This window comes from Lagopus muta, chromosome 4 (assembly GCF_023343835.1).
Source record: "Lagopus muta isolate bLagMut1 chromosome 4, bLagMut1 primary, whole genome shotgun sequence".
Taxonomy (NCBI): Eukaryota; Metazoa; Chordata; class Aves; order Galliformes; family Phasianidae; genus Lagopus; species Lagopus muta.
Genome location: NC_064436.1, coordinates 11,261,804 through 11,405,982, shown reverse-complemented (window position 1 = coordinate 11,405,982; position 144,179 = coordinate 11,261,804). Strand labels below are relative to the sequence as shown.

General features: G+C 40.5%; 1 protein-coding gene and 1 long non-coding RNA gene across 2 annotated transcripts; one reads left to right on the top strand and one right to left on the bottom strand.

The window, feature by feature from the left end:
* The first annotated feature begins 58,929 nt into the window (after positions 1 to 58,929).
* On the top strand, positions 58,930 to 119,466 carry LOC125692021 (uncharacterized). Its single transcript, XR_007376412.1, has 10 exons — positions 58,930 to 59,423; positions 83,920 to 84,022; positions 89,335 to 89,500; positions 90,079 to 90,238; positions 91,265 to 91,408; positions 93,260 to 93,407; positions 107,184 to 107,293; positions 113,856 to 113,934; positions 114,969 to 115,216; positions 115,869 to 119,466. It is a non-coding gene; the product is annotated as an uncharacterized LOC125692021 (long non-coding RNA).
* A 230-nt stretch (positions 119,467 to 119,696) lies between these two features.
* On the bottom strand, positions 119,697 to 143,632 carry SMARCA5 (SWI/SNF related, matrix associated, actin dependent regulator of chromatin, subfamily a, member 5). The gene is given in 25 exon segments (XM_048942044.1): positions 119,697 to 119,875; positions 120,820 to 120,930; positions 121,392 to 121,604; positions 122,221 to 122,339; positions 123,317 to 123,449; positions 124,636 to 124,758; positions 124,931 to 125,044; positions 125,590 to 125,700; positions 125,942 to 126,061; positions 126,281 to 126,425; positions 127,102 to 127,238; positions 128,455 to 128,607; positions 128,689 to 128,810; positions 129,943 to 130,169; positions 130,446 to 130,555; positions 131,106 to 131,174; positions 132,349 to 132,480; positions 132,581 to 132,736; positions 133,756 to 133,935; positions 135,758 to 135,858; positions 136,988 to 137,088; positions 137,819 to 137,985; positions 140,798 to 140,872; positions 142,992 to 143,378; positions 143,381 to 143,632. Coding segments are annotated over 25 exon segments (3,624 nt in total). The 3' UTR covers positions 119,697 to 119,809.
* Positions 143,633 to 144,179: the final 547 nt, after the last annotated feature.

Below are 144,179 nucleotides of genomic sequence, written 5' to 3'. Positions count from 1 at the left end.
AAAATGTGAACTCCTTGACAGTCATCTTATGTCGTGTTTCACCTCTAATATTATGCACCTGATGAATAGTGGTTCAATCAGCTAACTTGTGTTGTGCTGCTCAGGCAGGGACATCTAGTTGCAACCATCATGTTTAACTCTGAAATCTCTCTTTTACCAGACGTGAATTCTTAAACATCTTGAGTTCTGTTTTTCAGATAACATCTTCAATGAGTTCCCTCTATAATAACATATACAAGGACTTCTGTGCAATTAGTGCCCCCTATTTTATTATGTTAGTCCCAGAACATCAAAGGCAGATGGTGATATGGCACTAGAGGTTGAACCTTCCTGCCGGTATCCCTTCCCATGTTGCTGTGTTCTGCTGGTAGCAGAGAGGTGATCTGACAAAACGGCATTTCACATTAAGTGTGGATGAAGCCAGGGTGCGTGACTGAATTCTTCCATGCATAGGAGGCATTACTTTCAGAGCAACCTACATGGAATTACCAGGCAGTAAATGACCAGTGGTTTACAGATTTGCTGTTCTTTATCACAGCCCCATGAGTTTCTGAGAAAAGGGGAATGTGACAGTTGGAAAAGAGCAAAGAGGGTTCAGAAACTGTTCTAAAGGGGATGTTCCAGAGAAACAGCTAACATCTACCTATTCCATTAAAGTTGACTACTGTAGAAAATGTTTCTTAACTAGAAACTTACATTAATTAGCATTTAAGTGATGTGTTTTAAATATTACCTAAAGTCTACTACCAATAACGACATCCATGTTTAAAATTGATTTACTTTATTTGTAATAACTAGTATTAATATTTGTTGAGTCTTAACCACTTGTAGGCAGCTAAGCTCCACAAAGTTGTTCACTTACAAGTGGGATGAGGGAGAAAAATGAAAGGATAGAAGTGTGAGAACTTATTGAGAAAAAGAGAGGTTGCCCGGAGAGGTTGTGTATGCCTCATCCCTGGAGGTGTTCAAGGCCAGGTTGGATGAGGCCGTGGGCAGCCTGGTCTAGAGTTGGATGTGGAGGTTGGTGGCCCTGCATGTGGCAGGGGGGCTGGAGCTTGAGTTCCCTTCCAACCCAAGCCATTCTATGATTCTATGGCACTATAATTCTATGAAAAAGACAGTTGACTAGAAAAGTAAAAGCTCCATGTCCAAGCACAACAAATAAGGAAAACACTCACTACTTCAATTTGGCAAGAAGATATTCAGCCATTTCCAGGAAAGCAAAGTCCATTGTGTGTAACAATTTCTTGGAAATATAATCACTCTGAATATCGGTCCATCCCCTTTCTGTCCCCGCAGTTTTTATTGCTGATCATGGTGTCATGTGGTATGGCGTATCTCTTTGGTCCCTTTGGATCAAATGTCCTTGCCATGTCCCCTCCCAGCTTCTTGTGCACCTTCAGACTTCTCACTAGTTGGAGAGCATGAGAAGTAGAAAAGCTCTTGACTGTGTAAATACCGCTCAGCAACAACTAAGGTATCAGAGTGCTATCACTATTGTTTTCATCAAAAATTGAAAACACAGAATCATTCAAGCCTGTACAAAGACAGTTAACTCCATCTGAGCCAAGATCAGGACCATATCCACCCCATATTTCATACGTATTTGATACATACATACTATCAGGTCCACAGTATGCAATATATTTTTATTAACCACTGTCCTTTGATTAATACACAGATATCATTCCCTTAGTCTATGAACTGTGGGATGTCCGTAAAATGGACATTTAGTTCATAACTTAGTATCTGTTTGTTATGATAGTCAGGAGTTGTCCTGCATTCAGTTGGTGGACCCCAAACACAAATTCAGGTCATACCACTGCTGCACTGTCACTGCTTTTTGTGTGACTTGTCCTGTTCTGGTTTCAGCAGTTCCCGCTAAAGGACTTCCTATAACACGCAACTTGGGTCATGGGTTACAACAATTTAAAGGTGCATCCATGACAATCTCTACCCCTTGTCCTTTTGGATCAAGCCATAGAGTTTAACATTGCAATGAACTCCTTCCCTTGTCCCTGCTTCAGCCTGGACGTGTCCATTAGCCACAGTCCCTTAGAGACGTACCTTCTGTGGCATGGCTTTATCCATGAGCCACGGTCCCCTCAGAGGTCTACCTACGGTGCTGTGGACTTATCCATGGCCACAGATGCTTTAAGATGTACCTGATTTGGTGTGGACTTTCCAGAGCTTGTTCAACTTACCTGAGAAAAAAGTAAAACTATGCAGGTAAGAATGTACCCACTTAGGTCCTGATTTTTTGCCTGTGGAGTAATTTGATTCCAGCTGGATTTATACAAGCCTGCACATGATTAATTTAAGTATTATGCACTACTCAAGAGCATTCCAATTAATGATTAAGTTAGCATTCTGATTTCCTATTATTTTATCCAAGAAGGTTTGTCCATTTATTATTTTTTTTTTTGTCAGATTTGCTCTGCATTCTGTGAATTATCAAAATGTTATGAAGCAGTTCAAGCAAAGTCAACTCCTAGCTGCCAGTGGTGCTACTGGTAGCCTCCAATTTTGTTTAAATAACAAAGAGCAACGCCCAATTGAAATAATTAATTTCTATTGTGGCAGAACCAGTGGTGGAATTGTGGAAACCCATTCAATTAGACCACCAGCTGGGTCAATGTCATAGGACATCTATTAGACCAGCAGGGTGCTCTCTTTAAATGACCTTGATGTCTTGTGTTAAGCCAAATCCATTGCCAAAGTTAAATTATTATAATAAATCTCTATTAAATTTTAGAATCAACATTCATATGCTTTCATGTTAGTCCTTGTTCCAGTAATTTTGCTTTTATGTGCGCTTCTATACTTCCTATCTGTGGATGACAATAACAGTGACACCACCAAATATTTGGCAAAAACTTTGGAAAAATTTTGGCCCAGTTTTAGACTCAGTTGGCTTAGGTATATCCTCATATATGTGATCACAGTTCCTAGGGACTCACAAGGATGTTACATGTATAATGTATTTGAAGAGAAAACTGAGACTAAAATATTTAGCTGCTGAGCTGGCCTTAACCGCAGTGAGAATACTGAGAATACTTGGATGCATAAACTTTCTAGGAAGACAATTGTTTTGTTCTTCTCAATAAGGAAAACATGTTATATTTTCATTCCTTGTTTTATCATACCTTGCTGTTTCTGTTTTAAAATCTATGTAGGTTATTTCTAAAATGTTGCTGGCTACTTGGTGATAGCTTGCATAATTGGCAATACAATACATTTTTGTACGTTGTGATGGGATTTCTTCTGATGCTGAGGGGAAAAAAAAAGCTAATATGAAAATGGATTCACTTAAATATGCGTATTCTTAAGAGAACTGAAAAGTAGTGATTTATTGTAGTATCTCAATGTGCAAGTGAAAATTGCTGGTCCACTGTGCTGGGTAGTGTAAGATATCCAGTAAGACATTTCCTGCTCTACAGAGTTAACAGTTTATGTATGTAGACAAGTTAAAAAACAGAGGAAAGAAAGCACCATTATCCCCAGTTTACAGCTGGTGATCAAAAATTCGAAGAGGTTAAAGGTCTGTCTAAACTGAGAAACTAAGCTGTGTTTAGCAGGTGCATTAGCTAATACATTTTAATGAGCCCATTCTAACAATCTCTTGATGACCAGAATGCGCAAGTAGTATCTTCAAACAGGTTGTGGTCAATGATACAAGTAATATTTTTTAGTGGCAGTTTATTTTCTTACATCAGTAATTTACAAGTGCTGCAATATGTGTATTTTTCCAGCTAGTTCTGAAATGTTGTGCAGATTGTTGCAAGAAAACACATTTTGTGTGTACATATGAACTATCCTTTGATATGAATATGCTGGAAGTTATATGAAATAAGTATATAAATCCTTCATTTATTAAACAGATGCTCTGTATACATTAGATGCAAAAAGAAAACCAAATTAAATGTTGTTTGCCTAATAATGTTATTTAATTAGTTTAAAGTGTTTAGCAAATGAGCTGCTTTTTTTTTTTAGAAATGTTGTCTATTACAGCTGGTTATTGAAGGATGAATAGGTTTACAATTTTGAAGCACCTCAGTGACTTAAAAGAGTAAATGTTTCTTTAGAGCAATACAGGGACTTGGGAGCCTAGTTTCCATTTGTTTTTACTGAGACTTCTACCCTTAAGTGTGCGTGTATTTTTGAAATGTGGATTTTAAAGAATGGTGTGCTAGTCAATCTCTGAAGGAGACATCAACTTTGCAGTTATTATGATTACTTCTAGAGTAGATTTCTTCTGAAACAAAGCTATTCAGAGATTGCTATGAAAAGTTCTGCCGAAAAGACAAACACACTGGATGAATTGTCAAATATATTTTTATTATCTTTTGACACATTATTTTTATTAGGAATAACTGAGATCGGTACCTGACAATTCTAGCCAATCTTTGAATATTCTTTTCAAGATAGTCCCTACAATGATCATCCAGTAACCAAATTAAAGAGAGACAAAGGCTCATATATTATACAAATAAGAAAGTGGGCGTTAAAGGGTTTTCCAAAGGCCAAAACAAGTGGGAGAAGATACCAGATCTCTCACAGAGATACGTCAACACCAAAGTTGGTTGACAAAAAAAGAAAAGAATTTCCAGCACAGGCCATTTTCTGTACCATAGACTAACACGTGTGATGAAATAATACATTAGTACCCATACATTACACTGTCACTGATGGAAGTGGAACTAAGTCTTTAGGTATGACATCTATCTTGCAACTTGTCAGTCTTGTCTGAGCTTTAAAAATGGAACTTTAGAGAAGAGAATGATGAGATTCTTTACTCAATAATTCTTTTTTCTTTCTGCATTTGTGCCTCAGGACAACTTTTTACAAGAGTAGATGCAAGCTGAGTCAGTCAGTTGCACTGTTAGATATGTAGCCATTTTGCTGTTTAGAAAGGTATCAGTGAAGTAACAACAGACAGAAAGTTATGTATCCACAAAAATTGAGTGTAATTTGCAAGCTGTACTTTCAACTAGTACTTTGGTTTATGATTTGGGCTAGATGGAACACAGCACTAAGCTGTGAAGGGAGTTTTTATTGTTGGTTTTTGCTTCATGTCAATAAAAATAGAACAACTCTAGTAGTACAGAATAAGTAATGCTTTCTTAAAAATTGCTGTCAAATGGAATGAATGATACGTTGATACTTTACCAGCAGTTTAGCAGAGTAACTACTAGGACAGGATCAGTGTCTTGTGCTTTACAAATAAACTTCTTTGCTCTGAGTCAACATCTGCTTTGCCTTGGCCTTCATGTAGCAGCAGGAGACCATTATCCTATGATGACTTTCTATTCCACTGACATCTCATCTGGTGCACTGATATTCTTAGCATTTTACTCCCCTGCTGTGCCCCTTCCCCTCAGCCACACACACACAAACACTCTTTATCTTGGCCTGTAGAATGCTATGTTCTGCTCTTTCTGTGAATAACAAATTATGCGTAATGTAATCAATCAGTTACTTCTGCGGCTAAGGAGAAGCGTGTCCTTCCAATTAGTTTCTTATATTCTAATAAGCAACCAGTCTTGGATGAATGCCCGAACATTATCACAATTGTGAACATTTCTTAAACTGCCTTGATATTCAGAGTCTGAGATCAGGAACTATACTCTGTCTGACTTTCTTGCAAAAGTGACTTTCTTGCTTTTCTGATCTAACCTAATTATCACCAGGGACAGGACAATGAAAAATAGTAATAAAATACAACTCAATTTTTTTTTACAAAGGCTCAACTTATTTTAGTTTGGGGGCAAATATTTGGAAGCAAACTGGCTTCCCCAGATTTATTTGAAAGAATAATTAAGTTTACACTTGGGGGAGGGCAGTTCATTCATATTGCCATGTCTCTTTAATGCAAAAGAAAACATCAAAGCAGGAATTTCTTCATCTTGACTTCACAGTCTTTTTTTACTGCGGAGGAAAGAAGAGAATCGTAACGTTAAAATGTATCAATGTCGGTACTGCATCAGTCCAGAGTCAGTTTATTCCTAGGTGTCCACAAGAAGATGCTTGAGCAGTAAGTATAAGAAATAACGCAAGAATTGTGTGATTCTTTCCCTTGTACAGCTTTCCTGCTTTTATGATGCTGTAAGGGCTAGATGAACCCTGGAGGCAGGGCAGGGAAGGAAATTGCTGTTATGCTTTGCTAGAGCTTCTGGAAGCACTCAGTGCCTAATGGGGTGAGAAGTTTCCTCTTTCTCTTTCTTTTTCTGTGTCTCCTCCGCAGACATGTACATCCCCATATGTGCTAAAGACATGGAGCACCATTATGTTATGGGAACATGCACATGCTGTCTTTAACTTGGTTTGCAGGATGCACCCAGAAAGCATTCTGAGTAAGTCAGTCAAAATGCATGCAGTATTCCCTGTGTGTCCTTTTGAAGTGCCTGTAGTGAGTACAAGAGCCAAAGCTTATCTTTCAGCATTATTTTTAATCTAAGTAGGACTGAAAGAGAACGCGTTATATGATGAGTTTACAGTCAGGGTTTGAACATGTCACTTATCAGCAGCAAATTAGATCTCTCACATTAAAATATAGTCTTCTCAATAATGTTTATTATACCTGAGTGCAAGCTGATTGTGATGGACTGTGATTGTCAACCGATGCTAGTAAGCAAGACAAAGATGGCTTTGTTTCTCTTTTTTTCCTTTGAGAAGTTTGAACTAATGCATCTGTGTATGACCATCTGGAAACCTCTTCCATTTACTGTTCTCAGTGTAGCAGTACGATCCATACATTTTCTTCTGTGTCCTACCTTCTTTAAAAAACCGCTGTGGGATCTTGGAAGATAGAGCTGCTTTTGCTGACTCCTGCCTCAGATTATTTAGTGCATACTGCAGAACCACCGTGTGTATTTTTCTTGTTCATGGGTTGTTTCACTGCTTCATACTTCAACAGCTAGAATGAACTGGCATTCAGTATTAGTAACTTACTCTAGGTGAAGTTAACATTTAAGTCTTTATAGAAATTAAAGGTAGTTTCCATTGAAACAGCATTTTCTTAGTTCTGTTTTTTTGACTCTATTGTGAACTCATACCCTTCATCTATTGCCAAATGCAGTTAACATTTTGAGGTGATAATTAAAAGGGAAAAGGAGCAAAAGAATGCACACCTTCTCACAAATGTGTCCCGGGTTTGCTTGGGATGTTTCCAGAAATAGTATTTTCAACTTGTATTTGAGTATCTTTATGTTTTAGGATATTTGCAGTCATGTCATGCTACATATGTACTCAGCCAGGTTAAGGGACTGCATGAAGGGTAGCAGCCTAATTGTGCCCTTTTATGTACTATCTTGGGGTACACATAGACACAGCACAATATATCTACCACAAGAGATATGACGCAAAAAAAAAAATTGGAAAATGGTGATCTGTATTTTAAGGAGGTTGAAACAGTGTCATTTGAATCAAAGGCTATATTAAAACTCAGTGTAAATGGAATATCACTGTTTTGGGGGTCATTTAAAGAACTAAAGCATGTTTTTTGTTAATTCACACTTCGTTACCATGAAATGAAAACATATTAATGTGAAGATGAGAAAATGATACTGAGTACCTTCTCTATCCTGTGCATGTGTGAAAATGATGTATTTTCAGAAGAGTTTTTCTTGCCACTTTCACTGACATCAGAAAAAGAAGCAATTACCCTGTTCATTTATTAAAAAAAAAAAAGTCCCTAAACCACACTTGTACAAGAGTATATATTTTGGTGAAAATGAGAAGAAAAATTAAGAGAAATGAAGTGAACATCAGGAACCCTTCTTTAGTGTGACAGTGATTAAGCACTGGCACAGATTATCCAGAGACACGGTACAGCCTCCATATCTGGAGATCTCCAGAAAGCGCTCAGATGTGGCAGCCTGCTCTGAGAATCCCTACTTGATCAGGACTTGGGCCTCACTGCCTCCAGTGGGCCCATCTCAGCCATTCTGCAGTTCTGTGTGGGATGCTGCGGGGCTCTGTCACTTAGTTGGGATTGTTAGGTCATGCCCTTGCACTTCATGAGGTTGCTTCCTGCCTTGTAAAAATGATGCTGCTTACTGCATGAGTTTCAGAGAGATACTATGAAGAAAAGAGGCAGAAATTAACAAGAAAAAGCAATGAATAAGTCTGGAGACACTGGCAGTGTCATTCTTTCTTTTGCTTCCCCTCCCTTTTGGATTGGAAAAAAAAAGTACTGTCAAGGCAAACTACTGGGTTAATGGACTTATGAATTGTCATACTGAAGGCAGGTCATTGAGCAGTCTGGGTAAGCTCTGTGTCCTGGCAGTGACCGATATCAGATGCTCCAAGAAGATACAATAAAGTAAATAAATAAATGAATAAGCATACATACATCAAACCTCACTCCGTAGTTGAAGACTGAAAATATTACGCCAAAATCCAGCGTGCACAGAGTGCCGTGTCGTATACATTTAGATAGCCTTGTTTCAAGGGATGAAGCGGTCCTTCCCAGGACTGTGAAGTACTGGACATCTCTTAGTCTTTTGTGTGAGAGCCTCTGTGGGGTCACATTTAGTCTCCAAACAGATAGTGAACCTGAAAATGTGGAGCTAGCATGTGCATCATATATGATGGATGTGTTATCAGGTAGTTTGGTATGCCAGGGATAATTATGTCTGCACCTATATATGGAGGTGGAGGGTGTATGTGTAGAAGGTGGGAAAGTCAACAGTATTCATAGCTTGCAGTCTGGCCTGAAAGGCTTTATGAGTTCAACTCTAAAAGTAATGCCTCCTGTTTTATTATGTTGATCCACGATGTCAGAGGCAGATGGTGGTGGTATGGCAGTAGAGGCTGAAGCTTCCCACAAGTATGCCATTAAATTTTGTTGTCATGTATCAGACAGCAGCAGAGGGGCAATTGGACAAATTGGCATCTCACATGGAAGTGCATGTGAAGCAAAGGTGTGTCACTGAATTCCTCCGTGCGGAAGAAATGGCACCCAGTGACATTCACCAGCGCTGTTTGCTGAACGTTTCTGGAGACCAAACAATGGATATGAGCAGAGTGAGGCAGTGGCTGGTGTGTTTCAGCAGTGGCAACAGCAACAGTATGTCTCCTCCATCTGCACAGATTTTTATGAGTAGGGCATAAAGGCTGTTCTTCATTGCTGGTGAAATTACATGGGTAACTGTGTTGAAAAATAGTGTTTTGTAGCTGAGAATTTGCCCTACCAAGTAGTGTTATTGTTCTCCTTTTATCTGTTTCCATGGAAATAAATGGAAGCATTACTTTCAGAGCAACCTGTGTAAACTTAGTCATTGCCTTTCATTCTTCCCGTAACTGTAACTTCCAGGGCATGGAGGTGTTACAGTTTAATTCTATTAAATATTCTGGAAAGTATTAATAAAGGAATTTTTTTCCTTCGCAAATACTTCGCAAATAATGAAAATTACTTGTATGAATGATGAGGTAAACCAAATACCATCTGAAGTACTTTGCGGTTTTATTCAATTGGATGTTTGTAAATACTTCTTGCAAAGGGTTTCTTTGCCCTGTATTTGCTCAGCATTAATCCTCAAAAAAAAAAAAAAAAAAAAAAAAAAAAAGAAGAATTCTGTGTGGTCAGTGGAGACATCCAATAGAAAACTGACTTGCAGAGTACGTCTTTCAGAATGTAATTTTTTCATATAAAGTATTTCTTTAAACTTATTTTCCATAAAATCACAGGAGCCCATTCTGCATTCTCTTCATACAGCCATACCACTTTGTCTCCTTTGTCTCTACTTTCTTCCATGTTGTCATTTCATCTAATTCCATTTTTTTTCTGTCCATTTTGTCTTCCTTTTTTTTTATCATTTTATCACTATTTGAATTTATATCAACTTCTTATTTGTGTGCTTTTTTCTATGTCTTAGCTCAGCAGACTATCTAATATGTACTGAAAAACATAATTTCTTAGTATTTTTCAGCACAGATTCTTTTTTAGTGCTTAGAGTACACTACAAGATGTGGGTAAGCAACAGCTCTGCTGGGACATTTAATGTACTGTCTGGTAACAGCAGTGGCACCCTCCACACCAATCACTCACAGAAGTTTTAGTCTTGTTCAGCAGTCGTTCTTTGATGCTTCTGGAATGCGAAAGATTCATTTCTAGTCCATGCAAGATATATTGCAGAGTATATAGATGTACGGAAGTTGGAGCTTAGCTGTTTTCTGGGACTGCCAAAGTTTCACTGTAAACACAACTTCAAACAGAGCTGCTTTCTCTAGACTTATGCTTATTCTGAAATTCACAGCTTGTTTTCATTGTGAATATACTTGTGGGAAAAGTATGTTAAAGCAGATAATTTTTGCCATTGCCCAGAAAAAGATTGCTGTGTAGCTAGATAAAACTATACTATTTGGGCAATACAAACTGTTCTCTCTGGATTTCATTTGAGTATGTTGGCACTGGATTCAAGCCCAGAAGGTAAACGTGATGGTTGGTGTTATAAAGGCTGGTTCCTGCTTTCACTAAGGTTGTCAACTGAGTAACTGTAGTAGCCTACAAACTACTGAAATTCTTAGCAGATCCAGCTCTTGGATCCCTGTCTTTGCTACAGAGAGCGTATTCCCAGTTTTGGAATAGCGGCATTCTTCAGTAGCCTGGGCTGCCATCTCGTTAGCTTGAAACAGCTTGTATTGTTAAAATTCTGCCTCTGTCATTAGGCACCATGAATCTTTCTTCAGAACATACTTCTCTCACCTGAATATCACTTTTACTTAGCAGTCCATGTTTTTCGTTAAGACTCATGCTGAAGCAGGGAGCCCTCTTTATACATAGAGTAGCTGCAGACAAGAAGTTTCCATTTGGCTGAAGATAGGTTTGAATTGGTATGCACAACACACCCGAATTCCAGGGAGCTCGGGATCTTCTTCAGACTCATTAATGGCCATCATTAATCTTGATAGAGCCTTTAATGGACATAGTAATATTTGCATTTTGTCCAATCCTATTACTCAGATAACTGCCAACAGTCAGGCAGTACTGTGTTATCCGAGAATTAACAGATAAATCTTCCCTATGCACTAATGCCTAAAGTAGCTGGAGTTTTAACAGAACAGTTAATGCGACAGGTCTTATGATGTTAATTGGGGCAGAAAATGAAATATTTCTACTTGGTAGAAAAGAACAAATGTCCCAACTTAAGGTGCAGACAAGTTTCTGACTTGCCGGCAACTTAAAAAGAAATGCGTAGGTCTGTCTACAGTTTTATGTCTAGGATTGCACTATGTAGGTTTTCCAGTGTTGGTTTTTTGGTGTTTTTTTTTTCCAGTATAATATTTTAAAAGGGTTAAATAATAATTAAATAATAATTTCAAGGAATTATTTTATCTTGCACAACACTAGTTTATCTGAGCAGTTTACTCATACATTGGATTTGTAGTTTTTCTAAAAAGCATCTGTGAATCTAAAAAATTATCCATCTTGCACAACTACAGATTTGAATTCCTTGCCCAAATATGCATGTGAATATCAGTACATGAAGCATTCATGTAGCATCTCTTGATGAGCACTGACAGCTTCCCTGTAAAAATCCATATGTAACATTTTTTAGACATGTACGTTTACATGTTTGTTTGGTTTTTTAACCGTGAATTCATTTAAATGCAACAGGAAAATATTTTGCTTTTAGGTTAAGTAAACTTCAGAAGAACTGGAGGTGCTGGTAGAGTAATTGTGTTTATTCTTCCGTTTCACATTTTTTGTCTTATAAACATTGTTTTGCATTATTGGGCTCCACGTTTCCCTTTCTCATCTGATGTTCTACAAATATTTTTCTAATTGCTTGAGACAGTGTGGTCCAATAAAATTACATAGGCTTTCTGCTGAACTTGTTTGTCTGATCCACTGCCAAAAGTTGTAGGCAGCGAGGCAGCACACTTAGTCTCACTTTTTTTTCACTCCCCCTCCTCTAAAGCAATACTCTCAGACAGACTCTTATACTCTTAAAAGAACATGTATGGGGTGCCTTATGATTGTGGAGTGTGTATTTTATATTTCTAAGCTATTCAAATGCTTCAGCAAGTCACTCTACTCTAGAAAAAATTTAAGACAACTGAATCTCTTTCTGTCCTTACACTGTTATGTGATGTAGTTAATACAGGCAGGTCGTAAATTATATTTTGAAGCAGAAGTAATTGACTCGGCTCTAGGCCCCTTCGTGTTTCAGCTGCTCTAAGCCTTAATGTAGTATTTATTCATCTGATAACAGACTAATTACATGTTGCTTTATCACTTTGAGAGTCCACAGAAGATACACAGAAGGAAGATACAAGAGAATAAAACAGCTGACATACCTAGCAGTAAAATATTCTGTAGTTTTACAGTAAAGAGGTAGGTTCAGAGAAATTCTGAAAATTGTAATCCTGTGGTACTTATTGTCTGAAAGAACTAACAAAACAGTGAAGAACTATTCTTGAGTCTTGATAAGAGAGTGCCATATAATGAGGAATGAGTTCTAACTAGTTGGGGACAGAAAGTAGACCCATCCCTTTCACTGTCACAAACATATTTTCTTTATTTGCCAAACACTTTCTTCATGATATTACAGCAGTTCTATTTTCTTTGCCCTCATACAATGAGATGAGTCTGTGATTTCTTTCCTTACATTACATAGCTTTGTTGAATTCTATTTTGGAATGGCTCACATGTTTATTGTGCACCTCATTACATACGCATATTTGAGCATTTACTTACAGCGTGCCACATTTTGTGCGATGAAACATGATCACATTAAAGATCTCCTAAAGTAATTTGTTGCTTGATGTCTGGGAGCGTTTTTTAAAGTACCTTGAGGAAAATAACAAAGCAAACAGTGCTGGTTTACCACAGTGGAACAGATACGGTATGTGATCAGTTAGCTGCGGCCCACAGATAAACACAGACAGGCAAGCTAGCAAGCATAAACAGAAAGTACATTATTATCCCTCTCAGACTTCTGGTCTCTTGTTTGTTAAGTGATTTCTAGAGTCTGTAAAGCAAAACAAGTTTCATGTGAGGGTAGTTGAATTTGACATTATTTGGTATTAACTATCTATGATTCTTTTAAATCATCATTTCAGTATCAGTTGGTGAAGAAAGGTATGCATTGTTTAACGGATGGTATTTATAAACCTCGTAATAATAAGCATTGTATCACTGGATTGGGCAAATTTCTGGATATCCTCAATAACAATACCTGATAGTAATTTCAGAGAGAATTTTTGAAGGGTCCAGATGGCAGGGAAGTGTAAAGTATTATTACAGATGTTTCGTGTAATAAAAGTAGATCTGATAGCAGGTCAGAAAAAGGAATTAAGGGCCAAGTACTTCAGTCCTTAACTGAGTGAACTCCCACAAGGTCTACGTGAGTTTTGTTCAAATAAGGATTACAGAATTCAGATGTAAGTAATTATTTCCAGTGTTGGGATGATTTATTCTGCCTTTCTAGCCTTGTCTTTCTAGAGTCTTGAACATGAAGTCAAAGTATGTTGACCTACTATACACAGAAATAAACCTTGCCAGCACAGGGCTTGGTAGAACAAGAAAAGGTTGACTCAGTTACAGAATCATAGAATCACCGAGGTTCGAAAAGACCATCTAGTTCAAGCATCCACCTACTACCAATGTTTTCCCACTAAACCGTGCCCCTTAGTACCACATTGAAACATCTCCTGAGCACCTCCAGGGACTGTGACCCCACCACCTCCCTGGGCGGCCCATTCCAGTGCACAACCACCTTTTTCAGAAAATAAGGTTTTCCTAATATCCAACCTGAACCTCTGCTCACGCAACCTGAGGTGATTCCCTCTCATCCTATCACTAGTTACGTGTGAGAAGAGGCCGGCCACCACCTTGCCAAAACCTCCTCTCAAGGAGTTGTAGAGGGCAGTGAGGTCTCCCCCATGCCTCTTCTTCTTCATACTGAACAATCCCAGCTCCTCAGCCACCCCTCATGAGCCTTGTACTCCAGACCCCTCACCAGCTCTATTGCCCTTCTCTGAACATGCTTCAGGGCATTGATGTCTTTCTTGTAGTGAGGGGCCAAACACCGAACACAGTATTTGAGTTGCAGTCTCACCAGAACTGAGTACATGGGAACAGTCACCTCCCTGCTCCTCCTAGCTGCACTATTTCTGATGCAAGCCAGGGTGCCCTTGACCTTAAATGCACAAAATCAATCTGTCTGCAAAGCAGTCAGAAGTATGACTGCATCAGAAAGAGACATAGCATAGCTAGCTTTAATTCAAACGTTATCAGTACCAAATCCCATGGAGCTTTATAGCCTGTGTTGAACCTTTTGCTGCTACATTTACAATGCTGATGGCAAGATCAAGGGCAGCTCAGAAGTGCCTATACATAGTATAGGCACACCTCGAGCTATAATAGGGGCACATCTTTTGTTAAAGACAGATTAAAAAAATAAAAGAGTAAGCAAGCTGCTGTTTGGTTTGATAAGGGTATTTTCAGTGAGTGCTTCACCTTGGCGGACTGCAATCTCTAAAGTTGCTTTTTAAGCTATTTATAAAATAAATGGAGTTAAAACGCACATGTACTTGCATGTTCCTACGAGAAAGCACCACAAATAACTGCTGTGAAGTCCAATTGCAGTAACAGCGCAAAACAAATTTAGGTGCAGTTTGGTCTCACAATATGGACAGAATTGAATTTGTCAAATGATGTTCCCCAGAACTCTGAAATTCTAACAAAATTCTGGTGTTTAGAATTAGTCTGAATCTTTGTTAAATATGTGTATGTATGTATTTGTTGTAGAACTTGTAGGTGTGAGATATTCTTTGTTGTGCATTTACATCCTCCAAGACACTGGTTATTCTTGGCGCTAGCTGTCGTTTGAACTTCTGAAAAGCTGTTGTGCAGTATGATAGGTGTAATATTATTTTGGCAACAGCAAATTTTTTGGAAGCCTCCATACTGCTCCACATCTGTGTCCGTAACACAAAATTGTAGTTGTTTAGCATTGTGATATCTGTTTATACACATGGAGAACAAAAAGAGGACTGGCATAAACAAAGTGTCATACACATTCAGATTTTGATTAGGAGAAAATAATCATTCTGACATCATCACAAAAACAGTGCACTGAAAAATATTGGTCTGCCAACTCATGAAGGGCAAGCTTCAAATTTCTGTGGTTTGGTTCATTGTAGCACTAAGTTATATGTGTTCGTGAAACTCCTCAGACCCAGGCTGTTACTACTTTTTCACACAGCAGTGCAGGCTCAAATCATGTTCCTTCCAGTCGTTCAGGTGTCTAGGGCAGGATTCACCTTGGATAACTTTAGAAATCAGAAATATAAGACCAATATATGAACTAGTCATTTAAAATCCCTTTAAAATCAGTGGAAAGAAACAGGCATCTTGAGTGTATATTATCCAACCTGTGTAACCTTGGAATGAGCAGTTGTAATTTTTCTCCATGGGCTAAAAAGGGATTCTTGAAAGCTACCTCAGATCTAACAGTCTATGTATGTCCCACTCATCTACTGGCTGTCTTTTTTGTCCTTCAATACTGTAGAGTTTAGTAGCATTTCTGTAATATAGCAGTGTTGTTGTGTTGTTAATCAACAGGCAAGTGAGCTAAAATTTACTTCTGGAACCGTTTTTTTCGTAATACTCTAAAATTTAATATGTTTGTGAGTTTTTACCCTTTTCCATTCCAACCACTCTGTGCTATGCTATGTAATTTAGTGCAAGAAAATTGATGGCACCACTGTGTTTACTGCTTAGGCAAAGGTATAGCTATAAAAATAGCTTTGTGTACATCAGATATTTGCTGTTTCAGATATTGATATGAAAAAAAATGGCCTGGAAAGATATGGAGATAATAAAAACCTTACTTTTATGTTAATTAAAAAAAAAAAAAAAAACAACACACACAAAAAAAAAAACTAAATAAAAGATTTAATGAGTTTTGGAAGGTATTACTGTAAGAAGGAGATCAGTAAGGAATGAGTAACCCTTGTTGTTAGCATCATCAGGCAAGGCACAGGCATGGTATTTTGCCACTTACGTGACAAATATGAGGACAGATACCAGTTTTTACTCCAGTAAGGTTTCAGCCTTTTAAGAAACTAGTCCAGTTCCTATGTTTTTTACTTGGAAATTGTCATTTAATATCAATCACTATTCATCAAAGGCATGGACAACCTGGCAAAGGAAAGGACTACCTTTCAGTAAGTTGTAACTCTTTTTTAAATTTGGTGCAACGAAATCAAGATTGGGTTCCAAACAAAACTGTTTTACTCAACAGAAATAAAACTCTGATCATTATGTACACAGAAGTCTGTATTTGTACTTCAGCTAGAAATCAGAGTAAACTTTTTGAGTCTTCTTCAGTTGGCACTTAAAAGAGTGTGTATGGCTCAAGGTAAATAACAAAAATATAGTATTTTATTATATTTTTCTGTCTTAGTGTACCTCCAGGGCTTTCAGTGCTCAGAGATTTTTTGAGTTTCCAGATGCTCTTGGTATTGGAAAACCAGGGCTTCTTTTCTCCCATCTAAATCTCTTGACTTCTGAATGAAATATGATTGATAGATGTAGTTTGCTGCTTCTACCTACAGTCATTTCAGAAGCTCAGTGGCTGCCAGTCCTTTTTCAGCACATCTGCTACTGAATTAATCAAACAAGTCTAACACATACACTGCTGAAAATAATGATAGTGATCCACTGAGATAAACTGGACCTAATAGTATTTTCCATTTTTTAATGAAAATTGATATAATCAGCTTTTTTAATACAATTTAAAAATATAGTTTCTCCTGAGACAAAACTCCAGATGGAAAAAAAAAATGACTGAGGTACACTAAAACGTGCATTTATATCCTATAAATAACGAAGAAGAGAGACTGTACTCTACATATGGAAAGAGGTTGATCGCATGAAGCTCGATTTATGGAACGGGCAACAGACCTGTCAGTATGTTGTTAGTTAGAAAGGAGACCAATAAAGGATGTGCTCCCAAGTGTCCAGTTGTTGTGCTCTACTGATGCTGCTTCTCAAAAATACACGAGACCTGATGTGAACACACCCGTCAATAGCATCCTTTTCTGACTCTCACGATTTGCAGCAACAGTGCATCAGCTGTCATTTTGCCCTTCTGAAAGCATTCAAATAAATGCTGTAGAAGGCATTGTTTGCAAAATTTACATGCTTTTCATTATCTTCTGGGTTTTAAATGAAATGAAAATAACAGATTTTTTTTTTTAAGAAAATGCTTTATCTTTTTTTTCTTGTGAAATACGATGATGAAACTGTAGATATTGTCCTGTAAATATAATCAGCCTTGAGATTTAAAATGAGAAATAAATATTACTTTCATTCATGTTATGCTAAACTCCATTAAACTCAAGGTTTTTCCTGCAACTAGCTTAGTTTGCCTGAAAAATTATGCAGGTGGTCATAGAGAGCTAATTTCATAGTATTGTTCTTGCTGATTAATGATAGTAACTATAATGTATTTTTCATAGACAAGATTTGGTAACTCTCTGGTTCTTCTTTTAATATTACTTTTACTGAGATATAAAGAAATTGAAAATTTTTCATTTATTAAAATGCTCAAGTAAAATATTTTGCAATCTATTGCAGATATGGAATGGCTATACATTTGTCATTTTTTTCTCTCCAAATAAACTTCTCCTGATTTTTCTACTCTTAAGAACGAGAGAATTGCTCCATGGAGAATGGGAATCCCATTGTAAGATTCATTTTACCTTGGGAAAATACACTGAAACCCTCCTCCAGGAAGAAATCTTTAAACTGGCCTTTTTGTCCCTCTTCAGGCTTTCAAGGAAGACTCAGAAAAGTTTATAGGTTAAGAGAGAATAAGACTGCAAAGTTATTTTTAATTGCTATTTGTTGGAGATGGGGTTTGAGCATAATTCCAGATATATATAGGCAATAAATTTGAAGAATTTTATGTCCAAACCTAGAATTCATGGCTAAGGCAGGGCTGTAATGTGAACTAACAGTATTTGTCATATCTACAAGCGCAGTTTGTTAGCAGAGGGGAAGTGCTGGATTTTCTTCTAGAGCTGACAGTTTGTGACAAATATCATTACATGTATGTAAATACAAGCACATACACCCATTTTCCCTCGAGCATAAAGAATTTATTAGGAACCCTTTTTCACACTTTTACCAGATCTTTTAACTAGATGAGAGAACTTAGAGAAATCATGCCATGGCATAGGCGGTTTTGTATTCTTTGAGATGGATAATATGTTAGCAATATACTACAGAGAGTCCCTGCCACATGAACCAAGAATTCAGAACACAAACCATCAGGCCCACAGGAGAGGTTTGTTTTATCCGAACTTGGAAGAAATGGACCTACAAAAACAAACCAATGTACTTTCAATCCAAATGATCAGCTGGAAGGATTCTTCAGCTGAAGACCAGAAACAGATGTTGATGCCTTTTCTCAACAATTGCAAAGCAGCTAGTTCAGTTTCCAGTTTTCTCGCTGTATGCTAAAGCCTCAAGTTCTCATCCAGATCAGGCAAAAGAAAGCCTTGAAGTATTTTGACACCTGTTTTGCTTTATTTCTTGTCCTTCCTGAAGATAATGAATAAATTACAGGTCATCTTTATTATATGACATACTTTTACAGTATTTCCAGTAAATAATCTCATCAGGATATATTTTCTTTCTCTGAATAATGAATCTTTCTCTATAGATATTTTAAAAATCCATGCCAGAGAAGGTAACACAGCTATAGAACAAACGTGGCTTATTAATCAGCTTAGTCTGTGTGGCATGTACAGTGTTGCCTGGTTTTACTATGGAAGGCTAAGTTCTAGACTGCAGACCACACTGTCTGTTTTAGTGTGTTAATGCAGTGGCTTTTCACATTCTAAAAAATTGTTTAAAACGTACTTGACTGAAAAGTGAAAATGAGTTTAACATCCTGGAATGACTCTGTTTTCTCCATTACACCCTGTATGCAGCACAGCGAATACAACCTGCAGACATCGCTAAGAAAAAAAAATCAGAGACTAGAGCAGCTTCCCCCTTTGCAAAAATTATGGAGACCCGCTCCTTAGTATGTAAAAGTGATCAACAAAGAGCAAGAAAAAAAACTTGCTTGAGGCCATTTCAACTATACAAAGAGTTTTACTAAAATCCCATAGATAGCATAGCAGCTAACAGTAGCAGTTCCTACTGCTTACGTGCATGTTACAGTGTTTAGAGAACCTCAGTACCTGTCGATAGATTCCGGGTTGAGATTCTGAGCTCTGGTGCTCAATGCTCCATTTGCTTTAGCTGGACTGTTTGTATGGACTGAAAATGTAGCCCCCAAATATTTCTACTGATTCATATAGACGTCTTGTGTTTCGATTTCTACAGAGAATAGCAGTGCAATAATGTAAAAATATTTAAGTTAAAATAGATGGGAATGTTGGCAGACAAAGATATGCTGATTTTTATTACGGAATGGAAATTATTAAGTTCTAGAATTTCTGTTGTAAAATACACATACTATGAAATATATATAAAAGAAGAATATGTTTTCACATGTGGATTACTAAATGCTCTAAACAGACAGGAAAATATTATTGCAAACTCTTTCTCCAAGGCACAAAGAAATAAGGTAATAGTTAGGATAGCTAGCAATAGATTTGCCCCCGACCCAGTTCAGTACTCACTGGACTCTGTCACCTCTTTAAGAGCAATATATCATAGTGAACAGCCTTTAATACATTAACGGGGCATTTTGCTGATCTCCATTGTGTCAAAGATGTGCAAAAGTTAATGTAGTCTAGACAGAAATATTATAAACCACTCATCTTGTAAGTCTGTGGGTGGGCCACTGGGGATCCACAATTATTTTCAGGTTTTGGGCACATTTCTACAGCAGACATATCTGTTTTTCTCTCTTTATTTTGGTCAAAGAGGAGCACATTATCTGTGGCAACTTGCAACCACTTTGAAATCGCCTTGAAGTGGCAAATTATGAGAAATTCCACCATCTCAAGGTATTCAGGATCAAAAAAATGTAGCCAATTTTTTTTTTTTTTTAAGTTTTTAAACAACTCTCCTTCATATCAGCACTCTTCAGTTTTCTGTGTTCTCTTTTTACTAGAAACATGCTTATTTTTCTAAAATATTTGGAAGTAAAATAGCAGTCTTTCGGAACCTTTGATTTTTTTGCCTTATATATTTTAACTTCCTGTGTGGTCAGCATTCTAAGTTCAGTGGCTTTATTGTCACTCTTTAATTGTTGCAGATTTTGTCTGAAAACAATGCCCCGTCTATGTTTCATTCTATTTTGGGTAGTTTTAGGATTCAATACTCACATTAGCTCACTGGGACAAATGTATATGAACATGTAAGTACAATGTTGTTATAAAAACAAAGGAAGATGGCAACCATGAAAATTAGGAATGTCAGTTTCATATATAGATGAACAAGTCTCCTAGGGCTTTAGTTTTTGAAGGAATGCTCTGGAGAAAGCAAAGCAAGCCAAACATCTGTCTGTACAGTTGGATTCCTCTGGAGTAAGCGGTAAATGATAGACAAACAGCTTGTAACTCCATCCCTGGAGCCCATGGGTTATACAGGGAGATCTCTGTCAGAGCTGATTTGTCTGACAGGCTGAAATACAGAGTCTAGGCAGTGACATGGATGGCATGAGTGAAAAAAACACTGAAAAACAATGAAAAGTCGTATTACTTCCCAGATCTCATGTGCAAATAGGTCTTCATCCTAGGAACGACCTCAGAAAAGTTTTGACAGATGAGAAAGGGTATGCAGTGACTCAGGATATTTTTTTTCCCTTTTATGTTGCTATATCCTCCTCTGGATACTGCTCAATTTCTTCTCCTTTGCTGTACTTTCTACCCAAATGGTTGGTCTCAGAAAGAGGAGAAGGAGGAGGACTGGAATGTAATCTTTATGGGAAAGCCTGTTTTATGTAATGTCCTCAGTGGGGAGCTAATTTAGAAAGGGCTATTGCTGTGAAGTAGTGCAGGGGTGCAGCAGCTCAGCACCAGGGAAAACACAACTTTTTCTCTGCATTCACCACCAAGCAAATCACTTCAGGCTTGCCAAGAGTTTTGTGTCTGAAAGCAGTATGAGATATATCTGCTATAAGCTTTATGTAAAATTAAAAGTGATAGAGCACATTCCCAAAGAAAGTTATCCTTCAGTGATTAGGAGCACTATTGTTTACAGAAGATCTAACCTGAGTTAGCAGTCAGTTAGCTGGTAAATTTGTCAACAGCTTTTATTTCCTGTGCTAATAGAAATTTTATTTCTTTTAACGGAAAAGTGAAGGCACATATCATAGGAGCCAACTATAACATCTCTGTAGAGCTGTATTGCTCTGCTACTATGCTTTTAGTTGGCTCAAGTTTCACAAACACGGATTTTGGAGCGTGTTTGTTTTGACATAGCTTGCAGTCTTGTACCTTAGAACTGCGTCTCTTGACTAGATTAACTGTTGATGAATGCTTTCAATTTCTGATGTTGGTAACATAATAAACTCCCTAATCAGTTCTGACCTGTCACTAGCCACCTTCAGAATTGGAAAGTCTTACTTGGGAGTGTGCTTATTCTTTTTCTTGAAGTGTGTCCTATTGACCAGTGTGTCATATCAGCTATCTAAAGAGTTGAGCAATATGAGCAAAACCTCATTGAAATCCAGAAACTGAGGAAAATAGGCATATGAACGCATTAGTGAAAAATGTGGTATATGTATTCCAACAAGGTCTTTCTTCCTAGCTTTATTTCCGTTTTGGAAATGCCTAAGGCTGCATAATGCCAGCATAGGAAGTTGGGTTGCTAGGTGGCTTTGAAGTAAAGGAGCCATTTGTCTGACTATAAACTAACTTTCATTTTCAGAAATTTATCCAATGCAACAGTAGGTAGAACCAGACAAAAATTTGAATTTTTCAATTTTGTGAGTAAATAATTATTTAAAAGATGAAGAAGAAAAAGAAGAGAGTCAAGGGATGAAGGGACATCTTTGTTAAATACATTTCCAATAGTGATCCTGATTGGTTCTTAAAATGTTGGGGCTCAGTTTGTTTTAATTGGGATTAAAATGGAATGGTATCTTGTATAAGAATTCTGGCTTCCTTTCTGATGAATTAATACCCACACTTTCAAAATATGTTAATGGTACAGTCTGCAAAGATACTAGTTTCATGTTTTCTCACAGACAGTACTAAGGCAGAAAATGAAGTATTACACGTCAGACATCTTGATGGGATATAATTCTGTTACTGAACTGAGTTTAAATTCTGTTCAGCTGATCCATTATGCAGAGTGTCATAAAATAATCTAATTCTCTGGAGTATTTGTGTGATATTAAAAGAAAAAAATGAGTTTAGTTTGAATCTGTGTGCACTCCTTCCCCATTAATTCATTTTTTGTAGAATAGTAACCCTTTTTTTTACTCTTTTCTAGAAGGCTAGACTTCCATCTCTATATAAAATGTGACATGCAAGACAAGGGATTTCAGTTCTTACAGCAGTGTTGCTTGTTGAGGAGGTCTCAAAAGTTTCCATACTGAAAAACAACGAAAGGTCCTTGACTCTAGATGTCTACCATATGTCAGCTGTTTTTGCAAAGGCCTTCTCAAATGATGAGCCAGTATTTTCTTTTTGATAGGAAGGAGTGAGGAGGAGAGAGAGAACTTAAACAGTGATGATAATTCCTATCAAGTAATTTTAGTGCTGTTTGTCAGAGAAATGGCCAAGCTGTTGCTGTCTGGCTGTCTGCAGCTATCAGAAATTTCAAGAACATCTTCCTTGCCGAATCCTATCAACTGATAAGCGGCTAGTCGGTAGCCACAGGCAGCAGGTTTTGGGGACTTTCATGGCTGTAGGAGGAAGCCAGCCAGAAGAAGCCAGAAGGACCAAGCGCTGCTAGGTTATCTTGGGGTTGTGCTGTGCACCTAATAGATGCCCAGCCTGCAGTCAGCTAGACAGGCCCTAGGGGAGTCCATGTCATCTGACTCTGAACCTTTCTGTGAGTTTTCTCTCCAGTCTTTGAGGGATGTGTCTTTTAGCACTTGAACTGTGAAAACTTGGGCTGCAGAGTGAGGACATCCCTATAAATTTTAAAGGATGCTTCCCCATAATGTCAGGAATACTCTCTCCTTAACCCCTAATCCCAGTCTACTGTTTGTGGCTCTCATTTCTGTACTTCAGCAATACAGAATCACAGAATCACCCGGGTTGGAAGGATGATTTAAACATGTGTTTTGACCTGGCTGTTAATATCCTTGCTTAAGGTTTCTTTCTTTTCTACTCTTTTTTATTCCCCATTCCAATTTTATTTTCCCTCTTCCATATTTTAATGTGAAAGAATATGTGAAGGTAAAAGATAGGGAATTACATGTTCCTTTATTTAGCTCTGTGAGGAAGGACACTTTTACTGTACCTTTTTGGATCTTTTTCTCTCCCTTTTCGCTGGATTTCTTTCTTTACCATGCATCTTCACATCTCCTTTTCCCACACCTCAATGTGGATATACTGAATGGTGCATGGAGATTTTCAGATTGTTGGTTAGGTTTTCTTTCCTGTGTAATCTCTAGTCTTTTCTCTACAAAACAACTCACCTGAGTAAAAATTGTCTTTTCTATCCCTGCCTTCTATGACTAAATTGGTTTCAATTCTACTGTAAGCTATGAGAGAGAATTCCAGAAAACTGCTTTCACACAAAGTTAGACTGAGAGTAGGATATGGAAAATAGCAGATGTAGAAAAATGTAGAGCAAAGAAAATTGAGGAACCTGTGCATAGTCACACAACAAAGTGCTGACTGAGAAAGGACCAGAAACCAGCAGTCCTGGTTCTCAAGTTTCAGTTTGAAACAGTAAACCATGCAATTTTTTCTGCAGTGTTATCTAGAAATTTCAAAGTCAGAATGACATTCTGTTGTAAAACTGATAATCAAAAAGCACCATCAGTAAAGGACTATTTATAAATGAGAGGGTGGGAAGGCATCTTCTGCACTCTATGCCATAAACAATGAGCACCAAGGGACTGGAGGAGATATTTTGATGTTTGTGTGCTGTGGAAAGTTTTATTTAAACACAAACATTGTTAATAAACATAGATTTAGATAATTTTTCTTTGATCAATGAGCTCCAGTAGATGTTAAACTTACAGCATATCCCATGCTTGTGCATCTGAAAAGAGAGAAAGATTTAGGAGCACATTCTTAAATGTTACAATCCCGTTTTGTTTATGCTAGTATCATGAACAGAGGGGTTTTTCTAATACAGTGTAGGACTGCTTTTTCAAAGAAAAGAGGCTTTCACAAGTTAAAATTATTCCTAAGAACCTTCTGGCACTTTACATTCGCAATATATATATGTATATATATATATAAATACACAGAATGAAGGTTTGATTTTATAACCTGATTCAAAGCTTTCTGACAACAAGGAATAGGCAAAAAATTTCCGAAAGCTGATTAGGTTCTGCACCAGGTCCAAAGAAAAAAATCCATCTAGAAACTGTATTCAGTGTTTGTTAGAATCAAAGTGAATAACTGACATAACTAACTTTTTTCTCCCTGCACTTTGTTCTTCTAATGTACCCACAGACATAAAAGAATGGATATACTTTATTTTAATTAGTCCCTGAACTTTCATCTGTATATACTTTTGGTGATCCCAGATCTGTGGATATTATATCCCAGGGATGTTGTTACTGTTTATTCTCTAACTCTCACACACAGACCTTATTCTTTTACTTAGTATGCTGCAAATTGTCTGTTCATCTGTGTCCTGCACTGCCTGGATTACTTCATACTGTTTACACAGCAAAACAAACTATATAACATCCCAGGGGCTCAATGCTGCTGCCACAGAATACCGGTGAGTCTAATTGACAACAGGATGTGCCTGTGCTTTATGATAGGAGAGGCAAGTCCCCATCACAGCCAGCCAAGCTGGAGCAGTAAAACACAGACTTCATATTCTCACTCCTCAGTCTTTGAGATTCCCTAGCTGGCAATATCTCAGATTACCTTTAGCATGATTTGTAGTATGTAATAATGAAAATTAGTGTCAACATTTATACTAGTTCATTTAAGCTCATGTTTTCACTAATCCCATTGAAGTTAATTTCACCAAGTTTAAGATTTAAGACAATTACTTGTTAACTTCTAAGGCTTAATGTGTGGGTTGTCACCTTATTTTAGAGTACACTGTTCTGTGAGAGATACGACTGAAATTGAGGCCAGAGTTTAAAGCAGTTTACAGCTGGATCATTTTCTATTGTTTTGCCATTCAGCCTTTCTCTGTGGAAACTGAGAGGAGTCTTTCTTGTCACTCTGTTATTAATGAGGGAGACAAGAGATAATGCAGAAGTAACTGAGCAGGTAAAATATCTCCTTCCTTGAAGTTCCTTTGGAGAGCAATTATCATTTTCTTGGGAGTAGAGATTCTCAGGAGCAGAATATGAAGAGAGCTTCCAGGTTAAGCCTGTAGCTACTATCTAGCCACAGACAGGAGCTGAACAGCAGTGGTGAGACAGCTTTCTTTCTGGGTCTGGTTACTTCATAAAGATGCACAAGAAGCATCATATTCCCACATAAATAGGAAGGAGTAAGAACAAGAGTGGGTGTATAAACTTGCAGTAGATATCAGGCTTCAGGAATCATTCAGGAAGATCTTCATTGGTTGTTTGAAAGGCATCTGTGTCATTACTCACGGGTCATGGGTAAAGCAAAGCCTGGCAGTCCTGACTGGCTGCACGGCTGTTATTTCATTTCATCTAGTCTTTCCTTTTCTACATCTCTGTTTCCTCCTCCAATAAATTAATAAATAAATAAATAACTTCTCTGCCCAAAAAGTCTGCAAAATTGCCAGATGTGAGATCAGTCTCCAAGAGAGAGGTCAGTAAAAAATAAGGGACCAACCAAACACTTTTCTATCCTGAGCATAGTAACATAGGCAGTTCAGCATGCTGTACTCCATATCCAGGGAGAATAGCAGAGCATGGAAAAACCAGTGACTCACATGTAACAGATACACCTCTTACATGGAACAAATCTCACTTCAGCATTCATTCCTGTTTCTTTTTTTCTAACAAAATGACAGACTGCGTAAGACAAATATTGAAAAAAACTTCTTTTTGAGCACAGGAACAAATTTACTGTAGGAGTATGCATGTACGTTACTGATGATATGCTGTATGGGAACAGCTGAATCATGGCCTGAACCTCTGATTGACCACTGGAGGCGAGCAACGAGTCAGCCCTGGGAGCACAGGTGGAGCCTGGCTCCACCTCTCCTAGACCCTGCTTAGGAGCTGACTACCACTGCAGAAGGATCTCTTTTGGAGATTGTTTCTCTGGGAGTCTTTTTAGTGAGCCCAGGAGGAGGGTAAGCTTTCCCTCCATTCTTCTTCAGTGTGATAACCTATTTAGCCTAACTGTCTTGTATGCTTCTTAATTATAACATCTGTATATTAATTGATTATACATATGCTAATAGCATCTCTGGATGCAGTGACAGTCCGAATGGGTGAACTGTCTCCTAGTTGGTTTAGTTTCATCAGGTTGAGGCTAGAATTTAGCTTGCATTTTTGTCCTTTGGCAGCAGTATAGACCAAAACTTCCTATCTCTGTCCTCCACCGGTCTGACAAATGATACATATATATGAATAGACAGGGCACAGAGTGAAGTAGTCCAGACTATGTAATAACCTGTGCCTGAAAAGTGCAATTACTGAATATGTAGCTAAATCCCATGCCTAGATGTTGTAGGTTTCAATTTATGGGCCTTGAAAGTTGCGATGACAATTAGGGTATTAATTATGCTATTAGAGATGTATTGGATCAGTAGCTCATCCATGACTTGTTTGAGGTGGGGAAGCATGGTCAAACTGTCTAATACTCGTGCTAAGCTACATCAGTGATGACAGAGAAGTGGGACAGCAGAGAAAAGAAAGCAGCTGAGATAATATGGCAGGACAATAAAAAATACTGTTCCTGTCTGTTTAGAGTAACAGAGTATGTACTGAGGTAATCTCATTCAGTGATTGGCCAGAGAAGCATTCCATTAGGTTATAACTGAATGGAGAAACGATTTCAATAGTGTTAGTAGTAAAGTAAAGTAAAAAACACAAGTGTACTCTTTATGCCTTCTTTGTTTGGCCTGTTAGAAAAATCATAGTCTGTCAATCAAGAAAAAAGCTTCCAATTGTGTAGCCTGTTAGAATCATTTCATTAATAACATGTGTTTACTACTGGGAGAAGCAGGCTCAGTGTGCTAAGATTTTGTTTGTCAGTCAGTCATTGGAACCCCACTGTTAATCGCATACAATGGTTTGTGGTTATGCCACAATTTAACCCAGGTTTAAAAAATACAAACTAGAGCCTTGGTGGTCTGCTGAGAGCAGTGAGTGAAGCAAAGGTATTGGTTGAACCTGCTTTGTAGGCTGCTGGCTTGAAGTACTGTACGAGCTAACCAAATTTATTAACTTGAGTCACGGCTAGAATGCATATTCTGGTGAGTGTGGGTGGGTGCACCCAGGTTAGACTACATTTTGGCTGCATTCTGCAAAAAGGAAGAAAAGCAACTCTTTGGCCTCCTTTCCACAAAGACAAATTGGAAACAGATATCAACTAGACTTTGGGATCTTTGGCAGCCTAATAAGAAAAAGGGTTTTTTCTGTTGTTGTTGTTGTGGCTTTTATTTATTGATGTAGAGAATTGATTAGAAAAAAAATCAAAGGAGTTTCAAAAGTGAATACCAGTGGTATTTGGTGCATTTATATAATCATCTTAACAAATTGCATCCTGTATTGCACCTTAATATTAATATTAAAGGCGCAGTCTCTGGCTCCACAATAAAAAGGACAGAGTGTGTTTGCCAGAAAAGGGAGAGGCATTTGGCTAGTAAGAAAAAGAGTACTAGAGAGCTGGTTGTGTATCTATATATGAATCTTGTCCTTCTGGCTGAGATTGAAAGACACATAGCAGCTAAACCATCTTTCTTAATTACAGCTTAAATACGGTAAGCTGAAATTTCTATTCACCACAGCACTGTGGAAAGTATCATTCATAACTTGAAAATTTATAATACTCTGAGAAGGCTATATTCTTTCCGTAGAGAACTATGTCCATTTTTCTGTGTTGTAATCTGTGTCACTGTAGCCGAAGACATTTTCTAGGAACCTCTTGTAGATTTAGAGCAATGCAAATGGTATTTTTAAATGACATCTTCAGGATGAAGTAAATCCGATGCATTTAAATAAAGTGGCATTAGCCTTGATTCCTTCATGCTATAGGAAGACTTAATGATTTCATTAATCCTTATCATCGAAATTTTAACAAATCTAATTGCTGTAAATTTGAATTCATTCCTGAAGCAGAGGAAAATTTGTAATAGTTTTGGTTTTTTGTGGGTTTATAAATGTCTCAAACACCAAGGCTATCAATATGCATTATCGCTTCACTGCTATAATTTCTTACTAAGAGATGGATTGAGTTTTGTTGAAGATGCTTGTAGTGGTAAAAGCATTAAGCTTGAGAATTTTTGTATATTTGGCTAAAGTTACTTTTTACGTTGATACTAGCAGTGAGATTAGAGCATCCTTTACACATCAGTTCATTGTTCACCAACAATCTATATCTTCACCTCCATCTCTATCACATGCAATATTCTCCACAACATACTTTTTTTTTTTCTGGTTTCACGGGAGCTAGAGGGGGACTTTGGATTTGAAGAGCATCTGGGACTGCTTAAACTGTGGCAAGGAAGCAAAAGACAAGTGCTAATAAGAGGTGAAGAGGTGAAGACTGAAACATCCTTACACCCAACCATAAATCTGTGCCTACTATGACTGTTCAAGTCAGTGGGAACACTGTATGTGGTGGCCTCTTGGGGTAAGACTGCACTATAAACATCCCCTCCCTCCCAATAACAGTGAATTATCTTTAAAAGAAACATTTTGCATTTGAAGCTTATTTGCATTTGGTCTGCACTGTATCTGACTGTCCTTTCAAAGGATATTTAGTTGATTTTTCTGTGCTTTTAAGGTTCCTGTAAAGCAGGAAACAAGTTCAGTGACAATATGCAGATAAAATTCAGACTATTGTACTGTAAGCAAGTATCTTACAAGGACTGTTTTTAGCAAAATAGGGAGGAAGATTTTATGGGTTAATTCCTCTTCAGAGATTCAATGCATCTTATCTATCGTGCTCTAATTTCAGTATTTAAATTAATTGGACTTAGGTCAGTGATGTCCCCTGTCATGTTGGCCTAACCTAGCATGACAGCTGAAATGTTGTAGCAGTTACTCCAAGTCAGACATCAGTGAAACATATACAGTACTAGTGCAGGAATACAGGACCAACATTTAGAGAAATTATGCGGCTGTCGTGAGCGGGAGCAAAGGTACTTCGATATCATAGTCCTTTTTCCAGCAGATCTTGAATAAGAGTTCAGTAGTTGAAAACAGATGTCTTGTTGATGAGCAACGTCCATGATCTCTGATACCCATTCCACCAGCGTCACTCATTCTTTCCACAACATATGTTGACCATTCCTCTCCTTTTCTCGTAAACAGTATTAAACCGTGACTGCAGCAGTGGCTTTTAACCAATTGCAACTAATATCAAATTTAGTAATTTGTCCTGCAGATACAGTGTATTTCTGTCCAGTCATGAAATTCCTTTTGTTTCTCTACAATGGATCTGACTTAGGTTTTACAGAATCTTATAAGTGAAGAGAGGAGAGAGGGTGAGAAAGGTAGGGGGGGGGAGGGGGGAGGGGGAACAGCCGGGCTTAGTCAGACTTGGAAAAATGTATGTTAATCACCTCTAACCTTGACACACAACCTGTGTCCATAGTACAGGAAAAAAAATGACGTTAACTTAGACTGACTAACCAAGGTGAGCTAAATTGGGGAAAACTAAACCAATAAAGGCAATAAAAAAAAACTTGGGAAATATTTGAACAAACTTAAGATCTTAGGTTTGTTCCTGAGCAGTTTACAGGTTCTGTTTGTTTTTGTTCTTCAATAAATTTGCATGGTAGGTACTACCTGTCATTGTAAGTGGCAGTTTGTGATGGCCAAATCTCTACGAGTATACATCTTTTTCATCACTTTACATTTTTGTTTCTTGTTTTTCCTTGTTCGCTGTTTTTAGATAAAATTAAGTTTTGTGATAAAAGATCTTGTTTGCACATTGTTAACACTTTAAAAATCACTGCTGCTTACAAAGCCTACCTGTATAAGATGCAAATGTAGAAGTCGTTATCATCAGTTAGGTACAATCTTTATTTTTATATATATATATATATATATCTCCTTTGTGTATATCCTTATAGATAAGGGTAAAACATGTTCACTTTGTTCATTTACAGGGATGAATGCATGGTAGCTTGGTACCCCAACACTAGCTGAACTTCACACCTTGTTGTCCCCTATTTATACAGCAGGTTTTGTTCTAGAATACGCATGCATGTCCTTTAGAAGTTTGATATCAAGGAAACAGGAATGTTAGATGGGAGATATTAAATGATACACCTGCAGAGCATACTTGTTTAATGCTTGTTGGTGTTTTAGAAGCTGAGATTGGCTTAGTTGTGTGTCAATGTGTCAAAATACTACTGGTTGTGTTCTTCTTCTTAACACCTTCCTTTTCTATCATCTGAAAGAACTTAACTACCAAATATAGGAACAATCCTACTTAATAAAACTAAGGGCTCTTCTAAGTTGCTGTATATTTCCTCATATTCGCTAACATTGGTGTTTGTCTAGAGATGAGGAAGAGCAAAGATACAGCTTCACTTGATTAGAACGCTATCTCAGTCTCCACCAATTTGCAGTCCAGGGACTTCATGTGCAAGGGATGGAATTGCTGTCTTTAAAACAACTAGAGTTTTCTTCTAAAGGATTACTTTTAGAATTCAGGAGATACTGCTGTCAAAATACTAGGTGCTTGTGTTTGTTTTGAACCTGCTACCTAATGTTTTCTTGCTGTGAAACTTTCCTAGTTCCTCTGTTAGCCTGGGAGATGCTGGGGATTCCCCTCGAATAATACAATAGAATGATTATATTCTAAAATGTATTCCCTGTGTGTTTCTTTTGATAATAAGTCTTAAAGGTCTATCTGATTTTTGAGCATCGAGGTGGTGTTTTTGTAGAAATGTTTATTCTGAACAGAATTGCAGAGGTTGACAATCACAAAAAATCAAATTTCTGATTATTAACAATCGGCTCTAAAATTGTAATTGTAAAAAATAAAAGACAGTTCTGTTGTCTAGGCGTCATCTTAGATCATCAACATTTAATCTCATTGCCATGTTAAGAGACAATCATTGAAATCAGTGTAACTTTTCTACAGTTAAACCCCATTTCTGCTACCTTGAATACATTTGCATAATTAGCAAAATACTCACCCCTTCTCTTAGTCTTTTATGAATGAGTTAAATGCCAGCAGAGAACTGTAGCAGTCCTTTGACATTCACCCTCCAACGAGAAAACTCACTTGTTCACTGTGACTGCTTTCTACCTTTTTACTAGCTCTTCATCCTTATGGAGATACTGATACTGAAATTACCTTAACTCTTCATTGTTTTCCTTTCAAGTGAACTTATTTGGCTAATTAAAGCGCTAGGGATTAAAACAGAAACGAATAGCAAGTACTAGCAGGGAAAGAAAACACTTCCTTTCTTCCCCAATAAGCCATTAAGACTTTCATTGCCCAGGAATCCGAGGAAGTCTGATCTCCAGTCAGAGATATATGCACATCTTATAGTATTCTCAGTAGATCTGAGGATTTTTCTTCTCCTACAGAAGGATTTTAAGTAGTGTATGTTTCTTGCTGCTTAGTGAGGTGATGGCTCAAACCCTTTGAGTCACAGCTTCGGTACTCCTCTTCATGAGAAGTTGCCCAGCATTCTTTGACAAGGAAAATTGCCAGAACAGATTTACAAGTTGTTCTTCTAGGTTTGTAGCCTTTTTTTTTCATCAGCAGCTTTATCAAATGCTCTGGAGGAATTGTATATTATGTACTGTACATATATATATATATTTCTATTTCATATACACATATATATGCCCAAATAAAAGCTTAATGGAGCATTTTTACTTCAGTGCTAGGCAGCTGCCATTTTTTCCTGCTGTAATGCAAGCGTGAATAATACAAATGTTTCTAATCTTCTTAATATCTTTTGCCAAACACAAATAAAGCATTTCAGGTTGCTTTGTAAAAGAAAAGAGTAAAATCCTTTGGCTGAAATACAAATCAAAGCAAATATATTTAGTAGATTCTTAAATGAAATTGAATGGGGAGAAGAGCAAGCATAGTTACTCTTTGGTGTTTAGCTCTGTCTTAGCGTAAACGGGAGTTAGGGTGTTTTTCCCCCATTTGATCCTTATGTTTGTCCTTTGTTTTGCACATTGTATTAATTGTTAGTATTCCTGGAAAAGGAGTGGAATGTACAGAATTTGGATTCCATCACCGGAAAAACTGGAGGTCAAGGCAGTCATTCAAAGCTTTGAAGATATGTGTGTTTTTCTGTGGATATGGGAGGAAAAAAAAAAAAAAAAAAAAACAGTAAATCCATAAAGAACTTATGAGTCTGTTACCAAAAAAAAAAAAAAAAAAAGCAAAAACAAAACAAACAAAAGAACGACTCCAGCTAGTTACCAATAGCCAAAGGAACAGATTTTCACATGACGCTTGCAACAGATCCGCAATCCACGTTCCCTTTGAAAGAGCATGCAATCGAAAGCAGTTTACTTTCAAGGCTTCCGGAGTAACCAATGTGGTCTTTTTCTTCCCTATCTCTACAAATTCCCATTCCTGAGTTTCATTTTTTGAATTTCAGAGGCAAAGGAATACACAAAAATAAGTCACGAACTTTTGAGAAATTAAATTGTTTTTGTCATTGTCACAAATGCTACATCTCACCAAGAACATTTCTTAATATAAGAAGGTCTGTTCAGGAATGTGCAAAGGGGCTTCAAAACTCAGCCAGTTGTGGAATGACAAAAAATTAGAGGGTCTGTATGACTTAAGACATTCTCACTGTTTTCAGCGTTCTGAGGCTGAAGGCTCAAATATATATCTATTGTGGAATTTAGCACTGTATATATGTATTTATAGAGGATTATACTTAAGGTAATTGGATAAATGAGTTTGCAGTACAAAAAGAAATATGAAAATCCGGCAGTGTTACATATGAAAAGCAGGTTAGCATAGCAACACATGGGCATGTGGTAGTGCAAGCCTTATTTCATTATCTCATTATTTCAGTCTGTTGTCAGGAATAGAACTTCCCTAGCTTGGGATTTACGGACACGCACCTTTTGCCTCTGTCAGCTCAGCTGTAGGGTAAGCATCCCATATCAGGAACAGCAAGCCGGTGCTCTACTGACTGACTTGTCCTCTAATAAAAGGTAACTAGTATACTCATTTAGTTTTACCTCTGTAATCTTTAAGTGGACAGCATGCCTGTGTTCTAATATAGCCAGAAAGCAGAGAGCATATGGCATATTTAAGTGGGACCTGCTATGACTTCAGTATGTAGTAAGTTTGCTTTTTCGGAGATTATGAATAAAAGTTATGTGGACAGCACAACAATTAAGATATGTTAGAGTACAAGTCAGTGGTAAACACTTGTGTACACTTCTGGTTTTGCTCTGCTTACCTTATTTCCCTTGTGTCAGAACAATTTGCCATAGATACAAAGGTGATTCCATGTGGGTCCTATGGCCCCAGTCTGTACTAGCAGTTTTCACACATAGAGCAATGTTTGACTAATAATTCTAATTTATAAACCATCAACAATCCTAAAAACAGATTAGCCAGCTAGGACTTTTTGTGACAAATACCATGGCACTTTTCCACACCGAACCACATAAAAGGACTCTGGGTCAGAAAAATGCATTCATTTAGGATCAAGTCTTGCAGAAGTCCCATGATTGCCAATGGAACAAGAATAACAACCCTGTTGCCAGACTTTTTCTAGGCAGTGGGTGGCCATGGATATAGTGCTGTCCCTTCCCCCACCAACAGTCTGTGCCTTACAAGTTGATTTCTGTTGAAGTCCAGCAACTGCAGTCTCAGGATAGCTGAAATATCAGCCTGCACTTACATTCCTGGCTTGACTGCAGGGACTCTGACAGCAAAGGTAACCATGACGGTTAACTTCACTCCTAGTTTGGAACAAGACTGGGGGGAAAGCCTCAACAACTTTCTTTAGGGATGTATGCTGAGGGCTGTGACCAAGCACACTGGGAGCTCTAAGCCACTTCTGTCACCTCCCTGTTGTTGCAAAGATGTGTTCTCTGTTCTCAAGTCTGAGTAATTCATGTGAGCCAAAAATTACGCTGACGTACTCAGCAAGCTGGAGGTCTAATTTTTTTCATTCATAAGGACAATGAAAAGATAACTAAGAACCATGAGAAGATAACTCACGGTTCCTGTGAGCTGAGGCTGATGGGTGCATACTCTCCTTCTTGAGCACAGAGCTAGGCCAATTGAGGGGAGCTAATTAAAATCTTTTGAGGGAGCCACGAATGAGTGAATAAATGAACTTACTCAGTGAGATTACTGCAAAGCAGGCAAGGCCAAGACTTGTGAAACAATTTGATTGACTGTGGAAACAAGTGAGGATTTTAGCTGTTTCAGATACTAGGAGGAAAGAGTCAGAAAGTGCAGCACTTGGCCTATCTGCAAGTTCAGTGCAGTGGCTTCACAGTTGAAGCATATGTTCTTCTCATCAGAATGCTATTTTTCAATTGAACAGAGCTTTCTAAACAAGCAGGCATTCTTAGGAAAAAAAAGCAACTGAATAATTGAAACAGAAGCATAATTTTGGAAGATGATGAAAGTTAAGAAAATGGGAAGGGACCAGAGGCATAAAATATTATATTTGCCAGGTCCAATATTTACTTCCTCTAGTTCCAGAGCTATATGATGGGTGGATGAAGGTAAATGAGCCTTGTTTATAGTAGGCTTATGTAAATACAGAAGAGCTTTTCCAGGACCTACATATATTCAACAAATATGCAATCTGCTGAGAATTATTACAGTAAAAATGTCAAAAGCTTCCATTAGATCAGCAAAATAAAAACCCTTGGTTCCTCAAACCCAGCCACATAGCCCCAGCTCATACGCTTATACCTTTACCCTCTGCTGAGACCCACACCCACAGAAATGTGGGATGAGTCTAGAAGTACGTCCTGAATATCAGCACCTCTAGATGTTTCGTATGAAGGGTGAAGTTTAGGGCCCATTTTCTTGCCTTGTGAAGCTAACTTCTATCTTTCACAGGCAGATTCATAAGCTACATGCCGCAGTTCAGTTATGACTTCTCAGTCAAGCGAATTCAGACTTTTGCTAAATGAGTTGGCCCCATCCATTCTTTCTGTGCTTGGTGTGTTGTGCCAGCACTGGCGTTTGTACCAACGTAACACAGATTTCCCTGCCTGAGTACAGACAGCAAGAAACTCGTTCAACGGAAAACTAACATGTTGTGGAGTTGTTGCACAGCCACATCTCAATATCCAGTATGTGGCTCTCTTCACTGGTACCAGCCTTTTTATGAATGCATTAAATGAAAAAATTGCATTTGTTTAAACAAATGCAGTTCAGACTTAACAAATAAATACTGCAGGCAATGAAGACCGTATCTGGCACGTATTGATACTTTGTACAGTTGGATTGCGCAAAACTAGCAGAAAGCAATTAGATTTTCCCCATGGCGAAGTCCCCATGCAGGCATAGTTCTCAGTTGTTGCTGCCATTTCATCTTCTTTCCTATGTATGTATAAGAGTAACCTTGGGTTGGGTGCAGGCATGGTGCTGCTAAAGTGAAGCCGCATTATGTTCCAGTTATGCTCGGATGATATTTGTTCTTGGCTAGCAAAAGGGAGAGGATGAGAAGGGGCAAAAAGCCCATGGGAAGAAGCTGCAGAAGCCTGCAAGACCCTCCCCCAAGTTCTGTGTCCCAGATCTACAGCCTGACTCACAAGACTTCACACAGCCCCTTCACAGTCTTCCCTGCTGAGCTGAACTGTCTTCCCTGTTGTCTTTGATCATAAGTAGTACATTAATTTGTATACTGTAGGGTTCTTGTGTCTTGCTAATACAAGGATGTATATAATGTGGATGATATTCATATGTGCTCTCACATTCTTTTCAGAAGGTTGTAGAGAAGTCTAGGAGATGCAGTATTTAGCTGTAATTTTACATCTCCTTGGGTGCAGTGGAAAATGTGACTTTCATGCTTTTCTGTATGTTTACAGCTTCATAAATAACACACGGATCTGAATATGCTATTTTAAACAAAGTAGTGAAAATATGTAGCATACAGTGTCCAGTTGTTTTTATTTCTTTCAAGGGTAAGATTTCTTCTGCCTGCCTAATTTTTAACTTTGCTTGGCTTTAAAAATTCTTTAGGTTCTGGACCTCAAAGTAAAAGCACTTCAAAGTTAGATGAAATGTAGGTGAAGAAAGCAAGCATGAAAAAATGCTGTGTGGTATTGCTACTTAATGCAGGTTTCAGGGCTTAGAGTTTCAATAGACTTTTTACCGAAGTTTCAATCTGTGACAAGTTTAATATCCAAAACTTTATGAAATCTTCTGACAGAGCAATCTTTGTGTTGATATTTAAAATGGGCAGAACTTACAGTGTTCCAAGAAGACTTTCTGTTAGGTGGTGCTGTTTGATTATAGTCCGTCTCTATAATTGCAGTAGTATGTTTATTACATTTTAGCACTTCAGTGCTTTTATAAAATGAATCATTCCAAAACAAACAAACAAACAAACAACAACAACAAAAAACAAAACAAACAAAAAACCCACTCTGCTACGTATGTAAGATGTTGTTTGTATCAAGCCCTACATAAGTAGCTGATAGACTGTGCAAGTTTGACAGTTGTTAAATTCAGCTAATGATCTGATAAAAATTTTTTGGTAAATTTGCATCTTCTAGAGGTTAAAAGATAGATATGTATTCTCTAAGGATTGCTGAGCATTTCTGAGCCTGTTGCATGCATGAGGACTCGGGGGCTTTTGTCATAGCGTCACTCAGAAACTGAAAGTCGGAATGTATTAAAAGATGGTGTGGTCTCTTTCTCAAAAAATGCAATTGGTGTTCTTGAACGTTCTGCTTCAGTGAACCCTTCACACACCACACATGGAAACAGTAAAGAAGCACTGTTTCTTCCTTGAAATGGGCCATGCTGTTTCATTTGAAACAACATGTGTTTCTGCTGGGTGTTCTGTGGTTCTGTCTCAACAACATTACTCAGAGCTCAAATACAGCAGGTATCAGCCAAGGAACTCTCAAGTATCAGAGGCAGGAATAAATCATATTTTCAAGAGGCAGCATCCCTTTCAGATAGATACATAGTTATACATTGAGGCATATGGGGCTTGAAAGAAATAGTTTAATCTCTCTCTTAGAAAAACTGAGATGCCAAAAGACTTCCAGTAAAAACTTAAATCAAAGTCACAGGAGAGGGCAAAGCCTCTGTCTGTACTGCTGAGGATCATGAAACCAATCCCATTCCTCGTGTCTGTACCACTGGTGACCTCTAGTGCCCAACAAAGAGAAAAGATATTCCAAGTTTCTGCAAAGCATTTCTTTCTGAGAATATGGAATACTCTAACTTCCACTTCATCAGTGCTGAAATTCTGACATCGGTTTTCATTTTGCAGCATCTAAAGTGCAATGTATTTATATAGAAACATTGAGTATTTAATTAATTTTAAGCTTTGTTAGCAGCAAGGAAATATTGCATTAAATTTTCTTCTACAAACAGTAAGTTACATTTGTTTAGTTTCTTAATTTATTTTGCTTTCTTGGATTATTGACAGGAATATATTTGGAGGGGGAGCAAAAATATTTATGCTAATTGTAAGAATATAGAAAATTATTGTAAAAGTGAATACGACATTTTAGTACAAAGTTTGCCAAGCCACAGTGAAGTTTATTTCAGAAAGCTACTTGCTATGTAAGAATATTAATATTTGGATAATCTGTTTTAGGCTTTTGTTACTACTTCGCTCTCTGAAAAGGAATCAAACCTACATTAGAAACATCATGCTTCGGCCAGTGCAGACTGCAATGCAGAGGCTCAGGATGACCTTCAAGCTACAGATGAGACTCAAGTAGGTAATGTTTTTTTTAACCAGTTGGAATTTAGCCAGGAAAATAGGGCACCTCAGTACTCACTTGTTTTAAATACTAGTCTAAGACCACAGTGGTTCAGAGCTTGAGGTTTTAGTTGTTAGAGCATCTCTTCTGATATAGCACAATGTGGCATGAGATCGGATTGTTGTTTCCTATAGGGAAACATAAAGATAGGAAAATGTATCTCAAACATTTCCTTCACAACAATGTTGTTGAATGGAGATCAAAATGCAAGGCAATTCTGAACTTCCCAGCTATCCTGTCCACTATGTGAGCTATGGACATCTCAAAAGTGCAGACACTCCATGTCGCTTAAGGAAAGGGTCTCAGCAGATCTCACTCCTTAAGGATGTATGTATGTCTCTCTTGAAGCGAATCTCTTCACTCAGACTAAGTAATGAGAAATTTTCTTTGGCTTATGTTAACTTGGTGATGTGTAAATAAGAGTCTGTGTTGAACTGTCTTAACAAAAGTATGTTAAACTATGCTCTTAGGGGAGTTGCACTAGAAAATGATAAATGAGTTAATAACTGAACATATGCATTAATACATTATGGTTATGTATACTATTTAAAAAAAAAAAAAGCCACCACAAGATAAAGTACAGAAATCATCATGCATATAGCAGGGCTGGAAATCGCAGATTTCTCCTTCCAAGACTACACAAATCAATATCAAGAAAAGTTTTGCTCTCCCATCCAGTCTTTCACTCTTAAACACTTTGCTACACTGTAATCCAGTTTTAAAAGAAAGGACACTGGCATTGTGGGCTCTCAGTCGTCTCATGTTGATAAAGCAATTGAGTCTATGAGTGCTCTGAAATATATTCAGTTACAGAAGAGGTGGGTATTTGTCCTCTTCTCTGATTACATTTTAAAGGAGAAGGACCTAAAGATGGATTCATAATTGAAGATCCTATATGAATGAAAACATCTTCTTGCAGCACTATGTAAGGAAGTTCAGGGTTGCAGGCAGCCAGCATGATGAACATTTCCTATGAGATGGTAGCACACAGGCCTTCATCTCACTCATCACCACACAGACATTTGCAGGATTCTGATGTTTTCTCCAGAGAGCAGATGTTTAAAACTCTTAGCTGCTTCAATTGTTTGTCCTGGGAGGGCTAGTGACCTAGAGTCAGAAAACTTTAGCATTATAGTTATTGCGCATCTCTTGAGTAAGAGCAGGTGTGTGTTTGTGTGTGTGAGAGAAGAGGTGTGTAGGAAAAAAAGAAAATGTGTACAAAAGTTAGTCTTCTTGGTAATATGAACCATACCAAATCTGTTTACACACAGAGACACATAAATGCAATCTTAAAATGCATTTGGATGCCAAGGCCAAATATATGACTTTGTAGTTTGATGACTGTGGGCAGTGATTGTAAGGCACTTGGCTACAACTCTATAAGCTTTTTGCAGGTTAGGTAATAAATTAACAGCGCAGTGAATTACAATAGCTTGAAACACACAAAGTCCCACAAAACTTTTTTTATTTCACTGAAGGCACAGGACTCAGAACTCAAGAAGCACACCTTTGGAAGCAGTACAGTGTTGCCATATACTATAGGTGAATACTGCTTCATTTGTCACGGAAAGGGAAGCGCATTTTGTTTGTCAATTCCTTTACCTTTGAGGGCCTGTTGAGGAAGTGTGGTCTTTGCTTGCAACAATTGTTAGCTGTCTTACAAATCTACATAATACACAGTCTTTCCAGCCAGGTTTACATGTCCATCATGACAATTCAGAAGTGGTGAATATAACAAAGCCTTAAGCCCTGTCTTCTGGTAGGTACAAAGGAAAATATTATGAGGCCCAAAAATGCAAACACTTCAGCTTCAAATTTGACATTTTTACTGGAAATTAAATGTATTGTATTTCTTTAACTAAGTATATATTCATCTGCATCTGAAAGTTGGGAATTTATTTTGAGAGCTAAAATACTGTTATGAATTAATAAGTTACGAACACAGAAAAACAGTACTTGAGTATCAAATGTGGTGGGGAGCATTGTTCAAGTACCTGGAGGCTGCCGGGTACCACATGCCTGTTGTGATAATAGCAGCCTCTTCTGAGGATTAAGAGAAGTTATTTCCTACTTTAAGTTTTTGTTAATGACAGCCTGAACCTGAATGAGAGAAAAAAATCACAAGACTCATTATCAGTGATTCTGAGACATTTTTGTGCATTTTCAGTTGGAATCCAGTTTCCTTCCAAATGCAATTTGACTCTGAGCACAAGTAAAAATGAAGCATGTTAATACATAGGAAACAGATCGGTCACCATTCTCAATCAGAAAAATTAGAATTCTAAGTAAGTGTATTCAAACTATATTTACTTTAATTAAAATGTATAATTATCCTCCTGCTTGATCAGAAAAAAAGGAGGTATCCAATTACACGAATTAACACGGTAAAATAAGATTAACATTTTGGTTAAAATTTCCTCTTCCTAATTTAAATGATAATTCAAATTTGTGATTTAGATCTGACTTGTCAGTTATGCTTGCGTTAAACTATTGGTTCGCAGAAGCATAATGTGAAGGAGAATTGTTGCTCTGCTCCTCTATGGCTTACAGCAATAAAGATCCAGTGCTGGTCTCTGAACACTGAAATGAATACAAAGAGTATTGTTTCAGATAGTCTCTGCCACCTTTTATTCTTCTGAATAACTGAGTGTTCCTGAAAATTTGAAATAACAGCTCTCAGCCATCTCAGAACTGTGCAGGCTCACTAAATTTCATTTTAGTATTGTAATTGGATTTAAACAAGCGAGAATAACAAATCAGGCACAGTGGAATTAATAAGTTCAAATACAAATAAGTTAAATTTAACAGTGTTGCAGCCATCAAAAAATGAAATGCTTTACTCTCTAAACATTCCTACTAAACATCTGTGAAATCTTAGCTTAAAAATAGTGCAGCCTCAATGGAAAATCCTTGAGAGTGATGACAGCTCAGATTTCAGATGTATTTATAATCCTACATTTAGTTTATTTTCTCGGGATTTCTGAATTTGACAGAGACTGATACCTGAAAATAACTGACATGCTACCTGCCAGCTTCTCCTTAAAATGTGTGGTCAGTAGATGAAGGGAACTGAAACACAAGGGGCTCAGTGTTATACTCTGTTACAAAATACAGTGAGGATGAAGGATTTTCCTGAGTGAAATGCTCACGTGTGGAGAAAAAAAAACACCTCATAGTGTCTCACTTCAGTAACTTCTATATAGTGCTAATTTCAAACTACTACCTGCAGTCTGTGAGTGAAGAACTGTACCACTGTAAAACAAGCATTGAAACACAAAAATGAGGGTAATATGAGGCTTCTGCTACAGGAGGCTAACTTTCATCTGTTTTAGGTGCTAGTTTTTCTACCAGACTTGTGAAAGATTCTTCTTAAGAAAAATGGGATCATTTTGTGGAGTGACTTTGGAGGAATTTATTCAATATACATCTCAATCTTCTATGTTTCTGTTGGTGTTATGGGGCATCCACTATTTTGACAGGCAGGAGAAACAGTACAGACCTAAATAAAACTGAAAATGCTTTGAGATAGAAATTTTGCATTATACTCATCTGCAGTTTCTAGTATAAAGGTGACCATTTCTTTAAACTGAACAGCATTTAGTGTCCTTGATATATACATCTAGGACAGTGAGTTAATGTGAAAGGCCAACATGTTATTTTCCATTCAAAAAGCAAGATAATAAAACAAAATATGAGTAGAAGACAGCCATGATATCTGTTTGCTGTCCAACATACTCAAACTTCTTGTGCAATGTCAGTAGTTACACCAAGAAAAGCAGGAAGAGGAATGAACTACTTATCCCCACTTGACACAGTGTGCTTCCCTCTCCAGTCCTGCCCTTCTTTCTCCCATTGTCCTCCTTTGGTCTGGCACAGGAAGACAATCAGCAGTAGCACCAATAACACTCTTAGCACTCCTGCTAAGACAGATTGAGGACCAGAAGTCGGCCTCAGAATGGGGGTCTTAAAGGGCTGATAGCAGACATCTGGTTCAGCAGCTGAGGGTCAATTGAACACGGACCTAAAAACAAAGTATCACTACAAGTCAGCCCTCTTACCCAGTGAGTAATTCGTTGTGACTCTATAGGAAGGCCACTTCAACCTTCAGAAAGAAACTGTTGACCTAGTCTGGGATTAGGACTCAATCAAGTTGCACCGAGGCTCCTTGCCTCCGTTGTTCAAGGTGTTTAGAAAGCAAAGGAGTCCACTCTGAACCTTGTGAGTCCAGTGGTGGCATCTCTTGTATGTGCATGTTTAATCCTACCCTCTATGCAGTAAATAATCAAATGTATCCAGCCATCCAGAATCTACATTATACCTATATTATATCTATAAATATATTCCAGGTTCTTTTTTTTTCATAAATGAAGTTATATAGTTTAGTTGTTTCCATCCATCACCCTACTGCCTACATCCAGTAGGCTCTGCATATTTTTTTGAGAGAGAACCTGCCTATAAGTTACTGCAGATCAGACTAGGCAAAATTTCACTAACTTTCATTAATTCATTAATTTCATTAATTTCATGTCATTCATTAACCACTGAGATTCCAGAAGCCTGCTTTGTTATCTCAGTAGTGGATGTTGGTACTGTACAGTGCTTTGTATTGTACAGCGTGGTGTACAAGTCAACAACAAATGGCAACTAGCTCTGTGATACATGGCAGCTTGTTCTCTGTGAGGATAAACTGTACTTCTTCAAGAGAATAATTTGGAGAAAAAATTTGTTAGGGGTGTCTATAGGCTTCCTCCTTGGCCTTGCTTGCAAAAAAGAAATATAACTGAACTCATGTGCATTTACGTACACGTAACAGAAAAAGAGACCAGTCAACTACAACATCTATGGCTTAACCTGCAGCTTGTTAGTTTGGGAAATATCTCACTTATTTTATGTCTAAATAGAAGCTGCCTTGCAAATAGATCATTAAATGTGAAACAATTTCTCATTTAATGGTTGTTGTAATTGTTTATAACAATCTGCTACTTTGTGCCACTGCACATCTCCAAGCTGTATGCAGTAGTATATATGAAAATAAATGTGTGTGACACATGATGCAAAATGTTATTTGCAATCATGTAATACTTAAGAAGTTCCTAAATATTCGGAAGGTTCTACACTATTGAAAACAGTAGCAATCAAATTCTGTAAGTTGAACCTAATCTGCTATGTAAAATGCCATCAGTGCTGCTAACAGTGACTCACATGACCGCTTTCTAGCATATTCATTTTTCAAATTGATTCTAAGAGGTTTGTTTAGAGGATGAAAAGTATAATGTATTTATTTGACTTGACATAACAGCATTACTGTCGGGTACAGGACAAATAAGAGAGGATTTTTCAACTTTTCTGTTGGCAGTACTAGTGTACAAAAATGCAAAAAATTAGAACTTCAGGTTGTAAGTTTCTTAAATGCTACAATGAGCCACTGACAGATCACCTGATACTGAAGTCACTGGGAATGCATTTAACTCTTCACACATTTTGCAAGTTACTCCATAAGGATAATTTCATGCTATTTTGCAATATTTGTTCACAGGAACAATTATTATCAAGAGCAGTTAATATTTTACAGCATATACAAGACAGCTTCCTTATGCATAAATGTTGAGACGAGCTTTCTGTCCCATTCAGCTAATGTTAAATAAATAAGATAATGTTAAATGAATAAGATAGGGTAATGGGCTATAAAAAGATACAGGGCAACTTTTATAGTAGTAAAATGCTGTTCTTCTTCACTTTTTATTCCACTTACTTGAGGGCGCTGTTACCTTTCAAGTTCTGGGCAGTCACAAATACAACTGCACTGATGTTAATGACTGATAGTTTATTCCAAGGCAGGGTCAGTGAATGCAAGCATTAAATCAACCACTGCAGATAACAGTGTCTTATTGATGTTTAATGTATTTATTGGAAGTTTTTAAAGTTCACTGATTTCGGTTATACTTTTGCCTAGCAGCATGCGTTCACCTGAACCTTATGGTATTGAGACTTAGCTGACTGTGGCACTTTTTAAAATAAGCTAGCCAGATTCACCTTTTGGCATCTGCTCTTTGGCAGTCACTAACCAATCAGTGACAATTTTATTGACATTCTGGTATGGATTTCCTGGCAGGAAATAATACAAATAATCCAAATAACACATCCTGAGAACTTTAAAAACGCTGTGTGGCTACCCAGCATCAGGATGACTGTGCCTGACTTTTTGCATTCCCACATCCACAATGACCCATGTGTGTGTCTGTAATGAAATGGTAAACTCTGGTGCTTTTGTAGGTGGGCAGAAACTTAATGTGTTTTTTTTTTCTCTGAAATTTATCAGAACTAAACTGTTTTCAAAATTATTTAAAAATCAAAACATTCTAACACAAATTTATTGTGGGATTTTTTTTTCCTCCCCAATAAATTCGAATTAGAAGCCAAGAAAACAAATGTGAAAAGTTAGGAGAAGAGTTGAAACTGAAGGGACGTGCATCTGTCACATTAAATCTAACTGGTTGCTGTAAATTAAAAGGGGAAGCAAAATAGCCTTCAGCTATATAATTATCTGGCCATCTAGCTGACACTGTTAGTTAGCAACTGAGCTTTGCAAGCCGATGTGTAAGAGGAGGTAGATAGAAAATATACGTACATGCACCTATATATTCCTTTTTCCATCTTTTGAAACGCAGTGTTTAATATAGTTGTCTTTTCAACTCTTCATCTCTGTAAAGAGAGCACAGTGGCTCTTGCATATACACCGCTTTGCCTACAGTCGTTCCTTTTGAAAATGTTCATGTGACAGGCGGTAAATTCAGGAAAGGTCATGAGGTAATAGGAACCAGAACCCTCTGATAAGTCAGGTGGCCCAGTTGAGGAATATGTAAATGTGACTTTTTTGGTATCATTTGAAAGGGGAGGATTTTGTCAGGGAATAATGGATTTTAGAGTTTTACACTTTAAAACTGGGGGAAATGGAAGCACTGTTGATAGAGTGCTGACCTTCATGGCTTCCAGCTCTCTTCTGTGGTCAAAGGGAAGCTTTCTGTTATGTTTAGTTGCAAGCATGCATCCTACACATTTTCTGTACCTTCATCCTCTCCTGTAGGTGTATTCAGCATCTGTGGGCAGGAAAAGTAGGCAAAATGGACAAGTTCTAGACAAGTAAATGAGAGAGTCAGACCTCGGGCAAAAGAGGCCAGTGTCCGTTAGGTTTGCTCTGAACTGATGGACAGGCTTTGGCATTCCAGGGATTCACAACACCTTAATGGCTCTTTCTCTAAATTGCCTCTTTCCATTGGCTGTACAAGAAGCATTACTTCTCCAGTTGTTAGAGTCTGCATGGAAGCTTTTCTTAGCATCCACCAGAAATACATGGAGATATTTATTTCTTACTCCAATCAAGATAGGCAAAGGTATTACTAGAAGAGACAGAAGACATAATTTAATTAGAGATACTCTTTGAAGAAAGTTTGAAACAGTCTGTAACACAATATTTTGGGGGCACCTTTGAAAGAAAAAGGATGCATAATAAAAGTGGTTCTTGTAATTAGCAACAGACTCGGAAAACTCTGTCCCAGCACTTCTTAAGCAAAGGTCTGCTATGGCCTGATAAAGAAATGTTCAGAAGAAAAGATAAGGCTGCGTACGCTGAAAAAATAACATTGTTAACGTAACATCATGTTGTCTAGAGGAGCAAAAGTGCTTACCCAAATGCACGTTACCCTTGTTAATTTGCTTGGATTTGGTGCTACTCAAGGCAGTCTTACAGAAAGACTGTAAAAAGTTGTGGGGTTATATTTGTGGTTAATATTTTGGTGATAGAGCAAACTTCTGGATAAAAGTTAAACCATGCACAATTATGACAATGGATTTGTTTGCACCCATGCTCTCAGAGCTAACCCAGCCAAGAAGGCTACTCTAGAATCAGAACTCAGTTGGATTACAGACCTTAACATGGCAGTTGGCTGCATGAAGGTATTTTTAAGTATTGAACAACTAGTATGGCAGTCTCCATGCAGAGACATTTTTAAATCATGTACTTTAGTTCCCGTTTGTGTTGCTGAAAAGAGACATACTTGAGACGTAGTTATGGAAGGCATAATACTGTTTCTTTTAAGGATCCCGAGTAATTATATAAGTGAGGAATCATTTAAACTTTTACAAATTGGTAATGGTTTTCCTTTAAATACTTTTTTAATTATGCAGTGAATATTTAGGAGTATAGTATGAACTGTGACTAGTGCAAAAGAATGTGGTTGTCTTTTCTGATCAATAAGCATTTCATTTCTGTGTGAAAGGAATTTCACTTCCACCTGTGAAAGGATACCTTTTCCGTGCTTTCAAAGTGCTTTAAGATCTTCACAAAGGTGTGACTTGAGAATAGCCTCACCACAACTGAAGCATTTTTCTAACCCCGCAGTTCAAAACTTGTTTTTGTATATGAATAGAGGTTGTCATTTAGTTGCTGGCTTTGTGATTTTTATGCTCTTTGCATATTTCACTGTGTTGTAAGTAAATTCTTCTTAGTACATCCAGAGTTCCTGAAGTTACACAGCCTATGTGGCATCTAAGCCCTACTAATTACAGCTGTTTTTCAAAACAGTCCGACTCAGCCAATACGCAGCTCAGGAAATGATAAATGCAGCTGAATTAGTCCTTTGAGGTCTCTTGCCGTGGGGGTAACAACGAAAGTTGTGGGGACTGTGACGTGGGGCTTCTTCAAGTTTGTCTTCTGTCTTTTTTGCACTGTAACAGGTACTAAACAAAGAAATGACGATGTGTAAGACCATACCTACATTCGTCCTGCTGCTTACAGGTGAGCGAAAATTTCTTTTTTCTTTTTTTTTTCTCAGCTTTATTTTCTCTTCAATACCTTCAATTTCTTTTTGAAGATACCCCTGTGTTTCTTGCTCTCTGATAACTAATATGACTCAATCTGTAAATCATTATAGATTCATTTAAAGTGTTTCTCTAGGCATTGTTACATTTTCCCACGTGAAAGATCACCTTAGCTACATCTCTATTAGTAAAATAAAATTCATTTTAAAGGCATAAATGTACTTTGCCATACAAATGTCTGCAGTACCTCTAATAATCAAACTTGAAGAGTAAGTCAGTCTGTTGTATTTAAAGAAATCCCTTGCGAGTATAGAAGGAGACTTATGCCAGTAAAAGTTAAGACTACTTGCAGCGTTTTATTTTTATCAATGAGTTCTAGAAATTAATATTAACATCAGTAATTATCAATGTTCTATCAGCAGCGGAACTTGAGAAATGACAGCACATACAGATCACACCTGTTACTGTTAGTGCTGGTACTTAATAGGAGCAGCGGCAGTATCGCACTGATGTTGCAAGGAAAGCAAAAACTGAATTATTTCATGTTTTTTAACTGTAAATACCAGGCTTTGCTACAAAGATTTAGTAAATTAATCAGGGAAAACTGAGAAAGGGTGGTACAAAATTTGTACTCTAACAGCTGTCAGGACTGCAGCCCCTTATGTCGTTTTTTGTGCAGTGAAAATATCAATGCTTAATGCTCTGAATTTGTGACTGAAAATATTACAGCAGAGTCCCTTTAAACAAGGGCCTAACAAAAGGGCTTTATATTTAGCAGTTAGAATTTATGACTGATTGTACCAGCTTCATAAATTTTCACTATAATACTTTTTCATTGGCAAAAAGAAAAAAAAAATGGGATTGAAATTGTGCAAAGGCCTAACAGACTTCTTTAAAACTTGGTCATACTAAAGGCAGCAACAGACCAATGATTTGTGCTGGGAGTTGTTGAGGGGAAGGTGGTTAATGGACCTTCTTATCACGAGAGCACACATGCTCATGGGCCTGGCCAACAATTTACGCCACCTTTCTCATCTTTCTTCGAAGGAGTTCATGGAGATATACCTATCTTTAGGCACATTCTGTGGAGTGGTGCTCTGCTTGGCAGGGTCCTGTAAAAGCTTCAGTGACAAGGCAAGCTTTTCTCGCAGCCACTGAGCAACTTAAACTCATTGCTGGAGAGAGCCAGCTTTCTCCTCTAACTACTGTTTGGTTTTGTTTAATTGCAGTGTCATGGGTGCTCCCTTACAGAGAAGCTCTGTAGGTGATGCTATAAAGCTAGGAAGAACTTTCAAGTTAACAAGGGCGCCTAGGAGATGATAATTATGTAAGGTGTTTGAGGATGTTCATTTTTCAAACTTACATATACGCCTAGGAATATCATGTGCCACTGCTTTGTTGCTCTTTCAGAGTCAATTACTTCCTCTGTGGAACCTCCTGAAACTGGTTAAATTTACCTCCCACAGAAGAGTTTTTCTTTCGTTTTTAACGTCACAACTGTGACACTGCAAGAAAGCATCTGCTTAATGTTCCAGTCACTTTAAAAGTGTATGTTTTTCCTCTCTTCTTATAATTCAGGTAAAGTTAAGGGAAAGTATCTTTCAACTCTCCTTAACTCTTCTTTTTCATTAATTTGCAATTGAAGTTGAACAGGATAAGTGTAAGGCAGGCTGTTTTCATGTGTAGACTAAAGAGACGTAATGCGTTTCATCTGTATTAAAATGATCGCTTGCCATTTAAGAAGCATAAAAGGCAAGAAGTGAGAAAAAGGATGAATATCAATAAACATTCCAAGCAGATTTAGCTGCCCTGTCCTTTCGAGCCCCATTAAAGCAAATGAAAATGGTTTTGTTAATTTTCAAAGTGCCCAGATATAGTAAAAGCTGCAGCTTTGCTATTTTTCCTTTGTGGATTTTGTGTTCTTGGTGCAGACCATAGAAATACTGGAATATCTGAGGAAAAATTTTAAGAAGTCTTTGAATTTTTTTTTAAGCAGAGAAAATGAAATATCTTAATTTCAAACAAAATATTCATACAGGAAAGCTAGATGAAGGCAAATATTGCAAACGCAAAATAGAAGCCAAGATTGTCCAACATTTTATAGCAGTAGTTGTGAGCCAACCTTAATAAATACTGTGACATACTCCAGCAATAATTTTGTTTAATTTTTAGGATATTGTGTTAAAAATATGCATGTTGCTGCAGCGGAGTCAGAAACTGAATCAACATCAACATTAACTGTTTCTTATGCCGCAGAAGCTTCTCAACAACCAACAACAAGTAGCTACATTCAAGATCCAGGTCTGTTTTTAATTCGTTGTTTCCTCCAAGTCCTTACTCATTCCTTCCCTCACTGTGCACACCTGAGCTGTGTGATACTACTCTTTTCCCTGTTTTTCCCCCTGGCTGACTCTTGTAGTGTCGTCCACTCTTTCTGTGCCTGTCCTGTTGTGTCTCTTCCTATTTGAAGTTTGACTTTTGTGCTTCTTCATCTTGACACTGTCACTGTGACGGAAGTTGCTTTGCTCAGCTGCCTATCACTAAGCCTGCTGCCTAAGCCTTGAGCTATCAAAGTTTAAAAGTTTGCTCTCTTTTCTTCTAGGCTCAGGAAGGTACAACTCAACAGGTAAGACAGACAGCACAATCCAAGTTGATTGCATCCCTGTGGGGGCCAAGCAACCTTCCATCGTATAGGGACTGGTAATAGCAGGAACACTGATGTTCCAGGTATAAAGTAAAACCTAGTAGTTAAAATAGCGTGAGTTACCGCTGACTGCATTGAGCTAAGAATACTCTTACTGTGTCTCTGCTAACAGATGGGAACTTGCTAATTTGCTGGAATAATTGTAGCCGAATCTCATGTTTAACTGATGTGCAGCATGGCATAGCTACAGAAAGACAGGGAGTTGCAGATGCCTTGACCTTGTTTCATTCTGCATTATGTCATGGGCACAGGGTCAGCTCTGTGGCTCTGTGGTCTACTTGCAGGGGAAAGCACTCAGAACTGAGGCAGTTTGGTACCAAGATGTTATGAGTGGAAATCATCAGTATTTTATCAGTATTTTCTCTATACTCTAATGTGCACTAAATGCTGAGCAGGCTGCTGAGAGTTCACTGGCTGTGCCTCAGCCAGTGCTGCTGCATTGAAATAAAGGTGAATATGGGACTTCCATACCGGTGTGCCTTTTGTCTGCATTTTCTACTCAAAAGTTGTGAACGTGAACCAGTTTAGCTGCAGTATAACCCTATGATTGATTTAAACAGGCTGTATTTTCAGAAGTGGAAGGTAAAAATAAAGTATTCGAGGCATCTCAAATAACGCAGCCTAAATACATGTCAATCAAGAAACAGAAAATAAGTCATTCTGTTTAAAATGTCAGATGCTTTTCTTTTCATGGTCCGTGGATAGCTTGGAATCCTGTGCTAGAGGAAGAAAACTGAAGAAGGTCACAGCAGAAAAATTCCCTCCCACGCTGCCTAAGTGTCATGTTTATTTCTCTGTGGGTGCAAATGACTGATCTGCTTGTGGCAGGATCTGAAGAAAGCAAACTTTCTGACTTGGACTTGGTTATGCTAATTGGAAATACATGTAAATATACAGCTGTGAATATATGAGAATATACAACTGTGAATATGTTACCTGCCGAACAGATAAAAGACACGTAAGGAAGGGTACACAGAAATCAGCCTACAAGTATTGTGAATGTAGATGCAAAGTAGTTAAAAGCCATAACTGATTCTTTTGGAAGAAAATAATGAGTTAATTTGTTTATACCACTTAGGTAGATTTGGTGCTTTGTGTCACCAAGAAAAAAAAAAAAAGGTAGGGAAAGCAGCTGTCAGCTTTATTACATGCAGTTGTACAGTTTACTCGTGTTTCTAATTTTCATTTTCTTTGTTTTTAACAGCAGAAAGTAGTACATCTCTATTAGGTAAGTTGGCAACTTCAGTGCATATAATTCTGCTTAAATATTTGGGTTTTTTTACCCAAGTTTTGCATTTCCAACTTCTACTGCTGTTAGGTATAGGGAACAAATGCATGTATAGACTTGCATACAGTACACCTGAAAAAAAACTTTGCTTCTATGAAAGAATATTAAAGAAACTCCTTTAATTGCAAATCGTGATATTTCTCTGTAGATTTACTTGAGTAATAAGAATATCCTTGTAGCAGTCGAAGCCGTGGTAATTTGCTTCCTTGATACAATAACTATTGTGTAGGACTTTTTTTCTTTCAATAAAAGCTATAGCATCGGAGATATTATGAGCAGTGGTAGCTGTTGATATTCTAACACTGGAAATAAATATCACATCGTGATAGAAGAAGGGAAGTCAGTGAAATGTTATTATATTGCTCTTACAAAGCTGTTTTGAGACCAGAAATAAATGTTATTTAACCTTACTTCATTACTTCAGTATTAGCATGTACTAGCAGTAATGTCAATTGAAAATAATATTAACATAATTGTTAATGTTTATTAAAATTTAACTCAACTTTTTGTTTATATTAAGAGCTAGACATGATAACTTCCCTTTGTGTTATGTATCTAATTTGTTGTACTGTTGAATCACAACTATAAAGGAAGGAAACTGAGAAGGAAAAGACTAGTCAAATAAAAGTACCACGTTACTTAAATTCCTGCAAAAGCAAAGCTGGGACTACCTTGGTCTTAAAGTGTTCCAACTATTTTTGAGGTGGAGTCACAGAATTTCCTGAGAAAAATGCAAAATCTGCTTCATTTTTTAATTTTCCAAATAAAAATGAAAACTCTAAGGAAGGCCTTGCAAGCTCTCTCAAATTGGAATTTCCCTTAGAAATGTTCTGAATCTGAATTGTGACTGAACAGATGCTTTAGAATCTACTAGAGGTGAGTTCTGTGGAGCTGATTTATTGGACTTTAATCTGGATGAAAATGTCTTTGCACTGTGAAAAAACCATCGACTATAATGAGCTGTAAAATGCTTTACTTAATTATGTACTCAGACAGACTTCAGTGAGATTTTTGTTGGAAAAGTAAGGCATTTACTGTAGCATTTAGTGTTGCATAATTACCCACCACCAATGAAAGTATTTATGTTTTTCCTTTTCTTAATGATTTAGTCACATATAACTTTCTGTTTGTTCTTTAGTGGCAGGACTCAGCATTTTCTTTGTGCTGATCTTTATTTGCGTAATTATTGGTGTTTGGAATGCACGGAAATTGTCGAAGGTAAGTTTCTCCTTTTGCAGATTTGTTTATGTGTGCTATACATATTATAGAAAATGGTGTCAAATTTCCAGTTTGTCAACTTTTCACTTTGTTTTCTGGTGCTCATTTGCACTGTAGTTGTTTTCTCTGCTGGAATTATTTGTTTGTTTGTTGCCATAGATGGCCTCCCTTCCTGGTCACTACCTGGCTAAATTTTAGCAGGAATGGTTCCTAGTTTGCAATTTTATTCTCCTTTCAATGACTATTTTTCTCAGTAAAAGTCCCACATCAGACGTGACAGTTCTGCAGTTTGAGTGACTTTTATCTGACTGAGCTACTTTGGATGCTGTTGTAACCACAGTCTTATCTATCATAAGTAAATAATTGCTAACAAAATCTTATGTAATTTAAGTAATAATAAGAAAAAATACGGTAGCACTTAAGGTGCAAAAATATGCTATAGCATTATTAAAACAAGTTAATGTAGGGAAAAAATATGAGAACAACTCTAGCTATCATTATATTGAAATGACTGATCTTGTGTTTGTGTTGCTTAAATGCATGCTACAGTGATAGTAACGTAATTGTGTTTCTTGAACAGCAAGATTCATTTGACATTTCTTCTGCCCCATCCGGTGAAGCTTAGATGACTTTAAGAACATCATGACATGAGAACCAATGTGAGTTGCCATTTCAAGGAGCATTGCAGTGACAGTGGGAGATCTGTTGTGGGACCATTTGGTCTGCGTACCAGCAGTTCTGCTTTGTCCAGAGAGCATTTCAAAACAAAATAATTCGGAATGTCAGTTGACAAGAAAGCCCAGTCACCAAAAGAGTCTCGGTCAGTTCCTTTAGGTAAAGCATTAGAACTGGGGAAAACTTAAAAAAGCCAGGGAAATTCTTAAACACCGTTTTAGCTGGCATGCATTCATTGTAGTGTAACGAGGGAAAAGTCAAACTGCTGCAGAGCCCCAGGCCTTAACAAACTCTTTGCTCATCAATACCTATTTCATACTATGGGAAACTTAATCATTGGTATGTTTATTCTTAACTGAGTATTTGATGTGTTATGTATTAACTGGTGCATATTGATCCTACTAATTTTTCAGTAATATTTTCCTGTTTCTCTTATGTCTTTTTCAGGAGAGAAGAAGAAACGAAAGCCTTATTATTGGTAGCTATTTAGAGGGCCCTTCCACAAGAGCAGAATATTAAAAATAAATAAATTATTGAAACTAAAGAGATCTCAGTTATCGAAGTTGGCACACTTAAGCTATGTCTATACTAATGAATTAAACTTGGTACAGGAATACTGCATCTTATGAGACTTAGCTGGAATAATCCTCGTTTATGCTTGTGTTGTGTGTTCTACCTATTGGGAACAGCTCCTGGAAGGCTCTAACTTCTAAGTAACAGTCAAGTTACGTGAATGAACAGTAGTATTCCAGTAGGTGAGAGTTTCCTAGACATTGTTTAATTTATTAGTCTAGATGCATAGCCTTATTGTTTAATACTATTTCTAAATGATGTATTTGATGTATCACTCATTTAGGGACAGGTATTTTCACTGATTAATCAAACCTAGCCACAGCAAACTTTAATTTACTCACTGCACTGTGTTTGGCTGCTGCACTGTAACTGTATAAAAAGCTAATCATTTAAATGTAAGTCTTATTGTCATAAGCTTATTACGGTGTCTTAGGCTGGAGTGTAAATGTACAGTTGAACTGTGTTACATTTTCTCAGTTTGCAGATGCTCCCGTGGAACAGAATAACACAATATTCTCTTGCCTTGACCTTAGGCAAAAGATAAGCATGCACACTGAGCGATAGTGCAATGTAAAATCATATCCTGGCACGTACTTCTGAGAAGCTACATACGTTTAATTGTGTGAGACCCACATTGTGACAAATCTACTACCCAAAATCTGTAGTCTGAACAAATGCATGCTATTGTTTTCAGCACATCATCTGTTTCATAAGAGAGGGGGTAAGGAAATTTCAGGAAAAGCTATTTTTATAGAATGTGAAAAATATGTTAATGCGTTGATAACATTTATCCATTAAAGTCAGCAACTCTGTCTCTACAGTATTCACTCCTATATAACTGATGGACCTTTCTTTCACTAGTTCTAGTCCTTAGTAATAATAATCATCTAGAGTCAAGTAAAGCTGAAACCTAAATGTTATTGGAAGGATACCATCATTACTTTCCTGATTGAGTAGCACTTAGCATGTCAGAGACACACAGCAGCCTGTGACTGTGATGGGGCTCTGCCTGAGCCGTGTGGGCAGTGTGGGGAAGAAGGGACAGAACACAATTGCCCAAAGAGCTGCCTTGCTGTAGCATCTCAGGAGAAAGAGGAGTGAAGAGGTAAGTCTGAGGCAGACTGAAGTTACTTTATGAAAACATTCCTATGTGAGCTTTAGCAAATGAACTTTATTTCTGAATTTGAGAGCCTGTTCTTCAAGACAAAATTGTTAGCGTGTTTGTACCTCATATTTTTCTGTGAAGATGAATATTTTTGAGAGCGTACAACGTGTAAGTCCCACAGTAATGAAGCTATACTGAGAAGTGTACATATGGAATTAATTACAGATTATGTCTGCAAATCGTACCAAGCCAGTTATTTTTCCAGTATCAGTAAAGGAGAATGCAGTACCAGCTTTCAGTTTGAGTTATCAATTGATGTTCTATGCAAATAAAAACATACAAGTATTTTTTTTACAGAGCCTGCATTTACTTCATGAGCGAATCTTTTACTTCAATACTTCATTTACTTTATTTCAGTGAAATAACAAAGTTTCTGTGGCTGAAAGTTAGCCACTTTTTCTATTTTCCCAATGCAGAAAGCTGTTTGTTTGTGTTCAGTTATGAGTTTAAGAATAAGAATAATTATATGAACTGTATCTGCAGCAGTGCTACTTAGGATGGGAGGGTTGTGCTATAGCTGCCTCATGTATTATTTTTTTAAATATACATCTTATGTGATTGTGGGTTTTATTTCCATTAAATAGAAGCTTAAATATATGCTTAAATAATATGCTTAAATACCTTCCTAGATATTAGATCAAGGATGCACTAGACAACTGAATGTGGAAGAAATAAGAATAAATATTTTTCTATTTTTCAGGAATAAGCAATATAAACCATGTTTGTATTGCTTTCTATTAGATATTTGCAGTCTTATAGGTGAATGACTCCAGTTTTGGACATGTTTTTGTAATGGCTATATTTTATCTGATCTTTTACAGAACTTCTTACTAGAAGTTTAATGTACTAGCTGTTATTTTGTGTTCTTGCATCGTTATTGCATCGTTTAATATGTTTGCATCGTTTGTTATTGTTATTGCATCATTTAATATGTTTGTATAAAATTCCCTCTTGGGTGACCAGTTCTGTGAGAGGGATGCTGAATACTTAGGCAGTAAAGTACCTATGAATTTGCAATTATTTGTGTAAATGAAGCCTGTGCAACATATGGCCTGGCACATGCACTCACAAAGCCGTTTGCTTGGCTCATCGCACTGCGATTTCATTGTGTTTTGATCAGCAGAGACATACAGTTACATACGGATGAGGTGGATGACAGTAGCAGCTTGCTGCAAAACGCTGGGGATGTGGTATGAAAAAGCAAGTTTAAGCATTAAGGCAGCAGAAAAGCTTGTGGATAAAGACTTGTGGGTCCTGGTGGACGAGAAGCTGGATATGAGCCAGCAGTGTGCACTTGCAGCCTGGAAGGCTAACTGTGTTCTGGGCTGCATTAAAAAAGGGGTGGCCAGCAGGGAGAGGGAGGTGACTGTCCCCCTCTGCTCAGCTCTTGTGAGGCCCCATCTGCAGTACTTTGGGCTCCCCCGCACAAGAAGGACATGGAGCCCTTGGAGCAGGTCCAGAGAAGAGCCCCTAAGATGATCAGAGGGCTGGAGCATCTCTCTTATGAAGAAAGGTCGAGGGAACTGGGTTTAGCTTGGAGAAGAGAAGGCTCTGGGGGGGACCTCATTGTGGCCTTCCAGTACTTGAAGGGAGCATAAAAACAGGAGGGGGAACGGCTGTTTACAAGGGTGAATAGTGATAAAACAAGGGGGAATGGTCTTAAACGGAGACAGGAGAGGTTTAGGTTAGATATTAGGTGGAAGTTTTTCACACGGAGGGTGGTGACGCACTGGAACAGGTCGCCCAAGGAGGTTGTGGATGCCCCATTCCTGAAGGCATTCAATGCCAGGTTGGATGTGGCTCTGGGCAGCCTGGTCTGCTGGTTGGCGACCCCGCACACAGGAGGGGGGTTCAAATTAGATGATCATCGTGGTCCTTTTCAACCCAGGCCATTCTATGATTCTATGCTTCTGTGATTGTGCTGTGTCTCTAATTTGGAAATGAGGCGAGTGTTACTTGGAAAGCTTGAGTCGTTTGGCAGGGGGCCAACATAAGTTAAGGGTGTATGGAGGAAGACTCATGCTTGGGTATAAGAAATATTGATTTACAGAAGGCAGGGATGTGGAAATCAGACATGCAGTACACAGTAACTATGGTTTGATGGTTCTTACATCGATTTGATTGGTAAACCCATTTTAGATTAGTTTATTCATACTTTTTTCCAGTGTACAAAAGATGAGAATTAATTACCTTTATTTGCAGGAGATATGTGTTTGATCAGAGAATAGAGAAATTTTTTTCAATATGAGAGTAAAAAAGCTTACTACTTAATCTGGCTTTGGAATCTCGTTCAGTGCAGATTATTATAAAACACAGATTACACAGGATACCCCTACTGCCACTACAGTGAAAAGAAGGTTGTGATAGAGCGTCTGCAGCTCCCAAATAATGCAACAGAAAGCTAGCTCTACTTATGAATAACTTGCAAGTGGAAAAAAAAAATGGAGAAATCACCTCAAAAATTCTGAAAGAATAAATGCAGCCATTTCCAACATTGCTTTACAGATTTGAAGACAGTAAAAATTCATTTTCCCACTTCTCATATGTCCTTTTCAGACAGAACTCATGAAATCAGAACTCCCAGGAGAGGCTTATTCTGGCTGTCACGGATGCTTATTATTATCTGTCCTAGAGCAGCCTGATAATTTAAACGTGTTTCAGTATTGATCATGCTAAGTAATTTGTGCTCTGATTGTTCAGTTTCATACATACATACATTTCCTGAAGCATTCTATTTTAAGCCACACCCTGCAAAAGGTATTAACTGTGTTCATTTTCTCACACAGTGATGATTGCTGTTACCTAAATAGAATCTAATGACAGGATTTATTCAGAGGTTATAGTGTAACCGTAGAGTAAATCCAGATCTACAGAACTTCGATAAGAACTGCTAAGTATTGCTGAATTTCCTTATAACAGGCGTGTGTGGTAAAATACACACACTGAAAGAAAGTGACTGTTACATTCTCATCATTGTCTCAGTGCAGACTGTTAGTTAATGATTGCTCACAACAGCAAACGAGCAAAAATTCAGAAGTGGAGATAGGAAATATATCTACTATGCAGTTAAGGGATCAGCAGCTTTTTTGCAATTTTTACAAGCTTTAGTACTGACTTGTTTCGTGCAAATTGTGACAAGTAGTTTACATAGATCTACTAGAACTTGCTTTAAATTAGCAAAACCTATCTGGAAGCAAGAAACAAAACAGATTTGACAGTTTTCAAACATACATAGATGAGTTTTATACACTAATTCTGATGAAACTTTGTATGGGAACTGTTGATCATGGCCTGAACCTCTGATTGACCACCTGAGGCAAGCAATGAATCAGCTGTGGGAGCACAGGTGAAGGCAGTTCTGCTGTGTAATTAGAAGGGCTGGAGCCTGGCTGCACCTCTCCTAGATCTCCTTTAAGTGCTGACTGGCACTGAGTACAGTTTTCTTTCTGTAGGTTACTCCTTGTGGAGTTTATTGGGAGCCTACAACATTGGTGAGCATTTTTCACTTATTTTCTTTCTGCTGTGGTAATCCTACTCAGCCTAACTTCTGTACACTTGTTGAATGTACAGACTGGATATCAGCAGCACTATGAATTCTTGTGCCTTTAAGCACTTGCTGCTAGTATAGGATGCCCCTGAGGAGTGAAAGCGTGGTACTCGTTACATTCAGTGTGCTTCCTATTACTGATTTCAGTAAGGCCTGAATTTAACTTTTTCTTCCTTTAGTTTGGCTTCTTTCAGCTAAGATCTTTGGTTTGCCTATGTTATTCAATTCAGTTGGAATGGAATTAAGTATGGGAAAGAGATTATTAAACATTTTGTAGGAAGAGATTTAGTGATTGACTCTTCATAATAGTTGATTGATTTAGATGCTAAAATGACCCACCAGCACCTGTCTTGAAATAGTGTATTTGTCATTTAATGGAAGCAAGGCTCAGAAGTCATTGTTCAGGCCATTACTATTTCTTTTGCATCTGCTTCTGTTTTCTACTCCCATTCTACTGGAACGTGCTAGAAACACTCATTAATAGCCAGTGTGTTTTCCTCTCTGCAATGGTCATACTTGTTAATGAAACTAGAAAGAATATTGTGTGCGAGGCATATAACACGTACGTTCATATTGTATATGAAGCAGGGTGAGAAAGTACTGAAGGATCCAGGGTGTTACTGACAATTTTTTGTCTTTATTTAGCCAGACTGTAGCAGGTGTGCTCACTGCTGGTCCATTCCACAGCCTTGCTCCAGTTAACCTGTTATCACCCTCTTTTCCACTTTTTGCTGGACACTTTTTCTTTTTGCAATACAAAGGGTGTTTTGAATAAGAAGCAACAGAAGAATGTTTGCTAGGTTTGTGCTATCAAAAGTGCTTCCAGGAAAGGAACATAATTCCTGAAATCTGTGGCTGGTGGGGAACCATTTTGCACAGCTGTAGCTTTAATAAGTGAAATGCCAAGGCTCATTTTAGTGAACTACTTTGCACGTATCAGGTATATCTAGCAGCAGGTTTTTTTTACCTGTTTTAAACTAAAAGGAAAAAATATTCTGAAGGGACCTTTAATTTAAAATTTAAAGCAAGCTGACTATTGCATTTTGTAGCTCCCACCAGCAGAAAAACTGAAAGCTGAACAGTATTCTATGGGGCTGCTGAATCACGGCCTGAACCTCTGATTAATCAGCTGAGGAGAGCACTGAGTCAGCCACAGGAGCACAGGTGAAGGCAATTTGTTTGCTCCACCTCTCCTAGATCCATTTAAGAGCTGACTGCTGGTGGGGAAGGATCTCTTCTGGAGAGCTACTCCACTGGAGTTTGTTACGTGAGCCCAGGATAGGGTGAGTATTCTCTTTTCCTTACTCTAGTATCGTAATTACATCACACACACTCCTGGATATACTATAGCATCTGTATATTCATTGATTGTATAGGTATAAATTAGGTAGGTAAATGCAGAGATACGTAAGTCACATTGAGAACTTTCTGCATTTCACATGCTCTGATTAACTCAGTTATGGAATATATGTAGATTGTCATGAACTTACTAAGGAGATTGCTTCCTGGCCACTTGTTAATTTTTTTTTTTTTAAGTTGACTGTAGGACATGGACTTTGACTGCCTTAATGAATCGTATTCAACAGCAGATATTGCCAGGGAGGATACTGTATCTCAGTTATTGCACTCCAGCTGAAGGAAATACCTCAGATCTCTAGGAAAATGAGCAGTGTGGTGGTATAGAGTGCTACTTGCTGTACAGAACTGCAGAAGCTGCCAGTGAAGGTGCAGTTACATAGTCAGTAGAACCCTAAAGGTTATGCTTTACTCCACTTCTGGAAAATCTTGGGTTCTGAGAAAGATAATCAGGGAAATCATGGTGAGCATCTGAAAAAGCCTCTGTCCCAACAGAGCACCCTATGTAAGTCAGGAATGCATCAGTGTTCTCTCTTGTCGCTGTTTCCATGCTGTTAGTCACGCAGAGATTTGCAGTTAGCAAATCTGACTCAAACTATGTAGAAGAGGCAAATATGTTTATTCAGTAAGTGGCTGTAGCAGGGTTTCAGATCCAGAGCTGCTGAAATCGGCTAAGTTTAGCATAGCAGTAAACTACAGTGCTCTTAGCACTATCAAACAGTAAATAGTGGTAGATACAGTACTCTGAGCATGAATTACCAAGAGTAAAGCAGGTATTGTTTTATAGAAATATACATACACCAACATTATTTCTTCCTCGTTTATAATATTTGGCAAAATTCTAGTTTGTGCACAGTTTGTTAGTAGAGAAATTACTTCTAAAGTTAGTTAGGCATATTTTTTCAGTGAATATAATTACACAATTGTGCAGTGTACTAAGTTTGCAAAATGTCCGAAGCCAGTGAAAAATTAGCCTCAGGTTTTTGTTCATCCCAAGTAAGCATAGATCTGGTGCCTGCGAGCGATGTGAAATGAAAATCTTTCTCTGAATAACATAAAGGAAAAAATAATCTTCCATCCTTTAGTACGCATTTGCAATTTTAGCAGCAGATGGCTCAGGTACGGCAGGGTCTGGGTGTATGAATAGCAATATTGTTATTGATCCATCAGCCTCATTACACCTAGGCAGGCTATCTGTGCCCTATTACAGGCATCTTATTGTAACCTGAGAATGTTTTGATTGAGATATATTATCCTGGCTTTAATTAAGTATGTTTTAAGATGGGATTTTTGTGGGGATGATGACATCGCAAATTCTGATCTTACAGTGATTAGAGGGAGAGTGAATTCATCACTACTGCATTTTGAATCCTAGCAACTTCAGACACTCATGTTACTCAAAAATCTGGATTTGTGTTTTTTTTATCTGCATATTGAATTTCAAGACTAACTGTAGACCTTGTTGATAGAGAAATTATCTGTAATCATTGGAAGGATTCCTACAAAAACAGTGACATTGCAAAATTTTATAGATATAAGACAAAGTATCAACTTTGGAGCCTGTATATTCAGTACTGGACAAATAAGTAGTTATGGCAAGCTTAATTTAGTAGCTGTACAGAAATGGAACCAAAGAAAGAGACCTATATAACTAGAGTTGGGGGTAGTATGCTTTTCAAAGAAGATGATGAATTTATTTTGTTTGAGTTTTGCATTTTACCTACAGTCAGGCAAGACTTAAAGCTGTGGGGAAAAAAAAAAGCTACTTTTTAAAAGGTAAATGATACTTTGATATGTTATTAAACTCTAAACAAGTGTATTACTGAAATAGTGGTAGTACTTTCGTGGAAGGAGCAGGCAACGATCAGCGCTTGGGTTTTGTAGTGACTGAAGATTCTGTGTTTGATTTTTGACATGCTTTTGCAGGAACTAGCAGTGTGCATGAAGAGCAACAAACACATTAGGAAGATAGAGAAAGATAAAGGTGGAGAGGTAGGGGGAGAGAATTCCTTATTTACTGCTTTATTCGGCCTCTGATTTTAGAAGTTTTTTTAATGTATTCACTGTTGCAGTTTATAGGGGTCTTGGGTGGAGACGCATCATTTTAAAAAGCCATTTAGGCGTTTAAGACCTTAAGTCGCAGACGGTTTGTGTGCTGCTGAGATGAGATTTATTAATATAAACTTGGCACATCTTCAGCAATGTACAGTTTTTTCCCTGGGGAATCCAAATTGATTTCTTCCCAGTGGGCTCCTGATGAGTTTGTGTCATTGTATATAAGATGAAGAAACTTCATTCTGTTCATTTTAGGCTAATCAAGCAGGAGAGAAATATGATCACTTGGTTGCAGGCTGCTTAGTTATTTGTCAGGAAACTTAATTTGGTTTTAGAAATGATCGTGTTTCAGTGTCTGTCAGTATCTAGATCTGAGTTCTGTTTCACAGTTTTTACTAACGGCTTTTCTGGCTAGTACCACTGAGGAGCATGTCTTTTTTTCTTGTCTAAGCCAATAGAGGAAATCAAGCACTTCTGTAATTATAATTATGCTAATTATAAATATGATTGGCAACACAACTGGATTGCGTGTTAATGGGAAAAATAGTTGAAAATGTAACTTCAAATGGAAGTTACCCAGAACATCAATAGATGGCTTGGCATCTTTATTGGCCGCAGTGGTTTTGCTTCTCGGCAAGCTAGAGCTTTCAGTTTGGTGCTCTGTTAGTACCTTCTAAGGCAATAGGCCATGAATTCATGGCAAAATTGCAACCTATATGTCAATTGAACTGTCTGCTCTTCTCTTAATATCAGAGATGTGTAACCTGCAAAAATCCTGAATTGTGAATGCTGCTCTCACCTATTCAGATAATTTGCTTGCCCATACAAACATAGCAAATATCCATAAATGAGTAAAGGAAAGATAGCTTGAATTTGAAATGAAGGTAGAGTTGCTTTAATTTTTTGCCAGACCTGGAAGAGTTTGTCATGGTTAGCAGCAAAGCCCTTCAGTTACATGCATGTAAATCAGAGCAGTGTATTGTGTTGAAGAGGTTGTTTATGGCAAGCACAGTTGTCCACTTCTCATAATACAGCTTGAATCAGAAACTCGGGATGTGACTGTGCAAAGCTAATGAATGGCTTGTAGAAGAGAAAACAACTACTGCAAGCAAGGAAAGAAAAAAAAAACCTGTCCTTCCTGTCTTCCTGGCTCTAGAATCTTAAAACTTTCTTTCATTTCTGATTTAAATGCGCCATTATTGCATAGGTTAATGATGGGGATTCATAGATAAAATAAGTGAGATGTACTTGTGAATGGGGCCTAAAAAGGTCTTAGAAGAAAGTCATTAATTCTATGCCAGTATTGTAATCCCTGTCTGCTCTTCACCAAGGTGTTCATACTAGATTCAGGTATTCATTCATATTCATCAAGCAGTATGTTTTACAATGCTGTTCTCCTACTACAGCACTTCATTCTCTGTGGCAGAAGAACACGAGAAATTTTCTCCTACTTTCTCCTTTATTTTCCCAAGCTTGAGAAATGGAGCAGCATCCCTTCCTCTGCCCAGGGAGGTGCATTATATGTTGGTATGAGACTATGCTGCATGACTCAGATGCCACAGTTAGTCCTACCTCCTCAGAAGCCGGTGTTTGATGGCAGGATATGTTCTTCCAAGGACATAAATATTTTTCACAGAATCTTCAGTTTCCAGTCAGTAAGACATATTGGGTATGTTTTAATGACAGCTACAGACTTGAGGAAGCTGGCGCTAAGTATTTTGCAGCTATGTAGGTAATGCCAAAAAAACCCACAACATACAAAACCCTGAAGCTGAATGTCAAGTTAGAGGTAGATGTAATTGGGCCAAGTAGTAACTGAAGAAAGTGGATATAGCAGCAAGTCTTATAATACTGGAGTAGGCTTGGCTTTTACCACAAAAAAACTTCATTTGGACTCATAACTAAAAATATCACTGCTGTGTGTCTAGTCATTTCAGCTCAGAATGAGCCTTTAGTGGAAAATACGATCTTCCAAAATTCCCTTGTGTTTTTTAACCACACAGAATCCTGGAACCCTCAGAGGTGATGTGGATACATAGAACAATGCAAATTTTATGTAGTCACACAAAGTACATGACCAAAATGCGTTCCGAAGATAAATAATACAGATACAGATGTCCCCCTCTGCTAAGATGTAAGAAATCAAAAACGTGGTTCTAAAATGCAATGGGCAAAAGCTGTGTTTTCAATTTAAAGTGAGATCTGGGAGCATGTCAAGAATAAACGAAATGGTGAGATTAAGCAAGACTATGGGATAAATACTGTGGTTGAAATATAAAGGCTTCAGTGACAATGTCATATGCCTAAAGGCAAGAGTGAAGGACAGAAAAGATCAGGGTTATAAATAGTTTACATAAATTGAAGAAATAGGTCTAAGAACTCCAGAAGAGCATAAGATGAAATAGCAAAGAGTACAGAAAAGGCAGTGAGATTTAAGGAGTGAAGCAGACAAGATAATAAGCAACCAACAACCACAAAGTTGGAGGTCATTGAGGGGAGGGAAGACGATTGGAGCTGGAGGCTTGAAAGGCAGGCACAAGACAGAAGAAAATGGGAGATATTTTGAAGTAGAGTGAAATCATGCAAAGCAGCATTTACCATTAAAAACTAAAGATGAGTACAGACCAAAGTCATGAGTATTGCTTTGAAGTGCCCGAATGTTAGAAAAAATGTTAGAAAATGTAGAGAAGACCAGTGAGTTTCAGAATAAGAGCTCCTATCTGACCCAGTTCCTTGAAACCAACGCTGTCTTTATAAAACAGGAAAAACAAAATTGCGTGTTGAAGCAATCCTGAACTCAGCGTGTTTTGGCCCAAATATTGATGTAAGAATTCTCCTTTAAAAAGAAAATAAAAATTGTACCTTCAGCAGCTTTACAAACACAGCTGTTGGGCACAGGCCTCAATTATATGTAAGTTAGTAGATTGGTATCAGCTTGTGAAAGGATCATTGTAGGATTCCTGTTTTTCTTTTTTTCCCTTGAAGGTCTTTTAGTTCAGAGGAAAACCCAAGCAAACTGGTACTTTGATCTCAGATTGAAATCAGCTCAATACAGGTTTTCTTTCCTTGATGTCCTGGCATGATGGAATAGAAAAAGCTCACAATCTCTGAATCTTACATAGTAAGAGAATAATGAAATAGGAATTTTGTCCATTGGATTGGATATTTCTCTAAGTCTTGTACTTTTTTCTGAATGGTAGGTATGCTTTCTGTGGCGATTTCTGCACACCATCACTGCAGTTCAGTTGTGTGGACATACAGGTAGATTTTAGAAAAACAAGCAGCTTTTTCAAAATGTTCTTTTTCAGCTTCACAGTATTTCATCTTTGTGGTGGAATGCAGACTGGGCAAGTTAATGAGTATCACTACATCCTTATGAAATCATAGTAATAATCTTTCTTTACTATCCTGGAGGATAGCTCTTGCTAACCCTTGACAGGTTTGCTGCTGGTGGTATAACTGATGGTTATTTTGGTTTTGTAGCAGAAGCTAGGTTCTGCTTCATCATTCATGTACTTGTTAACCTAACTTCAGACCATTCCATAGAACAACTATTGAACTGTAGAAGGGGTCAAATTTTTGGAAGCTGTGTTTGGAACAGAGTCCAGTGCGCATGGTGTTCAAGGACATTGCTTCCTTTGCTTCATGAAATGACTGATGAAATTCTCTCAAAATAAAAAAATAATCTTTTAATAGAAATTTGAATTGGAAATGCAGGGAATTCTATAATAGAAGTATCTGAAAAGAAATGGTCTCTAATAACTGTTACTACAGTACATGCACATTTTCATCAGCAGCTGGAGCACCAGGGTCTCTTCAGGTGCTGCACAAGAAGATGAGCATGTCTCTTCACGGAACCCAAGTGAAACTAATGGACAGCTATGAACTTCAAGGGAATCTGATTTTTAGATTCCAGTGTATGAAATATACCTGGGGTCGGAGGGTGGAGATGGGGCTTCTGTTATATCATGGTAACATGCTACTACAATGAAGAACTCTGATGACAATTGCTCCAAAAAAAAAAAAAAAAAATCTGACTAGACTTTCAGGAGAAATTGTATTTCTTTGTTTGCAGTAATTCTTACAGTTAGCCTACTGTGGGTTTCATTGCTGCAGGGCCTTGTTCTTACAAAAAAGGAAGGCCTGGTTGAGAAAGTGAAGGTTAGGGGCAGCCTTGTATGCAGCAACCACTAGCAAAAGTTCCGGATCTTATGTGGGGGGGGGGAAAAAAAAAAAAACAAAAAAAAAAAACAAGGCAATAAGTAGGATTGCAACCCTGGACTTCAGACTTGAACCTTCTCAAGGACCTTCTTGGATATTATCCCATGGGCTAGAGCATTGGAAGGAAAAGGATTCCAGGAGAGTGGTTTGACATTCAAGCATTGCTTCCTCCCAGCTAAGGATCAGTGCATCTTTAAGAGCAGAAATCAAGCAAGGATGACAGGAGACCAACATGGATGAGTAAGGAGCTCATGGAAAAACTCGAATAGGTAGTTTATAGAATGTGGGAAAGGGCTCTGGACACTTGGGAGGAATAGAGGAATGTTGTAAGGGCATGCAGAGGTGTGATAAGGAAGACTAAAGCCCACTTGGAATTAAATCTGTCGAGAGAGGTCAAAGACTACAAGAAATGCTTCTTTTAATGTGTCAGTAGCAAAGGGAAGACCAGGAAAAATGTGGGCCTGTTGCTGAGTGAGGTGGCTACCCTGGTAACAGGGGATGCTGAGAAGGTGGAGATACTGAATGCCTTCTTTGCTTCAGTCTCTACTGTTAAGGCTGACCCTCGGGAATCCCAGACCGTGAGGTAAAAGAGAGAGCCTAGGGGAAGGAAAACTTCCCCTTGGTTATGGAAGACCTGGTCCTAGATCAACTAGGCAAACTCAATGCACACAAATCCATGGGCAAGTCATAGAGAATGAGAAGGGTGCATGAGGTCTGGAGAAAAGCAAGTGGCACTCCAGTTAACAAAAAAGGTAAGAAAAAGAAGCTGGGAAACGCACCTCTGTTGCTGGGGAAAGTGACGGAACAGCTTATTATGGATGTCTTCTCCAAGCAAGTGGAAGAGAAGAAGGTTATCAGGACTAATTAACATGGATTCACCAAATGGAAATCGTGCTTGATCAGTTTGAAGCTTTCTACAGTGCTGTGACTGGCTGGATAGAGGAGAGAGCAGAGGATATTGTTTATCTTGACTTCAGCAAGGCTTTTGACACTGTCTTCCATAGCATCATTGTAAGTAAGCTTATGTGAGGTAGATGTGTGAATTGTGAGGTGGAATGACGCTATTCTGCAGTAGTGCAAGATGTTAAGACTGACGCAGTTGTTTAGCCATGGCATGATATTTTGATTATTTCAAAGAGCTTTTCTCACTCCATTAAGCATATGTCTTTACACAGTTAAACATATTGGATCTAAAGTAGCAGAAGATACCTAGTATTCCTACAGAATTAATGGAGGAGACTTTGGAGATCTTCTGGTGATCCAGTTTTTGTCTCAAGAATTTGTAGTTATAGTAAATATGAGTAGATAATTTGAAACTACATTTTCTGTGCCTTTCCCTCATCTTTCACCCAACTCCAAGTGGTATCTTAATTAAATGTGAAGTAATGTGTTAACTAGGTCATTACTTCTCTGCTAGTGAAAGCAGATGAGAGTAGAAATTGGCAAAAACATCTATGTGTCTAAGGAATTTAAATAGCTGTGTTTAAAAAAAAAAAAAAAAGTGTTGAAACACTGAGTTATTCAACCAGACATTGAAGTTTTCAACTAGGTTTCAAAATACCCAGTCTTGGTGTGTAAGCTCTGCATCAAGCATGCATCTATTGTAGCACATAGATTCAGCCATGATAGGGGAAAAAGGTGATTTTTAAGGCAATGAAATATTTCATCTTTATTTCAAACACACACTTGGTTAGTGTTACATGTTAACATTTCTACATTTACTTACTTTAACTGAGCTTACTCCTTGTTGGTCAGGGAATAAAAAGGAAAATAAAAAGTACCATAAATCAGATATGTACAAAGTTTTAAAAGCACAGGAAGTGAAATGTAAGTAAACCAGTTTGTTTCCACCTTAACTTTTTTTTCAATTTCATTTTAGCGATTTAGGTTGTTTTGCTTTCTGAGAGGAAAGGTATCTATCTTTTTTCTTCTGCTCTCAATCATTTTAACATTACTGGGAAATTCTTATGTTTTACTTCAGGCTGATGAAAGTATTTGCTTTAGAGAATGCCTGCTTTAGAAGATGCAGTGAGGGTAAGAGTGATGCATAATTGCAGCTGAATTTTTGGTTGATAAGTTTCGGTATCTTATTTTAGGCCTATTGCACTGGTTATGATAGATTTCATTGAAAGATTTGCTGTTGCAACAGCTTCTTGATCAAAATTGTCTTTGGTTGGAATGGAATTGGGGAATTAAACAGGCTAAAGAAGAACCCAAATTTCAAGGGCAGATCAGACAATCCTGTAAATCTTCAGTCATCACTCTAGAGACAGACTGAAAATATGAAGAGTGCGCAAATTGTTTCATGGAAGATCTCCAAGCAGAGTTGAATGTTTTTGGTTTTGAAGAACTGGGGTTTCTTCATCTTAATCAAATTTTTGTCTGTGGCTGAAATCTTTCTCCTTTCCTGCTGGGGGAAAAAAAAAAAAGCCTACCTTTTCCCAGCTATACCTTAATCTAGAAACAAATGCATGCTCTGAAGATGTGCCACTAAGGGAAAAAGAAACATCTTTGAGCTGTTACATTACTGAAATCTTTGGCAAATGCCAAAGGGAAGGAGGACTTGGCACTCAGAACCTGGTTGCAGCTGTGCTTTAATTGATACTCTCCAGTAATGCCATGACATTGATCACGTGTTAAAATCTGAAGCTACTTTTTACTTCAATATTCCATCTAATCAAAATTGCTCACAAAGATGTATAATGTTTTTATGCATACATGACAGTTCAGATGTGAATGTGGAACAGCTTTTTTTTTTTTTCCTATCTGACCTGTGTGATTTGTCCATTGGACAGCACCTAATTTGTATATTTAGTAAAATCTAGAAATGTTTAGTCTATCCATGTAAAGCCTTAAGAAAAATCCCCTCATTTTCTGAATAGTTTCTGAATGAAATTTTGATGCATTGGTGTAAGTGTTCTTTTGGGGGTTAGTAATGTGATTTATAGCTGCCAACTGAAACATGATGTGTTTAGAAAAAAGCACATATTTAATCTGCTATGGTTTTTAGAGATGCATCTGCTGTTTGCTTTGTTGTAGTTTTTTAGATACATGCTCAACCTTTTTCTTCAGCAAGTCCGTCTGTCTTTTGTAGCTAAAGCTGGTATGTAAGTTTACAGATAACAATATGCAGGCTGCATTGAACAAGAAGACGTGCAGATAATTCAGACGGGGATAACCAGAGCTGAAAAAAAGATCATAGAAATGTCTAGGTATAGGTGAAGCCCCTTACCAGAGGTAGGGCAAATATTTTCACTTGCTGCAGGAAGCTGAGTGGTAGTCTGTCGTTCTAAATGTTTTGTAAATATTTGGAACCTCTGCTGTAGTTTTCAAAACAGTTTTTAGAAAAGCTCTTCTTACAGACACACCCAGAAGATTGCCAATACCGTCTGCTGTAACTAAATGCAGCAATTAACATTCTTTTCCTGTGTGCATGCCTTAGCTGAGTTTCTGGTTAGTTTTATCTTTCTTTTTCTTTTTTTTTTTTTTTTTATTTTTTTTTCCTCCTTGTAAATCTCCCCAAATGTCTGTATCCTCTGTCCTGTTTCATGAATAGTTTAGGACATACCCAACTTTAAAAAAGGAAAATTCAGAAAACATGGTTATTCTTTAGTGTTGTGGCAAAGCTTGTGGTTAGACAAGTAAAAATGGCATTAACTTATTCAGATTGTATTTTACTTTTTTTGCACATAGGGAAGTGTGTCAGGCCCTTTTTCCATCATGGGCCAGTTACTGAGGCTGTATGCCTGGTGCACACCAGTTGCAAAGCTGCGGCCATGTTATAATTCTGTCCTCAGAAAAGGTTCACTGGTTAATGAGGTTCATCTCACAGCACTGCCCACTCAGTGATTACACAGATGTAGTGGGCATGGGAATAGGTAAATTTTAAAGTAACTTGGTTTGTTTTTTTTTTTTTATTGTTTCTGGAATAACGTGTCAAATAGAGATGTGAAGTCTGGCCCAGCAGCTCCTGAAGGGAGACAGGCGACCACTACTACAGGGCCGCCATTTTACAGCAGGGGCTGCCATTATAGGACACAACAAAGTTGCTGCTGCTTGTTGTCCTGAGGGTGAGGGGTGAGAAAGTGGAAAGCTCGTGGTGGCATATGGGGTCAGGACCGTGGAGCTGCCTAGGAGAGATTTGTGAGTGATCTCGCATGGGGTGGCAGACATATCGTGTCACACCACGTGGGTTCCAGGACTGAGGTGCCTCTGTGAAACTGCAACGTTACCTGCCGTCTGCAAACTGAGTTTGTGTGCTTCCTTGTTTGCCTTGTGACTGGTGAGAGTGCTGGATAGTGCAGCTGAGATGTAGAACAGGCTTATTTTTTTGTTTTTACGTTAATGCAGTGCATTTCCTTGTCAGCTTGTGGTGCTCTGTTGGTACATTGCAGTGGGGGTGGGGTGCAGGCGGAATCTGAAGGCTTTCTGTGGAAAACCGTCTATGATTTTTCCAGCTGGATCAACAGCTTACCTTTATTAACTTGGAACATTTGTTTCATCCCACATTATTTTGAAGATGAACTGAAATAATAGGTCTCTAGTTCAATAAAACTCAAATTTATTATAGGGTTACGAAACAAAATCATAATGCAGTATGTGTAAGGCAGCATTATATGCACTGACCTGAACATGGGAAACTAGGGGAAAGAAAATATGAGTTCTGATACTCAATCTTGAAATTCTGCAAGTATGGCTGTGGTGTGTTTGAAATAACTCCCTTACTAAAGGGAAACGTTGTAATTCTTTCTACCTGATTAGAATTTATGACTGTCTAAATGTGCTGTGTGGCTGAATTACAAGACGTGTGTGTATGTTAAACTGGTGACTGTGGAAAGTAACAATGATATACAACTTATAGAAAGATTATCAAAATCAAAAGCTGATGTGACCAGTGGGCTCTAATAGATGTAAGTAGTCTGAGTGCTTGTCATCTATCCACATGATCTTAATGTTGGCAGCCTGTTGAAAGTGATGCGTGGGAAACCAGTGCAAAGTGCTGATTTATTTTATGCTAATGGGGAAAAGTCCATATTGTTCAAATTAAATCCTAAAGCAGGAACAAATCATCCAGCCAAGCCCATCCTATGGAGTTTCATTGAAACAGTTAGTGGTCTCTTCTGTGACCTCAGAGTTATAAAAATTAAACAATGTTAGGGGGCTGCTGTTTTCAAGTGCTTCTGTCTGCTGAAAGCAGCTGAGATTCTCCTGCAGATGGCTGTTTAAGTTAAAAGCCAAATGGAGATCACAGCAATTAGTGAGCATTGGCTTCTAACTGCATCAGAGTGAATAATGTGGGAGACATAAGCCAGGACTGTGCCTCAGTCTGTGTCTTTTCCCACCAGAAACTGAGTACCAGCAATTCTTTTCAATTAGAGAGGGGGGGAAAAAAAAAAAAAAGAGGAATTAAAAAGAGGAGGGAGAATTTCTTGATGCTTCACTTGAACAAAATAAAAGAGATTATGCAAAGATGGGAGGAAAGAAAAAGTATTTCAAAGGAAGAACAGCCTACTTCACGGCTCTGACTGGATTTGTTGTACACTGTTTCTTCTAGTTTCGTCATGTAGTGCCTACCCACAGGCTCATTGCTGGCTCCTAGCAAGGAATGAAGCTATCCCACTTTTGTTATATGTTGCTTAAGCCCTGGAAAAGCATAATAGGTCTTCAGCATTTTTACTTAGAGTAACTGAAGGGAAAAATGATTTATCATTTGAAAGATTTAGAGTTTTCTGAGGAAAAATGGAGGGCCAAAACACACATTCACATTTTACTTTTTACTGGAGGGACTCTTCTGTGTAAGGGCTATACCGTACAACATCAGCTTCACTGGAACTGGTAGAACACGATCCAATATTAAGTACCTCTTCCATCACTCCAGAATATCTTTGAATTTCTGCTTTCCTGAAGGTTCCTGGCTATTCACTGGAATGACTTGGAGCAAGGAAATTGCATTGGAAGATAGCGATCAGAGAATTTGTCTCAGTTTTCAAGTCAAGAAATGCCTCTGATGAATAATCAAATGCAAAACCATCATTTTTTCCTTCAGGTCCTTTTCGTCATGGGCTTGCAAAACAAAGGCTAAATGTTAAATGGCCATTGTTCAAGTCTACATTCTGCTTTTGCCTCCAGCAAATGGAGTGATATAAGTTTGTTACTTTATGTTATTGAGTTGCCATTGAATGACTTGTCATTAGCATCTAGGGACTAGTAATCTGTAAATTCGTATTTATTCCACTGGTTGACTGGTGCTGCAGTAAAAAAGTTTATTCCTGAAAAAATGAAAATGTAGATTGCTTTCTACACTGCTGTTACAGCTTCCTTGAAAAAGAGGAATGAGAAGCCTGCAACTATTAAATCAAAACCAGAGGTACTCTTCAAAGTTGTCTGAGGACAGACTCAGAGGTGGTTCTCAAAAGTCTTTGAGACAGCTGTCTTGGTCATTGGGGCAGGTACCTGAGGAAGAAAAATATGTCATTCACTCCTGTCAAGAAGGGCCAAAGGGAGAATCTGGGGAACTACAGGTTGATTGTCCTCACCTTGGTCCCCCCGGAAGGTGATAGAGCAACCAATCCTGGAAGCAACATCCATCATGAGCAGGACAAGACACTGATCAAGGTTTTAGGAAGGGAATATCTTCCTTGATCAAACTGATAGCTCCCTCCTATGTGATCACTGGCTTGGTGATGGAGATGAGAGCAAGTTCTTCAGCTTGACTTAATGAAGGGCATTGAGACTGTCACCCGTAACGTCTTCCCAAACAATCTGATGAATAACAGACTGAATAAGTGGACAGTGAGGTGAACTGAAAGCTATCTGAACTGCCACCCTTAAAGGGTTTTGAGCAGCACTGTAAAGTCCAGCTGGAGGCCAGTCTTTAGTGGTGTACCCTAGGGGTCAGTGCAGAATAGAAGCTGTGAAGCTTGGTGGCATCTGACAACTGCATGTACATACACAAGTTTGGTGAAAGGACGCAGGAAGTGAATCAGGGCCTGGAGGCACAATTAAACTACCTTAGGATTTAGCAATATAAATTATTTCAAGTGAAGGTTACTGGGGTCAAAGGGGGAAGTGAGCTTGGTGATGAGAAGAGTCTCAACCTGACTGGAAGCTTCTCAAGGAGTAGAAGAATTTCATGTCAGCCAGCTATGAGAGCTGGTGACAAAGACAAGAGGCCAGTGCTGACCCTGGACACAAACATTTGCAATTGCCTGGTATGAAACCCCTTAGGTTGCTGGCAATAGAAAGACAGGGACCCTGCCACGACTGATGCCAGCAGGGGGCGGAGGAGAAGCCAAACAAGTAGCGCTTCCATCTGAGTTCACTTAATGAAGCGTCAGATGAAATACAAACCAAACCTGGGGACTCAGGGTAGCAATGTGCACCAATGCATATGGGATTTTGCTGCAGGAGCCTGGTGGTAAGGCATATCTACAAACACAACTTTCACAAAACACTTGTTATGTTGGCGAGCAATTGCAGCTGTTTGTTTTTTTTATCAGGAAAATTAAAGATGAAATCATAGCCTACCTGCTTTTCTTCTTAACTGAAATGTGCTTTTCAGTCCTCTCTGTGGTGTGCTTTGGTAAAGAAGTGCAGCACCTTCTGCCTGTCCACCTCACCGCATGTAATTTCAATATGAGTATCCAGCTACGTATATATACATGGAGATCAAAACCTTATTTCTTCCTAGACTATTTGGTATTATTATTATTGGGCGCATTTAAGCATGGTAACTTAGTGTTGCATTATTGCAATTTAGGTTGAAATTAAGTAGTGTTTTCTAGGTGAATAACTAATAATAAAATCAGGTATTCTGAAGGCCCCTGTGTTTTGCAATACTTAAGCTGGACCTACTGTTATCCCTTAATTGTCTTATGAAAAGCCAGCTGACACAAGGTTTTAAGTAACATCTCTCATCTGTGGACAAGATGGTAGTTAATGGTGGCTTGCTTTACCTGTCTTATATGAATGAACTTACTGCTACATCGAGGTTTTTTGCTGTTTCTAATAATGCTTTCTTTGAAACTGTGACAAATGGCTGCAAGATCCAAAATTTACGAGGAAAAAAAAAAATGACTGCATTGTTAGTACTCAAGAAATCCAAGTAGCCACTCTTTTCTCCTGAATGTGTATCTTCTGTCTGCAAAGTATGTGACTGCTTTTCATTGTAAGTCCTCTTAAGATGAATCTCTGAAAATCTGAGCGTTGTCTCCATCTCCTCAGTTACTTTCTGTGTCTCTGTTTCGGAGGAGCAGTAATTCTTTTTTATCAGTACAAACACGCTACCAAACAGGTCCCCGGTTATCTTTAAATGAGATTAGATCTTCTCTCATGCATCAGGTGTGTAGCCTGCGATCAGTTATGTAGAGGGAGGCTAACATCACCTGATGCTTTGAGACTGGTGTTGTGCGTTGTTGATTTGAAAGAATTTTACCCTTCATTATGCTGTGTGGGCTATGATGGACTATCCTACGATGGTAGTTTTGATTCTTTTTACCAACACTTAAAGATCTGCCAAGTCTCTTGCAAAATGTTTCTGTTACTAAACTCAGCATGTTTTTGTTTGCCCTGTTGGCATAACGTTAACTAGCTTGGTTTTCTTCTTTATGTTTGCGCAGTATTTCTTTGCGTCGGGAAGAAACAGCTGATAAGCGCTGGGTTTTAAAATTATTTTCTTAAAATTCAGTTATAATAGAGTCCACACACTCCACAACGCACTCCAAATACATTTATCAGTGCCGAGAAAGGAGGCCATTGCAGTTGGAACAGCCCCCACTGGGCGGCAGTGTTGACCGCTACAATTACCGTCAATTCCTATCAATCCGGGACTTCCCCGAGCGTCGTTTTGGAAATATTTTGTGATATCAGCGTGGCATTGAACATACAGACATAGGTCTCACATGCTTAGACCTCACACATAAGAAATAAACTTTAATTCCCTTCAGGAATGGTGTGAATGTTGCCTTTGTTTGTGGCAGTATCCAAAGGATTTGGGGGAAATGTAGCATATCCCACTTACCTCAGTGTTCCTACCATCTGGTTCAACATATTTTCAGTATATCTTATATGTGCTGTGAATAGCTTGTTTATGTTTGCAGATTCTTTGGATGATTATTTCCCCACTTACAAGGAACTACAATGACTTTAATCATACAGATTGCAAATAAAAAGGAAAACCTGTGTTTTGTTCTAGTTGAAGTAGGTTGTTTTGGTAAACAGCAAATGTCTGAGCTTTATTAGCTGAGTGTTCTTTCTCATCTTTTTCCTTCCAAGACCAAGGTGTAAACTGTGACGATTACACCTGGCTTGTAGTAGCTTGCTGTCAGTGTGTCCCCCTTTCAAAAGTCTTCTAGTTTAGTTTCAAAGTTTTAAAAAATTCAGCCTGATACATAAACAGGAAGGCTAGTTTTTCCTTCTTGCTCATAACATATGCCACTGTTAGAATTATTCTTCCGTATTGCCTGATTTTCTAAGTAGGTATAAGTTTCAGCTGAGCAAGTTGCATTTAGACCGTCTAGAGCCTCGCTATGTGTCTGTGTTAACACACAGTGAGGCATATTTCCAACTGATAAAAGTCCAGCACGGCTTTTTCAGGACTAGGATTTGTACCTGGGGATGCAAAATGTGTGCTTTGTAATGAACAGTTAGATAGTTGTCTTCTGCAGCTGTCTTATGTAGCCAGAATAGAAAGCAGGAGAAAAGCAGCAAACCCAAGGGGAACCTGATGGTGCGAATCTTTTCTGTATTATGTGGTCCTGAGATGTAATCCAGTTTCTTAAAATTATTTCAGTGAATGGAAATGCAATAGTATGACAATTCCTTCAACAAAGGATGAAGTACTGGTGACAGTGGATTTTTTGTAACCACTTAAAAACGTTTAGGAAAAAAAAAAACAAAACCAAAAGCACTAAACATTTGTGCTGACTGATGTCAGGCTAAGCTCTTTCTTAATTTCTCTTTTTATAGTCCTACCAAGTAATAACTCCAAGCCAGAGAGATGGATCAACTCATTCCACTGTGCCTTCGTGTATACCACAGTAGTTGGAGAGCAGTGCTTGCATAAACTGTGAAAGCCATAATCCTTATACCTTAAAACACTCTAAAAAGCAGAATATTTCATCTTAAAAAGATTTGTTCCATTCTTCAGGTGTTAAAATATCCTGCATTCAACATGCATCACCCTGGGAATTAGCAGGTATGAAATAGTTGCAAAAACCAAGGTGTTTTTGTTAGGTATGTAGAGAGATTGAGAGAAAAATTCTCAGTAGCAATATTAATTGTTTCTGCAAAGATTTTGCTCTGCTGTGAGTGGTTCTGGTACAATAAATACACACATCTACTAAATGTAGCAGCCAATGCTGCTTAAAAATTCTCATAGCTGTGATACTCATGGTTCATTTTCAGCCTCAGTAGCATTATGTTAAATTGTCAATGCTAAGATCAGTTTCTCCAAGCAGCAGGTTTCTCTGTAAACAGAATTAAACAGGATCTGTCATAAATCAAGTTTTTTTTTAGAAACCATTCATTGGGTCTTTATTTTTGTACCCATTGCCAAATCAGGATATTTGGAGAATTATCAAGTGAGCAATGAAAATACGCAGTGGATTTGCCAGGTGGGATTTTACATACTGCTAATGCTCTGGATTTTTAGTAGCAATTATCACTAGAAAACCAACAAGTATTTCTTTCTCATCATAGCTGGCTAACTGCAATGCAGAAGTCAAAAGCTTGTTTTATATATTTCCATTCTCCTGTTGGATTTGGTTAGCTTTTTAGTACAAGATCTTAAAGATCTCTGTCCATCTAGAAACTATGCCAAGAAGCTGTGCCAAACTGATCTTAGCTGCTTCTTCTTGGCAGTTCACGATTCCAAAGGAGCTGAGAGATGGTCACGTGTGCTTCCTCAGAAATCCGTTCCATTCTCTGGAGGGCTGGGACAGACCCTGGTTGCAGTCTCAGGCTGGATCTCTGACTTCTCATGAACCCCTAAGTTCCTTGCCTTTGTCCTTGGAGAGCCTACTTTTTGGATGTGGATCCAAATAAAGAAAAAAAAAAATCATATTCTAGACAGAGACGAATTTTTTTACCTACAGAAAATCATATTCACAACGCGGTCTCACATGTCGGTTTCCTTACCAAGCTTACCTTAGCTCAGCACAAGCTCTGTTCCCTTCCTGGGTCAGAAAGGTCAGATTCTCTTGGTGTTGCCCCAAGTCTGGTTAAGTATTTCCCACAGCCATCGGTTCAGGTATAGCATACTCCTGGTTCCGGGGTAAAACACAACTTACTCTTATTTAAATGAGGCCCTAAATAGATCTGTATCCCTTGGAAGCAGTATCAGGTGTCTTATCCGTGTCCTTATTTGTATCCTGCTTTTAATTCAGTGGCATAGTTGTTAATCACTCATAAGTAAGACTCAGTGTGCGTTCTTGCTTTGACACTCTTTTTTTTTTTTGTGGGGGGGATCCAAATGACTTTCCAACAGTGCTTGGCGTGCTAGGTTTAGCTGCTTTTTAAATACTGCATGCAACTGCTTCACAGAGATAATAAATGCATTATGGTTGTGAGTTGTACTACCATCAGAAATAAGCCAGCACATTAGGCTTCTCGTGCCAAAATCTGTTTGAACTTTTACAAACATAGCTTAAGCAGTGAAAGAATCCGGTGGTCCATGGACAGTGGTGCAGGACTACCTTTTCCTTCATTACTTGGAGACATGGCTTTCCTTTTATAGCCAAATAAGCATCGAAGATTAACAGTGTTGGAAACTGCGTGTTCTATAGGCTTATGTAGAATGACTACAGTGCACTCTTTTATTATGAAAATCAATGTGGTACTCTTTTTGCACTTAGTATTTATTATAGACTGAAAAGCTAGTAAGTGAAACGTTATGAGATTCATTATGTGTCATTTAATAGATTGTAACTAAACCATTGACGGTCAATAGAAATTTTAAATGCAGTGCTTTTTTGTTATACATGATACTGAATATAATATGTATATCCAAGATAGTTCAGTTATGGTTATGATTCTGTTAACAATGATGAAGTGTGAAATAAATTTTCTATTACTGCATCGTTGAACAAGTAAGCCGCACAGATACTGAATTCTAATCCAATAAATATTTTCACATATGCAGGGAACAATTGCTAAGTACTGATGAGCCTGCCAGCACAGGATGACTGTATGCCAGAAAAGTAACAAATGAAACCCTGCTATATATATTACTGTATGAACCGTTGGGAATATCATAGTTCTGGGTGTTCCTAACTGGGTGCCAGAGATCTTGCTTCCTTCATGGTGGTCAAAGGAAGATGCAGAGCACTGCCTTGCTGGCTTGTACAACTGAAAGAAAGATGTAATTTTTCTTCTTTAGCTAAGCTGGAGAACATATGTTTTGCAAAAGGAGGAGAGGGGAGGAAAATCAGCATGGGAACAGCCAGTATCTTGATTTATGCAACTCCCTTTTGAAAGAAGGGTAACCCTGAAGTTCAGGCAGAATCTTCAAATCATTTCTGATATAAGCCAAAGTGAGCTCAAAGCCAAAAGAAAATACTTCTTTAAAACTTTCTCTTCCTTTTAGTATGAATATTACAGTTGTTAGAATCTGTGAGATGAAGCGAACAGGGAAACAGCTCAGTATCACTATTTCAGGGCTGAGAACCTGGCAAAGGCTTCGCAGCATCTCTAGATGAGAACAACTCATTGCTCTCCACAGCTCTATGATATGTTCACAAAGCACTGTGAGACCTGAGGGACCTCTGTGCTGTAGTCCAAGCCCATCAGTGGGTGTTACTCCATTTCAAATCTTCCTCTCTGTTACGCCAAACAGAATCTATGCAGAAAGATGCCTGGCCCTTTGCCCTACCGTACTTCTCAATCTGTAATAACTCGTGGTTTTTGGACCCGGCTTCTTATGGTTTGTCTGCGTGGAAAGAGAGTGGGCGGCAATTTCTCTACTTGCTGAGCTCTTAGAGCAAGGTATGAACACACTGCAAACTGCTGTTGAATGTCCAGGCGTGCAGTTGTTCATGCGGCTTGTTTCTCCTACCCCTGCAGCTATAGACTTACAGATGAGTACCAAGGCAGGTGTTACAGGATGTGATGTGAGACCAGCTGTGGCACTACTTACAGGAGAAGTCATTTCAAATACTAGCTCAGTCTTTCATGGATCAGTTTGATGTGCATTGCAAGTAGGAAGTTTTACAGGTGCAGTCTCAGAGAGAAAATAGAAAGGGTGTAACACAACACGATGTTCTTAGTCTGTAATTTTTCCCAAGTCACCTTCACTAATCAAGATTCAAAATTGGTAGCATAGACTGTAAGACATTCTTAGGAGATAACAGCAGTGTTGTCACACCTTCAATTCAAATAAAATAAAGTGAGTTTTAGTCTCTGGGGCTTAAAAGTTAAAAGACAGCTGTTGAAGCTGGAGATCTTAGCTGAAGTGTTAGGGATTGTGGTGAAATCCGCATTCTAGTAAGCATAAATGTTCTCTGCTACTCAGTACAGTGTCCCTTTTGGGTCACTTTAAAAGAGTCTGATGCTGTACTCTTTTTAAGATCATTTACAAATTGTGTTAATTGTCAGTAAGTTTTGGACAAGCTTCCTTCTTGATCTCTAAAAGCTTCCAAGTTCAAGTGCCAGTGAATGTGCTTTAGGTCCTGGAGTATTGGGTATGTCTTTTGCCCAGGTGCTATCTTGGGCAGAACTGCTTAAGAAGCTGAGCAAAGGCTAGGTGGCCGAACATTTGATCCAAATCTGTTGTTTGGGCACATAGAAGCATTACTTCTAACCTTCAGAATAGAGAAAGGGGTGAAATATATCTAGCAGCATGAGTTTTAAAGTTCTAAACCTGGAATTTTATTGTTATGATAGCACTTTTCTCGTGCAGGTGGCATTTGCCTTTGCAGGTGATTTACCAGATGTTGAAGCATCAGCCTGGCTTGGTTGTAATTGTGTCTTCATAGATTGCAGGCAAAAGCCTGTACTTTGAAAAATGCTGGCAACTTGTATTGAGGTTGTCATTACAGTAAGCTAACTGCTTTCTGGGTTGGATTGGTAGCAGAGATCATTCTGCCTCTGCAGCTATTTAGAAGCAAAATGAAGTAAAGGAAGAGTGTAATTGCTTTCCAAGGAGCACACAGGATGTTGCAGAGAGTTAAAGTGCAAAAGGGGATCTCAGCAATCAAAGAAATAAGCTTCTGTTCTTCTGTACGGCAGGAGAGAGAATGAAATGCTTGTTAGTGTCCTCTTAAGAGAAAATTGATAGGAGGATCTTCAAGCACAGAAATTATGTTATATGCTAAGGAATAATCCACTGCTTTGTGGGTGTACTGTCAAAAATAAGTCAAAAATAAATTTCTGCAAGGCTAATACTGCTTTTAGGCTAATACTCTTAACTTTGCTGCATAGGTTATGTGGTTATCTGTGATATGTAGAACATTTATCTTGTCAAGAGAACGAAACACATCCTTCCGAATACAGATCAGGCAAGCAGCTTGAAAATAGGCAGCCATTATGTAACCTTCATGCCTTCTAAGAATGGGAATTATTTCTTGCAGCATAGCAAGACCTTAATTCACATTCGCAGTAGATCCCATCTGGATTTTCATGACAACATTTTCTCTTTCTCTCTGTGTTGCAGAGAGGCTAGATAACCTTCCGAATGGTGATCTCTATCTGGTTGGTGCAGCTGTAGCAGTTCTGAGAGTGTCCTTCCTTCCCCTGTGCTTAGCTGGACTGAAATGGACTGAATCGGGGTTACACAATATGCTGAATCAGGGCACATGCTTGCCTGAATGTTCTTAGGCCACGTCTGCTAATTCCCTCACAATAGTGCAGTGAAGAATGAAGGTTTAAGAGATCTAAAGCTTTGGGGTCCAAGTGCAGTTTTTGACTCAATGAATGTGATGCAATTCAGGTTTTTAAGAACTTGACGGTGATGATGGAATGGGAGAGGAAATTAATTTAGGCAGAAGAGAGATTATAGATATGCAGAAAGAATATGTCTGAAAAGCACTTCATTTTCAAGTGGTCTGTGCAGTGGGTATCTGTCAACAGTAAGTCTTCCTGGTCATTGATAACACTGTTATATTCCTTACACACATGCAGTTGGAGGATCTCTTTCTTCTAAAATGTTACAAAATTTGAAGGCATTTGCCATGACTCTAAACAAAGCATTTTGTGCCCATAAAGGCCTAAATCAGAATGATGCATGGCGAGGTAATATACAAAACTGGGAAGCAAATTTGCTATGTTATTTGGGAGATGTGTGTATTCTGTACGGGTGGTTATTCCTGTGTGGCAACACAAGGCGTTTGCCTTTTAGCAATTACTAACGAGCTTAAGAAATTCGCCACAAGTTCTTCACAGATCTGAACTAAGGAACCAGTTCTCTGCAAAGAAAAAGCACTGGCAGTAATGAGTCTTCTGCCAAAGAACTGAAATGTTTATGAACACCGAATAGTGTTTCTCTTCAGGAATCAGTGACGTGTTTGAGAATTGAGATACTTGGGCTTGCAGGACTTATCCATGCTAGGGGATAATAATCTAATAATAAAGGGTCACTTTTTGTATAAACTCTGTTTAGGTATGAGTTATAATCCTCTGTTCCTTGAAATCTACAAATACCTGTGTCGCCGTTTAAAAAGAACTCTTCTTTTTCATGCTTTAGACTAGAAAATAGGATAAGATGTAGGATTAGGTGTATTTCCTCACTTTTTCTGCTCAGCTGTGTATTTGCTATCAGTTGACAGAGCCAGTTTAATAATGTAGTTGAGTATAGGGTAGAAGTGGCCATAAGATGCTCTTTGATTTGTGATTGCTGGGAATTAGTGCTGTTAATGGGAATATCAGGTACACTCGCAAAAATAATGGCTCAGTGGTCCCATTAGAGAAGTGGCAGTAAAATGTATCTACATCACGAGCATTGATTCCCATGGAAAAAATAGTGAAATGCAACCAATTTAATTAGGAACTTGGATAACTTATATGATGTCATTTTTTTAATTTTTATTTATTTATTTATTTCCAAAATATTTCTCAAGTAGAAAACATACGAGTCCTGTATCTAAAGTAGTAATAATTTCAGGGAACAGGTGATCATTTTTACCCGGTTAGTTTTATTTCTTTTCTCCAGGGGACACACGGGGGGGAAAAAAACACTTTTCTTCTATTTCTGTGTATTAATCCTATGTATTTTGTCTGCGGTGTTCTGGAACCCTGCTCAGGGTCCAGTGTTGTTTGTGATGTAAACATGAATAAGATTGATTTATCAGTCTGGATCACTGAGTTCCACCAAAATGAAATTAAAGCCTAGAAGAGAAATTTAAGAGGTTTGCCCTTACAATGGCAACCATACATAAAACCAATTGAAATACAACCTGTCTTAATTATGTGCAGAAAAAATAAAGCCTGGAGAAACAACTCAAATTAATGTTATTTAAGACATCCTAAATTGTCCTCTGTCACTGTTTTGCAGTTCTGTAAAGCTAATAATTCTTTGGTGGCACTTTTTCCTCAGGAATTCTGCTACAGTGTAGACTTAAAATTGCATCTTTTCACAGGCTGACTGCTAAAAGTGAGCCGCAGCACCGAATCATTGTACAGCTCGGTGCTTTAGTTATGAAGGCACCTTGACCGTGAGTCAAGTTTTTGTAAAATATCTTAGAAATTCAGGTGATATAGGTAGACTGTTTCACTAAACATAATTATTACGGCTTGAGGTAAATTGTGCTTGGACATTGTTACTTTTCATCTATGTAATTTGTAATACAAACGTGTAAGACAAACATGTAATACAAACATGTATTTGTTCCCATTTGGTAGGCCCAGGATCTGTTTCTAAATTCTAAGTGTCCTTTTTCAGAAACTATAATCCATGTTCCCAATTAATACCTGTGTTAAGAGTTAAGAGTTAATACCTGTGAGACAGCTTCATGAGTAGAAGTTGAAGAAAGAGAACCAAGTATAAGATTTTTCTAAACAGTTATAAATAGTTATTTGAATAAAAATAGTGTGTCTTTTCTCGAAGGGATTGAGATATTCTTAGTTTATGTTCATGAGGACGTCTCCATTCATGTGCTGGAGTTAGTTCTGCCTACCACAGAGCACAAAGGAAGGACTTTTTTTTCAAAGGCAGTGGAGTGACAAGATGTTCCTTCATGTGGTGATCAAGTCATTTAGATAGGGGCAGAATAGCTACATGGAGTTGACCAGAGTAGAAAAGCTGAATAATCTGACATCTGTCAAAGCTGATGGCTGTGGGAGTCGGTTGTGATGCGAATGAATTCAGGCGAAGTTTTACTCCTGCGAATTATTTGAAGAGCATCCTTTAACTGCTCTTTTTACTTTCAATTGACTAAAGCATTTATGAGTATGTTCTTGACAAAATACAGGTGGAGAAGCACAAATTCATGCTTTCAACCTATGTGTATTTTTGCATGTTTAACATAACTAGCTTTTGCAAATCTGAGAAGTATTGCACAGTTCTGTTCAGCTGTAGGCAGGTGGCAGAGTGGCCCCAAGAAAGATCTTAAAAGAAAACCAACAGAAAAAATAGTTCACTGTTTCAAGCGTCACTAAGACTACGTGCGTTTCTTAGTGCTGGAGTACAGGTTTTTGACAAAAAACAGCACTCACCCCCTGCAAATTCTGGGAATATAAAAAAAAGTTACAGCTTTTTACTGAAGAAGAGAATGTGGACAAAGAGTATTTTATGGTCATTCATTTGGCAATAAGCAACAAATACAAACAGATCCTTTCTCTGAAAGATATACTGTAAATGGTCAAATATCAAAAGAACTGAATGATTTCTTTTTATTCCCTTATTGCAACAACAGTACGGTTAATTAACTCCTTGAAATGTGGTCTATGGGGCTGTTAAAGGTCTCTAGAATTCTCTTTGTTGATCCCTCTTTGCCGTTCTTTTGACCTCTCATTACAAGGGTTCTGAAAATTAACCATCACTTGGAGAGAAATGGAAGGCAGAGGAAATGATGGATTTTATTACTGAGAAAAATTCGTCTTGAATTTTTGAATTATTTAGAGTAAAGAAATAAATCTGAAATACATAAAGCATGCCTGTGTCAAATATGCCTAATATTAGCAAATGAACCATTGTCAAACCTGTATTTTAATTCACAGGTTCCTCAAGAAGTTTTCGAGAAGTCATCTTTTGCTCCGTCAGTGAAGTATTACCCTGAGAAGATGTGGGAAAACAGAACGCAGAGCAAGCCCTGGACAGAAGGTATGAATAAAACCTGACTAAGAGAATGGTCCAGAAGGCCAAAGATGTCTGTCAGGATAAAATTCACAGGTTGAGATGAGATCTCCAATGAATTCTTGTGAGCATAAGGAAAAGCAGACAACTTCAGGCATGCAAAGAATTACATTTTGTGTGTCGGAAAATTTATCTGATTTTTCCAGCTACTTACACACACTGCCAATATCTTCAGGCCACACAGAGCTACAGCAAAATACTGCAAAAATGTCTCAAGCTTGCACAGAAACACCTCTGTAAAGGAGGCTTTAAACTCCAAATGTAAGGCTTACTTGATTGAAAACAGCTAACATCTAGACCCCTCAGTTAGAAGATATTGTGGATTCATCCGCAGACACACAGATAATTTCTTTTATTGATGCAGTATCTTTTAATCAAAATTATCCCAAAATAAGTACTAAATTAAATTAAATGCGTAGTGAGAAATGACAAGTGAGGGAACAATGGGAATTGCAGCCTAAGTTTTCTTATATCGACAGCAAAAGTAATAGAGGACGTTAACTGTAAGGATTTCTTGGTAGTTCTGCATTAAATGTAGCTGGTGCTTAATATGAGATTTTTCTCACGCTGGTTAATAAATAACTTTTATGAAAAGCTTGATGAGGCGCATATAGTTTCACGCAGCACAGAAACTCATAAAAAATAATAAATATTGCAAGTTTTTTGCTTTTAGTGAAGGGATTTGCTGGCACTTCATTCCTGAATGCTTTCAGGGTATTTGGTATACAGATCTTTATCTCATTAGCTCTGGTAGCCAATAAACTGCTTTTTATATTCATTTATTTGTTCCAAACTGGAGTGGTTTGTAACCCGAACTTCAAGGCTGCTTCCCTGGATATCTCTTTGGCAAAGCCAGTTTGTAAGTTACAGTTCAATCCGAGTTGTTATTACTGTTCAAATAATGTAGAAGACTAGTAATAGAATGTTAAACCATTCATCTTATCGGCCACATCTTTCAGTCGAACAGGAGCTATGGCTTATCTCGGCTTTCAAATAAATCTGCATCTCTTGATGTACTCTGAGAAGACGGGCCACCTGTCATTGCAGTGAAGAGTTTTACTTAAAACCAAAGCAATTTAATCTCCGAGGATGGAAGATACTTAAGACTGTATTGAGAGATTAGCCGTTTGTTTTCTTCAGAGAAATAACTGAGACCCAGAGGAATTCACATGGTCCCTTTTCTTAAAAATATTACAGCATACATAGACTATTTTAAATCCGTATTAAATCCAAGCAGTTTTTGTATTGGAATGTATTAGTCCATAGGCCTTTTACAGGGACAAAAAATGCAGCTTTGGATGGTGCCACTTTCCAGTTCTCTTGTTTTGTTTTGAACAGTTATGCCTGCTGGTCTATTTTTCACCCTGTGTTTTCCTTTCTGAACATTACTTTTCAGCATTGAGAAGTGAGGCACTTCACATTTTTCACTGTATTTTTTTTCTTGTACTTACAGTGTGTGTTTTTTCTTGAAACACACATCTCCAGAAAGCTAAGCTCCAGAAAGGTTGCATCATCATTAAATGGGGTAATAGCTCACTTGTATTTTAAAAAAGAGGAAAAAACGAGCTACTGAAATAACAAGTACTAAAATTAGCTTCTTTTCTTTTAAAAGGAAAAATGTTTTTTAAAAAAATCCTTAAGTGTTGTTTACAGAAGTCCTTTAAAATGAATACTTCAGCCTGCTTTGCGTTTAGGTGACTGTGCAGCAGAGGATCAGGTAGCTAACGATTGCTTGTCCATAGGCTTCTTGACTTTATGACCTAGCCTAGTCACAGGTCACTGGTCATGATGACAAAGTGAGGAGAGTTGGGAGTCCTGGATTGGAAGCAGTGTTTTTCTAGATTAATATATTTGCCAAGCTACTACTATCATCTTAATGACCATCATCTGCTGTGTAATAGTTACATTTGTGATTATAGGAAAAACATAAATTCTATGTGACAGTCTGAAAGTGTAGAAAGGAACAGCATACAAACATACATATTTGTCAACTCAGTTAGGGGGAATCAGGGGACGTGGGCAGGAAGAGAATTTCTCTTTCGACTGAAAAATGCTAGCAGCGCTAAAGAATTGTCCCAGATTTATTTTCCTGAAACCTTATGGGAAATTCTACCTTTTTTTTTCCCCTGAAACTATTTGAAATTTCAAATGTGATTCCTCTTCCATGCGGATAAAATGAGCAAGACTAATTTTTCACTTGTTGTGGACTCGAGATTTTGCAGGTAAAATATGGCAAGATTTTAAACAGAATGCCTACTTGTTTTTCTTTGGTTTTGTTTTTGCTCTAGAAACTTGTTTCTCCGTGGCCAAATTTTTCATAACTCTCTGCTAGTGAATTTTTGTTAAACGAGGCACCTGGAACTAGTTACTTCTGTAAACATGTGTTTGGAGTCTAGGTTTAAAGCCCTTGTAACAAATTCTCACGTCTGATGACTGCTTGATGTCACTGCATACTGCTTAATATCGCTTTAAATGGCCTCGTTTAGATTGCTAAATCAGTCTGCTTTTATATTGGATATATTATAAATGACAGCTGAAATGACTTCAGTGTAACACATATTTTCTTGATGTCATGGGCCATCAAAGCAGCTTTTAAAATAGTTGCTTTTGATCTCATATCAATAGTGCAGAAGTTCAGTCTTTGTCACTCTAGCATAGACACATACAGCATACGGCAGACAAACTTTTGCTTCTGAAAATGATCAGATCTGAAGAAAATGGTATAATCTGGATATAAGTACTGAACAGGAGAACTGAACAGGAGGAGAAAGCAACAAGTGCAAAAATCAGTAACGTGCACGTGTATTTAATGAGCTAACAGCTTTTAATCACAGCATCTAAATTCCAAGGGCAATGTAAGACTGTCAGTTTGTATGCCAGTTACACGAATTCAATATGGCACAAAAAAACAGAATCAGCTGTCTAATCCCTCAAATACAAAATCAAACAAGTGTAATGCTTTTTCAAATAGTAAAATTTTTGCATTCATGATATAGTGTATGCGTATAAGTCAGAGTAGTCAACTTGCAGAGCATGCTGCAAAGCTCACACTTCAGTTTCTTTAATGTATGAAGCTCAAAGCTTTCGGGATCAGAATATTTGTCACGTCTAGGCAATACCCATTAATCACAACCGGTCAGAAGTTCAGCCTCTCAAAACTGATCTTGAGGAAAAAGCAGGCTGTGGAAAGGAAGGCTATTGGCGTGGTGCTCCCGGAAAGCTCTGTGAGATGACGTTCTGTGGAGTGTAGGACACCAGAGTGCCAGAGGAAAGAGACAAGAGGCATCAATGTAAGCAGAACCTGGAACTAGGTCATGTATGAGATAGCAAGACTATTACAAACCTACATCACCAGGAAGGGGCAAATGGAGGCAAAGGGAAGAAGTAAAATGCTTTAAACTGAGAAAATAGGTGCAAGCATTTTCTTCAGGGCATCCAGGTACAAAGTGCCTCGCCACTAAATAGTAAGAGACTAACAGGGCATAACTTCAGATCCTCATCTGCCCTTTTGGAGTATCAGTTCAGGTAAACCTGAATGAGGAGCAGGTGGCAGCAGAGGAATCCTTACGTGGATTGCGGTCAATCCACGCTTACAAGAAGCTGTAAACTGTCGTCAGGAAATTACATTTATGGAAAGCAGTACATTGTCATTCTGACCTGCACAGTCACGATTCTTATTTTGAGACTCCTAAAGGATACGGGAGGCAGGGAGGAGACAAAGGAAAAAATACACCTTAAAATCCAAGCGTTACAAACTGTCTGATGCAACTGATAAACTGCTTGTGAAGCAGCAGTGTTTCATCACTTGGTTGTAGAGATGGGCCAAGGTAGACAAGTCTCTGCTTCACAAAAACTTGCACTGCCTTTTGATTTCACGGAAGTAACTATTAGGACTTGGATTTAATTTTATCTAAGCCACCAAAAATGTTTTCTGAGTATGGCTAGGTTCGGGCCCAGAAAAAATACCCTGTTTGATAGCATTTGATATCTTGTTGTCATTTGAGCTCATAGTATGTTTAGGGGAAATGTTTCATAGTGTAAGAGTCGCATTCATTTACAGTAACTGAAGAGCAATTCTCCTACTCGTGGCTATTTTAATCTGTGGTAAATTACCACGATGGGAGGACCACAGTTAATTACAAATGATTGGGATGCTGAATATACAAATATCTGAGTTGCTAACATAGTTATATAAAGTACATTTTTTTTCTATTGCTTCAAAATTTTTGTTCCTCATTTCTTGTGTTCTCTATAATTGCATTGTTGAAAATAATTCCTGGGTTGAAAGAGAAGGAAGTAAAAAAAGAGGAGAAAAGTTTTCCAGGCTTCTGGGGAGTTGTCAGATAAGCTGCATATTGCGGTTGCCAAGTGCTTAGTTATTTAATCAGAGCACGTTTTGCCATTACGTTTAACACAGTCAGGAAGTGACTGAGTGGAACCCAGTTGTGACAAACAGTACAGGTTTAAAACATCATTTGCAAATTGCTCTTTGCTTACGTAAAACTTTCCGGATTGAAACCTGAGAAGAACATTTGTTAATGATCAGAATAAATGAAAATGGCCTTTTATATAAACATTCTTAGTTTTGTTTTACTGCATTTGTTACAGATCTGTCTTAGTGTGCAAATTTGTATGATAATTTTGCATTTGGAGGCATTGTCCCATGAGGAGCCAGCTACAATTTCAAAGACCATCTTTGCTACTCAGAACTATTCCATTTTGTAACAAGCTCTTAAACTGGGAAGGCTAGAAACACTGACTCATTCAGCAGAATCCCTTGTCTTTTGCCTCGCGTTTGCCCAGTCAGGGGCCGTAGAACTCATACCCTTTTTTCTTTAATTACCCTCATCTGTTTGAGAAAGCAGGCATAATCAGTTTTAAGCGGAAGGCTACTTCCAGAAGGCTCTGTTAGTTCCTTACGCTATTAACTCCCCAGAATAATTGTTTCGGGAGCGTGGGTAAGCAGAGTTGAGTCAGTCAGGTAGGTAGCGCTGGGAGAAAGGAGCCTCGCCTGGACAGCGAGAAGCACCAACCTCTGTGAGCTGTGGCATTGTGTTTGGAACTAAGTGAGACTTTCTCCCGTAGCAGTTTGAAAATTTAAGCATGAAATAACTTGACATCGGTTCCTTTTTTATAATTAAGCATTGTACGTTTTCCTTTTTGAGTGCCGCGGTCCAGGATTATAGTTCTGTATTAAAGCTAGGAGACAAATGAACGGCTACAAAACGAATGACGAGACTTCAGCAGGGAGAAACATGGCTTTTGTTCCTGTTTTTCAGAGTTTTTCAAGTTATTGATGTAAATGGACCTATGGATTGTCTGAGAAGGAATGATTAGACACAAGTGGGATTTGTTAAAACCACACATTTCAGATGTAACAAAGTAAATCAACAGTGAAGCTGAAGAAGTTGGATTTCCAAGAAGTCTTTGAAAACAAGGGATTAGGTACTGCTCCCATAAAGAAAGCATGTCAAAGAGAAAAGATTAGTCAAATGATTTTAGGCCTCACTGCCCATAGAGTCTTTTAGGTAACTAGATAACGCTACATAAATCTGTTCGCTGGTTCTCCTTACCTCTGTAAATCGCACTGATCCTTCTAAATCTGGATGCTGTATAAAGCAAAGCACTGACAGCGCCCACACGTAGATCTAACAGTGGGGTCTATTACGCATCAGCTTTTGAGATGTTTTCTCTGGGAAAGTGAAAAAGAAGGAAAGGGGTTTCTGATTTTTCGGGAGTTGAGAAAGACAGTGTTGACGTGGGCCAGCAGGCACACACTGCCTGCACAACAGATCTGTATTCAAGGCAGGCAACAGGGGACTGGCCGAGAGTCAGGGTCTGGAATTTGTGCTGATCTAGCGGGTGCTTGCAGACATTGCAAATGAGTAAACCGTTTAAAACAGTCTGCTGAGTTACCCGACTGAACCTTTTTACTGAATGCAGCTTATCTCTGTGTTTTGATTCTGCGATCTGAATTCCCTTTCTTATGTCCACGCCTAGCAAAAGACCTGTATCTTTTTCAGGACGTCAGTTGTTCAACTGGAGAAGTTGAGTGGACGAGCTTGTATGGAAATGATGATGTGTGGACACCTACACTAGGACAGTGGGAATCTGCTCCTAATTGTCAGGGAAGATGACTTACTGCCGAATAACAGGAAGAATGCTGTTGGTTTCCTTGTAAATGTGAGTCCCTCTTTTCCTCGCCCGATTTCTATAGAATGTAAATTAATGAATGAATGAGAACGGATCAAAGGAGTGGCTTCTGTTCTGACTCCATTTTAAAGTCAACAAAGCGTTATGTATTGCGGTTATTTTTTTTTTAGGTTTTTTATTTGGTTAAAAAAGCCTATAAAAACAGACAAATACTATAGGGAATAGGAACTTCCCCCCCAAAATGGGCCTGTGATTATCACAAAGCTCGGATGTATACGAGAGTAACTGACAGAAGGATTAAGGCGATCTTTGCACGGTTTGGTAACAGCAGGCACAGGTACCTGCAGCACAGAATGCGGGTCATTGGAATAATAAGAAATGCAATCAATCTCGAGAAAGTTAAGAAAACAGGAAATGTTGGAGAACTTAGTGAGAAAATGCCACGACTTGCATACTTTTATGTAAACTTTATAATACTTTTATGGCCAACCAAGTAGAAAAAAATTAAGCGTATATATATTACAAGATGATATTCTCTAAACCAGAGCTTCTCACTGCATAACCTGTGACTGATTGTTTGAATAAAATAAATAGCCTCCAAAAAAGGTAAGTCAAAATAGCTGCATCCAGGATTATTAAAGTACAGAAGTTAATAAACTAATGTACTTGCTGTGAAACCAACGTTGGAAATGGAGAATGATTAATAACTTGAAAATATACGACACGATAAAGGTTTTACACACAATCTAGTCTGGGAATTGCTCTCCTTGTTCCATGTTTCAAGACACATCATTAGTTGGGGATGGAGGGAGGTAATTTAGAGTGCTGTGGGGGAGTGGATTAAAGAAAGGACTTCAATGTTTGTAGTGAGAGCCTTACAGTAGTCTCTCTGTAGTGAGCTCGTTGTGATAACGTGATTATTCTGTGATATAAAAACCCCCTTTCTGCCTTCAAAGAAGCTACAAATTATAGAAGGCTTAATTTTAAAGCACATTCCTCTTGAAAGCTGAAAGCTATTTACAGAACAAAGAAATTCTGATCCAAATTTTTATTTAGCCTCTAGTTCTGCCAAATGAGAGCACGGGGGAAATAGTTTGCTACATGAGATGACTCAGTGGATTTCAGCCGTTCGGCGGTGCCGGGAAGCCACTCCGGCCACTCAGGCCAATCCTACAGCCCCTGCTCGTAACACCCGAAAGAGTGAGTTCACTTTACTTGATCACTAAGTGAGAGGAAAAATAACACAACTGTTAACAAGCCCCGTTTACTGCTGTATCAAAAAGATATCTTTTGATGTTTCTGCATGAACAGAGGAAAGCTAGAATGCAGGCTGAAGGTATACAACTGTGGTAGCATTTGAGTAGTAGGACCCATGAAATCTATTCTCAAGTACTTCTTGTTTGTGTGTCTAATAATATGACTGCGCTTATGTGTAGCCTTTTATATTGGATCACAAGACTGTATTTCACTTATCTTGGAGGGCTGCCTGTCTTCACAAAAGCTGTAGGAATATAATATCTTTGAGAACTCTGGCAGTCTATCAGATTCGATTGAAATTATTCAATGACTTCTACAGTTATCGCAAGGAATTGTAACAGCATGGGCAAAAATACACATGAATAAAATTAGTTCATAGTTTTCTCCTTTGCATATACTAATTATTTTATTTATTTATTTTTTAAGTATCAATCCAATCTAGTCATATCAGTTCTAGATCCAGATAGAGGAGCATAATCAAGCAAAGAGAGAAATGGAGCAAGTGACAAGCCTTGGAATTTTGAGGCAGACCGTTTACAGCGGTGTTTTTATTTTGTTCACGACTCACCGATTCACGCTTTAAGGAAAGCTGCCTCCCTTGGAGGTTCTCAGTGTTCAACCGAGCGAGATCGTTCCCAGTAGAAAAGCTTGCAGAAATCCTCGGGTGAAACGAAAGGCTAAATACAAGATGATATTTTAAAGAAAAAGAACACAAAAATAACATTTTCTGATTTCAAGTAACACAAAACTTCTTTATCTGATATAGACAAGGGGGAAATAGTTTCCTCGGTGTTTGTGTTAGAAAAACAATGCAGTTTACTACTGACCTTGAACTGTCTAAAAAAAAAAAGGTGTGCGAGCCCTCAAGCCTCTGGCACTTCAATTTAATCAGGACCTTTAAGTAGCTGAAAATAGAGAGTGAACATGGCTTTAGGAGCTTGGAGTCACCAGCTTTCTCTGGGTGCTTTTAGAGACTTTATGATGCTTTTGATTAAAATGCTCATTGTGGTAATCAATGGACAGGATCATCTCAGAGGTTTTCCATCAGGCAGCTCTCCACTAATTCTGAGAGGAAAATACAACAGCAAATCAAAAAAACCCACAGTGCATTTCCTTCCCACCTGGAAATGTTTGAAGTACAGGAGTCTGCATTCTGTTCGCTATTAATAAACATCAGGTTGTTCTAATTGACTTCCTAAACTGTTGAACTGTTTTAAGTAATGCACAGTTTGTCTTTTTTATTTATTTAACCTCGTGTTTGTTTTAAATTCCCTTTCCGAAAAGGCTGTTCATGCTGGGAAGGATGCTGCAGGCTCATTTTTTTTTCGCTGGGGGGGAGCGCCGCTCAGCACATCCCTGGGCAGCATGCCGCTCGCAGGGCCGGGTGATGCCTGGGGAGTTAGCCAGCCCACCAGCCCAGCCACACGCGTGACGGAGAGCAGGGTGGCGTGGGCTGGCTGTTCACAAAGCCTTTGTACCTCAGGTTCCTTGTAAGGCCGGTGCCTGGGGAGTTCAGCGAAAACCGGGCTGTGTTCGTTCCCTGCTTCGCTTGTAATTTGCAATTTACGCAAACCAGATGGATGAGTCCACGCTCTGTAAGTTAGCGTGGCGATGGGAGCTTCTGACACAAGAGCAGCTTTTACAGAAAACGCCCAGTTCAGAAGTTTCAGGCTCAAGCTAGATTGCTTCTCACCTCCCCTGCTCTTGTCTGATTTTACGTGATCGGTACATGGTCAAGGAGAGTCGGCTGCATCGATAGCAGGGGATAAACTTTTGACTGTTGCATTTCTTCAGGCGCAGCGACTGGAGAGTAAACGAACAGAGAGAGAGAATTGAAGAGAGATTTCTGTAGGTGTCCTATTTTGACTGCCTTCTCTTCCAACGTCAGTGTAAAATACTGAAGAAACCACAGCAGTCCTTTCCCAGTGTTTCTCTATACAACGTAAGTTACCCTTTCACACTTTTCTCTAACTGTCCTTGCGCTCTTTGCGCTCTCCAGTGCTTTGGAAGAGCAGGGTTGTAGAGGCCGGGCAGCAAGTCTTTGCCCAGAGCTGTGCTGTGCGGAGCAGTGAGCGCTTTGCGTTCACGTCTCTTCCCACATCCAGGTAGTAGCGGTGGAGGCCGAGTGCCTTGACACCACCTTTCCTCGGCAGTCGTGCTAGCACAGCTTTGGGTGGCTGTCAGAACCTTTAAAGCTTTGCTCAGCGTTTGCAGAAATTTGTTTGTGGTTGGCAAATACAGTAGCAAATGTTTGGACGGAACCGCGTGTCGAGCTTTCCGTAAAGCGTCATGGTTTCAAAGGGGACTGTGTGATGCTGTGTAAACAGCACAGGATGTGACGAATGTTTCCAGCTCCTTAATATTTAAAAGACAATTGAAACAGCCAGGCAGCTTGCCTAGGAAAGAAATAGCGATGTTTATTCCTGGCAAAATACCGACTCTGTTAAAGAGGACCGTGTCGAGGTATAATTAGGAGGGAGAGTTTCTTCTCACAGGTGTTAGGTTTCTTGAAGTTGGCAGCTGACATTAAGGCTGCCATATTCTGCTCAGCTTTTGTGAAGAACGAGTCAAACTATTACCTGACGCTTAGCTCCCCTGCTAAGCATTCTTCTCTGTACCCTTTCCCTCCCCATGCTGTTTTAATTTTATTTGACTGTTTTCATAAGGCATTCTGGGCAGACTGTCAGGCAGATGGATAGATTTGAGTAAGAAGAAAAAATTATAAGGTAACTAGTAATATACCAAGGATAAGGCATTAATCACCCCGCCATCAAATATTCGTCAGGCCAAAAGGATTGCACAAATGTCCATTTGTCTGTGTGTAACAAAACTGTGGCAAAAGCACGGTGACTAAGTATTCAGGAACTGAGGATGTGGTATGAGAGAATCTGCCTCCTGTTCCAGCCGCAGACCGTTCCTCTTTGAGGGCGACGGATTTGTTACCCGGCTAACATTTCTGCGACAGCTATTGTGGTACCATCATCAGAAGCTCTTTCCCTGGAAGTCCACACTTCTGTTCATACAAAAACCGAACCAGAATTGGTCAGCGATGCTAATGAGAGCTTCTGGATAATATGTATGTTAAAATGCCTTTATTGTATGAGGTGAGTGGGATATCTGCCTTCTTTCTGTAAATTATTTTCTAGCAGGAGATCAGTGGAATCCTGATTTTGAGGCAAGGTTTGAGACAAGCAGTGTGCACGGCCCGACGGCACATGTGAATGCTGTCTGAGTTCCGCTACATCCAGCAGTACGCACGGCGTTTGGGAAGTCAGGCCTTACCTGGACCAAGGTGACAGTGCAGCTGGGGGATGTCCCAAACTCACGATAGTATTTTTTTCTCAGGCAATCCCACACTGAAGCTCATGTTTCCTGGAAAATCTCTGATAATTGGTGCTTGAAGCCATCTGGAAAACGCGTTGGGTCTGCCTTTGTCTGATAATGGAATCATTAATTCGAAACTTGGATTTGGACAGTTTATATAAACACAGCGATCCTCCTGATTTCCCTGAGGAAAATCGGAGAATTAAACAAACTGAAAAGGTCTGGGTGCTCTAATTCAGTGAACAAGGTATTACATTTCTGCAGCAAAACTATAACTTAGTCATCTGCATAAAATATTGAATATGCAGTTTTAGAGTGATGAAATATTGTGCCTAAACAGATCTAGACATGGTGAAGTTTAGTTTGTCAGGATTATTTTGAGCCTGAAGGCGCGTGCTATCTACCAGCATGTTTTGTAAAGTACTCAGGAGTTTATTTGGCAAAGAAGGAGCTACGGTTGGATCATTCGCTCTTCCTCTCGAGTATGCTGCATTTTATCACTTCAAAATTAACATCTTTCAACTTCTTTGAAATCCTAGTGCAGGCAAATTAGGTTTCCAATATAAGTGTATGGAACTGTTAAGCAAGGGAAAGGAAGTACCGATAGAACCGTGTAGAAGCCTTTTCAAAGATTATGGAGCTGGGGGCTGACAGAATGCTTTCACTTTCTCTAAACTCATGAAATTGTATTTTATTTTAGTTTAACTGTATTTGTTTGTTTGTTGGTTTTTATTAATTTATTTTAACTTCATTTATTATTTTCCTTATTTTAACTTAAAATACTTGGAAATACAAGCGTCTGCAAGGCCCCTGAACCTCTAGGTGAGGGCGTGGGGAGCGGATTCCATCCCAGTGTAACAGTGGAACAAGCCCGAGATCTCATTCTTCACCAAAAAGTTAATAACACCTTTAAAGATACACAGAGCAGTAATTAATTATGATTCCTCTGCCTATTTACAATATTGTAATTTTCTTATTAGTGAGCATCTCAAGTGATATGTTCTGATTTGTGTTCAGATGGAGGAATATAACTTTGCTGAGGTTAAGAGAGGTAACAGATAACTTTGGGAAAGGGAAACCATACTGTACAAGACATTCACGTCACACAGAAGGTCAGAAGGGTTTTTCAAAATAGGACATGAAACCACTTACCTTTTCGGCATCTGCTCATCAACAAGGAATAATAATCACAGAATCACCAAAACACCAACGCTGGAAAAGAGCTTCAAGGTCATCCAGTCCAACCATCCACCTCTCACCAATACTTCTCCCTAAACCACGTCCCTCAACACAAAATCCAAATGTTCTTTGAACACCTCCAGGGTCGGTGACTCCACCACCTGCCCAGGCAGCCCATTCCAGTGCCTGACCACTCTTTCAGAGAAGTACTATTTCCTAACGTCCAGCCTAAATCTCTCCTGGCGCAGCTTGAAGCCGTTCCCTTTAGTTCTATCACCAGTTACGTGACAGAAGAGGCCGACCCCCAGCTCTCTATAACCTCCCTTCAGGTAGTTGTAGAGAGCAATAAGGTCTCCCCTGAGCCTCCTCTTCTCCAGACTGAACAATCCCAGCTCCTTCAGCCACTCCTCATAAGGCCTGTGCTCCAGACCCCTCACCAGCTTTGTCGCCCTTCTTCGAACCCGCTCCAGGGCCTCAGTGTCTTTCTTGCAGCGAGGGGCCCAAACTGGATGCAGTACTGGAGGCGCAGCCTCACCGGAGCCGAGTACAGGGGACAGTCACTTCCCTGTTCCTGCTGGCCACATGGTTCCTGATGCAAGCCAGGATGCCTTTGACCTTCTTGGCCACCTGGTCACACTGCGGGCTCATGTTCAGCTCAGCATCAATTAATACCCCCAGGTCCATTTCCTTTACACAGTCTTTCAGCCACTCTGCCCCAAGCCTGTATGTCGCCTGGGGCTGTTGTGGCCGAAGTGCAGGACTGGGCATTTGGCCTTGTTGAAACTCATCCCATTGGCTTCAGCCCAGCTCTCCAGCCTGTCCAGATCCCTCTGTAGGGCCTCGCTACCCCCAGTTCAACGCTTCCACCCAACTCGGTATCATCTGCTAACTTACTGAGGGTGCAGTCAATGCTCTCATCCAAGTAATCAGTAAAGATATTGAAGAGGACAGGTCTCAGCATTGACCCCTGGGGGATGCCACTGCTGACAGGTCGCCAGCTGGATTTAGCTCTCACTGCCACTCTCTGGGCCCAGCCTTCCAGCCAGTTTCTTATCCAGTCAAGAGCGTACCTGCCACAGGCTGTCCGCTTCTGCAGGAGAATACTGTGGGAGACAGTGTCAAAGGCTTTGCTGAAGTCTAGGTGGACTACATCAACAGCCTTTCCCTCATCTTCCAGATGGGTCACTAGATTGTACAAGATCAGGTTGGTCTAGCAGGACCTGCCTTGCACAAACCCGTGCCAGCTAGACCCGATCCCCCGGTCATCCCGCACATGCCGCATGATCTCCACCCAGACAGTTCACTCTATACACTTCCCTGGCACCAAGGTCAGGCTAATAGACCTGTAGTTCCCCGGATCCTCCTTACAACCCTTTTTGTAGATGGGAATCATGTCTGCAAGCTTCCTGTCTCCTGGGACCTCAGCAGTCAACAAGGAGCGCTGACAGATAATGGCAAGTGGCTCGGCCTCTGCCAGTTCCCTCAACACTTTCAGGTGAATCTCATCAGGCTCCATGGACTTACAACAGTCCAGCTGGAGTAGCAGGTCTCTAACCGCGTCCTCCTGAATCAGGGGGGGTTCAGTCGGCACTTCAGTTGATACTACCAGGTCAGAGAGCAGAGTTCTCTGAGGATAAGTGGTCTGACCTTTAAAGACAGCCATGAAGAAGGCATTCAGAACATCTGCCTTTTTCCTTTCCTCAGTGGTCACATTCCCAGCCTCATCCAGTAAAGAATGGAGATTCTCCTTAGTCTTCCTCTTAATGTTTCTGTATTTGTAAAAGAGTTTCTTGTTCCTTTTTACCCCAGCGGCCAGGTTGAGTTCAAGCCGGGCTTTTGCCTTTCTGATTTTCTCTCTACACATCTTAACAACTTCTCTGTTCTCTTTCTGAGTCACCCATCCCCTTCTTCCACAGGAGATACATTCTCTTCTGCTCCCAGAGTCTCAAGAATAGCTCCCTATTCATCATTCCAGTCTTCATCCTTTCAGGCTCATTTTGCATCTCTGAAGGACAGCCAGCTCCTGTGCCTTTAAGTGTTTTTCTCGAGGAGTGACTAGCCATCTTAGACCTTAGCCTCTTTACTCTATAAGACTGAAACCTAGGGGATTTACCCTACTATTCTTCTGAATAATTCAAAGTCCACCCTCCAGAATTCCAAGGTAGCAGTTACACCGTTCACCCTCCTGGCTCCACCATTTCATGATCAGTCTGTCCAAGACAGCTCCTGACCTCCAGATCTCCCACCAGACCTCTGTGAACAGCAGGTCTAGTGAGGCAGATCCTCTTCATGGCTCTGTCATCAATCGCATCAGAAAGTTATCCTCTGTACATTCCAGAAACCTCCTAGGAGGTTTAAGTAAACTATAAGTTAATATATAAAGTATTTGCTTCATGTAGAAGCTTTGCTGGTATTTCCAGTGTTCGTGATGTGATCCTTCATTTTAGAAGTCGTGCTTGATTTCATTTGCTGCTGCGCTTCATGTGAGGAAGTGCAGTTTACGAAGTTCTGCAAAGTGCAAAAGTGCGTAAGGTTTGTTCAATAAAAGAAGTTCATTTATCGTTTCCTAACGGAGCTGAGTCAGTCCAACATTTATAACTCTGTCTGCTAAATGTCTTTCTCGGATTCTTTCAAAAGTGCAAGTGGAAAAGCAACAGGTACCAGTTGCTACAAAAACACTGCACAGACCGCAGTACCGCACCCGCATGGATTCCTCACTCCCCGTTCGTAAGGTGATTTGTCAGCTAAAGAGTCAGGGAGCGATAAGCCAAACTCACTCAACTTTTGACATCCCCAAATGGCAAGTGTGCCCAGCCCATGGAGAACTGAGGAGGTTGACGGTAGTCTACCGCGGCCCGAATGAAGTCACACCCCACTGAGGGTTGTTGTCCCGGACACGTTAGAACTCCTGTATGAACTGGAGTCACAAGCAGCCTTGCAGTATGCCAACACTGGCATTGCTAACGCTTTCTTTTCCCTTTCTTTGGCCACAGAACGCAGGCCAGTTTGCTTTCATCTCCAGGGGCGCTCGGTACAACTGCAACTGTTTGCCCCAGAGGTGGAAACACAGCCTAACCATTTGCTGTGGGTCGATACAAACCGCATTGGAACAGGGAGGTGCTCCCAGGCATCTGCAGTCTATTGACGATATTGTTGTGTGGGGGGATACAGCAGAAGTTTTCAGGAAAGCACAGTGAATAATCCAAATTCTTCTGCTAGTTCATTTCGCTATTAAGTGATGTGAAGTGAAAGGGCCTGTCTAGGGAAATCAGTTCCTAGGATTAAAATGGCACGTTGGGCGTCGTCACATCCCAGGACATGCGACCGCCTAAATCGCTGCTACGTCTCCATCCTCTAGCAAGAAAGAGACACCACCTTTTCTGGCCGCAGTGGGCTTTTGGAGAACGCGTGTTCCAAACTACAGCCTCATTGTAAGACACGGAAGAAGCATAATTTGACGTGGAGTCCTGAGCAGCAGTAGGCTTTGGAGCAGATTATACAGGAGATAGCCCATGCTGCGGCCCTGGGGCCAGTATGGACAGGACAGGACGTAAGGAACATTTTCTATACTGCTGCTGGAGAGAAAGGTTCCACATGGAGTCTGTGGCAAAGAGCCTCAGGAGAGACTTGAGGCCGACCCCTGGGTTTCCGGAGTCGAGCGTACAAAGGGGCTGAAGAGTGCTGAAAAGAAGATCTTAGCTGCGTATGAGGGGGTTCGGGCTGCTTCCGAAGCAGTCGGTCCTGCAACACAGCTCCTTCTAGCAACCTCGACTGCCAGTGCTGAACCAGATGTTCAAGGGAAAGGTTCCCTCTGCCCATCATGCCATGAGGTGGCCAGTGCTTTATCTTTACACTGATTGACGGATGGTGGCAAATGCCTCATGGGGGTGGTTGCAGCACTGGGAAAAAAACAACCGGCAGCAGAGGGGTTAACCTGTTTGGGCTGCTGAACTGTGGAAAGACATTGTTTCCCAGCTGAAGAATATGCCTGTAAAGGTGCACCATGTAGATGCTCATGTGCCTGAGAGTCAGACTACTGAAGAATAACCAAATAACCACCAGGTAGATGGAGCTGCCAAAATTGAAGTGGCTCAAGTAGACTCGGTCTGGCAGAACAAGGGTGAATTATTTCTAGCTCGGTGGGCCCATGAGACCTCAGGCCATCATGGAAGGGATGCAACATGTACGTGGGCTACAGACAGAGGGGTGGACTAATCTGTGGACACTATTGCACAGGTTATTCATGACTGTGACACATGCGCCACAGTTAAATAAGCCAAGAGGATGAAACCTTTCAGGAGGGAAGGGCGATGGCAAATGTATAAATATGGGGAGGCGTGGCAGGTTGATTTTATCACCTTGCCACGAACCTGCGGTGGTAAGCATTACGTGCTTACCAAGGTGGAGGCAACCACTGGATGGTTTGGAATGTATGCGTTACTCCCATACTATTACCCATAACGCCGTATTGGGTCTTGCGAAACAAGTGCTGTGGTGACATGGCACCCCAGAAAGAACTGAATCAGATAATGGGTCTCATTTCTAAAATTCTCTTGTTAATACTTGGGTCAGAGATCATGGCATCAAGCGGATTTATCATATTTACCAGCTTCTGATAAAATTGAATGATACAGTGGGTTGTTAAAAACCACTTTGAAAGCAATCGGTGGTGGAACAGTTGAGCACGGGGAGAAGCATTTGGCAGAAGCCAGCTGGTCGGTCTACATGAGAGGATCGATCAATCACGGTGGCCCTCCCCCATCTAGCTCCCGACATACCGTGGAGGGAGATAAGGTCCCTGTAGTACCTGTAAAGTCCATGTCGTGCAAAACAGTTTGGGTCCTTCCTGCTTCTGGAAAGGACAAACCTCTCCGTGGAATTAGTTTTGCCCAAGGACCTGTGTGCACTTGGTGGGTGCTGCAGAAAGATGGGGCTGTTCAATGTCTACCACAGGGGAATTTGATGCTGGGGGATTGTAGTCAGTAATTCTGCGTTTATACATATGTGTCATGCATTTTAATTATTGCTTGTTTGTATATATACATTATATATATGTATGTATATATGTATATAAGCATGAGGTAATGATTTGGAATAAGGGGTGCAATGTTATGGTCTTATGACTTTCCTCCTCACATCATCGAGGCTGTTCTGTCTTTGGGCTCCGCTCCCATCTCCCTACCCTTCTCCTTTCCCTTCCCCTTCTCAGGCCAGCGGGCCTGTGTGTCCCCTGTCACGGACACAGAGTGATCCAGATAATGCTGTGACACATATTTTTCAAAACAGTATGTAGTTCTATCGCTGTCATGGTTTTATGGCCTTGTTCAGACCGGCTCCGTGACTAGCAGGGCCGGGGGGGGGGGACACACAGACCCACACCCTGGGAAAGGGAAAAGGGGGAAAAGGGAAAAAAATGGGAAAAGGGTAGAGAGATGGGCCTAAAAATAAAACAGCGGCAGCGATCTGAGGAGAAACAAACTGAATTACTAAATAGGATATTGGATTGTGAAATAATACCCTACAACACAATATTCTGCCATGTAATTAGAATCGGAGCGAATAAATCAATGAAAATGAGAGTGTCCAAAAGCCAAAGGCCTTATTGTGACACTAAGGCGAGACGGTCCTGGGAGCTCACACACTGCCGAGATCAAAAAGGCAGGTCAGGAGATCCGAATGACTTTTACCTGCTCCCTCTGAGCAGAAATGGTAACAGAACGGTGATCAGTCCTCATGGGGATGCAGGTCTGAGAAGGTCAGTAAAACTTTCCAAAATTTGACATTAAGCCATTTGCGTGGTTCAGTGGTTAAAATATGCAAATATCGACTTCTTAATTAAGATCACTTTCTCACTGAAAAAACAGTTGTGCATTTGATCATCCATTTCATCTTCCTGTGGTAGTCTTGTGTAGGCAAAGATGTACACTTTTATTATTTCAATACTGCTAGATCAATCAGTCCCTTCAACCTGGTAATTAATGTAGATGGCGAGTTTGCGGTCTGTATTTTATTGCCGGTTAGAACATGGATTAAACAAAGGGTTACAGGCTGTACATGAATTCAGCGTTGCGGCCATTGACGCTTAGCCTAGCCAGGGATTTGAAAGTCCCTGGAGATTCCAATGCGTTACTCGTACAATGAATCGCTTTCCAAAACTGAGTAAAATTTTATCCAAAGCAAACCTGATGGAAAGCCACATCAGTGCTCTGCTCTTAACTTAGGAGTGGCTTACCATGGTCTATCTGTGTAATCATATACCGTAAACGTGTAAAAAAGCAAAGAGTCGGATCTGCCTCCATCAATCCATTTCTATGGTAGAAAAGCTGGTGTCGTAAAGGCCCTTAAAGATCACTTAGTGCAAACACCTCTGCCACAGACAGGGCTGCCAGCACTGGATCAGGATGCCCAGGGCCCCATTTGACCCGGCCTCGATCGCCTTTAGAGGCGGAGCTGTCACGACCTTTTTAAGAACGCCGAGCCACTGCCTCACAGCAGCGTTTAAATTGCTGGTTTAAAGCCATCCCGCCTCGTCCTATCACTGTCAGTTTGTAGCAGAAATGCCGAGTCACAGCCCGAAGCAGCGATTGAGCACCTGGCGAGAAGTCAGGGCCAACGCAGGCAAACTCAGGTGCATCCAATGTACCCGAGCGATTGCAAGGGGTGGAACCAGGATCCACCCCTTCCCAGACCTCATTTAAAGGTCGGCAGGGGAAGCAGGAGCCTTTTGTCTGGTGAGTTTGTGGTCTTCTGAGGGTAAGCAGCTTTTTTTCCCTTCATTTTTCAGCGGCTGCTTTTAGGCTCATTTTCATTTGCCGCAGCCAGAGGCTTTGCTGCTCTGCTGTTGTTGTTGTGATCTCTATTACATTATATTGTTACACAGATCATGTAAGAAGTTGATCCCCTTCTTGTTGTAAAGCTTCCTTCGAGCGCTAGGAAGGCCACGACGAGGCTTTTTCTTCTCCAAGTTAAACAAACCCAATTCCACTAGCTTTTCTTCATAGGAGACGTGCTGCAGCCATTAGGTCACCCTTAGGGCTTCTTCCGCACCCACTCGCACAGCTCCCAGTATTCCTCACGTTGAGAGCACAGGACTCTAGACGGGGCTTTGTGCTGGCCGAGGGGCACCTTACCGCAAACCCATTTCATTCACTGCTAAGTCCTGACAATTAGGTACGGCGTTGCCTCCTCCCTTTGCGGAGACAGAGGCTTCCAACAGCTATGCGCTTTATAGGAGTTCTGTGCATACTTAGCGCCTCGTTAAGATCACAGAGACTCCGAAGCGTGGGAACTCCTCTCCCAAGGTGAAATGCTTTTGCCTCTCGGCTGAAATTCCTCAAAGTTACTAGCAAAGCGGACGAGGGATTTTTCTTGACAGGGATTTTTTAGGTCTGACCGTCTTTAGCTCAAGGGAGAAAATAGCTAATATTAGCTATTAATAGCTAATACAGTAATTCAGTGTTTGGAAGCCCAAGTTCAAAACGCTCTCTTCTGTTTCCCTGTCTTTAGCAAAACTGTACGGCTGATACAGAGACGCGCTTCTGAGCCAGAGAACCGTGATTTGTTTCAGCGCCCCACTGAAACAGCTTTATTTCCATTTTTTCTTTAGAAAAGAACATTTAATTTTAATTTTGTTATCTGATTGTTAATTAATTAATTAAATTAGCTCCCAACTTCCCCTAATTGGCCGGTTACTCATTCATAAAGTTATCTGCGATCTGTTGAGAGGATGGTGTGAGCACACTCAGAAATTCTGACCACGCAGGATATTCGTGTGGAATCACACTTCCAGCGGTCTGAAGAGGAAAATAAAAAGGCAATCTGAGGGCTGTTTTATACCACGTAGAGAACCTCAGCATTTCAGTATAGGGTTACCGAAGCTAAAAAACCAAAAGCTCAAATATTTTTTGGGAGTGACTGGGAGAAGGAGGAGCAGAAAGTTCTCTATGGTGGTTGATCCCTCAGCTGCTAGACGCTACATTTTCTTTTCAGTTACCTTTCGATTTTTTTTTTCCAAGCGATTATTCCTTTTCAAATTCTTCTCATCATTCCACTTCTCTCTGGGAAGCAGTTCCGCCTGGCTTCTCCAAGGCTGCTGTGTGTAGGTAACTTAAATGGCTTATACTATAAGCAGTAAGATGTGTAAGACCATGTCTGTAGCTCTGCTCTTTCCTTACTTTTCCTGCTTCTGCCACTGGTTTTTTGTTGTCTGATACTTAAGAACCTACGAACCGTGAAATCAGGTAAAGAAGTTTAAAAGACCTACTGTTGTTCATGGATGGTCGGTTGGTTGTTGTTTTTTGTTTTTAAAAATGCCTGTAGTTTGAAATTCATTGTGTACATTTTTGGGGAGGAATTCATGTTCTTACTGGGTAACCCAATGCGATGCATTAGTGAAATGACTGCATGTTATTATCACACGTGAGTATAGATATGGGAGAAAGCTAGAGCTTCCTCATGTCCTGCACTATTAGGGACTGATGTTCAAGATGAGCAAGGAAGGATCAAGGGTCAGATTTTGGAAACATTCGAATGCTCTTCACGATCGCAAAGCCCACATGAGTTAAAGATTAGAGCTTTGATTTCTGTTTTACCATAACCTTTAAGAAACACTTAAAAAAGGATAAGCAACCTTTAAGAAACACTTAAAAAAAGGATAAGAAATAAGGATATTTCTTCTATTCAGAGATAGAAGAATACACTTAAAGCCAGCCTCGGCCTCTGGATAAAGAGACACTAAAGAGAGTACTCCATTTATAAGGAAAAATACATTATAAAGGCAGTTATTGTGGAAGCTGTCTTCAGAATGTGCGCGCCCAGGAAATACAGAAGGGGTTCTTTGGTGGTTTTAGGCCTTATACCTGCAAATTGTACTTGTCACTCAGTCATTCAGGGTATTAAGAGTGGAATATGTAGTAATAGCATCACTATGCATAAAATTTGAATATTGAAATAACTTGGATAGTAGGGGTTACAAACAGCCAACGGTTAGCAGGAGGAGATCTTCAGGCATTAGCTGTTAATTTATTACCAATTAAGGCTTCTTGTGTTATGTTCCTATATTAGAAGGATGTGTCCATTAACTTCAACTGTCTGTTATGGTTATTAATTGCCATCTCCTTGTTTATTAACTGTTTGTCTGAGCTAATCACTGCTCAGCAGTATTCAACCGCTTAAGAGAATGCCTGGATTACAGAAATTTCTTCACATGTAGTTCAGTTCTAAGCGTGTGTTACTTGTTTGAGTATGTAAGGAAAATCCCTGTCAGGCAAGCATGTCTAAAAACTGAACTCTGCCTTAGAAAGCAGCATTTCCAATTGCAATTCTTTAAACCAACAAAACAGTGACCTATTAATTGGTCCCATAAGAAGAGGCTCGCAGTGTTAAACAGGATTGCTAGAGCTTGATGGACAGTGGCTAGATAAGTTGCACAGGGCTTGTTTTCAGAGCCAGCTTTCTTCTCAGTTTCAGGATAGGGGACTTGAATGTGGATAAAGTAAGTTTGTGGACGAAACTAAATGAGGAGGATCTTTTGAGCCCTTGTGGATAAAAGGCTTTGGACAGAGATCTCAAAGCAGTAGTATGCTGTACAGTCCCAGTAGCATCAAGTTTGATGAGTTTCTACACCAGGGATGGGTCCATGCTGGTTATATGTACAGACAAGAGGATTAGAGGCTGGTGAGCCACCCCTTGGGAAGGAATGAGAGCTGCATTCCAGGACCAGTTAAATGCCAGCCACTGGTGGGCCCCAGCCCGCAAGAGTACCAGCTGTACCTGCAGCACATTGGGCCTGGTTGTACCACATGAGCTTTGCAGTGGCGCACCCTTAATTTGAGTGCTGCCTGCAGTTATGACCACAGCTTAAAAAAAAATATATTTTATTAGAGTGTCCAGTGCAGGGCTAAAGCTCACTCTCCACAACTACAACAAAGAAGGCTGTAGTGAAGGAAAGATCCACTTTTATTCCCATGTAACTTAATGCTAGGGAACAGCCCTAAGTTACACTAGAGGAGGTTCTGGTTGAAAAGTAGAAGAAATTCTTTTCCACAAGAATGCCTGAGGAGCAGGAGAAGTCTCTTTTTGTTGAGGTGCTGATGAAAGGGCTGCTGTTGCATTGAGTGTCACGGGTTAAGCATGGGGCAGGGAGGAGTTGAGGGTTAGACTAGGTGATCTTAGTGACCTTTTCCACCCACCTTTTTGCTTCTGTGATCGAAGACAGAGAGAGCCAGGGGGTAAAGGTTTGTGACATGCTGCTCCGGTCTTACACTTAGTCCAGCCCAGAGGAGGCTGAAGGGAGGTTTCACAGCAGGTTACAGCTCCTCACACAGGAGGCAGCTGCCAAACTCCGCTCAGCTATGGCAGCAACCAACCGTGAAGAGACAGCATAGAGCTGTGCCAGGAGACAGTGAGATGCAAGACAGAGGAGTTTCTTACCCCCAGGGTTGCGGACACTGTACCAGGTGTGCAAGGGCAGCAGTCCCTTCCCCAGTTGTGAGTTAAGGTAGCATTGGGACAAGGCTGGTGGTGATGGAATTGGAGGTGGTGTTGGTCTTGCACAGAGCAAGGAGCTCAAGGTCTCCTCCCCACCCCCACTTTTTGATTCTGTAAACGAACACCACACCTACACACACTTCATTGCAGTCACACATTTACTTTATTGAATACTTTCCTTCCATGACTCAGTAGTACAATTTCCTCTAGAGGGTTTTTGAACTTGGTATTCTTCTTGCTCTCAGTAATGACATGCTAAGTACCTGCAGCCATCTTCAACTCATGATGAAAATCACCTAGTCACTTAAATAGAGTTGCAATTATGCTACGGCAGTATTACAGCTCAGTGAACTAACTGCAATTTCTACACTGAATGAGTTTGTATCTCATTCAACAAAACAATTAACAGAGAAGCAAATTAATTATTGCCATGTCTTCTATTGAGATACAATCTACTGCATGCAAACATATCACACAAAGGCAGAAACCAAACGCAGTTTACTTTCTTTTATGGGCAAGGCAAATGCAGAGCAGGACAGCTTTTTGTTGCTAGCATCACAGTTGTGGATGATAGTTCACAGGAACTAACTTCATAAAAGCTAAGAAAAGGTGTTTTGTTGAGAAGCACTAGTTTAAATTATCTAGTTGTAAAGCAGAGAATTACCAGTGTACTTAACATAAAAATAAATTTTTTGAAAGAGTTGTCATTACTCTGCTCTCCCAACAGGTCTCTCGCCTTGAACTTCACGAAGCTCTACCAAATTCAAGAAGGAACATTATTCAGAAATTCAGCTGCAACACAGCAAACCCAGGAAGCACACCAGACAATTCAGTTCAGTGAGTAATGCAAGTTTTATATGTAACAGCTTTGAAGTAGATAACTTGTTAAAGTGTTTGATGTGGATTTATGTCTTCCTGGTTTTGTTAGTTTGGTTGTTTTTTTAGAGAACATAGAAAGCTGATTTGATGATTGCAAGAGGGATAATTTTTGTCCCCTTTCTCTTCCCCTGAGATAACTAAGCTAGGGTCATAGCTAGGGAATGAGTCTTAAGTACACAAATAACCAGCACATCCTCTTTTTTTTTCCCCCCTGGATCAAGTCAGAAGTTTTAGATTTGTTAAGTTCAAGACAGACAGGCCTCCACAAAATCTTAATGTAACTGCATTCAGCCATTCTATTGTAGTCCATGTTAGTAAATTCCTAACAGAGCATTCTTGCCTTTGGTAAAAGCAGTGTTTCCAAAAAATAATAATAATAATGAGAAATCTTCTAAGAAAACACATGCATCATCACCTGCTTCCCAGCACTTGGAAGCAACCTTAGATGTTACCAGCGTTTGGGGGAAGCACATGGAAATAGGAAGAACAGAGCTACACATAGATGTTCTTCTTGATGCAAACCTGTGGAAGAACAGGTAAAGACATTTCTCTTAAAACAGAGGCCCAATTCTTCGCTACTTCAACAGACCATCTTTTTTAAGCCTTTACATTACCTGCCCCCTGATACAACCGAGGACTTTTCACACAAGGCATCATCTTAGATAAGGATTTAAACTTAACTACAAGAGACCTACAAACGCAAAAAAATCTCCAGAACTATTAAGCGATTTGGTCTCACAGACCTCTCACAAGGACGCTTCACAGGCACTTCCATTGTTTTATTTTTCCATTAGACTGACCTTTTCCACCAGCTACACTTGAAAAGAAGTTGTCGAGAGCAAAGCAGCAACTTTCCTTCTAGGTAAGCAAGGCGCCCCCCTCCCTCCAGGGGAGGGCCCCGGCGCCCCCCTCCCTCCAGGGGAGGGCCCCGGCGCCCCCCTCCCTCCAGGGGAGGGCCCCGGCGCCCCCCTCCCTCCAGGGGAGGGCCCCGGCGCCCCCCTCCCTCCAGGGGAGGGCCCCGGCGCCCCCCTCCCTCCAGGGGAGGGCCCCGGCGCCCCCCTCCCTCCAGGGGAGGGCCCCGGCGCCCCCCTCCCTCCAGGGGAGGGCCCCGGCGCCCCCCTCCCTCCAGGGGAGGGCCCCGGCGCCCCCCTCCCTCCAGGGGAGGGCCCCGGCGCCCCCCTCCCTCCAGGGGAGGGCCCCGGCGCCCCCCTCCCTCCAGGGGAGGGCCCCGGCGCCCCCCTCCCTCCAGGGGAGGGCCCCGGCGCCCCCCTCCCTCCAGGGGAGGGCCCCGGCGCCCCAGCAAAATTCCGAGTTTGACCAACCCACCCCCCTCCCAAAAAAAAATATATCTTTTTAAAGATATGTTTTTTTTTTTCCTTCCCCCCTCCAGCAAGACACCACACACTCCAACTTGCAATGCCTACCACCAAGAAAAAACAACCAAACTGACTAACAAGCCAAAGATCAATTCCTACCACCAGAAAAAAAAAATACAAGCCAACACCAAATCTCAATTTCCATAGAAAAACCTAAAGCAAGCCAATTCCAGCACCAATGAAAAAAAAAAAAAATCAAAACTAACAAGCCAACACCAAATCTCAGTTTCTACCAAAGAGAAAAGCTAATTCCAACATTCAGTTTCTAGCACCAAGAATAAAAACAGCCAAACTGACTAACAAGCCTAAGTTCAATTCATACCACCAAAAGAAAAAAATACAAGCCAATTCCAACTTTCAGTTTCTAGCACCAAGAGAAAACAAGCCAACACCAAATCAGTTTATACCACCAGAGAAAAAAACTTAACAAGCCAATTCCAACAGTTTCCAGCACCAATGAAAAAAAAAAAAAAACCAAACTCACTAATAAGTCAACACCAAATCTCAGTTTCCACCAAAGAAAAAACAACCAAACTGACTAACAAGCCAACACCACATTTCAATTCCTATCACCAAGAAAAAAAAAAAAAAAACATCATAACAAGCCAACTCCTAATTACAGCTTCTAGCACCAAGAAAAAACAAGCCAACACCATAGACAAAAACAAAACACAAGCCAATTCCCTTTTTCAGTTTCTAGCACCAAAGGAAACAAAAAAGAAACCTCACATAAAAGCCAATTCCAACTTACACTTTCCAGCACCAAGAAAAAACAACCCAACTGACTTACAAACCAACGCCAAATCGCAGTTCCTAGCACCAACAACTAAACATTACCTCCAGAACCCTCTTTCAAAATCCAACTCACTGACAAGCCAACTCCAATGAAAACATTACAAGTCATCAGGACCCTATGAAATACAAAACGCAGGCCTACCTGTAAGCTCTGCCACTTCCATGTACACACTATCGCAACCTTGCTCTTGAGGCACCGGCGCTGAAAGAAGAACCCAACTCTGGAGTGCTCCGCTTCACCTGAAGAGACAACACACCACCCCTGTAACACAAAGCAGCACCAAGGCAACCAACTCCGGCAGAAAAGGGCTGCCGCAGCCCCGCCACCGCTGTTTGGGGCACGTCTCTCACCTCTCGCTCCTCCAACTCCCTTCCTCCTGTTGAAGAACCACAAGATCTGCCACTCTTTCAGGCCTGAAACAAAAACATACCAGTGCCCAATCCCAGCCGTGAGCTCCATCCCGGGGGCAGGGCAAGAAGACAAAACTCACCTCACTCCACACCTGTAGGGAAGACCTCCGTCAACATCCTCCAACCAGCACCTATTGCAGCCCTCGCCCTGCAAAATAAACACCATTAAGGAGCCGCAGGCATCACAACCGTCCCGCTCCCTTGCTGAAGCCGCCCATCGCCCAGGAAAGCGACCGGAACAGCCCCAGAGGAGCAGACTCTGCAGCCTATTCCGTCGCTCACACGGTGAAGTCATTCTTCCTTCCCTTTGTATAGAGCTTCTGCAGTGCAAGTCCTTCAAAGCTGCTCCCATTGCTCCGCAGATGAGCCCATCTCCATCGGCTAGACTCCTGCACTTCAGTTATTTGTAGCACTAGCCATATTCCCCCGGCCACATCCTCCAGCCTTCTCTCAGAAAAACCAAAACAGTACCAACAACACACAAGGCTACCTTGTTGGTCTGTCCTGATCTCCCCTCAGCAAATCCACCTGAAGTACTCCTTACAAGTTCCTTCTCTTCCTGCTGCTCCATAATGCTATCTAGAAGTTGCTGCATCATCTTCTGGGGGATGGAGTCGAGGCCAACCGGCCTACCTCTGCGCAGGCCATCCTCACCCCTTCTGAAGGCTGCAGCAACAACAGCTATCTTCCAGTTCTCACACATCTTTCCTACAAGAAAGACCATAGGGAAAGTGATAGACAACCAGGTGGCAATCGCTTCTACCACAGTACTCTCAGGCGTATCCCATTAGGGCCAGGGATCTGCAGACCATTTCACTTATCTCACCTTGGACCAGCTCCTCTGCAATCAACAGGAAGTCACCCTTCCTCAAAGGCTTTCCTCGGGTATCAGCAAGGAGCCATCTCAGCAGCGACCGCTGGAAAAAAGAAATTAATTAAAAACAAACATTTGGTACCTCCTCTTTCTCACATCCTCCATCACCAGGGCCCCTCCTTTGTATAGCAGAGGCCCACTGTTCCCTAGTCTCCTTACTGCTGTTGAGAAACACACAGTTACTGTTAGCCCTGATTCCCCACCCAACGGTGATACTGTTAGTGAGCCATAGCCTTCCTCATTGTATCTTTACCTTCTCCCCTTGAGCTTATTGGCAAGCTCCTCATTCACCCCCACAGATCTCCTGCCATTTCTGCTCAGCTTCTGCTCTTTGAAATGCAGATGTAGCAACGCTCCAGTGTCCTCAACTGCTCACAGGACCCCTTCTGATGCTCTAGCAGGACATACCTCCGCATAAGTCCTCTAGGAGGACGAAGTTGTCTTCCTGCAAGTCCCACTCTTCATCCTCCACACAACATCCAGAATTCAGTCGTGCTCGAGGCCACCCCTACTCTTCGCTTCCGCAACAGAGAGAGCAAGCTCCAGAGGCGCTCCTCTCTCATTGGCTCCTCCGTCACCCGTGTCAGAACTTTTTACCTTCAACACATTGCAGGAAGCCCCTGGAATGATAACCTGCTATCCTTGCTCTCCTGACAGCTGGCACAGTGGCTCCAGTTTACTGTGAGAAAAAAAAAAAAAAAAAGCCTACAGCTGTGAGGCTACTTTAAGCTGTGTGCAGAAATTGTCATCAACATCCTCACACTGGTCTGTAACCAGCGCCCCCCTGTAACACACATTTACCTGCTGTTTCAGCCTCACGGGCACCTGCTCTGCTAGTTCTTCATTCCTCAGTAGGCAGGGCTCAATACATCCCTGTCCTCTCACTGGAAAAGCTCAACCATCACCTCGCTGGTCTGACTTCCCTAATAAGAACACAGTTTCCTAATAAGAACGCAGCCATCCACGACAGCATGCCTGTCGTGCAAGTTGCCCTGCCGTGTCTGCACAACGGGAGCAACGTGACGCTCCTGGTTTTAGACGTAAAGGGCGGGGAGGGGGGAGGAATACACTGTCCCACCCTGTCAGCACCTGGAAGCGATAGGGACTGAAGCACCCGCAAAACCCTACTCGGAGGCTGAGGCCGCCCCGGGGCCGGGCTCGGTCTCGGGCAGTCGAGAGGCAGCCCCGTGCCGGCCCTTCTAAAGAGCTACGTGAAAGCGACCCTACACAAACCCCCGAAAGAGAGAACTTACTTAAGGACTCCTTAACTCACCTGTTCGGACTGACGAGAAATTCCGCCGCAGCCCTCGCTCAGCCTGCAAAGAAAGAAAATATCGTCTTTCGGCAGCCCTTCGCGTTGCTTCCTGCTCCCGGCAGCACCGAGGCTGTAGGAATGGGGCTGGAAAGAATCCCGCTCGCTCCCACCGAGGACAGCAGAAAAACTAAAGCGGTGCCCCGAAGAACCTCGTGGGGGCTGAGAGCACCCCGGGACTGGGCTAGGATTGCAAGGATTCGAGAAACCGAGCGGCAGCCCGTTCTGGAAAAGCGACGGGAGCCGGGCAGCGACGACATTCCGGCTCCGAAGGGAGCCCGGCGGCAGCTCCTACGCCGGCCCCGAAAAGAGCGAGGCGACGGCCCGGCAGAGTCCTGCCGCACACCGGGAACCCGTGACGACTCCCGGGCTCTCCGCCTCCGCTGTGCCATCGCTGTCAGAAGCGCTCACCGGTTCGGGCTGATCTTGACCGCCGAAGGACTCACAGCAGCCTGAAACAAGACAACAAACAGAGAACGTTAAACAGAACCCCACCGTCGCATTGACAACGCAGATCTCCGCGCTGCTTTTTAACCCCCGTAGCGCCAGCGCTCCGGAATGAACGAAGCCCACACCGACAGGCAGAGGATCCTCAGAAATCTCCCGGTAGCTCCCCGCAGCCTCCGGCGGAGCTTAAAAGGCGTCGGGGGGGGGCCGTGCCCTGGGCTCCCGACGAGCCGCAGCTGCGCCCGGGCGGCCGCGGCCCCGGCACCTGGGAGTCGCAGCCGGGCCTCGTTACGGCCCTGACAGGTAGACACGTGGACTCTAAATGTGAATTCAGGGCTTACGTTACACTTTACGCTGGAGTTTGTAACGTGCTTATCCTCCTCACCTCGCTGTGGGATTCGTCAGTTAAGTTAAACATTTGTGCCTAATTCAAAGGGGTCACTTCGCGTCTGACACAAATGGAGCGATAGAAATAGAGAATCACCCCTCCCAAGAACGTCCCCGGCCTTTAAGGTTTCCAGAGGCCCCCGCTGCGTGCCGTCTCCGCTTTGCTTTCCCTCGCCCCTCAAACGTGAAAGGTTTCCTTTCCTTCACTCCCGTCCAAAGCCGTGAAGGGTACTTGAGTCCAGTGAGAAAAGAATGGAGAGATCAGAGAAAAGGCAAATGGAGTGCTCACAGAGATAAGTTGGATCATTTGATTTTGAATAACGCAGCGTAAGGAAAAGTTCTCTTGCCACTTATTCGAGTGCTTTCTAAGATGCGTGCCTTTTGAGACTAGGTGTCGGTGAGGTTTCTTTAGCAATCCCTTCTTTTTTACTCTTGTCATTAAATAATAGCTTAATTACCATTGTATACTCGCTGTCCTAACTGCTCTGGAAACAAATGAGACCTCTTCTTGGGGTATTTTTTGTTTTTTTGGTTTTTTTTTCCTTCTCATTTCATCCTTTCGGTCCAAATTCCTTGGTAGTCAAATAATAGAATTTTGTGCTATGAAAAGGTCTGTCCCCTGTTAATTTGCCATTGTCCCTTTGTGTTCTGCTTCGTTTCTCCTGCGCATAACGGAATATCACCCACACAAGGGGAAGGTTTTATTGAATTGTACGGGGTGTGCTTTACTTGACGGTCAAATGTTCTGTAGGGTTTTTAAGTAAATCCACAGAACTCCCTCCTCTGGGGTGCGTAACGGTTTCTTGAATTATGCCCTTCTATTTTTGACAGCTTTCCTCATCTTAACACTTGAAGTCATTGTCATTTCTGTGACAGCGAATGTGTGTTTGTTACTCAGCAATCCTCTATTGTCTACAGGTTTTACTGATGTGCAAAATAGAAATGGACTACGGTGGGCATAGTACAGGCCGATAAAGTATTTCAGAGAAATGTCCAAGTGAGTAATCTAAATACAGATCCATTTTTCATCACATCTTACAATTCAAATAGGCATTAATGACAGATCCCTGGCCTAGTTCATGCGTAACTTCAAGGTAGGTTAACAGCATCAATGCGTAGTGGTTCCCTAAAAGTCCAGGAATCAGTCCCATGTGAGCCCTTTGAGCCCGATTCCTTGCTCTTTGAGGTCAACGGGATAGTTTTCTTGGAGTTCAGCACGAAGGAGAGCAATTAGTGATCTCACTCTAAGCAGCTCCTGAGTGAAACAAATAAAGAGATACATCTCTAAAATTTCAGCGTGGCTAGTTGGAATGATGAAACGCTTCTGGCAAAACCTGGGCTCAGTAATTTACGCTCTGCTGTGAGGGAAAACGGTATGGGAGGTTCGGGAAAGTAATTTCAGGTAGTGTGAGGGCATCATAGTGTGTGGAGAAACAACATCGGTGCCTCCTTAGCGGGGTTTTTGGCTCCAAAAATTAGAGCTGCCAGCTCTGATTTTGGCTGTTTGAAAGGCTTCCGTCACCTGTAGAATTCTCTTGCGTCTCAAATGCCTGAGCAAACTTCTAAGCAACTTTTTTTCCCCCACTGTTTCTAATCATCACAGTAATTCTTTGTTAAAGTAAGACTAGGTAAAACATCACTGAGCATGATTCCTCTGAATCAGCCGTGGCATCTTACAGCCAGTTAATGATAAATTTTTATACTTCAGAAAGACAAAGGCAGTTTATAAGCAAATGGGAATTCCTTCGCAGGGACGCGTGTGTGTTTTTAAGCATTGTTTGCCTACAACTCTGTCTTGCTAAAAACAAAAAAAAAAAATTGTGTGTGTTTTTGCATGAAGAAACTGGTGGAAAAATGAGTTGCGGTGTATCAACCCACTCTTGTTTTCAATTTCTATAAAATACCGAAAGAAAATTTAGAGGGCATAATTTACACCCAACAAATCCTTTTCATGTACGTAAGACAATTTATAAAGTTTACACTGATATACTTTATTAAGTTTACACTGATTCAACTTAAAACAAATTACAGATCGTCTGGAGTTCTGCAGTGGAACAGCTCGTGCATTCCAGACTTCTCACTTCAAGAGCAGTTCAATAAAATACACCGTTTGGCAGCACATTGACCATCCATGGAACTGGAGCATGAACTTCTTAACTCCCGGTGCGCTACATGCTGTTATGATGCGGGACACCGATAACCAAAAATCATACAACCGTGACAAATGATGATACACTTGCGTTCAGGTTATGGGCTCTGAGAGGAAAAGCATTCCAAAGGTAAGTGCAGACTTTACGTGCGTGTACCTGACACTGCAGTACTGAAAACTGGCTCAGCCGCTGTGTAATCACACATTGCCTTCGCTACGCTTGTTTTGCTTTAAAGCTGCCTACTATAGAACCAGTTGCCTGGTTTTGAGAGGGCTAAGCGGTGTTAGCGTTTCAGTCCAAAGCGGAACAATTGGATGCTTGTACACCTGAGACCCCTCAGGACTTGATTCTACAGCTGTTTCCAATTCAAACTGCACAATAGCTGTATCTGGCTTGGTCCAAGCTGCTCACTCTGGAATTTTTTTTGGTATTATTCTGTTCTGACCTAGGGCAGGCGCTCTCACTCGCTGCCCAGAGCTGTTAACAGGTTCTAGGAAAACTCTTGGTAAAAGTAGTCTTAGATCAGACGTGATTATGTTTTCATTTGGTCCCTTACTTGAGCCGCTTGTCTGAAACCCAGTTGTTCTGCTACGAGCTTCGTTTTGTTTGCTAGAAGGCTGTCGGAGCGGGTAGCTTCTTATACGCGAATGTGGGTTGCCCTCTAGTGACCGAAAAAGCTTACTTAGCGCGGCACCGTGAGAACTGCATCAGTATGAATGGTAACAGGTAAAAAATACTGAAGCGCAGGACTTCAGTATGTGAAATTCTGGTCGGTTGGCAGGGAATATGTGAATGTTGTCCAGAGGAGAGCCACGATGATCGGGGGATGGGAGCACCTCCCCTATGAAGACAGGCTGAGAGAGCTGGGCTCGTTTAGAGAAAAGAAGGCTGCGGGGTGACCTCATTACAGCCTTCCAGTACCTGAAGGCAGCCTACAAACAGGAGGGAAATCAACTCTTTGAAAGGGTAGGTAACAGGACAAGGGGAAATGGCTTTAAGTTCAGGGAGGGGAGATTTAGGTTGGATGTCAGGGGAAAATTCTTTACTATGAGAGTGGTGAGGTGCTGGAACAGGCTGCCCAGAGAGGCTGTGGATGCCCCATGCCTGGAGGTGTTCAAAGCCAGGTCGGATGGGGCCCTGGGCAGCCTGGTCTGGTATTAAATGGGGAGGTTGGTGGCCCTGCCTGTGACAGGGGGGTTGGAGATTCATGATCTTTGAGGTCCCCTCCAACCCTGGCCAGTCTGTGATTCTGTGCTTCTGTAGTTCCGTGGGTTGCCACATTATAAATTAGTTGTAACAGTCCTGGAGCGTGGCTGTCTTCAAGTGCAAACATAACAAATGCACTTCAACTTAGGTAATTACTTGCTTTACTAAATTCAGATTGATTGAAAGTATGTGAAGTGTATCAACGTGGTTTCCTAGAATCTGAAATCTATGGCTGAGCGATGGTGGATCCAGTTCAGAACCTGGGTGACTTCTTCAGCTGCAATATGCAGAAAGTGGTAGGTATGTGGCCGAGTACAGCCCAGAGAATGGGGGACTGATTGTCTGTCTGACTCCCCCTCTTCTTGTACAGTTTCAAGGCCCTGGTACGTACAGACAGATATTAAGTCCAGAGCATTCGGTAGTTGCAGTAACCCTTCTGCATTACTGCTAGAAAGAAACAGGCTCTTTTAGAACACATTTACCTGACCTACTTCAGAAAGCTGCATTACAAATTAATCTTATCACCATGTATTTTAGCCATCAGTTTTAGAAGACATATTTGGCAACACAGCATCTTCCAGTTTACAGTATGTGTGCATTACGGGTATCTGGGCTTTGTTTTCCTGAAAGTGATAGCAGGCCTTGAATGGTGCGTTCACACCATCTACACGGCTTGAGCAAAGGAGAACACACACATACAATGGCAAAAGAAGTCTCAATTATCACAAGTTGTTCTCTACTACCGTTAGAATTAGCACCTTTGGCCTTTAAATGCAGCAGCAGAGCCAACCCAGACGCCCCGGTCCTGATGCATGACAACGGAGTGGACAAAAGAAGGGGCACAAACATTCAGAATTGCAATGGACCGTTCCCACAAAGCTGTCAACACGCGGAAAGACAAGCTCTCCAAACTGGCACACTGTATGTAACAAGCCAGTTCTGGAAAGCACGAGGAGGAACTCTGCAAACAGTATTTTATTTACTATCAGGGGTTTGACAGCATTGCTCTTTCTGCTGTGCACTGCAGTCGAAACGTTTCTTTTACTGACACGCAGGAAACCTCCACTGCTTCAGATTGCAAGGCACCTGTCAGCTACAGCAGCGCTGTCAGTACAGAATTCCAGCCAGTTTCTAGGCTGCTTGTCTTTTAGGATGTGATTTCATCTGGAAGCAGGCTCTGAAATGTGGCTCTCGGCTCACCCTGTTACACAGACGATTGGCTGCGCTCTGGTTCAGGTGTTGGCTCACGTACTGCTTCTAATCAGCAGCTATTTCTGGGAATTTTGGATTCATTTATTGGTGAGTGACTTACTTACAGAATTCAAATCAGAGTGTTTTGAACAGAAGAAGCTGTTGTTTTTTTAAAAACAAACAAACAAACAAACAAAAACACCCTACAATATTGTTGCTTTTTTAATGTTTGGAATATGCTGCTGGAAATGTGTCTTCTATCAGCAGCGGAAGCTTGGTGCTTGGAGAGATACTTCTTTTACTTAGTATAAAATACTTAGGTATCATACAACTAACTATTTTGCTTTTTAAAAAAAAAAATTCCAGTGAGGAGGGTCATACAAGTTTTATAATGAAAACCAAGGGGTAAGTTTTTCTTTTCCATGAAGGATAGCAATGGGTTTGTCTCATTTCACGAAGAACTTTGGGCCTACGGACAGCGGTGGGAGACTCCTATGAGAAAAGGCTGTAAAACTACAGTTGTTGGAAGGAGAATGTTAAACAAGAATTAGAACTGTCTTGTTAATGTCGCACTAGAAAAATAATGTATTCGTTTTCACAGACTGGTAGAAAGAGTTTTCAAACACATTTAAACAGATTTTCTTGTTTTAAAACAATATTACCGCTTTCCTGTGTTATACAGCAATTCCTTACTTCCCTTTGCAGGAATCCTTGCGAATCCTTGTGCTTGGCCAGCTACCCAGCGCTTCCACAGCAAATATTTTGTTTAACTTCTACCTGAAAGAAAGCTGATGCTACAGAGCTTCAGTTTGGGAAGATAAGGTTTGGTTTGTTTCATTTGCCGCGGCGGCACTTGGGATGTGCTAGCACAAAGCAATTGCTGCTGAGCTATTTGGGATGTGCTAGCACAAAGCAATTGCTGCTGAGCTATTTGATACATCTTTTCTCTCCACTTCCACTGAAAGTTTTTTATTTTGGCTACTCGTAAACAATTACGGTTACTTGGTTTGGAGTTGTGGCTTTTGGTGCTGGGCTGGCTTGCAGTTGTTTTTTTTCATTTTTTGCAAAGTAATGATTTTAAAGGAAGCCTAGAGCAGTACAGTTTTTTGCTGAAGGTTATTTTAAGTGTAAGTAATTGGTAGCTACAATAATGTTTTCTAGGACTGTCATAACATTGTGGCTTTTCAATTTTTTTTTCTGGTGGGTTTGCTTAACTCTGCTTGTGACGTTTTGAAAAGCAAAAAATGGAAAGTCGGCCTGTTCTCTGCTGCTGAATTCCAGTTCCCCCTCTTCTTACAATGATGATGCCTTTTGATAACGGTTCTTGAAAGAGCTGAAACTGAGAAGAGGTTACTTACTAGAAATTGACAATTAGTTCTCTTTATTTCCCCCACTAATGAATTCCAAAACTATGCTAAATTAGATGACGGCATTGGGAATCAAACAATTGCAGCCGTAACGTGTCTGAGACAGCGAGGTAGGATAGGAGCCACTCCCAAATGGAGCTGTTTTGTCCTGCTGGCTCGGCTGAACAGCGTACACGGCGGTGTGACAACACCACAGAATCTCCCGCCTCGAGTCAGCATCACTTCTTTTCACACAAATCAAGACCATCTCTCCATCTACCACAACTGTTCGAGAGACCTGAGTTGTTGTGCCGTTAGCCATTAAACTAATGCAACCATTCTTAGACACTGTAAGGAAGAACAAGCTTCAGTGTCAGTTACCTTTACACCATGATTGATAGTAAGCAGAGAGTCGATGCGATTTTGTTCATGTCTCATGGTTCGTTCATCCTCAGGAGAGATACCTGGCATTGGCTTCAATGTCAAAGTACAAAGTATACTGCTACGTGAAAATTAAGTTCAGTAACGTTAAAGTCAAAGCCACGGAATTTCCAAAAAGGGGAGCTGGTTGGTGATGGCTTTCGGCAAAAGCCAAACGGAACCAAAAAGCCCACCTCAGCTGTTCAGTGTTTGTAGCGCTGCTTGATGTTAAAAACTAATTGCAAATCCTACAACTGTGAGATGACCGAATAAATAACAGGTACCGAGGTAGGAACATGAATGAAAAGAAAGCCAAGTAAAGCACTATTAATAAATGAAGCCTATTTATTATTTCAAGTGTTAATGGTAAAAAAAAGTCAGCACAGCTGTTGCATTTAAAAAAGTGAAACTACATTAAGTACTATGTTTCTAGTTCAGTAAACAGATGAACCCGATGTCCTTTAATGACATAATAGTTGAGCATTGTACAGTACATCTTATGAAGACCCGTAAATTAAAGAACTACTTTTTAAATTTAGTGATTACAAAACTTCTGCGTTCACAGCTTTAGCTTCTTTTTTCTTCCACGACCGTCAGGAGTACCATCCATTTTGCGCTTCTGTGCCTGCAAGGTAAGGTTGTCAAGTAAGTTCACGTGACACAAAAAGATCCATAAGCACCGCCTTCTGAACCCAAACAGATGGAGACGATTTAACCTGGGCAGCTTTAAAAAGGTGACAAATCGCAACTGTAACGTGGCAGATATATATGCATCCTGCTCAGGATAGTGGCTGTCTTATATTCTTACAACTCCAGAAGGGCATAATTCCATAGAGGAAAAAAATGTTTACAAACAAGTAAGGATATTACAAAGCTTCCCTGGTTATAGAATAATGCTTCTAGGCACCACTTCTGTGAACCATTTGAAGCAACACTTTTAGCAACAAAAAACTAGGCAAGAAAACAGGTGATTATTTCCTTTACAAAAACAAACCTGTGTGTTTAGGTGCACTTCAGAGCACTTACTATCAAGCATATGCGCTCGTTCCCCAAATCTAGCTCTTGGAGCCCATTTCACGACAAGCCCTCTACGCAAGGAGCGTGAAAGCAGGCTCTAATGTCTAATTTGTAAGCACATCTGTAGTGTTCTCAAAGCGAACTGAGCTGTTTGCACTGCCTGCCTAGATATCCTGCTGTGGTAAACATCCATTTCTTTATGGATAAAAATTAATGACAAGACTAAACCCATCTCAAGCGTATTTTATAAAGGTAAACTCACAGCCTACCAACTCAGTGATTAAAAAACGAGGCGAGCGTCTCTGTTCCAGGTGCACTTTAGAACCAGAACTTTATTTGCCATCCACGAGGCTAATAGCTGAGTAACTGCGTGAACTTTAAGGAGCTCTTAGCGCTGTCCTATAAGGCTTTCTGTTGGACGCTACTTTAAAATAATTTCAGATATCACATACCATTAGAAAAACTCACTGTCGTCAAGTGCTTTTCTGTGGTACAAAAACAGCACAAAAAAAAGCGCAACCAAAACCAAACCGGCACCTTTTTAAATCTTACCGAAGATGGTTTTGGTCCGCGTTTCTTCTTCTCTGCCTTTTCCTTTTCTTCCAGTTCCATGTTCTCTCTTTCAATCAGGGTGATTAAAGTATTGCATCTCCTCTGTAGCTCCTAAATGACGCAACACAGTCACTCACTACTTTAGACAGCTACGCAGTGTAAACAGCATCACGTCAGAAGACTAGAAATACCTGTAAGTTGCACGTTTTTTGTACTTCGTGCAAAACCTTGGAAGTAGAAAAAGGAATTGAACGCTTTACGATAGTCATTATCTGGATACACGGGAGTGGGTTTGATCGCCGATGTTGGCTTTTAAAACACAGCTGTATTTAATTCAAACTCACGGTGACTGTGAAACACGGCAGTAACTGGAGGTTTAAATTTCACCTCCCGTGACAATTTCAGATTACTGCCTTTACCATCTTAAAATTGTCGAAAAGTCTATAAAAATTTAATATATTGTACATATGCACACACTTACTCTCGCAGAAGCCATTCAGTAAGTCTGCAGTATAACTGCGGTGTGTCGGTGCGGTGTTCGCAGGGAAGGAGCACGTGAGATTAATACGTACCATAGCAGTTCTAGACTTGAGAAACCAGTCAAATCTGAACTGGGGGGAGTTTCGGATACACTGTCTTAATTCATCGTAGACGTTCTCTTTATCAAATCCTAGCTTGTGAAGCATGCAGATTAAAAAGCGATCCTCCTCTTCAGTGTAATTCTTCCCTTTGTTAGTACCATACGATATTCTTAGCTGGTGGAAAGGGGCTTTGTATCTGCCAATCTAAACAAAACAAATAAGATTACACAAACTAAGAAACTGTGTAGAATGAGCACGGAACTGTTCTCTATAAAAGCAAAATAATCCTGACAGGCAGATGAACGATACCAAGTTAGAAAACTAGATTTCTAACATCACCACGCCGTAGGAACTGTTGGTTTTCTAGCCATTGACTTTATTAATATCATCTAAACAAGCAGGTTTAGAAAAGTTTGCCAGTAATCTCAATTATCTGCGCACTGCAGACCTGACACTACGTGTGAAAACGGTTGAAATCTGCCGGTCTGGCTGGGATTCTTTCTGATCGGGAATGGTAAAATCACAAGAAAAATAAAGCGTGTGCAGCTAAACCTGAAATTATCATCACAGCTATCAGCCAAAATAGGAATTTTTAGTCTACATAAAGCAATTAAATTCAAAAGTAGAACCGGCAAAGGAACAGCGCTTCTACAGAAAAGGAAAAGGTAGCAACCGCTGAGGAACAGACCGAAGACAGCGATATCGTGCCCAGCGACGTGTTCTTAACGTACTGGTAACAAAGGCTGGGTAAGTACACAGCACAGCAGATCGCCTCCTTGGCACGGGGAAATAAGGGCAGCGAGAAACACAGCAAAGATACCTTCGTATCAAGTGCTTTTTTTATGCTGATCCGTCTCTGAATTCTGGCTTCTCCTCTTTCTATCTGAGCCATGATCTTCTCTATGTCTTGAAGTTCGTTGCACCTTTCCCAGAACACAGCTGCAAGAAGAAAAACCGGTTAGATTTTTTTCTTGGAATGAGGTGTTAGCCTGAACAGGCAGTAGATGTTATTTCCTTCTACCAGAGCTCACTGCTGTATAAAAAAGGTTGTGCCTTTACCCGATAAGCTAACTTCAGTGCCTGAAATCGTGTTGCAGTACTGCAAATACTATTTTGAAGATGGTAGATATAGGAGTCTTCATTTTAAAAGAGGTGTGACATAGGCCAGAAATCTAATCTTGTTAACTAATCTTCTCAAAGCAAAAAAAAAAAAAAAAATCTTAAAAGTCTTAAAATTGAAAGAGGCAAAACAGCAATATGGCTTTACGGAAGGGAGGGGGTGAGAAAGCGTAAGAAAGTAGCCAAAGGCAGGAAGAAAGTGTCTAAAAGACGAGTAACTGTTTAAACATCACATCCATGAATCAGCAGCTGTCTACCACTACGTATGTGTAATGTACACATTATGTAATGTAGATGCTGAACAGTGCAGCTGCGCTCCACACAAGCCGCTTCTCTGACAGGCCAGGGCTAAGGGGCCAACTGATCCTCGGTCACAAAAGCCAGTGGTTGTCATTCACTCGCAGCATATTTACAGCATCTCGTGCTTTAACAGTGTGAGGTACATAATAAAGCTATAATTATTTGAGACAGCTACTGCTTAGTGAAAACAGCGCTTTTGCAGTGCGCTGCCTTTCGCAAAACTGAGGAGGAATTGAAACCAGCGCTCTCCAATTGGAATATATCACAGGAGGTCTGTAACAGCTCGTGTGCAGGTCTCAGTACAGCTTTAACCACGCTGAGGCTAAACCTGCTACATTTTTTTCTCAGTAGAACCCAACTCCATCAGCACAATCCAACGAGAGACTTAAAAGAGCCATACAGGAAGCGCACTGAAGTCAGTCAGCACGTTCACAGGCGTTTCGAACTAGAAAAGCAGCATCAGATACAGACTGGACTGTAGTTGAAAAATAAGTTACCTGAATACTCAATGACTTCCTCCGGGGTTTTTCCTTCTACTTCTCGTGCTATATTTTCAATATCGTCACGGCCCCACTTCTCATTAGCTTTGATGAACTGGTTAAAATCTCTCTTATTCCAGTTAGTAAATCCCTTTGCAGAAATTAAAAGCAAACATTGCAAGTTCAGGATTCGTCCGTTTCCATGTTTGTCTTAACAGAATTTTTTAAAACGCCTGAGAGTAACACTTGCATCGTAGCAACAGTGTAAACTTGTGCTTTTCCTGCTGTTTGACCTTAGTAGAACGACGACACTGTAGAAACTGCCTAAGGATTGGCACTGGTTCTCTTATTGCTACTTTCAGATAATAAAATTATTCAGGTATAAGTTAACCCGTTTAAGAAAATCCCTCAGGAGAAGCGAGTAGTCTCTATAACGGCTTTGTTCAGCCCAAGGACCGCTCGGATATCATCAGCCTCCTGTGTCACCTCTGGTCTCTTGCCCTCAGGACGCCTGTTGTGAGATGCTACTCGGTAAGGATGGAAACAGCACTGCTGAAGTTATCAACTGCCAAAACGGGCTAATTGCACTTAGTATTAACCTTAAAAACTGCTACAAAGTCAGCCGCACGATGATTTCACCACAGCTCGTTTGACTGCACCAATTTTCAATAGCAACTCTTGCACTGCGCTACTACTCGAACAACAGTTTGTCTTACCCCCAGAAAATACACGGTGAAAATATAATACCCAGACAAACAGGCATTTATCTACTTTGAATCACTTAAACGCACGAGCTAATAATCACGTAGCTGCCCAGCTTATATCTTCTTAAAGAATAAAACGTTATTCACTTCTAGTCATAGTTTCAGAAACTTGGCCCTTTAACCCACAGCATGTAGTTACATGTGAGAGTGGCGAGTAAAGAACACGCTTCACATTATGTGGAAAGGAATACGTGCAGCTTTGCTGCTGGTTTGCATGGTTCCACAACAGAGAAAAGATGTCACAGGCTGCAGTCTGTGCAAACCTGCGAAGCCGGACTCGGACACCGAGTAGGTCTTAGTCATTAGGCTTGGAAATACACAGAAGGTCGATAGGGTCTGGTACTCTGAATGCACTAACTTGGTAGGTAGATATCCTTCAAAAAGCTATCTTGGCACATCGCTACAAACCTCGCGTTACACTTTTTATTCAGTAGTACAAACTAAAACGTGCGGCCGCTTTAATTACTTTCAATGTGGCATCTGGAAATCAATGACAAAGACACGTTCCTATAAGGCGGTACAAAACAAACCTAGCTTCAGATGACATCGGTATCATTAAAGAACCAACCGTACCTGGGTGAGAAGCTTCTCTTTTTCTTCTAGTTCTTCGTCATTAAGAGGTTCAGCTTCATCAATCTTAAGCTGCTCTTCCTTTTGCGCTTGGGCTGCATTCGGAAGATCAGGATTACGAGGTACCTGAAAGGTTTTACATTTAGTAAAACCTGGTGACTTTTCACAGACATTAGTAGCTTTCCGTTAATACAACCTGCTCACTTGTTCAGCCCAACGTGATTTTAAGTTAATGTGAAAGGTGGGACAGGACGTACATTCCTACCAGTGTATTGATGCAAGGAGTGAACTTTGTTACCTTGTACCCGATTGTTTTCCTGTAGTAGAGAATCTCTTTTTCCAGTAGTTCAAAGAGTCGTGGAGGAAAGAACTGAAAGTCCTGTACATTTGGCTGTTTTGGAGGCCGTGGTGCCTGAAAAACATAACGTGATTCTATTTGTCTCCTGTTCACAGCCAGATTTGCAAACTCAGTTTGTGAGCTTAGTTTGTGAGCAAAAAAACCCCTTTATTTCTACTAAAACATACTGTCCTTACTTAAAAGAAGGTTACATTAAAACACCGTGCAAGAGTCCGCTACAACACGAGGACTTCTGGAAGTAAAAAGGTGAGAGAGAGCAGGCTGTGTCTTTGGGGAAGAGAATAGTGGAAGAAGACTCACCATGTGCACCAAGGCGTGCACAGTGCGTAGGTGAAGAAAAACGACCGCTGCTTAAGCAGCAAAGTCGAGTCTTTACCCTCCTGAACTCTTACATGACAGGTTTCATCCCTCTCTTACTCTTTCCTCAAATAAGATGGTCTCAAAACCTTTCGATTTTTCTAAAATCAAACCCTCCGAGTGCTTCCCCAATTTGTGCAAGCAAACAGAGTGATATTAATAAATTAAGGCCAATTTCTTGCTTTCAGCTCTAACTTCTCAAGTCTATCTGAACAATTTATTCTTAATACAAGTCAACTCACCTTGGGTGCTTTTGGCTCGCTGACTCGAAGAGCCTCTCTGAAGTAAGCGTCCACGGCGTAATTGGCCTTTCTTTCTCGTTTAGGTGGTTCAATCCACTCTGTAAATGCCATCTGGGAAATAACAATAACAACAGTATTAAAATTCTACCACCCCCAAGAACTATTAAGACTAAGTCCTGTGTAAGATTCAGATCAGATTCATTTTATATGAAATGAAGCGTACCTCTATTTCAGTAAATAATTTACATTCTAAATTGTTTCTGTAGTTCTATTGTATTTTAACCAACGCGTTTTAAAGTATGGTACAATCTTACGAATCACTACTTTCCTTCTAAAGAAGCAGAAAGGTTACCTTCTGTTTTTCTCTGTAGTCCTCCCCTTCAAAATTATATACGCTGGATTCTGTATCCATCGTGAAATTTCTGAGTGAGCTTTCACCCATCTTGGAAAGTTTTTCGTTCATTTCTGCAGTCTGGGGGCGGGTGAGAGAGAAAAGAACATGAACGACTTTGAAAGGTACCTCATTACAAAGCTCAGTTGCGACAGTAGGAAAAAACAACGACCAGTACAAAACTTCTCGCAAAGAACAACCGTATTTTCTCCAGCTTATAACAAGGTTGTCATCCGGCAATATACTCCTAACACCTCATTTAAGTCTACAGGGAAGAGCCTTTCTTTTCATTTATCTCACCTTTTTTGCACCTCTTTCCAAAATGTGATCTATATCTTCATCTGTAATCTCACTCTCCTTGGAGGCAAACACATGCGTCGCTCCGTGTCGAATCATTTGCAGCATTTCATCCTTCCCAAGTTTATTCAAATTTTGATCCACCAGTCTTCCTAAGAGAAAAGCATTGGCAGGTAACAACACAAGGACGAACAGTGGAAGACTTCCCCCTCCTCTTAGCCTTAGCTTGAAAATGCACCTCATGCAGGGAAACTCCACGTGAGAAAAATGAATAAATAAAAAGCCAGCAAAATCTAGCCAAGAATGACAGACATTTTGTTTTACAGTACATGGAATGGTTTTGGCTGTGAGACCTTCTATATAAGCTTTATGTTATGGTGCATGGTTTGTTTTTTGTTTTTGTTTTACAATTTCAAGACAAAACCTTGTTGAATGATCTTTCCACAGTTAAGCCTCTGATTCCAAGCAAAGTAATCTAGAAGGTTAAATATCCTCATTGCTTCTCCCTGCGTATTAAATAAAACCGAGGCATTGCTTTTTCCATTTCGAGACTAATTTTTAACAAGTGAATAATTAAAAAAATGACATCTGTCTATAACTGCTTTATTTCTGGAAAAATAATCAAAAAGTTAATGAGGAGAAGCCTACCCCTGTTGTAAGTTTTCAAATGGATCGGGTCTTTGCACTCCGTCTTCAGAGTACAGCTGAGGCAAAAGCAACATTCCCATTAACATTCACTTGATTTCACTATTTTCAATGTTGAAAATAAAACGAAATAAAATAACTCATCCTGTGTACAAACTTCATTAATTGCCTCCAGATACTTGCCTTGCTGAATGACTATGGAATCGAGGCGGAGTTTCATTTCTGCACGCTCCACTATCCTTTCTTCCACTGTATTGTCTGTGATAAATCTGAACACTCTTACAGTCTTTGTTTGACCAATTCTGTGAGCTCGATCCTAGGCAAAATAACACCACAAAAATGCTTGCTTGTTAACTCGAATATATAATTTATATTAAATATATAATCGAATATATAGTTGTCATGCATTTTCATTAGTTTCAATACACTACTTGGTAACACAGAATAGCGTAGGTTAGCTGCCTCTTTATAGAAAATCCAGCAGCGTGAGTACCCAAGTTGGCATTACAAGTTGGTGTTGGGTTTTTTTGTTTCTTTTTTAAAGCAATATCAACAATAAGCACATCTGTAAATACAATTCCTCAAAATAGCCCGGGGTTCTTTTGGTTAAACAACAAAGGGGAACACAGGTTGTTCATGACGTTAGATAACCTTTTCTGTAAAACCAAAGCACTTTAGCAAATGTCTCTGTACTGACCAAGAGCTACCTTTCTGAAAATCGTTCAGTTGTGCTATGAATATTTCAATTAAAAAAATACAATGCAACCTCACCTGACTGGCAAATCATTAACCGCTACAAGAATTAGTATTCCAAACGTACACCTTTAGTGGGAGTTTGAACTACATCACTGTGGCCTCCAGGCACAGTTTTCATCATTCCTTTAAGCTATTTTTGCTAGAATACTTGAGAACGTACAGCTTAACTGCAACAATTAAGAAAAGTGTAAGCTCTGTCAGTGACAGACTTCATCTGCCAGTTAACACGGTAAGATTTTAAGTACCGTCTCTACTTCCTTATTTAATCATTAGCGCTCTTTGTTTGTCAGTGTCTGGAGATGCACACAAATCCACTCCAAAGACAATTACAGAAAATCAAAGATGGTTGTGAACAGAAGCTTGCCCTTTTATTACTGCCCAGAAACCATTTCTTAAAACTGCAATTTGGTTTTTTATTCGCCTCGTTTCCGAGGTTTCAGTGGAGACAGTGAAAATACATTGATTTTGACTCCCCAAAGAAGGAAGATCTATAGTCGTGGACTTAAGACGTGCCATTAGTTTAGTTTTTAATGAAAGCAGTTCTTTTTACTTTACTTTTAAACACTACTAAGAGTACCATGGCCTTTGCCCCCACTTAAATCACTGCATTGCCCAAACGTGACTAAGCTGTACTGAAACTGAAAACTAAGTCTTAAAAATACTACTTCTATGCTTAAATGTTTCATTTCAAACTTAAAAATGCCACCTTTGTATAACACACACATTTTCAGAAAAGTTACAGGAGGAAAAAAGAACATTTCTGTCTCGGTTCTTACCATAGCCTGAAGATCTACTTGTGGATTCCAGTCTGAATCGTACAGAATTACAACATCAGCGGTAGCCAAATTGATTCCAAGACCTCCAGCCCGTGTACTCAACATGAAGACAAATTTCGAGCTACCAGGTTCGTTATATGCATTAATAGAAGCCTAAATAAAGAGAAACGTTACCATCAGTTGAACCGGATTTGTTATAAATGCTATTTTTATGTAAGCAAAATATTTCTGTACCTGTCTTTCGTCATGAGGTGTTTGTCCGTCCAGTCTACAGTACTCATAATTTCGCCACATACAATAATCTTCCAAGATATCCAGGACTCTGGTCATCTGGCTGAAGATTAAGACTCGTGAACCTGGTTGGGGTAAAAAGCCTTTATGTTTTCTCCAAAGCTTCAGCTTCACCGAACACCCCAAGCGGCCGAATCAGAAAGGGAAGGAGGGCAGTTGCATGTATTACGAACAGCAGAACTTATCGAGAAAAGACTGACTTAAGACGTTTTCAGTACTACGTATGCATAAAATAGTATATGTTAAAAATATGCTCCTTTCATTGAGCAACTACTAGAATGTGAAAGAATGAGCAAACCAACGTGACTTCAAACCCTTCTGCGATTACAAAACGCAAAGCTGCAGAAGTTGCTGTCAAGTACTGCAAAGAATTCCCACAGCTTTAAACACAATTCTGTATTCTCTAAGAACAGTGTGTATTTACTGTTCAAATGATATCTAGTTGGGACAAGAGTGATACAGAAGACGCAGATCACCACAGCTGTTATTTATATATATTATCATTATGAATATTCATTGGATACCAAGGGCAAGTAACTGAGGTCTGGATTTTCTATTTTTCTGCAGTGCCTCCCCAGTCGCATGCTTTCCTCCACTTCTTTGGTGACTCAACGGTAATGCGCTCCATAGCTTTCTCCATAGTATCGAAATGTTAAAATTAAAACAATAAAATAAAATAACTGATGTGTTCCCCCAAGTTTGCCTTGAGGAATCCACTGAAACAACTCACATGCTGTTCAAAGTCATATCCTGAAAGAACAACATTTCACATGGGATATGACTTGAACCTAAGGTGAAGACTCGGAATCTGAAATGGTGGTATGTGACGACGAACCGAAGTGTTGGCCAACGTACCACATCTTTAAGTTACACACAGCCAACGTTGCTGAGAAACCAAACCTAAAACCCAAACCGACTGATGCTTCTGCAGCCTCACCTTAGCTGGAAAACCAACTTTAGCAGACCAAAAACCCCTTCCAAGTCACAAAAAGCCGTAACGGACTATTGACTCAGTTATTTATGAAGGCGCTGTCAACTACTTAAGATACAGTGCTCAAGAAGCTGGTATGATGCTTAGAAATCGACCATGATCCCTTATAACATATGCTGCTTTTGAATGAAGACTCTAACAAGTACTGATTTTCGTTTGTATCCCTGAACTAAACAACACCCAAACGACAACAAAGAGATGCATACCTTGCTCTTTCAGCTTTGGTAGTAATTTGTCCAGTACTACCATCTTGCCACTGTTGGTGACCAAATGCATATCTGTTGTGTAAGGTGGACCAGGTTCTGCTCCGTCAAAGAGATAGGGATGATTGCAACATTTTCGCAGTTGCATTAGGATATTCAGCAGTCTCATTTTGTCCAGCTTTCCAGCAGAATTCAAAATATCTATATCCTTCATTAAGATTCTTGTATACCTACATGAAAGAAAGAAATAAACCCTTTTGAAACTATAAAACAAAGTTGTCCTTCATTTAAATAACATGGTGTATTCAAAAGCTCACCCCTTCTAACTTCATTGGGTAACTCACTCTTATCTGCACATTTTTATCTTCATAAAAGTGTCACAAGAAAAATAAAGCAGGCATCTAGTATAGTGTAAGGAATTAAATCGAGTTCCGTGCAATAACCAAGTCACAAACAGCACGTTCCTTCTAAGCCTCTGCCACAGCACGCTCAAGTGTCTGAATTACCATTCTCGTTGCATTTTGCTGAGACCCACGTAAATTTTCACTTCCTTCTTTGGAGGTAAACTTTTCTCTACATCAGCCTTAATGCGACGTAAAAGGAATGGTCGTAAGACCTGAAAGAGATTGCATCATTAACTGTAGTTTGGAAACTAAACGTTGAACCAATCAGTAACAGCACTGCAGATATTCTCTCCTCTACATCCTCCAATGCCAGAGCTTTAACCCGATCATCTGAAAAAACAATCACTATAGGCAAGCTATTATATATGGAAACATATATCAGTTTCCTTTGGAAGACTCTGAATCTTCTAGGTCGTGACTTTCAGGACAAGACTTGTAAAAATTTTTCAGTATTTTAGTAGAAGGCTCCTGAACGTTTAGGTGATTTTTTTTAAAACCTTGCTTAACTGAAATCTTAGCAGTGCCTTGAAAGCTAACGTTTTAAATGCGAGTATCTTCAGAACGTTGAGAGCCAGAAGAATATACTCTTCCTCTCTGGAAAACAACTTTTTTTCCAAAAAACTGACATCCTTTAAGTTTTTCTGAAAACCGGACGCAGTTTCTGGAATAAGCTGTTATGCCTAGTATTTCATCACAAGAAGTATTAGAAAAATTATAACCTAACTTAGGTAAATGTAACACACAAAAAGCACGGACACTTACCATATGGAGACGCTCCACCAACTTTTGATCCCCTAGACAGTTGTTCGTATCAAACCATGAGTCAAAGTCCTGCATCAACAAAATAACTGACATGTAAGAGCTGTTCTCCCAAGGTGCACTATCATTATAATGGGAAATAGATACAATTCAAGCAATTCTGTTAAGCAGCAGATAAATAACCACAAAGCCCCTTTTGGTGTAAAAAAAAAAAAAAAAAAAAAAAAAAAATTTGAAGTAAAATTCTAGCGTCACGAGGCTTCCGCTTCTACAGCTGTCACAAAGAAGTAATGAAACACTATTCTGATGCAGTTCTCTTGCTAGGCATAAGTACTACTTAGTGAAGCCCACCGTGGACTACACAACATCTCCCAGTTCACGGGAAACAAATAATACGGCGACTTCCAGTTAAAGGTAAGAACTGAGTTGCTTTACCAATATTTAAGCCTACTGTGATACGCAGTAGAGATCATCTTCACAGTGTAATTTGAAACTACTCTGCCCTGGTGAGGCCTCATCTGGAGTACTGCGTCCAGTTCTGGGCTCCCCAGTACAAAAAAGACAAGGATCTCTTGGAAAGAGTCCAGCGGAGGGCCACAAAGATGGTGAGGGGCCTGGAGCATCTCTCCTATGAAGAAAGGCTGAGTGATCTGGGTCTGTTCAGCCTTGAGAAAAGGAGACTGAGAGGGGACCTGATCCAGGTCTATAAATATCTAAGGTGTGGGGGGCAGAATGGCGAGGCCGGACTCTTTTCAGTGGTGAGTGGAGACAGGACAAGGGGAAATGGCTGGAAACTGCAGCATAGGAAGTTCTGCACAAATGTGCGCAAGAACTTCTTTACAGTGAGGTGACGGAGCACTGGAACAGGCTGCCCAGGGAGGTGGTGGAGTCTCCTTCTCTGGAGATGTTCAAGACCTGCCTGGATGCCCACCTGTGCGACCTGCTGTAGGGAACCTGCTTTGGCAGGGGAGTTGGACTCGATGATCTCTGGAGGTCCCTTCCAACAACTACAATTCTGTGATTCTGTGATTCTGTGAAACACCTCGGATCTGCAGGGCTCACAGTAGCCCTTAGGAACGGCGAAGCTGGAAACTTTAGTTTACCTACTATTGGTACAAGATACGATATTGGAAGCGCTTACCGACTGTCAATCGATCACTATAAATAACTGATAATCCAAACTACACACGCACAGATGATGAGGTCTATTTTCAAATTAGTTTCACTAATGGCAAGGAAGACTTACTTCAGACGAATTGAAGACGTCTGGCAAAAGGAAGTTAAGAAGCGCCCAGAGTTCATGTAAGTTGTTCTGAAGTGGAGTTCCAGTTAGCAGCAGCCGATTTGTGGTCTTGAATTCTCTCACTATTTCTGATAACTGAAGGAGATTGAGACAGCAGTGATTATAAATACATTACTACTACTGCTGTCACTTAGCAACACAGAAAAAAGCCTCTATCAGTAAAAGCATAAATTACCTTTGATTTTTCGTTTTTAATCCTGTGGGCTTCATCTATGACTAAATATCTCCAGTTAAACTTCTTGAATACTGATTTTTCTTTGATAAGCATTTCATACGACGTGACACAGACATCCCACTCTCCTGGCAACAACACGTCTCTGACAAAGGCAGCCTAGACAGCAAGGTGACAGTTCTTTAGTGAGGCTTTGTCAAAACTAAAACAGAAAGAACAGTAACGCTGCCAAAATTAAAAACAGAACGAACGGACAAAACCATTGCGGCTAAACTGGGAAAGGTGACAGAGTTCATTTAACGTACAACCACTATAAGGACATACAGTTGTTAAGAGGTTAACTCACGTCCGGGAGAAAGGCAGCCAAAATCAAACTTTGGGATTCTAAAAAGACATGCTGCAAAACTCAGAGTACCAGATCTGGATCGCTGACTTCCAAAGCTATTTCAAAGTTTCAGAATTTTTGTCATTTCCAACCCAACAAACATCAAAAGTAGACCCGAGTGCCCTTAAAATAATAATTTAAAAATTCTGCTGCCAAAAGTGTGAGTTTAATGCCACCAGCAATTACTCCCTCCATAAATAAATCCAGCTGACAAATCTATGATGTGCCATCACAGCCCGTGCTTTTCAAAACACAAATTTTCTTCGCTGAAAAACTAGCAAAGAACTGACGATACTTGAAGTAACAAAAAACAAATGAATGAAATACTAAGGCCGTAAGTAGCTGGACCGTATCTTCTAATTGACACAATTCAAGGCAAATAGGATTAGCAGTTTTTTTCCAACATTAAGGTGACCAACATTTCCAGAAACCATTCCTCGATGGGAGCCCACAGCCCTCCTAAAAACCAGTTACGCTCCATACGATAAACCGTATGGAGCAGAAAACAAATGACTTCTATCCAGAGGCATCTGAAACCACACAAATGAAAGCATTTTAATTGTTTCTGTTGCTCTACATGGGAAGAAACGTAAGGCGACAAAGCCACAGCTGCAAAACACACGTGTGAATTCTGAGCCGGTCATATTTTAAGTAGGAAGCGCTTGTGAGTCTTAAACTATTCAACAGCTAGAAATCCAATTTCCTCCCCTGTGAAAGAAAGGTAAGAGCAGCAGGATCGCATGCTGGATTTACTGCGTGTGAATACAGGAACAGTAATAACATCCAAACTTACTCGCTGGTCTTTGTCACCTATCAAGCACACTGCTCGAAGCGTAGGTACCCATCTCTTGAATTCATTCATCCAGTTATGTAGGGTGGACTTGGGAACTAACACCATGTGAGGACCAGGAATATTTCTGTAGTGTTTCATATATCCAAGGAGAGAGATTGTCTGCAGTGTCTTCCCAAGACCCTTTAAAAGATATTAACATGTCAGGAATACGAGATCTCTCTGCAAACACCTTTAAAAAGCTCAGCAGGGTGCTCAGAGAACGCCATACAAAACGCAGCAGCCTCAGCAAGCGGATAAGATACATTAAAAGACAACAAAAAGCATCAACACTTCAGTTAATGGAAGCTTATGTATCTTCCCCCAACTTTACAATAGAAAAAGTCCTAGAGCAGCATTTTCAAATGTGGAATTTTGGAGTTAGAAGTCTGTCTTTTTCTTCAAGTAAGACCTTCTAAATAGTTAAGAAAGCAATATTTGGAGCAATTTATTTTTGTAGATTAGGTGCGCTCAGCTTATTTATTTAGATGTCAATGTTGTAAACTGACATACGTATTCTCTTAAACTTGAAATTAAGCATATAAGCGAAGACACTGGTAAGGTAAACGTATAAAAGAAAAAAACCAGACACTGAGCTGCTTCAGAATGACTTTCTTAAGCACTGTTGGCTATTCAACAGCTACCCTGCATCTTCACCACGTCGCTATAATTAAAACAAAACTGAAAATGCTCAAAACCCAGATGATCCACGTTATCCAAATAATTCAAAAGATTGCAAGACAGATAAATGGAATTTAAGAAACAAGAAAACAAAACCAAACATGAATGCAAGTCATTTTGCTTCCAAAATTCAAGTCTTTGCCTTCAAAATGACCACTTTCCACCTGCTGTGAGATACGCAAGGTGTTTACAGGCAACGTGAAAGGTATTAATAAATTCAAAATAACTTATTATAAATAAACTAAAAATATTTAGTAATAAACATTTGAACGCCTCAATCCAAAACGGATTTTGGAATAGCACAAATGCAAGAACTTAAAAAGTTCCCCGCTCTTCTTTGTTAATGCAAGCTCACTCCACTCGGAACTAAGTAAAGAAAATCCTCTGTTCAAAAGCAGGTATGCTGAAGAAAACTCCTGTTCTATTTCAAAATTAAATGTCACGAAATAATAACTTGAAGTTATTTGCCTCTAATTTACCTTGAAGAAATTTTATTATACAGAAGAGCAGCTATCGGGAAGTTGTGAGAAATGCATTATAAAAAATATAATTCTGGTGGTATTTTTTTTTTTTTTTTTTTTTTTTTTTCTCCCTTATCAGCTCCTCATAAAAATCGGTACAATTAAAATCACTTCAAGGACACAAGTCCGTCTGCCTCTCAAACCGCTGGAATTTATTTTCCCTCTGTCTCTCATCCTTCAGGGAAAAAGAACAAGAGTGAGCAAAAATACTACGGCCAGCACCGACTGCGTTGTCCACGGCCATGGTGTAAAATACCATTTTAGTCCCTGATTACATCTATCCTGGAAAGTTTCCCACTGGTGCAGTTCTTCCTGCTGGGCACATCAATCCACAAAGGCCATGCATACGGTGCTGTCTCTGCTGCGTATCCTAGGAACAAAAAGCGTGTGCGCATTTCTTGCTCTTTTCATACGCGATGCCCTCTTTGCAAGGGCAGCCTCATAATACCACAACAAGATTGTTGTGACGTCGAGAAAATGAAAAGAATGTATCACTCCATGGAACGCCTCACCCTAATTTCACTTTTCTAAAGTTTAACAGATTCCTCTTTGCATGTCTGTTTACAAAAGTGTCCGCATTTATTTGAATTAACATACCTGTGAAATTGCATTAAGATTAGAAATCTAAAACAGAAAAACAAAATTGGGAAAAACATGTTGTATTTTAAAAATAGAATTAAAAAAACGTCCACAGCTGTACTAAAACTCCATTGTTTTACAGGTGTTCACAAGCCCCCCACTAGAAATACAGGTTCCATACATACCATTTCATCTGCTAGGATACCATTGATGCCATTTTCATATAAAGAAATGAGCCAGTTCAATCCTCGGACCTGATAATCACGCAGCTTTCCCCACTTAACATCTAAAAGATGTAAAAGAATAGACAAAGAATGAGGGTGGTGGTAAGAGGATGCCCAAAGAGGCTGTGACTGTCCCATTCCCGGAGGTATTCAAGGCACGACTAGACGTGGCTCTGGGCAGCCTGATCTAGTGGCGGGCAACCCTGCCCACAGCCAGGGGATTGAAACTAGATGTTCTTAAAGGCTCTTTTCAACCCAGGCCATTCGATGACTTGGGAAGATTTGTCCCAAAGAATTTCACCTTTCCTTGCGTGCCAACTGACATTCACCTAAGCTACAGAACTAATTCAAGTGGTAAATATGCAGTTCCAAGGACAAAGTAGACTGGAGACAGTGAAAGGCTAATTTTGTTTCTGATTTTGGAAACGACACAAATTATACAGATATTCCAATTTTATGATCCCCCCAAAATCAGAACACTGTTGCAGTGGAAATGCTGTCACGGCTTGAAGCAGTGATGGAGCACCTGGCGGGAAGGCGGGGCCAACCCAGGGGAGCTCAGCTGCATGCAATGTACCTGAGTGACTGGAAGGGGTGGAGCCAGGATCCATCCCTTCCCAGAATTCACTTAAGGGCTGGCAGTGGAGGGGAGGGAATCACTCTGGAGATCCCTACGTGCCTAAAACCTTCTGAAGGTAAGCAGTTTTTTTTCCCCTTATTTCTATGTCCACAGCTGTTGTGTTAGAGAGAATCCTCATTTGCTGCAGCCTGGGATCTTGCTGTCCCGTCATTGCTGAGCTTTCCATCACGTTACAAGAGCGCTACGTTAAAGTAGCAGAAAATTAATTTCTCTGTCAAATAGATGGATGCTATTTTGTACTTCAAGCTGAATCACAAGAGCTAGAACTGTGAGAATACTTAAAGCTAGCTCTTTCTTAGTAACAACGGTATACCAAATGGATTTCTAAAGGACAAGACTGACTGGACCATCTTTTTAGCCTGAATATAAAAGCTCCCCTGCCAGCCTATTTTGTTCCATCAGAGTGGTGCTGGTTTTCCTCATACCTAGTTGACTCTTTTTCTCACTGACTAGCATGAAAATAAATTCCTGTTTAATCTTGACTTTCAGGCTTGACTTCTGAAGGGGAAAACACTTTGGGTAGGGGAAAAAAAATAGAAGAGGAAACGCACATGATGGAGATTCTTCGAACCGAGTGCAGACATTGGTTGTCTTGGAGCTTTCTGTTAACAGCTCCTCATCTTCTTCCTGTTCTGTTCTACGATGGCGATAGCTGAAAGTGCAAGAAAGAAGTAAGTTTACGGTTGAACTATTTCAAAATTTAATGGGTAAGCATGAACACCTGAAGAAGCTTCTCGCTTCTTCAGGTGAATTTAGAGTTCTCAAGAGAACTCTAAAGGTAAACTGATGAATTGAAATGCTTTTAACTCTTTAGAACAGAAGCTTCTTATGATAGGATGCCTGCTAGATTGTGACTCGCGTTGTGAGCAAGGTCAAGTGTTAGGGCAAATGAAAGGGCTAAAAACACAAAGCCACTGCGCACCAGTACTGGTCTTGAACTACAAGCCAGGAAATGACACCTGTGCTTCAAGGTTCTGCAACATCTGCCAGAAGCTGCAGAAGCAGTGCAGACATACAAGCTGCAATGAAGGCAATCCACTTTTGTAGATGCGATTTTCAAGGTGCCTCTAAGACAGTGACATTGTGTTACTCATGAACTCTTACAAGCTACAGATGTGACTGCTTTATTCTTCTGCCCCAGCTTCTCTAGGTACTGGAATACTTTCAACTGTGACAGTACTTTGCCACCTCCATAGATGTCTTGTAACTCCTAGAATTCTTAGACAATTTACAAGCTACGAAGTAGTCGGGGAAAAATATCCACAGTTGTACAGTGTAAAACACACCCAAATGGGACAAAAGCTGACAGGGTTAACTTATGCTTCTAAAACACAATAAAATCCTTAATTACAATACAAGCTGATCTACATGTCATCACTCACTCGCCAACTGACAGCAAGTTCTGCTTCTCATCCTTCTTTATTCGTGGACGTCCTGGTTTCATTTTCAAAGGTGAAGTTGGAGTTTTCTGAGCAGCAGGCTGAATGAAGTGAGCAAACAGCTCAGTCTGCTTCAACAGATACTCAAATCTGTTTGCTCTGTCTGTTTGCTGTTGACAAGGGAAATTAAGCAGAAGAAGTGTGAGACGTTACAATATGCATTCATTTAAAAGATAAGACAACAAATGCTTTTTGAACAATAACAATTCCCATATCTTCAAATACATACCTACAATAACAAAAAAGAGATGATTAACATCGGCAACGTAACTGTTGCTGACAGATCCTTTCACTAAGTCACGGCTAGCTGCTGCTGCCAGTGTTAGGATCAAAGCTGTCAAACAGACCTGCCCTAAGACTGAATTCTGACTGGTACTAGGAGCGTGCGAGTGTCGCTAAACAAGGCAGCACAGCCCCTTCAACAACCTCCTTCCATTAAAAATTACTGTCCTATTCCCAGAGCTGTACGCCCACCCACCACGCACAGAATTCTGCACCGAACTCGTTCACCTCACCAACCTGGCAGCAACCATTCTCTCTGCTATCACAGTAGCACCCTAGCTGCTTAGTGTGGTGTCAGATAAGTATGAGAGTTGGCATGAAAAGGGGCTGGGACAGCAGAAACGCCCATCGCTAGAGCCAGTAAACCGATTTCAGCAATAAAGGGCCATAACACACGTTCAGCCCAAGATGACAGAGTGCACCCCTTGATACGAGTCACCATTTTTGCTGCACAAAAAAGATTTTTTTTCAGGAGACAATACCTAAAAGGTTTAGAGCCTCCGAGACTGTTTGGAATCAACATATCTTCCAAGCATCCTGAGGTTACAGGAACTTTAGAATAGGCAACAAAAACAGAAGGCAGCTCCAATTTTAAAAGCAACCACTCAGACCTTCTGCCGGCTGCCACAACGTAACCTGGTATTTAGTAACATGCACAGCTACAGGAAGCCATTTCTTGGTAAAAAGGAACGCGTTCCTGACTTTAGCAAGAGCAATGCCAGCCCTCTGAGTACATGCCTCTTGAAGCAGATCCTGTGCTACATGAAAAACAGAAAGATGGGATGAGAAGAGACAAGAATATCCTCTATGTACTAGAGGAGTCAGAAGGACTCTAACCACAGTTACAGCTTGACTGACACAGCTGAAATCCACAGCCAATAAACAGTTCCTGTTTATTCCTCATCGACTGCTTTTATTTACACTGTAACTGTTTCTGAAGTCTAAACTAGCTGAGATTTTACTGCTATCCAAGCTGCCAACCCTTGTTTGTTCCACTGGGTGCACGAAAGATAAATACAAAATGCATTCTGGAAGCTTCCTCTTTCTAACACATTTAGCAAGGAAATGGCCATAATTTTTTGGCGGCGCACAAATACGTCACAACCGTTTTCAAGGTGCTTCAGGGCGTTCCCTTAAGAGTTGACAAATGTTGTCTGTATCTTTAAGGCGGGACACAGACAAGAATAGGTTGCACTACACAATCTTGAGCTGTTCTTCAACCGACAGAGACAGAGAAACTTTTCCTGTTTTCTTTTACAGTGCATCTTCTGACTATTTTTACAGTAAAATACAGTCTTCCTTGTCGTCGTGTCTATTTACAGCCTGGAGGAAACAAATCCAAGTTTGCCTTCTACTAGGAAGTAGCACAAAGAAATTAGCAGAAGACTGGGTTATTTTCAGTGCTAAGAAGAAACACAGGAAGTAGCAGATGACAAGAATCAGTTTCGCTTTGCTATGAAGAAATTCCACATGTACTCACAGGCACTGGGATCAGGAGCGGGAAAACACGAAGGAACACAGAAAGAAAACGTGAGACAACGTTAAGGAGCGGAAGGCTGTATCTCCTACATTTGGGATATCATGGAAGGAAATATAGGACATTTTCTCCTATCTAATCTGAGACATGGAATTACCCACTCTCAAGTTTGAGGAATCTAAACTGGAGCTTCATAAAGAACAAATTGCAATTCTGAAAAGCTAATAAAACCCCTTTCAGTCTAAACAATGTGAAAGGGCTGAAGAGCTGGAGAAGGCTTACAGTCAGCACTCACACTAAACAGCAAACCTCTTCTCAGCCTCCTGCGAATTTTCAAAGCTAACTTTTATTTACTTAACTCATATACTGTACTGCTTGAAAGAAACTCCCTATTCTGAAGTGCCCTGCCAGAGAACATTTCAACTGAGAATGAACACAGTGACCACTCAAAGCCTTATGTTCCCCCCCCCTTTTTTTTAAAAATCATTTTACACTCCTCACATTAAAATTCATGTACTTTTCCTACAGAAGACTCCTACTCCTGCAGTTCAAAAACAAATTTGATTGTTGTCCTGTGCTGAACAGCGATACGTAAAAGATCCTAGCCTTCAACTGATGCCACATACTGAAGAAAATGAAGTAGCAGCCATTTAGGAACCAAGAGAGAATCCTTCTGACTGAGAAAGGGAATGATCAACTCTTTGTTATCCTCCTTGTCTACAACTGTACACCCAACCTCAAAAGCAACGCAACCAATTCCTTTTCCACTTCTTAAATTTAAGACACTGGAATACTTCTCATTACATGATTTTGATAAGCCTGGGGCACTTCAAAGCTGCTCAATGTTTCTGAGACAAAGCAAAACACATTCACAGTTAGTACCATAGACCACCACAGGGAAACACAGAACAGAATGCTGAAAATAAAAATAAAAATGGGTTTCGTTTTTTTTGTTGGTTTTCTTGTGTGTGTGTGCGTGCGCGCGTTCAGGTGGGTGGGTGGGTGGGAAGGGGTTATTTGTTTTAAATTACTCAGATATTTCTGAATGACCCAACGAAGTCTTACAAAGCCAGTTACGAGATATAAAAAGAGCAGAACACTAAGTCTATTCTAACAAGTGCCTAAGTACAGGACAGCTGTATGCATTTCCCAGTGATACGTACCATTTTCTCTTCATATGTAGGATCTGCTTCCTGGATTTCTTTTGGTTTTCCTGGTGACGCATCATTAAAAGATTCCTAAGATGAAAAAGAATTAAAAACAACTTATTTTCTGAGTAAGAGAACATACCTATGTCAAAGAGAATAAGCTCGCTGCAAACTACCATCTATCCACATCAGATGGCACATCCACCTTTCGCTGCTCTGATACAGTTAGCTTCGTATTACAGTAAAGCGATCTGGAGCTGGATCAGAGATCCCTGCCACAGGGTGTGGGACAGAGCTCGCCCTCCCTGACCCACTTCAGCTCTATCGTAACTGCATCCCACCCGGGTGGATGAGGGACCAGCTGCGGTGCAGCAGCTCGGCAGGCCACCTCAGAGTGCTGAGCCAACGCCTCCTACAGCCGGCTCCTGGAAGTGCTGGGGAAAGAACTAGCTCTGGTCCTGAAGGAAGAGCGCTTCCCAGTGTTTCCTTTTTCCAGCATATCCCAATTTCTCATCGTACTCTATCAAAGGAACAAATACAAATAAGAACCTGGGCTGCAGCTCTGTCCTGAAAACAGCACAGAAATTTAGAGAAACCGCACTTTTCTATTGTTTGGTTTGAAAAGTCAAACAACCGTCCGTGTCAAACAGAAGTCCTGATAACCACGGACACCACCGCTGCTAATAGGAGAACACGCTGGCAGGAGGGCAGTCCTCCCTTCAGCCCATTCCTGCCAAATCCTTCACCCAGTGCCTTCCACTGTGCCTTCTGACCAGTGTGTTTTTGTCCTTGTCGTGCCTGTAACCAGGTTAGTTCTTTCCCCATCATCTCCCACACGTAATTATTTCACCTTCTGCTCTCAGACCCCAAAGGACAGGGCAACCATTCTCCACTAAACCGCACTAAAACAGCACGTTGCACAGCAGTTCCTGAAACGCTCAGAAACAGAAACAAGCACACAGTGCCCTCAGAACCGCCGTTAACCATCTCGTTAACCATCTGTTCGGCTGAGCCCAGCCAGAGCTGAACGCAGTCCTTCCCAGCCAGCAGAGAACAAAGGCAGAAGTACAAAACACCACTAAACAAAGGGAGGCAAAACACGGGGTGTTTGTGGGCGGCTCCTCGCACAACTCTGCAGGTACAGCCCACGGAAATGGAACAACCCTAAGGCAGGTCGGCCAACATTCAGAGAAGGCAGAGTTAGGGCAAAAGGTCTCCTAACCTTATACCGAACCTTTCTATTCTCCTCCCGCTGCACTTAGCTGACAGCCGGTCACCACAGGGCCGTTGGAACTTCCGTGCCAAATTCCTCTTTCTGCAGATACGCCTGCAGCAAGGAACACGGGGCACGGCAGCACGCCGCCAGAGCTGCTCACACAGCTACAAGCCTCAGCCGGAGAGCAGGAAGCCGCCGTGCCTCCGAGGCGCTCGGGACCACCGAGACCCGCCCGAACAGAAGCTTCGCCGAGCAGAAGGCTCTCCCTTCCCCGCGCAGAAGGAACCGACCAGCGGGCCCTGAAGGAGCCCGCGCCTCGCAGCTCCCACGCGGCAGCCGCAGCCCGGAGGCGCCCCGTTCCCGCAGGTTGCGGCAGGACCCGCTTCCCACAGCGCCGCGGCTCCTCGCTCATCTGGAAAACACGGCGAGGCGCTGGGATGGCGGCGTGACTCAGAGCTCCGCGCGGGGAGCAGGACCGACCGGTTTCCTCCTATAGCCACGGACACAGAGCCGCGATAAAACCCACATCTCTAGGAGCCGCAATAAGCACCTGCTGCCAAAACAGTAATAAAAAAGCGCCAAGAACCCCTCCGCAACTCCCTCCCCTCCCCAAAAAAGTTAAAGACCGCTTCACAGCGCCCAAGTTTCAGCGCCGCGAACTCGCTGCCGCCAGCGAAGCGTCCGGCGGGGGAGCGTTACTCGGAAGCAGCGCGAGGCGAACCCACGCGGGAGCGGCCGCGAACCGCATCGGCGGTGAAGGACCCCCCGCCCTGCCTCAGTCAGCCCCAGCCGGCCGGCTCCTCCGCGGCGGCGGATGGCTGCGCGCGGCTCGGCCGTCCCGGGTGCGGCGGGCCGCCCCCCCCGCAGGCGCCGCGACGCACGGCTCGGCCCCGCGCCCGCCCCTCCATTGTCTCCCGGGCCGCCCCGCCGGCCCTCGTGGCGGGCACCTGCCTCCGGCGAGGTGCGCGGGGCCGCCGCCGAAACGCGCCTCACCTCCATCGCGGCGCCGGCTCCAGCGGGCCCGGCGGGAGCCGTCCCCGCCGCCTCTCCGCCGCCGGCCCCCGGCGGCGCGGGCGGCTCGTCCGGCGGCGGCGGTCCCTGCTGCCCGGCGGACATGATCCCTCTCCACAGACGGCGCTCGGGCGGGACGCGGGCCGGGCCAGCGCCCGGCTGGCTGCGCGCCCGCGGCGGGCGGCCCGGCGGCGGGGTCGGGCCGCTGCGATCAGAGCCCGGTGCGCGACCGGCGACAGAGGCCCGTCCCGCTGCCGCCCCGGCTTTCTCGGCGGGATCCCACCAACCAGGAACCGAGCCGGCAACCCGCTCTCGCGAGAGCCCGGCCTCAACGTGCGGCGCGGCGGGAGCGAGCGCGTCGCGAGCCGCCTCCTCCTCTTCCTCCTCCTTGGGCGGCCGTTGGCGCCGCTCCTCTCGCACCCGCCTTCGCGAGCGCGGCCACGCAACAGCCGGACGGGGGCGGGGCTGCCTCGCGCGCACGAACGGCTGTGCGGGCCGGTAACGGAGCGCCGCGTGCTGAGGGCCGCGCGCGGTGGGGGGGGCGGGGGAAGGAGGCGGGACCAGCGCGGTGGCGTCACGGGTGCGCAGGCAAAGCCGGCTGGTAGCTCGGCCGGGGCACACATGCGTGCTCGTCCGCGCCAGCTGCTCGTTGAGGCAGAGCCCGCGTCCCAGCACGCTGCACGCACCGTGATGATACGTCGCTCCGCCGCAGGTGCGCCTGCCTCAATCTGCTGTTAATGGGCGCACGGAGCTGCCCGTCCCACGCCGGGACAGTGCTGCTGGGATGGCAGCTGTGACATGAAATTTCCAAGGAACGGAGGGAATCGGCTTTGACACCGCGATCGTGGCACTCAGTTTCTGAAAACAAGAATAACACGGCAGAAATGTTCAGCTTCCCCAGAATAGGATTTTTCAACTCATGCTTTCTACTGCTTGTTTTCCATCACCGCACAGGAGAGCCCAGTGCCGACCGGCACCCTGGCACTGTAAGCAGTAGCTGATTACACCCCTTTTATTCATTTAGCTACCTGTACTCATCTAACAGGCCCCTGGGTGCAGGTTTTTACCTGCTCTCCTCCACTCCTTCCCCACAGTGCAGGCAGAATGGAGGGCTGGGAAGCACCACACGGTGCCCTTCCGATTTCTTACTCTATCTCCCAGGAGAAGCAC